Consider the following 144179-nt stretch of genomic DNA (forward strand, 5'->3'; position numbering starts at 1 on the left):
GGCAAGGCAGAGCCATCCAAAGGGTGCCTTTCAGGGGGAGCCAGGTTGGCTAAAACAACCAATAATCTGAACTCAAACTGACCCCAAACCATAGCTTTTCAGGCTCTGAAGGAGTAGGTAACTCTTTTTTTTCCATTATTTTTCATGTTTAAGTTCCTGTTGACATGTCCTCCAAGGGCATCAATGAATATCAAAATCAGATACACTATAAAATCCATCAAACTCTGAATTTTCAGACTTCAGCTGAGACTGGAAGTGCCAAAACACCATGGCAAATCCTGGTTGGGATGAGGGCAGAAATACCATACCACACGAATAATATCTCCATCCTGGTCAAAACCAGGAAGTACCAGAAATCTCACCACTCTGCTTGTTCTCAAGAGATTTGCAAGCCAAATTTGTTCATTCCGGAAGCGTAGAAAGTCCCCCTAAATTTCTGATAGGCATCCAAACTTCTGAGTGCTAACTGAACCCAAACTCCGATCTGTATGAGATGCACTTAACAGTGTTTCCTGCAACTCTGTAAAATAATATTCTGTGATGTGTAGACATTACTGACGAAGTCTAAGTTAAGGGTAGGCTCAACCTTTGGTGATGTATATTGGTATAGCTCTACTGAAGTCAATGGAACTACTCCTAAAGAACTTTCCTTCTGTAAATTGGCATAGATCCACCAATATCTGTATAGTTACGCCCATTTATATCAGCTGAGGATCTGGCCTCATACTCCCTTTCTTTTGCGGTTTTATATCTCCTTAGCAAAACCAATGGACAGTATGTCTACAAGACAACTTCTAGGCAAAGTTCTAATTCACAAAGAATGATTTGTGGTAGAGATTAATTTTTTCTCTAACATATTAGAGGAAGGTTACAAAGAAAAGCAAAAATAAAGGTCAAAGATAAATACTCAGCCATATTAATTACTGCTGTGATCCCTCAAGCTGCACATTAAAAGAAAAACCCAGGGTTCTGCAGAAAGTGGTGTGACAATTCATCAGTTGGCAACCTTTTCCTCTGTGTCTGTATTAAACAAATGCAGTCAGCATGGTGTCCGGGACATTGTTGGGTTGGAGGTACTGTGTTTCAGAGGACACATAAAACTAAATTTCAGTTAATTATGGCCCTTAAAGATTCCAAGGAACTATTCACCCTGGTAGGGCTAGGTAGAGTCAGACCTTCGAGTGCCATATACAAAGCTAAGGAATGGAAATGGATTTGTAGGAGGGAAATTGTGTTTTCTCAGTCGCACGTCTTATGCGATTAGTTAAAAAGTTGAAGCTAGAAGAGTGCTGGATGACTGGCCCTCTCTTAGCAACACCAATGTTTTGTTTCCCCTGTACATAGCAATCACTTTGTTTATTCTTCTGTAATTACGTTTTGCAGACAATGATGTCATCTGTAATGAAATAAGATCAGAAGATAGACAAGAGAAAATTAGTCTTAAGCATTGCAATTCTTGAAGGAAATCCTGTATAGCTCTCCCAATGCAAGGCAATTATTACCTGATCCAGAGAGACTGCCATGGATTTCACTGGGCTTTGGATCAGGTCTTAATTGTCTTCGGAGATAAAATTGGATTCCAACAGTGCATGCTCAGATTTGATTTAAGATTGAATGGATCATGCTGGGATTAGTCCCGGGGATGGAAAGGTGGTGGGGTGGATGGGGAAGATCTGGAGGCTCATTTAAGAACACCTCTATTTTCTGGCATCAAAATCGCAGGCAAGGGACAAACTTGGAACAAATGGGATGACAGACTCACAAAGTTCCAAAGTCAAGTGGTTTTGGGTGGAGATTATTGTAAAACAGCAACTGAGATTTCCTTTTAAAATCTTGCATATTTTTCTGATTTCTGTCAAGCAGAATGTTCGAGGTCAGGCTTGTTGTATGTATTTAGAGAGACATAAATAGGTGTAATCCCAAATTCTGGGAAGCCTGACACAATTTAACTGCATCATGAAACCTCCTCTCTTTTGGGACTATTTTTCCCCCAGCATAAAATAACAACACGCAAATACAGTACATCTCCCAAGCAAACAACACAACCTCTCCAGCTTTCAGTCCCTCCTCACAATGTCTGAGAGAAAACCTGGGACTTGCAGCTTTCGCTGAAGTGGAACCGATATGGGCTCCGGCAGCCAAGGCTGGGGGAGTGAATCCCCAGCTGAGGACCTTCCATGGAGAATGGCCTGATATCACCTTTCTTCCTCGTGTACTGAGGGTGCTCTGTCATGAGTGACTCCATTGAACTCTGCTGTGGCAGAATGGCACGGGGGACACAGGAGTCGTTGTGGTGGGGGTGGTGTCTCTGTGGTGATCAGGTCCCAGCACCATTAGGTGGAAGTGGAAAGGTCGCAGTTGCCACAGGTGCGTGCCCAAATAAACTCCTCCAGCGAAGGGTGTGAGTCCACTTTATTGAAGGCACCCCAAAGTGCTTCTACCCATCCTGCATTGCAACCACAGAAACCTACCCCCTGACAGGTCTAGTCTTATTCTGCCAATTCTCCCAGCCCACATACTTTATGAGCCTCTTATCCCTGGGCACGTCCCACCCTTACATGTCCCAATTTCCCTCAATTTTCGTTATGATTCTCTCATTTCCATAGGCTATCCATGACCCCAAAGGAACCCATCGCTGTCCTCTCTCCCCCACAAGCACCCAGAGCGATATCCGAAAGAGGAACTAACCCCAGTGGGTTAAGTGTGCCTATTATTGAAGGGTTAGCAAAGGCTGTGCCATTAATGCAAAGCCCTACATTGAAGGGTGCGGCTACTGCACCCACTCTTCTAGGGATGCCCCACAGGTCAGGTCAGCTCCCAGTGTGGGAGGGGTGATGTTCAGTGATCACCCAGTGTGTAAAACATCTGCAAGAGCTCTGCTTTATTCTGTGTCTGGTTCCAGCTGGCTGTGCAGAACAAGAGCTGGTGGGAAGGTCTGAATTGGCACTTGGCAGTGAGGAATTGTGCTGATTCAGCCTGCCGCTGCTGCCCATGGAGTTGCAGGATCATGTTTTAAAGGCCCTGATCCAAAGCATTAACATCAGTGGGCTTGGGATCAGGTCACAAATGAATTCAAGCAATGTTTCTCAGTCAAAGATTGACTGACTGGACCTTTCCTGTGTAGTAGATATTAAAAGTCAACCTGTGGAACTCCTTGCCAGAGGATGTCGTGAAAGCCAAGACTATAACAGGGTTCAAAAAAAGAACTAGATAAATTCATGGAGGATAGGTCCATCAATGGCTATTAGCCAGGATGGGCAGGGATTGTGCCCCTCTGCTTGCCAGAAGCTGGGAATGGGTGACAGGGGATGAATTGCTTGATGTTTACCTGTTCTGTTCATTCTGTCTGGGGCACCTGGTCACTATCAGAGACAGGATACTGGGCTAGATGGACCTTTGGTCTGACCCAGTATGGCCGTTCTTGTGTTCTAGCAAACAAATCTGTTCAAGCCCTTTACTTATTTTTAAAATTAAAATAAAGTGCAGTGATAGTTTAAAAAAAAATTAAAGCAGCATTCTCTCCCAGAGCTGAGGTATCTCAAGTGATTTACGATATCAGGAAGATTTGAGAAATTATTTCCTGGTGGTGTCACTTTTGCTGATGTAGCTCTAGTTCTGTGATGCCTACAAAACACGACCAGCTGACACCAGCAAGGCAGGAGCCCAGCCATGACTATGCTCCTTGGGCAAAGAGATGCTTGTTTCACTGTTGCCACCATCTTCTCCACCTCTCCTCTTTTGCCTTCACTGTTAGGTTATGGCTTCCACTCTGTAACCTAGGCCATAATCCTTCCATTTGTGCCCACTGATGTCAGTGGGGCTTCACAAAGGTGCGGGCGTCTAACCATACGAACTGTCTCTTTGGTATGCATATACAAACAAACCCTTATCACAATGAGGCCTGAATCCCTGACTGGGACCCTTAGGTTCTGCCTTATCACAAACAATGACATTGTACCGGGAAAGCAGATAATCCACTGAAGATCCCTTCCCTGAATGATTGAATGTACTTTCCCTGGGTCCAGTTTTGTCCCTGTCTGAACCTCAGCATCTGAGTCTGGAGAGCCAGGAGAACAGAAGAGCCTGAAGCAAGGATTGAACCAAAAGGGCTATGATTGAGGAGAAAGTTAAAAGCCCAGGCTGGATTGGCACATGAGAAATCAACTGCCCCTTGAACTAAAAGATAAACAGGGCAAGGGCTGAGAGCTTTCAGATATACCCTTCAACCACAGCATTAAGTTCATGGCCAGACATGTGCCATCTGCTTGCAAAGCAAATACATGATCAAACAAACTGGATGGATATTTTGGAGTTTTCCTATTATGTATAATGCCTATACTGTTTTTTAATTGTGTACTGTCATTATTAGCAACGCTGTGGTCAAGGCAATCTCCTCACCTGTTGTCAAGGTTCCTTCCCCACTCTGAACTCTAGGGTACAGATGAGGGGATCTGCATGAAAATCTCCTAAGCTTATTTTTACCAGCTTAGGTTAAAACTTCCCCAAGATACAAACTATTTTCCTTTTTCCCTTGGAGTTTATTGCTGCCACTACCAAGCGTCTAACAGATATATAACCGGGAAAGAGCCCACTTGGAAACGTCTTTCCCCCCAAAATCCTCCCCAAACCCTATACCCCCTTTCCTGGGGAAGGCTTGATAAAAATCCTCACCAATTTACATAGGTGAATACAGACCCAAACTCTTGGATCTTAAGAACAATGAAAAAAGCAATCAGGTTCTTAAAAGAAGAATTTTAATAGAAGAAAAAGTAAAAGAATCACCTCTGTAAAATCAGGATGGTAAATACCTTACAGGGTAATTAGATTCAAAACATAGAGAATCCCTCTAGGCAAAACCTTAAGTTACAAAAAGACACAAAAACAGGAATATCCATTCCATTCAGCACAGCTTATTTTCTCAGCCATTTAAACAAACAGAATCTAACGCATATGTAGCTAGATTACTTACTAAGTTCTAAGACTCCTTTCCTTTCTGTTCCCGGCAAATGCATCACACACACACAGACAGAGAGAGACTTTGTTTCTCCCTCCCTCCAGCTTTTGAAAGTATCTTGTCTCCTTATTGGTCATTTTGGTCAGGTGCCAGCAAGGTTATCCTAGCTTCTTAACCCTTTACAGCTGAAAGGGTTTTTCCTCTGGCAAGGAGGGATTTTAAAGGTGTTTACCCTTCCCTTTATATTTATGACAGCTGTAGACCAAGAACCTGTGGTCAGGGGATCCAACTAGCAGGATGTGAAATACAAAAGGAGATGGAAGAAGTTTTTTTTTTTTTTATTGTTTTTCCACAAAGGCGAAAAAGTCATTCTCTTTCACTGGTTCCGTTTTCCTTCTTTTTTGGCTTCATACCAACTTCAGTGCCTGGGTAATGGATGGGAGCAGGGAGGGGAAGTTCAAAGAGTAAATTCCACTGGCTGTAACCCATTTTCAGTGGCTGACTAACCCTCATGATCAGCAGGTCTCAAGGACAATTTGGAGTGGGTGTCTCCATACAAAAAACTGCTAAACAAGTAACATTTGTTTTTGTATTGTTTGTTTTTGTTTTGCCCTTTGTTTGGCTGCCATAAAACAAGACAAGATGCTTCCCCACCCACTCAAACCATTGCTATATCTAATGGTTATTTTATAAAGGGAAACCATGGAACTTTACAGAACCAGAGTAAAAACCCAAGTCCTAGTTACTTGAGATGGTGAGGAATTTTTCAGGGAAACCCTTTTTTTGGCTTGGAAAATGCCAATTTGTCAAAACAGAACCTTTTTCACGGGAACGGATCTGCTTGAAAATTTTTTGAAGTTGTCAAGTTTTGTTTCAACTTTTTCTCTTTTTCTGGCTCAAAAATACTGTTTTGAAATTTAAACTACTACTAATAATAATAATAAAAAGAAAAATTTAAACAAATTTAAAATTGAAACACAATGTTTTGATTGACTTGAACCAAATTTTTTCTGGAATTGTGGTTTGCAAACATTTTTTTTCCCAGCTGAGGATGATTGTTCTTTTTCAACTTTTTTGTGGGATGGGAAAACCAGTTTTCTGTGTACATTGCTCTATGCCTCATTCTGTGCAAATATACAGGTTGCATTTTTCTTCTGTCATAATGTAACCAGAATGGCCAGCTTCTAATGTGTTCCTTTTAATTTACCACCTTGCATTAGTATAGTACAACCCTTGGAATTATTTCATGCCAAGTTTAGGGTATGATGCAAAAATTAACACTCATCGGCTTAACGAAATATCGGCATAAAACACATCAAAATGACTTCATTTTCAGCATTCGTTCTCCACACACAATAACCCTGCTAAACCCAGGGTTGTGAGTTCAATCCTTGAGGGGGCCATTTAGGGATCTGGGGCAAAAATTGGGGACTGATCCTGCTTTGAGCAGGGGGTTGGACTAGATGACCTCCTGAGGTCCCTTCCAACCCTGATATTCTGTGATTCTATGATTAATAACATGAATGAAGTTGGAAGATGCAATTTTGAGGGATTTAAGCTGCCTAAATCCTCCTGTACTGACCCTTGCTGAAAGAAGACTAGCAAGGGATTGTTCAAGATGGAAGTTCATTCTAAGCACACCATCAGTATATCATAGACATGTGAACCTTGCTGCTGCTGCAGGATTGCTGGGGAGACAGTGGGTGGAGCACCACCATGTCCCTTCCTATGCTTGGCCTATTTCTTTCTCACAGGTGGACCTGGATGTGCATGTGGGAAGGGACCATGGCATGGAGCTGACACTCCTTCCTGCTTGGAAATGGGGGGATGATTAGGTCCAAACCCCAGGATCTGCCTTTAATCTACTCTGACACTCCCTGGTACATAGCACAGAAGGGTCTCTGCTGACTAGAGCCTAGAAGGGTAAGTGTGGTTTATATCCTTCTGCAGCTAAAGACTATACCATTTAAATCCACAGGTGGGGCAAACAGTGAGAGTCTCCACCCACAGGAGAAAGGTGGGCGGGGACACCAGGATGGTATTAAGGTTCATGTTGGAATCTTAACTAAATTTCCAGCTCTTAGAAGTTTTTCCCCCCCTTTATAATACATTAATAGTGCAGTATTGAAGGGCAATTTATATTTAGTCCCAAATCTTTGCAGACTAATGGTTCAAACCTGCTCCCATTCAGTCAATAGCAAAAGTACCATTGACATCAATGGTTCCAGCATCAGCCCCTACACTGTTAGCCCTGGCAGTAGAAGCTATTACTCTGATATGACTAAGTCCTCTAAGATCCAGGCAATACATTCTTGGTGCAGGATTTTGCACCAAGAGCTGCAGACAATGGGGAAAAAAATCCATTGTGGGACACATGAGGGCTAATCTGATGCTGCAGATGGTAGAAGCACAGTAAATTTAAGTGTGCTATTTCTGTAAATTCCATGGGAGCCCATGTGCTGATACATGTGTTTCAAGTTATACTCCACTGTGCAGCCAGTCTAGGTTTACCCAACGAGATGTCTTTTTCTACGTTTTGAATTATTTGCAGTAAGTACAAACATATGCCTTGCTTTTTGTTACATTTTATTCTATTGTTTGAATGAGTGATTTCGTGTATTTTCCCCTCCTTTCCCACCACCACCCTAATGACCTGGTTTGGGTTTTTTCTCTTCCTACAATGCTGTGGTTTTCTGGGAGGCCAAGTCCCACCCCTTCTCCGTCTCCTACCACAGCCCATCGGATTTATTTTTGCAAAGTGTCCTACTTCTCACAGAATGACCCACACTAGCGGACGGAGAGCGAAATGTTTCGACGTGCAAGTGGCAGGGATGCAATCATGCAGTTTCTTTGAATGCACATCCCACTGGAATTCAGAGACAAGTTGGTCAGTGGTACCTGTAGCCACGCAACCAAATACCAGCTCCCTGTGTCAGAGTGGCTAACTCTCGCCATTTTAGCACAGTTCTGTTTAGCTTAATACCCAAGGTCCTGGAGAGGGCTGATTAGGTGAAAATCAGTGTTTTTTTTACAAAATACATAAATAAATAAATTCAATACGTCTAGTCCTCATGGTGGTGGAGTAAAAGCTTAAAAATGTGACCCAAAGGCTCAGAAACTAAGAAGGAAAATTTAAAAATTCCAGTAATTTTTGAATTTTGGATTTTTAATCCAAAATTCATGACTTGGATGTGGAGCTGACTCCTGATTTTTGAATGTTTGGGGTTGCCGATACTGAGTACACATAGGCAAGTAATAAAATAACTCAGGGCAATGGGCATCAGGGGTAGTAATAATCATATCATACAGCTGTGTCGGCTTTGGCTAGAGACTGAGCAAATGATTTCTCTTTCAAATGTAAAAAAAACACAGTGATTTGGGAGCTGCTGAGCGGAAACATGGCATCAGTTTAGTTACTACATTTTGGTTAAATGCTAACAGAACCGCTGACAGTGTCATTTATTTTTTGCCTAAAGTGTTAAGAGAGGGTTGGCAAATGCAAAAGATCAGGGACTGCAGCTGGGGTGAGGTGGTATTGGCTGAGAGTTATGGTAGCACAACAGATCAGTGCCCTAGCCATAGCTGCATTTGAGTGGACCAGCTCGGTGGCAAAGCAAGGAGAAGGCCATGCCCAGGAAGTTTTTAAAAACAAAAACCCCTCCAATGCAGCCCCATTGGAGTGAGGTGCCATTTTCCCGAGGCATTTCTACTGGGGATCTGCTGAACCCAAAGTAAACAAACTTGTAGAAATTTTGTATTAAAAATAAAATAAATACTCCAAACAGCGGCACCCCATGGGGTTTCTCCCTCCCAGGCGCTTCCACAGCCCTGAGACCACACTTTCCCGGATTCCATCCTGCTGAGAGTAGAGGGGAGCCTTCAAGGCCCCAGTTCAGAAAAAAACTTGCATATGTTCTTAAGTCGCATTACAGTCAATGAGTCATCGTGCTTTGTTGAATGGGGGACAGAAGTGAACAGACAGGGTCCTCTTCCCCAACTGCTCACTTGGTTGCTTTGTTCTGTGGATCCACCTTGACAGTTTCAAGTTCTTTTCCTGATAGATAGAAGATAGAAAAATACACCAAAGACTCATGAAATGTTGCATGATTTTGGAGGCACAGAATAGCATTATAGAAAAGTAGGACTGGAAGGAACCTCAATGGGTCATCTAGTCCAGTCCCCTGCACGGAGGCAGGACTAAGCGTTGTCTAGACCAGGGGTTCTCAAACTTTTTCCTTCTGAACTCCCTCCCCCCCACCGCAACATGCTATAAAAATTCTATGGCCCACCCATGCCACAACAATTGTTTTTCAGTAGATTAAATGCCAGGGCCTGTGTGAGGGGGTAGCAAGCCAAGCAATTGCCTGGGGCATCATGCTACAGGGGGCCCTACAAAGCTAAGTTGTTTGGGCTTCAGCCCCAAACAGCTGGGCTTGGGATTTGGCTTTCTGCCCTGAGCCCTGGTTTGTTTTGGTGGACCCCCTGAAACCTGCTCATGCCTGCCCCCCCCCAGATCCCTGGTTGAGAAGTGCTGATCTAGACCATCCCTGACAGATGTTTCTCTAACCTGTTCTTAAAAACCTCCAATGATGAAGATTCCACAACCTCCCTGTGACAGGCGTCGGTCGGTCCTCCGAGCCCCTAGGGGCGATGGAGAGCCTCGGCCCCACCTCCCGGGCGTTGGGGAATTAGCAGGAAGGTGTGCCGGCCGGACTCAGTCGCGCGCCCCTCAGGCCGGGGGGCGCCGGCAAGAGTCAGTCGCGCGCCCCTCAGGCCGGGGGGCGCCGGCAAGAATCAGTCGCGCGCCCCTCAGGCCGGGGGGCGCCGGCAAGAGTCAGTCGCGCGCCCCTCAGGCCGGGGGGCGCCGGGGTAGGGGAACGCAGGCCCACCCAACTCCACTGCGTTCCAGCCCAGGGCCCTGACAGTGGTGGGAGGCGAAGGTCCCGCCGCTGGGTCAGCGGGGCAGTCCGCACCCGCTGACCAAACACACCCACCCCACGGTGTAGTTGGGCCCCTGGGCTACTTCCTACCCGGTCTCTCTCAGGCGAGTCGCTCCGGTTCCTCCATCTCCTCTGGGTATTCCGCTGCGGGCAGCTCCGGTCCCTCCATCTCGTTCGAGCATTCCGCTGCGGGCCATTCCCGCTCCCCCTCGGTATCGGACTCACGCTGGCCCGGGCTGCAGTCAGGCCCCTCCAGGTCCTTTGGGTATTCAGCGGCCGGCAGCCCTAGTTGCCACAGGCCTTCCCCCCGGTCAGGCTTCTCCTTGCCCAGGGCTTCGCCTGGGTCAGCAGCAGGATCGCGAGGGAGCAGCCTGTGTCTGTCTCCCGCCCTGGTGCTCTCCTCACGGGGCAGAGGACCCCACCCTTTGTACTTCCTGTCCCACCCTTTCCCTTCTGGGGATTGGTGGAAGCTTGGCCTGGCCCCGCCCACTCAGGCTCAGTGGGTGGCTCTTTACCCTCTGATTCGGAGGGGAGCCACCCTGGCCCCCTACATACCCCACCCCTCAAATCCAGCTCCCGATCTTCGGAGCTGGCGTCCTCACCTTCTCCGAGGTGGGATAGGAAATCTGCATTGGCGTTGTCTCGTCCTGCCCAATGGTGGATCGTGAAGGCATAGGGCTGCAGAACGAGATAGCATCGCATCAGCCTGGCATTATTATCCTTCATCTTATTGAGCCATTTCAGGGGTGCGTGGTCCGTAACCAGTATAAAGGGGGCCCCGAGGAGGTAGTAGTGGAGAGCATCGACTGCCCACTTAACGGCTAGGCCCTCTTTCTCCACGACGGAGTAGTTCCGTTTTCTGGGGAACAGCTTCCGACTGAGGTAAACAATCGGGTGTTCCTCCCCATCCACCTCCTGCGAGAGGACTGCCCCAAGCCCAACGCCTGAGGCATCTGTCTGGACAATAAAGTCACGATGAAAGTCGGGGCTGAAGAGTATTGGATCGCTACCCAGATGTTCTTTGATGGTTCGAAAGGCCGTCTCGAACTCGTTGGACGAATGCACCCGGTGGGGACTGTCCTTTGTCAAGAGCTCCGTTAGCGGGGCCGTAATGCTTGCGAAGTGGGGTACCAACCGCCAGTAATAACCAGCTAAGCCCAAAAATTGACGTACTTGCCTCTTTGTGGTCGGCACCAGACATTCCTGTAGTGCTTGGACCTTCCCGATGAGGGGGCGGACCTGTCCCCGGCCCAAGGTGTACCCCAGGTAAGTGGTTTCCTCCCGCCCAATTCAGCATTTCTTTGGGTTGGCCGTCAGCCCGGCTGCGCGGAGGTCCCGGAGGACTGCCGCTACTTGGTTAAGATGCTCCTCCCAGTTATTGCCATAGATGACCACATCGTCCAGGTAGGCCGCCGCGTATTTCGTGTGTGGTTGCAACACCCGGTCCATCAAACGCTGTAAGGTTGCTGGGGCCCCATGTAGGCCGAAAGGTATCTGGGTGAAATGGTATAACCCTGAAGGGGTGGCAAACGCGGTCTTCTCCTTGGACCTGGGATTCGCCTCGGCAATGACTGGGTTGTCTCTCAGACCACCACCCCAGGTTCCATCTGGATCACATGGTAGGGGAGCGTAGTCCGCCCGGGTTTCGTGGTGAACGTCTTGGGGGAATGCTCTCACTAAGCAGAGTGCCTGTTCTCGCTGTTCGACGGTGAGTGTCTCTGCTAGCTGGGGTTCACCATTATCCGACTCCTCGGGTGGTTGGGGCCCCAGTTCCGGTTCGGGGGGATATGGGGCCACTAGGAGCCCTTCCCGGTCCTGCCAAGGTTTTAAGAGGTTTACATGATAAATCTGCTTTTCCTTACGGTGACCAGGTTGCCGAATCTCATAAGTTACCAGCCCTACCTGGCGGAGGACCTCATACGGACTCTGCCAGCGGGCAAAAAGCTTTGATTCCTCCGAGGGGAGCAGGAGGAGTACTTGGTCCCCTGGCCCGAATGATCGAGCCTGGGCGCCCCGATTGTAGTGTTGCTCCTGGGCTCTTTGGGCGGTGTTTAAGTTCTCCCTCGCGAGCTCGCCCGCCCGCGCCAGCCGCCCCTGCAGTTGTAAGACATATTGCAAGAGACCCTGTGTTGCGGACAGGTTGTGTTCCCAAGTCTCCCTCAAGAGGTCCAACACCCCGCGGGGTCGCCGCCCATAGAGGAGCTCGAACGGGGAGAACTTCGTGGACGCCTGTGGGACTTCTCGAATCGCCAGTAGTAAAGGAGGGAGCAGCTGGTCCCACTGGCGGAGATCCTGGGTGGGGAAACGCCGCAACATCCCCTTCAGGGTCCGGTTGAACCGCTCGACTAATCCGTCAGTCTGGGGATGGTAGACCGAGGTCTGCAATTTCTTAATCCCCAATAGGGCACATACCTGGCAGAACAGCTTAGATGTGAAGTTGGTCCCTTGATCAGTGAGTATCTCCCGTGGGAGGCCCACCCTTGCAAAGATCTTCATGAGCTCCGCAGCGATAGTGCGGGTGGTGATACTTCTTAAGGGAATGGCCTCTGGGAAGCGGGTGGCGTAGTCCATCAGGACAAGGATGTATTGATGGCCCGCCTTGCTTTTTGGGAAAGGCCCGACCAGGTCCATTGCTACCCGCTCAAATGGCACACCTACGACTGGTAACGGGACCAGGGGGGCCTTCCGTACCCCGGCCGGGGCTGCATGTTGGCAGTCCGGGCACGACGCACAATACTCCTTCACCTCACGGTGGATGCTGGGCCAGAAGAACCTGGCCAGGACCCTGGCCACAGTTTTTTCCTGCCCTAAATGGCCGGCAGCCGGGATGTCATGTGCAAGCTTCAGGACAGCCCGACGATGGATGCGGGGGACCACAAATTGGGTCCTGACCTCTTGGGTCTGGGGGTCTTGGTCAAGGCGATAGAGCCGCTCGTGGTTGAGTTCAAACCTGGGCCACTGGGTGGTGCGCTGCGCCTCCACGACCTCACCATCCACCCGGGCCAGCTGCTCGTAGGCAAACCGGAGCGTAGGATCCTCCCTTTGATCTCGGCTAAAGTCCACCAGGTCAGGAGGGGGACCCGCCACTTCCAGGCCCTCCTGCCTGGGGGTGGGGCCTGGTTCCACTCCAGGGTCGGAGCTCGAGTCAGGTCCTGTCTTCTTCTCAGGCGGGGCTCCCTCGAACACCTCTTTGGTGGGTAGGGATTGGAGCACCTCGACGAAGTCTGGCCAGTCCCGGCCCAGGATCACTGGATAGGCGAGGGATGACGCCACCGCCACATTCATTAACTGCATTACTCCATGCACCGTAATGGGGACCCGCACCGTGGGGTACGATTTTACATCTCCATGGATGCACTGAATCCGTACTTCCCCGACGGTCTGCTGGGGGTCCGAGAAGAGCGCCTGGCGGACAAGGGTCTGCCCATAGCCCAGATCGACTAGACCCACCACGGGGACCCCGGCGACTTCCATGGGAGCTGTCAGTTTGGCCACGGAGGGCAGATAGGCCCATCGCTCCCCGGCGCACACCAGGCCAAAGTTGCAGTCCATTGCAGGACAGCCCCGTTGCAGATGCCCATACTCGCCACATCGGAAACAAGGTCCTACCTCTGGGCATGCCGGCCGCGTGGGGGCACCGGTGGAGCCGCAGAGTGGGCTGGGGCCTGGTGGTCGGGTTAAGCGTCCAGGGCCAGAGAGTGGTGTTGACTTGGGCCGTCGGGAAAACTCAGTCCTGCCGCCTTCTGGTCGTCGGGTACGGTGGGGTGCGTTGGTTTGGGAGGCGGGCCCCCTCCGTTCAAGTTTCTGTGCATTGGGTCCAGGGTTTGGGGGGCGGGAGGGCGGTCCTATCGGGGCCTCAGCCTCGAGAAAGTCCTCCATAAGCGCGACGGTCGAGCTCAGACTTTGTGGCCGGTGCCTTAACACCCAAGTCCTCCCCTTGGGTGGGAGGATGTGCACGAATTGCTCGAGGATGACCTGTTCTGTCACCTCAGCTGCGGTTCGACGCTCGGGTTGGAGCCATCGGGTACCTGCGTCCTTCAGTTCCTGGGCCACCGCCCGGGGTCTAGCGCCCAGTGGGTAGACCTTTTCCCGAAACCGTCGCCGAAAGGTTTCCGGGGGTAATGTCGAAGGCATCCAAGATAGCCGCTTTCACTCGAGCATAAATGCGGGTCTCATCATCTGGGAGCCCACGGTAAGCCTTCTGGGCTAGCCCCATCAGATATGGGGCGAGGTGTGTCGCCCATTGGTCAGGCACCCAACCAGCCACTGAGGCCAGCCGCTCGAAGGTCACTAGGTAGGCTTCCAGGTCATCCTCAGTCCCCATCTTGGCCAGACGGATCGGTGGGGTGGGAGGGGTTGGGGTGGCTGCCCGCTCCAGTTGAGCGCCACCATGGCCCAATCACAGGGTTGCAAGCTGCTGGAAGCACTGGGTTTGTTGTTCCTGGTGCTGGGCCCCCAGGGTTTGGAGCAACTGCTGCTGGTGGGCGCCCAGCTGTTGCACAAGTTGGTGCTGCTGCTGTTGCTGGTTCTCAGCCAGGAACTTGATAAGCCTTTCCATCTCCATCTTTCCAGTACGGGAGTTTCAGAGGCCCCCTCCCACTTACCCCTTTCGGCAGGGGTTGGGACCGCCTGCCCGCATTCTCCACCACTTGTGACAGGCGTCGGTCGGTCCTCCGAGCCCCTAGGGGTGATGGAGAGCAATGGTCTCAGTGGCAGGCCTCGGCCCCACCTCCCGGGCGTTGGGGAATTAGCGGGAAGGTGTGCCGGCCGGAGTCAGTCACGCGCCCCTCAGGCTGGGGGGCGCCGGCCGGAGTCAGTCACGCGCCCCTCAGGCCGGGGGGCGCCGGCAAGAGTCAGTCGCGCGCCCCTCAGGCCGGGGGGCGCCGGCAAGAGTCAGTCGCGCGCCCCTCAGGCCGGGGGGCGCCGGCAAGAGTCAGTCGCGCGCCCCTCAGGCCGGGGGGCGCCGGGGTAGGGGAACGCAGGCCCACCCAACTCCACTGCGTTCCAGCCCAGGGCCCTGACAGTGGTGGGAGGCGAAGGTCCCGCCGCTGGGTCAGCGGGGCAGTCCGCACCCGCTGACCAAACACACCCACCACACGGTGTAGTTGGGCCCCTGGGCTACTTCCTACCCGGTCTCTCTCAGGCAGGTCGCTCCGGTCCCTCCATCTCGTCCGGGTATTCCGCTGCGGGCAGCTCCGGTTCCTCCATCTCGTCCGGGTATTCTGCTGCAGGCAGCTCCGGTCCCTCCATCTCGTCTGGGTATTCCGCTGCAGGCAGCTCCGGTTCCTCCATCTCGTTCGAGTATTCCGCTGCGGGCCATTCCCGCTCCCCCTCGGTGTCGGACTCACGCTGGCCCGGGCTGCAGTCAGGCCCCTCCAGGTCCTCTGGGTATTCAGTGGCCGGCAGCCCTGGTTGCCACAGGCCTTCCCCCCGGTCAGGCTCCTCCTTGCCCAGGGCTTCGCCTGGGTCAGCAGCAGGATCGCGAGGGAACAGCCTGTGTCTGTCTCCCTCCCTGGTGCTCTCCTCACGAGGCAGAGGGCCCCGCCCTTTGTACTTCCTGTCCCACCCTTCCCCTTCCGGGGATTGGCAGAAGTTTGGCCTGGCCCCGCCCACTCAGGCTCAGAGGGTGGCTCTTTACCCTCTGATTTGGAGGGGAGCCACCCTGGCCCCTACACTCCCTATGTAACTTGTTCCAGTGCTTAACTACCCTGATAGTTGAGAAGTTTTCCTCACGTCCAACCTAAACTGCCCTTGCTGCAATTTAAGCCCATTTCTACTTCTCCTGGCCTCAGTGATTAAATTTATCTTCTTTATAATAACCCTTTTTTGTCACCTTTTATGTTTTTTTCTCCTCTGTGCACGGATATTGTAGCGCAGAAATGACCCTACATCAGAAGCACAGACCTCAGGATTTTAAAAGGACACTTTTTTTTTCCTGAGAGCAGCTGGAGTCTTTTCTTTTTTCTTTGCCTGAAGGCAGAGTAGTTAAGCTACACCAAGGGAATTCACAAGATGTTTGTTTTTTTCCCCCCAGCTCTTGGACTAAGCTACAGTAAGGGCAGGAAGGTTAGCAAATATGACTGAAAGTCAGGTACAGAAGAAACTGGAATTAGCTCGATTGGAGGCTGAAGAAAAACAGAAGGAACATGAAAGACAAATGGAATTAGAGTGCTTGGAGTTGAAAGTGGAGGAGAGAAGAGAGGTAAATCTCTTGGAGGCGGAAATGGAGGCAAAACCCTTGGAGGTGGAGGCAAAGCGCTTGGAGATGGAGTTAGAGCTGAAGCACTTAGAGCTAGAAAGGGCTAAGCTGGGTCCAGCAGGTAACCCTGACAGTCCTTCTCCAGGTACTGCTCCCCATTCCAAGAAATTCCCCACATACAAGGTAGGCGATGATACAGAGGCCTTCTTAGAAAATTTCAAAAGGGCCTGCCTTGGGTACAGCACCCCAAAAGACCAATATATGGTGGAGCTGAGGCTACAGCTCAGTGGACCCTTAGCAGAGGTGGCAGCTGAAATGCCTAAAGAACACATGAACAACTACAATCTTTTTTTAAAAAGGGCCAGAATTAGGATGGGCCTAACACCTGAGCATGCCCATCGGCGGTTCAGAGCCCTAAAGTGGAAACAAGATGTGGCATTTTCCCAACATGCCTACCACATTGTAAAAAATTGGGATGCCTGGATATCAGGAGTAAGCGTTAAACCTCTGGAAGATCTGTCTCTCCTAATGCAAAGAGAGCAGTTCTTATAGGATGTTCCTGAATGCCCAACACTGTAATTGAGGCGGGGGAGATTAGAACCAATGAGTGGAGGTGGCGACAAAGAAGAAAGCTAGTAACAGTTGGAGCAGATATCAGAAGGGGCAACCCGAGATGACACCCCACCATCTGAGTCAGCCCAAGGCCCCACCTACGCCCCAAGGAAAACCCCAGATAGTGTATCATCCCACCACACCATTCTCCAACAACCCACCTCTTCCCAGTGACCAGTCAGCTGGGCGATGTTTTAAATGATGTAATGAGCTGGGACATGTGAAGGCCAACTACCCCAAGAACCCCAACAGATTGCTGTTCATTGCACCGGGGTCACACCAAAGGTCCTCAGGCCCAGATGCCTCCCAGATACCCTCAGAGCAAAGGGAAACTATGAGTGTGGGTGGGAAGAAGGTTATCGTGTGGAGGGACACTGGAGCACAGGTGTCAGTTATCCACCAATCCTTAGTGGACCCCAAATTCATCAACCCAGAGGCCCAAGTGACTATTCAACCCTTCAAGTCAAACTCTTTAAACTTGCCTGCAGCCAAGTTGCCTGTCCGGTACAAGGGCTGGTCAGGAATGTGGACTTTTGCAGTCTATGACAATTATCCCCTTCCCATTCTGCTGGGAGAAGACTTGGCCCACCGTGCAAAGCTAGCCAAGAGGGTGGGAATGGTCACCCACAGCCAGGCTAAGCAGGCCTTCACACCTATCCCTGTTCCTGAACCTTCCACCAGGGCCCTGTCTGTGTTACCAAAGCCTCAAACTGAGGTGGTGGAACCGAATCCCCTGCTAACGACTGCAACAGCCATAGTGGATCCAGTCCCAGAGACCCAACCAGAACCAGTCTCAGCACCGGAACCGGCGGAGCCACCCACACCAGAACCATTTACAGCACTGAGTCCAGCGCTTGCAACCCCGTCTGCAACCCCAACACCAGAGGGCCCCACTGAGCCTGCCCTGGCAGCAGCAGCTAAACCTGCACAAGAGGCTCAGCTAGAGCCTGAACCACAACCTAGAGCACCCGCGGAGAGCGGGTCACAGTCCATGGAACCAGCTCCATCCCTTGCATCACTTCCCGAGGGACCAAGCCCAAGTCCACCATCCTGTGACGAACTGAGATCCCCAGCATCAAGGGAACAGTTCCAGGCTGAGCAGAAAGCCGATGAGAGCCTCAAGGGAGCTTGGACAGCAGCACGGAGCGACCCACCCGGTTTGTTGTAGAAAAAGGACTTTTATACAAGGAAACTCTTTCTGGTGGGGACCAGGAGGACTGGCATCCTCAGAGACAGTTGGTAGTTCCAACTAAGTACCAGGTAAAGCTCTTAAGCTTAGCCCACGATCATCCTAGTGTCCACGTTGGAGAGGTCATTCCACTGGGAGGGAATGGGCAAGGACGTTTCTACCTATGTCCGGTCTTGTGAGGTGTGCCAAAGAGTGGGAAAACCCCAAGACCAGGTCAAAGCCCCTCTCCAGCCACTCCCCATAATTGAGGTTCCATTTCAGCGAGTAGCTGTGGATATTCTGGGTCCTTTCCCAAAAAAGAGACCCAGAGGAAAGCAGTACATACTGACTTTCATGGATTTTGCCACCCGATGGCCGGAAGCAGTAGCTCTAAGCAACTCCAGAGCTAAAAGTGTGTACCAGGTGTTAACAGACATTTTTGCCAGGGTAGGTTGGCCCTCTGACTTCCTCATGGATTCGAGAACTAATTTCCTGGCAGGGACCATGAAACACCTTTGGGAAGCTCATGGGGTGAACCACTTGGTTGCCATCCCTTACCACCATCAAACAAATGGCCTGGTGGAGAAGTTTAATGGAACTTTGGGGGCCATGATACGTAAATTCGTAAATGAGTACTCCAACAATTGGGACATAATGTCGCAGCAATTGCTCTTTGCCTACAGGGCTGTACCACATCCCAGTTTGGGCTTTTCACCATTTGAACTTGTGTATGGCCATGAGGTTAAGGGGCTGTTACAGTTGGTGAAGCAGCAATGGGAGGGATTTATGCCTTCTCCAGGAACTAACATTCTGGACTTTGTAAATAACCTACAAAACACCCTCCAAGACTCTTTATTCCTTGCTAGAGAAAACCTAAAAGATGCTCAGGAAGAGCAAAAGGCCTGGTATGATAAACATGCCAGAGAGCATTCCTTCAAAGTAGGGGACTAGGTCATGGTCTTGAAGGCACTCCAGGCCCATAAGATGGAAGTGTTATGGGAAGGGCCATTTATGGTCCAAGAGTGCCTGGGAGCTGTTAACTATCTCATAGCATCCCCCACCTAAAGCCTAAAGTGTACCATGTTAATTCTCTAAGGCCCTTTTATTCCACAGAATTCAAGGTCTTTCAGTTTACAGCCCGGGGAGGAGATGACGCTGAGTGGCCTGAAGGTGTCTACAATGAAGGAAAAAATAACGGTGGTATGGAAGAGGTGAACCTCCCCATGACCCTCAGACATATGCGGCAACAGCAGATAAAGGAGCTGTGCACTACCTTCACGCTGATGTTCTTAGCCACCCCAAGATGGACCACTCCATTGACACAGAGCTCCAAGAAGAAATCACAGCCAGTGTGGAACAGGCTGTCCAGCACCGTCTGTGACTGGGGGGCCGTGTCATGAATATACAGAGAAGGGTAGCATAAAATCCCTCCTTGGCAGCTATAATAAATCACATTACCTGTAAGGGGTTAAGAAGCTCAGATAATCTAGTTGGCACCTGACCAGAAGGACCAATGAGGAAAGAAGATACTTTCAAATCTGGGGGGGTGGGGGCTGGATTTGTTTGTGGCTCTCTTTGTTGGCTCTCTCTCTGGACGGAGAGAGAGACCAGGCGGGTACAACAGCTCCTGAAAGGATCGATCTAAAATTACAAAAATTGTAAGTAAGGCAAGGAAATGCGTTAGGTTATCTTTTGTTTTGGCTTGTGAAATTTCCCTCTGCTAAAGAGGTAGTTTCATTCCTGTTTTTGTAACTGTGAAGCTAAGTCCAGAGGGGAGTCCTCTGTGTTTTAAATCTTTTTATTACCCTGTAAAGTTACCTTCCATCCTGATTTTTCAGGTGTGACTCTTTTACTTTTTTCTTTATAATAAAGGTCTTCTTTTAAGAACCTGATTGTTTTTTAGTGTCTGAAAGATAAGGGTCTGGTCTGTACTCACATTGCTAAGGCAATTAGTTGGTATATTATTCTCAAGCCTCCCCAGGAAAGGGGGTGAAGAGGTTTGGGGGGGGATATTTTGGGGGAATAGGGACTCCAGGTGACCCTTTCCTGAATTTTTGTGTAAAACACTTGGTGGTGGCAGCAATACCGTCCAAAAACAAGGACAAGAAAAGGAATTTGTGCCTTGGGGAAGTTTTAACCTAAGCTGGTAAAATATAAGCTTAGGGGGTCTTTTATGCGGGTCCCCACATCTGTACCCCAGAGTTCAGAGTGGGTGCGGGAACCCTGACAGACCTGATTCCCAATTAAATCACAGCAGTTTGGATCTGTCCCCAACAACATAATTCTTCACTCCTCCCAGATATACCCCTCCCCCCCAGGATTTACAGAGGCAGCTGCTGCCATCTGTGTAATTTAGTGGGAGTTGGCTTTGTTCAGCAGCTTTCATGAGCCTCCATGAAGATCAACTTTTTTTCCCGTGTAAATAACTGCACCAGCAGAGCGGTTTCTCTGAAGGGTTTGATGGGTCTGGAAGAGATGTGTCAATACAGAGCTAAATGGAGGAGGAAAAGAAAGGAGCAAAAACATTTGGCCAAAGGTAGCATATGATAACATCTCCACAGGAGTGCCATAGAGTAAACCGCAAGCTTGCTGTGAGTGTCTTAAGCGTAAAGCAAAGACGAATGATTTGAGATGGATTTCCACACTGTATGTTCTTGTATATATGCACTTCCCCAAGAGAAAATGAAACATGTTGCTTAATGTCGCGTGCTATGCTGCTTTGATCCTTTCACTGCCACCGACGCTATCGAAATTGTCCAAAGCTAAATACTGTGCGGTGCCTATAGATCCTCCTCGCACATTGTGCACATATACGTACGGTACCATACCTCATGCGCCCAGACACACTTACACTCTCTCCAGGGGTGAAAGTAACTTAACAGTCTTACCAGTATGGGGACCCAGCTCCAGGCCCCTGGAAGGGGCAGGGCCTCGGACAAAAGGGGCAGGGCTGGGGGCTCAGCCTCCCCCAGCCAGCCCTTCAGCGCTGCCCAGCCCGCTCCAGCAGTGATTTAAAGTGCCCAGGCTTCGACCACTGCCGTGGTAGCAGCGGCGGTGGCTGGGAGCCCCAGGCCCTTTTAAATAGCCGGGCCTCAGGGTAGCTGCCCCTTTTGCCCCCCCCTCTTGGCGGCCCTGCTTGGGGGCAAAAGGAGCAGGGACATTAAGGCGGCAGCGCTTTATCGTCGGCTGTGTACGGGCCTGTACCGGCAGCCACTTCTTACCGGTACACCGTACCGACCCACTTTCACCTCTCCCTCTTTCTCAGTTCAGTTACAGATATTTTAGTGTTAGCCATAGGGTTTCTTTATAAGGTGCATTACAAACCTCAAAAGGTTATTCTTTGAATAAATAAGAGAGACAAGTTTTGGGGTTCTTTGAAGTGAAGGGCTGTAAATATAAATGCAAATTATTTAATTCCTATATTATAATTGAAGGTATTGGGGCCAGATCCTACAAGCACTTCAGGCCAGGAACTAACACTTAATTCCGTAGGAGTACTGTTCTTGGGTAGCTGAAGACTTGGACCCTTAAGCACTTTGGGCCCTTAAATGGTGGCCCTGCTGAAGCCAGTGGGAGTTTAGCCATCGATTGCAGTGGCGCCAGGCCTTCCCCCTTTATGGTGGATTGTTTGGTGCAATATATAGCTTTCATGGTGGTCATTATGCTGGAGGAAATAGTGTATGTATTTCCCCTTTGCCCCCTTTAATTATTATCCACGCTGCTGTGTCTTTTTGCGGCTGCTGCCGATGGTGATTGATGATTGCGTATTATGTATTTGGACTCTGGTAGTACCAAGCAGCCCCAGTCATGGACGAGGTCCCCCTGTGCTAGGTGCTGTGCAAACACCAAACAAAAAGACAGTCCCTGTCCCAGGGAACTTACAATCTATATCCATGTTTACGTGGCTGACCAACAGAATACATTTGATGGAGTTCTAACTTAACTGTGGGTGGGAAATCTGGACCAAAGAACTTGGTGAGGGTCTGTGACCATACCGCAAAAGTGACACAACACGGTTTTGGTCCAAATTTCCCCCCCTAGTTACACCCAGACAATCCTGTTGAAATTAGTGCAGTTACACAAGTGAAATGTATGTCAAAATTTGGCCCTATGTATTTTGTGAGCCCCACAAGAATGATTTTTTACTTGATTTGTGCAATTGAATCAGAATCCCATCGAATTAAGTGCTGTGTTGCAAGAAGGCCTCAGAGCCCAGTCGGGCCCTCGATCTGCACTCCCCAATTCCACTGACTAGAAGGGTGTTTGGCTCAGCCAGATTTTCTAGCCCAGTTAGGGTTTCCGTGGGAGTACTACCTCATAAAGAGCCAGATCTTCCCTTCCTTTTTGAGGGTGAATGACCCAGACAGACATCTCACAGGCCAAGGACTCCCATCTGCACAGGAGCATGACTGTGGGTGAGCTGGACACGGATGCTGCAAAAAACAGACCAGCAAAGGAGCCAGAAGGGTACCAGTTATCTGCCAGTCTTGCATGTGTAGGATGCAAGATGACTGAGGATGGGCTCACTAACGTGTGAGAACTTTTGTGACAGGGGAGTAGACTCTGGAATGGGATATAATTCGCCATGCGACAAGACTCTGCTAATTAGTAACAGATCCATGACCTGTATCTGTCCTTTACTCTAAGAGGACCTGAGTAGCATCAGAGAACGTATCAGTAACTGTGTGGTCGAGGAGCACTGACCTGTGTAACCCAGTTCAGAACCTCTGTTCTGTGGAAGCCCCTCTGTCCAGGAGAACCGGGGACAGAGCAAGTAATATTTTAAAGCTGTCTGATATTGACGGCTGAGTCGCTTGCTTTTGCCGCTTGCTGAGTAATGCTGTCCTTGCTGTGGGATTTTTAAAGACAACACGTCAAGATAAAGCAACAAAGAATGATGAGTCTTTTGCCTATCTCTAATGTAACAATTTGGATCACCCTGTAGAGTCCATTGCACTAGAGAACTTTAGACCTACTCGTTTCTAATAATCTCTGATCTCTGTCAAACTGTAAGCAAACGCTATTTAAACTGAAAACAATTTTATCCCCCTGTTTTACGGGTATGTTAGTCGTTTACTCAGAGGAACATGTAAATATATTAGCTTATGTGCCTCACTGTAGGTCACAAGTGACTTCAGTGTTGTGTAGGCCTCATGCTGGTAAATTTCACTCAGCCAGTTCAGTGGGTTTCTGAACAAGGTGACGTAGTGGGGTCAGTTAGAATTTTCCTCCGGTAATTCTTATAACAACTAGATTCAGAATGGCGAACTCTGCTGTACTCCGAGGAACCTGGATTGCAAACAGTTTGGGACAAGACTTTTTGTTCTGGTTGTACAGTGTCAAGTTCAGTGGGGCCCTGATCCCAGCTACCACATTACAAATGAAAATAGCAATTAATAGCTTAATGCCGAATTTCATACAGAAGGCTCTTTTTTTTTACAGTTTAAAACACCTAATTTCTTTCCACAAAGTGCTGGGTTCCATGGAAACAACTTGCACTGGTTTGTTGGTTTGTTTCCCCAGGCTTTGAGAACTCTTGTGGATTGAAAGGTTCAAAATTTAGAAGACTGCTTGCTTAGGATGGATCCCACTTTCTCTTTGAGATCCTGCAGCATTAGTTTTAACCCCAGTTGAGAGCCTGGGAAGGATTGATAGAGAAGAGAGAGAGAAAAGTTTAGGAAAGCAGTTTGATTTTGCACATAAGAGGGAGAGCATGTTCCATTCTGTGAAGTTATCCGTCTTTCCCATTTAGAAACTACATGGCAATATCTGATTCCATAAACACAGACTAATCCATGCACACAGGAAGCTTGTCATTGAAGGGCCAATGTGTTTGCCTCCTCAGCTGCACTAGAGGAAAGACAGTGGATGAATGGGCACCCCCATGAGTACCAGCACATCTGTAATTTGGCTGCAGAATGCTGGTGAGCACACTTGGGAGGGTCTGGCCAGTGATGATAGCAGCATGCCCCAGAGGGGGTAGATGTTGGCATGGTGAACTCACGGGGACAGGTCAGCTCCCTCCACTCCTCAGCTCCCCCACAGGGTGTTTGTTCAGTTTTGAATTGCTCCTCAAACAGGATCCTCAGGCCTTGTCTACAAGGGAATTTGCCCGATTTCTAGTGATTGATGGTCAGCCCCCAGTGTGGCTGCACCAGAGCAAAGCCCACAAATAGAAAAAGTCACAATTTGCACTGGAGGGAGCTCTGCCCTTTTTGGGACTGGTTGCTGGATTGGGGCAAAGTCCCCATGTAGACAAGTGCTCCATGCTCGCAGGTATCCAGAGCAAACAAATAAATCCTATTTAGCTGTAATGCAACATCCTCAGACCCAAAGAAAAGGTAATGCAAGCCACAGCTATGTCATGAACACACCCTGACTTGAACCAAGACTGAGTGGGGGGGGAGGGATAGCTCAGTGGTTTGAGCATTGGCCTGCTAAACCCAGGGTTGTGAGTTCAATCCTTGAGGGGGCCATTTAGGGATCTGGGGCAAAAATTGGGGATTGGTCCTGCTTTGAGCAGGGGGTTGGACTAGATGACCTCCTAAGGTCCCTTCCAATCCTGATATTCTATGATTCTATGATGAATGTTTGTCAAATTGAATGCTTTGCATAGCTCGGCTGCAGGCAAACATGGTAACAAAGCAAAGGGAGGGCAAGGAACCCTTGCTAACAACGGATGGCTCCTTTCTCAGCTCTTATTTTCCTTAGCATTTATTATCTTGGGCCTAAAGAGGCCTGTAAGTCTGAGGATTTGGGCAGTTAACTTCTAATAAGCCCTGCTGTAAAAACAAAAAGGGCCAATTTCGATTGGGTATAACATGGTCCATTGAGTTCAGTGGAGCTGCAACCACTTAAACCAAGCATGGGTTTGACTTTGCATGCTTGCTAACTCATTGAAAGATAGGGCATTTATTGCTTTTCCTTTGTGCATGAAACTTTTACTAATCCTTTTTCAAATTTTTTTTTGCCATGACTTGTTTGGCTCTTCTGCACACTCTTTCTACATGTGTGAAGTGTTACCTCCCAAAAGAACAGACTGGCCTGGAAGGAGACACCACCACAATGACAAACATTTGTTTTGGGCATGAGATCTCCCTTATAAATTCAGACAGACAGTAAATATTTAACAAGAGGAGAGAAAAGCCGGGTACCCTGTTTGAAGAATCAGGCAGCTGCTGAAGGTGGAATTGTGGGCAGATTATTTAGTAGCCTCACCTTCCTACTGTCTATTTTAAAAAAATATATCTTGAAAGGTGAACTTTTTTTTTCTGAGCTCCTAAACCATTTCTTTGGCGGAATATAGTGGCAGACAGAGAACTACGTTTTGAAACAAAACTTCATAATCAGAGCTGATTTCTGCTGTTGCCATCACCTAACACTGACATCAGCAATTAGGAGGCAGCTGCTTTAATTGCTTTAAGAGTTGGTAATGTCATAAACTGGTAAAGAAGACACCTAAGGGCCTGGACTCAGGTCTTGGCAGGTAAAATACCTTAGATCATCTTTTAATTCTATTCGTTCTTATTACGCACCTTAATAAGGTAGCCATGCTCCGTGTCCACAGCTCTCCTAGATATTTACCATACACATATTTAAAGTGACCATCCCCCTACTACCTGTGATGTCGAGTATCCTTCTGCACTCCAACCTGAAATATAATTTTCTTTTATACTAGTGGGCCTTTGAACTTGGGCTCCCTGTTACTCAGAGAAAAGGCCTAGCTCACCCATGGGTGAGATGGGTACTAAACTGCAGACTGTTAAAGGGGCCTGATTGTCAGAAGTGTTGAGCATTTACTCTCTAAGTGATAGACCTCTGTCTCCCGCTGGGCATGCAGAAGTTGAGGCACTGAAAATCCCTATTCATGTCTGAAAATCTCACCCATCAGTACAATTGCAGTGAGAGTTGTGGGTGTCGTATTTCCAAAAGAAATGTAAATGAGGCACCGAGTGGCTTTCACTTTTAGATCAATGGTTTGAGTCCCATTCAAACTGGTTGCTACTCACTGAAAAGTTGTTACTCACTGAAAGCTCCTTGGAGACTGAAATGAAATGAGCTGGGGGTCACTGGCATCAGGCCAATTGTAACGTTTAGTATCCTTACTGAGAAGCTCTGCAAAGAGGCCAAGAACCGTATGATTACACTGTCATTCCTGGTGGTGGTCTTAGATAATGAAACTTATTCGGGATGCCAGATCTCTTGGAGGGCAGCACCCCATACTGCCACACGTGAAGGGCTTTTGATCAGCTCCTGTGTATCTTTTTTAATTTGCTATGCAGCCACCTGTAATCCAAACTGTTGATAAAATACAGCCTGTACAGTGAGGTTTCTAGAAATCCAGACTCTTGCTTCTGAAGATGGTGAAATATTTCAGGTTTGAGGACTTCTTCATTACCACTTGGAACTGCCTTTTGTGTCTTGATATGTTGCAAATACCTCAAATGGCTACAGCCAGGCCGAGCTAGCTACATGCAGCTTTCAGTGAAGTACATACAGCACTGAGCACCCCAATCAGAGCAGAGGCCCCCATTTCACCTGAGCGGTGACTATGTTGTTATATGATAATGGAGAACTCTATTCATGAGTGTGCTCACTAAAACCAGCCTGCAGTTTGATTCAACCATACTGGTGTCCCTTTCGTTTCAGTTGTCCATTTAGATGACCCTGTATGTGTCTGTGTGAATATTCCATAGAGGCTCTGTAAGTCATTCCAGTACAAGTAGTCACACATGATGCTGGCCATTCATGCCAGAAATGCTGGCATGTCCTTCCCTCCCCCAGCTCCACTGACATTCGTTTGGAAGCAAGAGGGTTAGCTATTAGGAGGCAGGGAATGACTAGCTCTGTGAGAGTCAGAGATTTAAACTTGTAGGCCCTGTGTACATTACAGAAATGTAACCACTTATACTGGTGCCAACCCCAATGTAGATACACGGCAGTGGTACGAAGTGGGGGTTACAACAGCACAGTATGTACACCAATGTAGCTACACGGGTGCAAACCCCCTTAATGTAGGCCGGGCTTTAGCAAACTGAGTTGTCATTCACTCAGCATGAGAAGGAGAGGGAAGCAGGAGTGGGGATTTGTGGGAAAGGAAACACTTTGAATCTACCCCAGCCCCAAACCATGGAGCAAGGTGTCTAGAGGGTGGTTAGACAAGGACGCAGAGACTACAGCATCTGGGGACAACTGTCCTATGAATCACCTCAGTAAAGGGCATAGGGCCACAAATACAGCCTGTCGCTCTTTCCCAGAAGCGCTCCTGTCCATGTACTAGTCAAACTCCAATGACTGAACTTAAATCATCCAGTCAGGGAACATAAACCATACCATGTGACTTAGGAGACCAATCACTCAACTAATAATCAAAGAACTCAGTTTATGGCTAACCCATCGGCTGTAATGTCTCTGGACAATTTACCTGATTACTAGTAAAGCACATTCAGGAACCCCTGGTATCCTCCCAGTGTGTTCAACATTTGAATTATTTCTAATGATTAAATTTCTAGTAGTGAATCAAATTACGATTCAGCTCTGATGAAACATCTCCTCTTTTTCACTGAGGTATCTTCAAGGTTCTTTGTACAGTCCAGAATTCTCTGTCCATGCAAAACAGGGATGGATTAAAGCGTCACCCTGACGCATCAGAAACCCGAGGCCTCCAAACTGCTTTTTGGGACACAGGAGGTAGGGCGCAAGGGTGATGCTCTTGGTATACGTACTCCAGGAGTATTGGGATTAATGGGGGCGCTTTTACATGGGTTCTGTATAATCTGCTCTGCTTTGTCAGGCTTTCATCCACCACTGAGTCTTTACTGACAGATGTGCGGCCAATGAACTGGTGCTGATAGCTATGCTTCCATCTGAGTGAAATCAGCAGTGTAAACCTGGTTGTTCCGATAGGCCAGAATGAACACAAAACGGACATCACACAGCAATTTCATCTCCCCCAACTGCCAACCATGGCAACGCATGTACGGTATTCACCTTGTGGTAACCCAGGGCCTGCGGTCCCTCCCGCCTGTCTCAAGGTTGCCTGTAATTGCATATTCGGTATCTATGGAGCCAGTTGAAACATGTGCTCCCTAAACAAATCCTCCCTTTGAAAGCTTGTCTGTGATGTCCCCTGTAAGGCTGCTTTGCTTGCACAGAATCAGGGCACCTCCCAGTTTGTTTCAAGTGATCCTTGTTAGCGTGGAAGCAGGGAGCACCACTGAACAAATTTGTTTAAACCCTCCAGCTCTGCTCCAAATTTGAACAGCAAAGGGATTTATGAGAAGTGGTGTCTGGAGACAAGAGGAAAACATTGAGTAATCAGAGCAGTGGCTTGAAGGAGCTGGCTCCGCTGTTTATCCTGACCGCACTCTTGCTCAGTGCAGACAGCTGGAGTGTGTCATCTTGATCTCACAAAAAACATCACCTGTGTAATTCATAAAATCCAACTCTTAACCGCGTATTGACTCCTTAGACACACATGAGTGCGTAGACAGAAAGCGCCTTTATTTATTTATATATATGAAGCTCCGTGATCGACTTCAGGCTGCGTTGGTATGGGATGCCTTCATTTCCTGGGGTTGTACACGATGTAGAGTCTGATTTTGTGTGTGTGTGTGTGTGTCTCTCTCTCTCTCTCTCTCTCTCAGGCAGGTTACAAGAGGCTGCCAGGTTTTCTCTCTCCCCTATTTGCGTAGACGTTTGATGGGAAAAGCAGGGCCACTGTAAATACATTTTGCACCAGTCAGGCGATGAGCTGGAGAGAACAGGGACTAAATTCTCTCCTGATTTGGAAATGAAAGGCAGGGGACATGCTGCAGGAGAACCCAAGCAAGTACCCCCAGAACGGTACATCAGGCATGTCTGTCTGGTCGGAATCAGATATGCCTGAGATAAGGGAGGCTGGGGCGGGGACTGAACAGTTATTTCGATAAATGGCTTTCAAATACCGTCTCAATTTGTGTTTCTCTTTGCAGTTGGCTCCGCTTTCTCTCCTGATTGAATAGCAAAGCTTGGGGCCTCACCTGGTGAAAATCGGTGCAGCTCCAGATGTTGGCATGGCTGCCAACTGTCTGATTTGTTAACTGGCTTATCCATTTTAAGGTAGTCTCCTTTTACTGGCCGTGGGGTCTGGTTTTCCAGCATAGTGCTTCCTTTCCCCTGCCTCGGACCCGATGTCGAGTCTGGCCCCTAGCTTTCTGCATCTGACGTACAAACGAGGTGCAGTAGAGACAAGAGATGAGGCAGGATTTTCTTTCCTTCACCAGTCGACCTGTGGGAGTGCAGCTACAACTATAAATAGCTCCTCCACCACTGGGGACTGGGAACCAGCCAGGTAAGGGATGAAATTCCTCCCCGGGAGAACACGGGTTGAAAACAAACGTGAATAAATGTGTTTCATAGGGTCATTTCTCTAATAAGCGAATAACATGCAGTTCAACAGGAGACGATGAATGCGAAGGCAGACAAAGGCAGAGAGCGCCATACATCTACCCATTAGTACCATGCACGGGTTCCCAGCCAACTTCCTCTGATCCCTATGCGGTCTCAGATTGATTCCATTCCCAATTATGGGAATGACGAACATGAGACCCTCCTGCTAGATGCCCAATCAATTGCGATATTCAGCTGGCCCCCATCCCTGTACTGTCTCTGTGGTATACAGACATTCATGACTCTATCTTTGCAGCCTCACTGTGAAATATAAGGCCCATTTTACAGATGGAGAACGGAAGCACAGAGAGATTAAGGGCCAGATTTTCAAAAAATAAAAGTGGCCGAGTGTTAAGCTCTTTTGGAAATCTGCCCCCAATTGTGGGTAGGGAGCACTTGAAAATGCCACCTACAGAAGCTGGTTAAGATCACATGGGGTCTCGAGTTAGGAGTTAAACCCAGGTCTGCGGAGCCCCTGTTCCATTCTTTAACCTCAAGACCCTCCTTCCTTGCCCTCAGCAGTTCCATGTGGGCAGCTAGGTACCTGAGACACTTAATAAAACACACACACACACAATTATAAATGGATCAAAAGCCATACAAAAAACCCACCACAAATAACACCCTAAGACCCCATTCAAGCCCACTGTCCCCAAAGAACACCTGGGACAATAGGTAAGCCTTGAATTGTTTTGTGAGACTCAATAAATCCCAGGTCTGTCAGACCAAGAGGGGGAATGGAGGATTTGAGAGGGATGAAAGCTAGCTGGCTGAGACTCAGTGCAGAGAAGCCTATGGAAGAGCTGGTATTGTAGGTTGGGAGAAGCAACCCCAAGAAATGACAGAAATCACAGCCGCTCCCTTTACTGAGGCAGTTTGCCTGGCATTTGTAGTTCAGGTTCACAACCTGGGGGTATTTTGGGTTCTGGATGTCCCGGGTTCTTTTCCTAAACAGAGGGAAACAATAGAGTAAAGCAAAGAGGGTGTTGCTGGTCCAGCTAGTCCTCACCAAGGCCCAGGTTTTAAAAAGTATTTAGGCCTAGCTTCACTCAGCGTTGCAAGGTATAAGTGACTTAGACGACTAAGTCCCATTCTGAGAAGTCAGTCTAAAAACAGCAGCAGCCTGGTTACGTTAATTTGTTTTTCCAAGATGTAAATCCAATGGGCCTGACTCTGGAACATGAAGCTACGGCCCATTTTGTCCTGTGCCTTTAAATTTATCCTCATTCTCACAGCGGGTACAGTTCTGCAGCCATTTGTATGGCCAAAGCTGAGCTCAGCACAAAGGAGGCACCCTATCTGCTTCAGGGAGGAGACCTCGGGCCTTTCTTGTTTTGTTGTTCTCCTAAGGCCTGATCCCACTGCCATTAAATCAATGGAAAGGCCCCCACTGATTTCACTGGGAACTGGATCAGGCCCTCAGTCTAAAATCAAGGTCATTCTACCTGAAAATATCTGTTTCCCCCGTATAACACTGACAAATCATAGGTATTGAAGACCTCCTGGCACTTTTAGCAAGAGCTTAAGTTCTAGTGTACTTGCTAAACTTGATCATTATTACCTAGACCTGATTGAAAAATGGGAACAATTTCCATGAAAAATTTGACCCTTTTTGGTCAATTTTTTTTTCAAAATTCTGTTTATCAGCTTTCTAATTAACTTCAATCTGGCATGGTATTCTTCTTCTCTTTATGAATAGTGATAGTGTTAAAGAAGAATGAAAGTAAATTAAAGCCAAAAACTCTATGGCCTAAAATTGGTCCTCTCCCATGGGTAGATTTGATATGATGATGGACACCCACTCGTCCCATTTGTGCTTTGTTAGGGTGAGCTGCTGAGATAGGCCAGGTGAAGCAGCTGTAGAGATGAACTGTCAGTATAAACACTCCTGCCTTTCCAAGCAGCAGGAAAGACATTTAAAAACTCTCTAACTGCTGTAAAGATTTCCACAGAACTAAAATGTAGACAGCTAAGAACACCTGTGATCCCTCCACCTGATTTGTTGAATTCTTACCGCTGAGGATCAAAGCAGATGCACTTCACTTCTACCTAGTGTAGACCTACTGAGAACTGTTACACAGCTGGCCATGGTAGAGGTCTCTGCACTTCACTGTTCAAAGAATTTAAATGTGTATAATTAAAGGATGTAAACCAGCCTGGGGATCTTTCAGGAGGAAAGATACTGTGGCCCAGATCCTGTCCCATTAAAATCAGTGGGAGTTGGGTGGCTAAATACTTTTAAGGATCTAGACCTACGTAAATAGAAGATTTTGGGTTAGATCCTAAGTGGGTGCAAATCAGCATAGCACTATTGATTTCAGTAAAGATAAGTCAATGTACACCAGCCGAGGACATGACCATTACTTTTCACAAAGCAGAGAGGCAGTTTGGTGCCAGAATAAGTTGAAAGAAAGGCTAAAGGAAGAAGGTTTCAGCCCCTATCTTATTCTACTCTCTTTTAGAGTAATCAGAGTGCTTAGCCCTGTTGGAAGAGTGCTGAGCATCCTCAGTTCCACTGATACAAAGAAGTCCTGAAGGACCAGCAGTTTCCAGGTGCTCACCACCTCTCAGGAGCAGGATCTTATTGCATCAAGAACACATCCCAGAAATGCACAGAAAGCCTGAGCCAGCTTCCATTGAGCTAATACTTGGTTATCCCACCCACACCACTAGATTTTGGAGAAAGAAACAGGTGCAAAACACAAGTGTTCAGGGTGCTGAGTGTTACTAAATAAAGATGATAAACCCAAGAAGCTCTGTGAATTGGAGGTTTTCATGACTTTGTTAGAGAAATTCACATTGACTTGTTGGTTATTCCTAGTTCACTGCTCCCACCATAAAAAAAACTTCAGCACAAATGATTGCCAGATTTTGTCCCTTTGTGTATTCAGAGGAAATTAGGAGCCTGCAGGTTTAACTTTCATACTTGCGACTGAGCAGCAGCAGTAGAGACCTAAGGCACAAACAAACCCACTACAGATACTGTTTACGAGCTCAAAACTATCAGCTTTCATAGGATCATAAAAGATTAGGTGTTGAAAGAGACCTCAGAAGGTCATCTAATCTAACCCCCTGCTCAAAGCAGGACCAACCCCAACTAAATCATCCCAGCCAGGACTTTGTCAAGCCTGGCCTTAAAAACCTCTACAGATAGAGATTCCACCACATCCCTAGCTTTTCCTGTCTCATCTGTTGATTTTCTTTAATGAACATTCTCTGCCTTATGTTAGGATAGCAATGGTATTCAATCATAAATGTGCAATAAATGGTCCTGTAGAAAAAGAGAATCACAGAACGCAACACTGAGAAAGACATTGTCACCAACCCCCATCCACTGCAAATACAGGACAGTGAGAGAGTGATCCTTCTGGGTGATACCTACCAGAAAAAGACCTGCTCCCATCTTGATCCCTTTCAATGTGTCCTGGGGAATATTCCCCTTCCAAATTCCAGCTCAATCTAATGTCCAGGGACTTCAATGGAAAAACTAGTGTTGACTTCAGTGGGTGTTTCCATTGATTTTGATGGACAACGGATTGAGCCCCTAGTGATTAGTTAAACCTGTGCCTTTCCCAGTTGCAAAAGAAGCTCTTAAAAGTGAAGATTTGCTATTATTCACATGGCTACATCCTTACATCTTATTCTATGTCTAGGGAAAACCTGGGAATCTCAGACACCAGTCATCCTGCTCCCCAGAGGGTGCCTTACTCCAGGAGCAGCTGCTGCATCCACTTTGAGACTTTGTGGGAGGAGACACAGAGGTTGGGAGAGGCAATGGGCCTTGAGACACTTGCTGATTAACCGTCTCATAGCCATAAGAGAGAGGGGTGGTTTGGGTGGCAGGATATAAGCAAGGGATGGGAGGGAATAATTCAGGGCAGAGGCAGGGGAAAGAGAACTAGTTCCTCATCCTGCAAAGACTTGTGAACATGCTCAACTTTGTGCACTGTGAATAGTCCCGTTGAAATCAACGTGACTTCTTAGCAAGGCACGCCTCGGTACACACCACCTAATCCATGGGGAGCCATCCCCACTGCAGCCACTGGCCCCAGCACCTCACCTACTGAGCCTGCGCCATGCTCAGACTTTGCCTTGCAGGCCAGCCCACCCTGGTGCAGTGTCTCTCCCCCTCCCTGAGAGGGGACTTGGGCTGCGGGAAGCAGGGAGAGACCAGGCAGGCCCCTGTGTCATGATAGTAAAGGGGCCAAAACTGATGGCATTGAAAGCTAGTGCACTCACTCAGTTTTGGCCTTGCGGTTCCTCCTGGTTATGATGGAGGGGCCACAAGGCCAAACCTGAGCAGCGCCGTGACCCCCATGCACCAGGTCACAACACCCCCAACAGAAAGCTGCAGGGCCAAACCTGAGCGGGGAGCGGAGCAGTCAGCGCCGCTGCTCCTAGCCAGGGCCAGTGATACACACGTGCGTAAGCTGTGTATGGCTGTGGGGCACCACTGCTTCTTACAGTATGTAAAAGCTAAGTACCTGCATGGGTCTTTGCAGAATCAGGGCTCGGGCCCAGTTCTAGGGAGTTTTGCCATTGACTTTAATAGGTCCAGGATTTCATCCATTGTCCTTTGTATAGCTGTAAGATCCAACCCCATGGAAAGCATCCCAATGACTTCCGTAGTAGGTGTTTGACTGTATCACTAGAGCATCGTGAATTATTGGTGGTAAATCATTTCATCAGTGAATTTATTCCCCACCACCACCTTTATGAATGATCTGAAAACAGACCTTGATTTTTCCAAATGTATTTGTCATTCAAAGTTGTTTAATGCACACCTGACATGAAAATATTTCATCCTGTTGAGCATTCTCAAACTAGACACTTTGATTCTCTCTTTGACTATTCTTTAGGCATGGCGTTTGATCATCTAAATCCATTTATGTTAATAACGAGGTTAGGGTACCTAGAGCCTTGGATAAGTTTTTGTTATTTTAAATCTAAATAAATAAGTCAGCTTTTTTGGTTACTGATCTTTTCAAGACAGAAGGACAATTAGATTTCATTATGGCTGCTGCCCTGCTTCTGACATGAATATGTTTATAAGACTTTCACTCTCCAAATGTTCTTGCAAAGAAACCCTGCGGAAAAACGTTCATCGGAAATGCACGAAAAGGGTGGCGAGTGGCATCAAAGCAAGGTCACCGTTCTTACTCAGATCAAAGCTTGTGGAGACTTATTTTGTAAGTGACTCAGTCTACTAGTCTTCATTATATTCGAAAAGCACAACCTTCTCCCCCAAAGAGAGAGAGAGCATTACAGAACCTGCTGTAGTTCCTAATACTAGAAACTGATGAAACGGACTCCTTCAAAAATGACATTTTCATTTTTATAGCACTTATAAAAAGAAAAAACCATTTTCTCCTACACGGTCCATTCCCATTATTCCTTAGAATTAATTTCAGATGGTGCTTACGTCGCTCCATTGCAAATAATAGTGCAAGTCTCACTTTTACAGGCCATCACCTCCCCCGCCCCTATTTTATTCCCCTTAAGAGAACACCTACACTGCCACCTTCTGGCTATTTCTGTTACAGCAGCTAGCCAAGGAATTGCAGCGTGTGCTCTAGAGAAAACAAAAATAAGCTTTTTCACATTCTTGAACCTGTGATTCACATGTGCACATTCAAGCCACTCTGTCAGTAAAAATACTCTGAACTACTTTGTAGCAGCTGAGCTCCTATTTCATACTGTGACAAAGATTCTTTCCTTGCTTCACCACACGCTCTCCAGTGCCTTTCTTTCTCAATCAGTTGATCTAAATGGAGCAGAGGTGAGGTCTAACATTACATTTGCAAAGGACTACATCCTAATGTCTCCATCATAGTCACTTTGAGACAATGCACTGCTTCCCCATTGTCTACCCAACTCATTTGTCCAGCAACAGCCCACAGACTTTTGCACAGGTCTGATTTAGTGCTCAAGATAGTGCGAGTTACCGGGCGGAGGGGTTGGTAGTAGACTGATGGCCTGCTTGTCAGCTGGTGTAAATCAGAGGAACTCAGTGGAGCTATGTCGATTTATACCAACTGAAAACCGACCCAGGTTGTTGTACCAGAGGGTGGAGATTGGGTTTACGTCTTACAAGTGCTGCCTGGAAAAAGAAAAACGACCCAATTAGAACATAACATTATTTATTTGAAGGGATGGGGAAAACACTTTTTTCCTCCTGTTTAAGTACCAGCTGGATTCAAAGCCAATGTGAGGTGTTATTTTCCTATTCAAGGGCCAAATACACTCAAAGACACAGTATTTAAAAACAGCTCAAATGATGAGAAAGAAGGATTGGTGGTAAGAGGGTAAAACAAGGGGGAAAAAAGGCAATCTCTCTCTAAGATTAGGAAAGGGAACAAGCTACAACCCCCCGAAATTTGTTCAAGTATCACTGGCCGGGAAAGGTACGGTATTTACAGAAAAAGCAGGGTGGAGCTGCAGCAACGGGGTACTGCTGTCCTTTGCAATGGAAGGGGGATGGGGTGAGCCCATCTAGAAAATGCCAGCAGAAAGAAAATGTTAAAAATAAAATCGATCGGTAACAGAAAGCCAGCTCCAGTACATTGAAGGAGAGAGCCTGTGCATGCAACAGGGGGTCTGAAAAATTCTCTTGCTTTGCATTGCCTTTGGATTCCATCAGCACAGCATAGTGTGGATGAGACAACAGTGACATCTAGTGTTCAGTCAGCTTTCTAGCAATCAAGGTTTTAACAGAGGGAGCTGTTCAGAGGCAAGGTGGGACACAAACATGCTGGTTGATTGGTAACAGGTTTCAGAGTGGTAGCCGTGTTAGTTTGTATCAGCCAAAACAACGAGGAGTCCTTGCGGCACCTTAGAGACTAACAAATTTATTTGGGCTAAGCTTTCGTGGGCTAGAACCCACTTCATCAGATGCATGGAGTGGAAAATACAGGAGCAGGTATAAATACGTGAAAAGATACGAGTTGCCTTACCAAGTGTGAGGTCAGTCTAATGAGACAATTGATTGAACTCGTATCTTTTCATGTATTTATACCTGCTCCTGTATTTTCCACTCCATGCATCTGATGAAGTGGGTTTTAGCCCACGAGAGCTTAACCCAAATAAATTTGGTAGTCTCTTAAGGTGCCACAAGGACTCCTTGTTGTTTTGGCTGATTGGTAGTGAACTGTGCAATCATGGTGCTTGTCGAGTAAAACTCATCCCTGTTCAGAGGGCCTGTGCACTAGTCAAGAACCACTCGCATACACTTTCAAATTCAGCCATTCACCACTTTCAGCCCCCTCTGCACGGGGATGTTTTGCACCCTTAACGAGGTCCGCTGAGTCAGGTTGTGGAGTACCCTGCTTCTCTGAAGGCCTTTGATACAATGGGTCTCCAGCAGGACAGCACTCATCTGAGTAAGTATTCCAATTTAGTTGTATGCACAACCTATTTTGCAAAAACTCTGCTCAGAAATGACTCACCAACTCAGACTCACACTACAGATCAAATCAGAGAATCAAAGCATGAGAAAATAGAAGCTGGCCCCTCCAACACTGGAGCTCAGAATAAACTTAGTCTGGATAGTATATTAATCTTTTTTTTTTCTTTTTCTCATTCTTTATTCCTGCTCTGTTTTAAGAGAGTCCCTGCATCTCTTCTGCACTAGTGTTTGTCACGGACGGACTCTTGTTCATTTTCTCTGAGAATTGCATTTCTCTCTCCTGTACATGCAGGAAGTTTACATCAGATGAATCTAAAAGTAAATCTAAAATCTGAAAGATTCCGATTTACCTAGGAATGACCAGGAATATTTACAGGTTTCAGAGTAACAGCCGTGTTAGTCTGTATTCGCAAAAAGAAAAGGAGTACTTGTGGCACCTTAGAGACTAACCAATTTATTTGAGCATAAGCGTTCGTGAGCTACAGCTCACTTCATCGGATGCATACTGTGGAAAGTGTAGAAGATATTTTTATATACACACAAAGCATGAAAAAATACCTCCTCCCACCCCACTCTCCTGCTGGGAAAAGCTTATCTAAAGTGATCACTCTCCTTACAATGTGTATGGTAATCAAGTTGGGCCATTTCCAGCACAAATCCAGGTTTTCTCACCCCCTTCCCCCACACAAACCCACTCTCCTGCTGGTAATAGCTTATCTAAAGTGACCACTCATAATCAAAAAGGCTGACAAAGGAGGTGCTGTTGTCATCATGAATAGGTCGGAATATGAACAAGAGGCTGCTCAGCAGCTCTCCAACACCACTTTCTATAAGCCATTACCCTCTGATCCCACTGAGAGTTACCAAAAGAAACGACAGCATTTGCTCAAGAAACACCCTGAAAAAGCACAAGATCAAATCCGCACAGACACACCCCTGGAACCCCAACCTGGGATATTCTATCTACTACCCAAGATCCATAAACCTGGAAATCCTGGGCGCCCCATCATCTCAGGCATTGGCACCCTGACAGCAGGATTGTCTGGCTATGTAGACTCCCTCCTCAGGCCCTACGCTACCAGCACTCCCAGCTACCTTCGAGACACCACTGACTTCCTGAGGAAACTACAATTCTTGGGTGATCTTCCTGATAACACCCTCCTGGCCACTATGGATGTAGAAGCCCTCTACACCAACATTCCACACAAAGATGGACTACAAGCCGTCAAGAACACTATCCCCGATAATGTCACGGCTAACCCGGTGGCTGAACTTTGTCCCCAAATGTAAAATAGTTATGGGTAAGGACAAAGTTACAATGTATACCTTCAGATCAGCGGCACTGCTTTGGGTACCCGCACGGCCCCACATTATGCCAACATTTTTATGGCTGACTTAGAACAACGCTTCCTCAGCTCTCGTCCCCTAATGCCCCTACTCTACTTGCGCTATATTGATGACATCTTCATCATCTGGACCCATGGAAAAGAAGCCCTTGAGGAATTCCACCATGATTTCAACAATTTCCATCCCACCATCAACCTCAGCCTGGTCCAGTCCACACCAGAGATCCACTTCCTGGACACTACAGTGCTAATAAACGATGGTCACATAAACACCACCCTATACCGGAAACCTACTGACCGCTATTCCTACCTACATGCAGTGGTGCCATTTGGTGACTTCCAATCCTGTTACAAAATGGAAATAAAGTCACCAGTTCCATCATGTCTAGCATTTGAAGGGTTTAATAACCCCGGCATGTTCCTCCACCTCATGCTTTCTGCCACGCAATTTCTAGAACCATTTGATCCCCACATAACCAAATGGTACTTGCAGAGGGGAAGCACTAGATCTAGAGCACAGATCAACATGCAATAAGAGAGGGGAAGATTTTCAGAGGCACAAAATGGCAGATAGGCTCCTAACTCCTATCGAAAAAAAATCAATGGCAGTTAGACCCCTGGGGCTGGATTCCAAAAGAAACTTGGGTGTGGTGATGCTCAGTGTCACCACCCCTTCCTTTTAGGTGCCTAGAAAAATCACCGTGATTCATGAAGCCTGCGTTGGGCACCTTGGCTAACTGTACAGCGAATGGAAAGGGAGAGGAATCTCGGAAAGGGATTCACAAAAGCCAGCAGGCTAGGCAGCTCTCCACCTAAGCTAGCCAATGGAATATGCCCCGGAGAGGGGTGTGTCCTAAGCCCTGCCCTCTCAGGGAGTTCAGTGCCCAGGTCCAGGCTACAGGGAGGCAATGCTCTCTGCTTGGGATTCTCAGCTGCAAATCCTCTTGATGTATTGGTGCTGTTGTAGCCCGGAGGAGCAGGACCATCTCCCTCAGAACTCAACCCAGTTCAAGTGCCCCCTCTGCATGAGGGGGAGAAGGGATTTGAACTGGGATCTGCCACCTCTCCGGCCTATGGGGATATTTTGATGTAGGCTCATGGCGACACTCCTGTTAAAGCTATTGCACCGTGGCTAAATCATGGAAGAATCATTGGGCCAGAGAAGGAGCAAGAAATGAGAATGACACAGTAGCCTGGTAGTTAGTGCACTCACCTGAGAGGTGGGAGGAGACCCAGGATCCAGTCCCCCTGCACCCATGATTTTTTCCCCCCATTATTTATCCACAGTGGAACAGCTTCAAATGGGAGAAGATGAGGGAGCCCACATCAGAATATCCCACAGCTCAAGGGCACTGGGTGATAGCAGATCCCTCCCTTCAGGTGGAGCAGGGATTGACCCAGGGGTCTTTCACATCCCAGGGAACTATCCTAAGCACTGGGCTAATAATGGTGAGGAAAGTCCTCTCCACCCCCACCCCATCACCCCCAGTTCTGTGTCAGATCACCTACAAGGCAAACACCACCTCTCCTTAAAAAGAGAAACAAAATCGGACCCAGGGAATTATAGACCAGTCAGCCTAACTTTGATACCAGGAAAGATATTGGAACCAATTATTAAACAATCTGTTTGTAAGCACCGAAAAGAGACTAGGGTGAAAAGGAATAGCCAACATGGATTTGTCAAGAACAAATCATGCCAGACCAACCTAATTTCTTTCTTTGACAGGATTACTGGCCTAGTGAATGGGATGTAGTTGCAGAAAGAAAAAAAAAAAAGGCTAATATTATTCTGACATGTATTAACAGGAGTGTCATGTGTAAGACCTGGGAGGTAACCGTCCCGCTCTACTTAACACTGGTGAGACCTCAGCTGGAGTACTCGATCCTCCAATTCTGGGTACCACACTTTAGGAAAGATGTGGATAAATTGGAGAGAGGCCAAGGGAGAGCAACAAAAAATAATAAAAGGTTTAGAAAAACTGACCTCTGAGGAAAGGTTAAAGAAACTGGGCACATTTAGCCTTGAGAGGAGAAGGCGGGGCGGGGGCAGGAGGGGGAAAAGGGGGCTGATAATCTTTTCATACATTAAAGGGCCGTTATAATGTGAACGGTGATCAACTGTTCCTTGTGTGCACTGAAGATATGACAAGTAGTAATGGGCTTAATCTGCAGCAAAAGAAAGTTAGGTTAGGTATTAGGAAAAGAACTAACTAACTATAAGTGTGGTTAAATTCTGGAATAGGCTTCAGAATCCCCATCATGGGAGGTTTTTAAGAACAGGTTGGCCAAACACCTGTCAGGGATGCTCTAGGTTTACTTGGTCCTGCTTCAGCACCAGGTGGCTGAATTTGAAGACTTTTTGAGATCCCTTCTGGTCCTGCGGGTCTATGAGTCTACCGGGACCCAATGCAGTAGCTGAGCTCTGAGCACGCTTACTGGATTGGGCCCTACAAGCGAGTTACGTGGAGGAATGCCAATCTTCCCTCATTCGTGCTTCGCTCTGGGGCTTAGGCGTCTGGACACCTCAAGCGGGGCTGCAGTGCACATGCCCAGAAGCAGAAACATTGGCACCTAGGGAAATTTTACTGCAAAAAATACAGGTGCTGAGCGAGTTTAGGCACCTATAGGGTTCAACAGCAGCTGAGCAGAGGCTTTTTGAGCCCCAGAGAGGCCTGATTCTGAGATATAGACTCCTAGAGTGGCAGTTAGATGCCTAAAGCCTTTTGTGAATCTAACCCCTAGCTGCTGTTTGTGCCTTTAAACTGCCCCCTCCTCAACAGGGCAGAATTCTCAGAGGAGTTTGAGTGAGGTGTCCAAATCCCATTGAAATCCAGCATGGCTGAGGTGCCTAATCCTCACAGGGCCCTTTGAAAATCTCAGCTGTACTCCCTATGGAGGGCAGAACTCCCGCTGAATTGCACGAGGGACACATAGTTAGGTTGGCTTAACTGCATCGCTCAGGGCTGTGAAAACGGTCACTCCCTGTGCCGAGTAATGAAGCTGACCTAAGCCATGGCGTAGGCTGCAGAGCGAAGAACTCTTTGAAAGGCAGTAGCTAGGTCAACCAAAGAGGCAGACTTACTGCAGGGGCCGAAGAACTCCTTCCGTCTCCGTAGCAAGTGTCTGCATTCCAGTAGCACAGCTGTAACATTTCGAGTGTAGACACACCCTGAGTGTCATGCACAGGTGCATGAAGTAGATGCTCTGCATTCCCCCAGCCACCCACACAGTAGGGAAATTGCTTTTTTTTTGGTTGAAAAAGACTCACTGAACAGGTCCCTGTAGAGGCAAACACCTCCTCAAATGAGAACTTTGCCTGATTGTCACAGAACTTTGTGTTTATTAAAGTAAGGTTTCATCAATGTACAGAACTGACAAAACATTTCCAGGAAGCTTGACAAACATTTACAATTCATAGATATTTTAACACTGTAGGTATAAACAAATAAAAGTTCTAACTGGCAATTTTGTTTCCTAAGAAGCCTCCAATGAAACGAACTCTCTCAGCTGGCCACTCTGCAGCAGTTCTATTAACCACTGATGAACAAGAACTCTTACTTATTCTTAACATCCAGTGTTTTAAAATTATTGCTTATTACCAGATAAAACAGCAAGATGACATAAAGGGTTATTAAAAATCTCATGTCACAAGCTTTGTAACAGCATACTTCTTTGCACAATACACCCTCACCTTTTTTTCCCCATTTAAAATAATGCAGTTATGACAACCCAGGTTTTCCAAAAGCAGCTAGTGATTTTGGGGGCCCAACCAAAGACGCCTTAAAGAGTCAAGTTGAGTATCAAAGAATGGAGGCATCCCAACATCACTAGTCACTTTGGAAGGTCTTGGCCGATTTGTTTACAGAGATCCAATGAAAAAGTTTCTGTAACCCAGCGTCACACATGCTTTGCAAAACAAGTCTTTAGAACAGAATCTCACTGGGAGCTAAGCTTGGAATCAGGATCCTTCACTGGCTTCATGCTTGAGTTACAGAGCTCAGTCCTGGACAACCAGTTTTCAATCTCGGGAGGGAAGATGCCAGCCGGAGGAATAGGATTTGATTTTCTGCCACCACTTGCAAGAGCAGCTACAGGGCTGAATAAATAAGAAGGGAAGGGATATTCTCTTCCTGTAGCATTGCTGATGAAATGGGAAATCATACCCACATCGGAATCTGACTGCATCACTGGACAAGGACAGTCCTTGACACATGCAACTAAATCCACTCAGACTTACTCACCCGCTCACTGCCTATTGAACCTTCCCAGTGCCTAGTGTGATCAGCACCCATGTGTCTTACCTTGGCTGCTGAGGGAACTGGGGAAGATAAAGTATCATTTACATAAATGCACAATACAGTCCATTTTGGTCGAGGGATGTGACCACCATGGAGAGAGGTTGAATACGTTTCTAGTCAAAGGCAGTTAAAATAAATAGTCTCTCAGAGGTTCTTCTGACTACAAAGGACAATGTAGGGAACATCCAGTTATGAGATGCCACTGGAAGCCACCGGAAATACAGAACTTTATATGCTGCTCTAACTAGAGGCATCCCAGCCTTTGCAACACTTTGTACAGTGGGTTCCCTCCTCCCCAAACACACGCCCACGTCCTTGCTCAGACACTGGTCTCTCATATTCTTCCACCTGCAGAACTCTGGTTCATAGCAGCACTTGCTCCTTTCCACTGAGAAGCATCCCTGCACCAAGGCCCACTCTTAGCCCCCCTGGATCTTTTTGATTGTGCCACCCTTGCGCTCCATGCTCACAATAAAGTCATTTTACTTGGGCACTCTGCTCTTGTGGATCCACTCATGTCCTCTGAAGGAAAGAAATCACATCACTTTGGCTAACCTCAGCGAGTAAGCCAACTCCCGTGAGGGAAAGGAAATCCAGCACACCTCCTGCCCAAGCAGTCTCTTCAGGGCAATGGAGCAAGTACGTGCTGCATTTCTTTCGGATTGTCTTCCACTTTCGCTGCCCTGGGTCTCTTTGGGTAGGCGATGCTGGCCATCTTAAAGAATTCATCAGCAGCATCCAGTGCAATAAGACGATCCTGTCAAAATAATGGAGTCGTCAGAATTGCTGGTATCCCTGACTTTGCAACAGTTTCCATTCAAAAATGCCCTCTCAGACAGGCTTGAAAAGACATAAGGCCTCATCCTTCACGGTGTCATGCCAGTGTCATGTCTCCAAGAGATATAATGGCATAAAACTAGAGTAACTCTCAGCTGAATCAGGCTCATGGTCTATAGTGCAGACATGTTTCTATTTGTGCCCAAGCAGGCCACCAGTGCAATCTTGGACTGAACAGTCATATCTGGGAGACTGAGGTACACGGGGCTTTGATCCTGTGCATTTCACTACTCGTGCCACTTTTGTGACCTCATTAGCAGAGACAGAGGGGGTTAGATAAGAAAGGAATGTTTAGCTACCTACCACCACAAAGAGGTATCGCTCAGAGAGCTCCCAGCTGTTTGGGAAAATGTTCGTCTCCTCAGAGATCTTTAACAGGATCTCCCGGGCTTTGCTCATGTTCTGAGAATCGCTGATGATGCTAAGTTTAGTCACCGATAACAGGGAGTCCGCTTCCTTCTGAAACCCTAGGACAGAGACGATCAGTCCAGTTTAAATGAAAGGCACAAAACATGGCAGGATGTAAGTGGGCAATAACATTACTACAAAGAACCAACCAACCCAATCCAGCTCTCGGCTAGTAGACAGCTCAGTATGTATTTGAAGGTTCGCTATTCCCCCTCTGCCTTGTGTATTTGCCTTTTAGTGTTCCTATTTTATACTCCATGACAGGAAAAAATAAAACACGCTTGGATAAAGTGAACTAGCATTTCCTCTGAGCAGGCTCCACTGTGTACCCTTGCTGTAGGGTGAACGGGAGGCCACCAGTGAGATAACATTTAAAACTGCAACACATGCATTGTGCTTTCCCGATTAAGGGGCATCTTTACTTGTGCTGATTCAGTCTTCGCCTGCTCCCTGTGTGCATAGACAGTGAGTACATTCAGTCTAGGCTGGGTGCCCTGCTCTTTTCATGATCCAGCAAGTCCCAGAGCTGCTGATAGAACTGAACATATTCAGCACCTGTCAGGCCAAAAAAACCCCCCAACCAACCGAAGGGGAAAAGCAACACTGCAAGAGTAAACATGCAGGTGGTGGTTTGGTACTGAAACAGTCAGCATGGTTTTGTTTTGTTTTTTTAATTAGAGTAGCATCTGTGGGAAGGAAGCGACTTGGAATGTAATCTTCATGATCTGCCCATAACCCTGGCCCCAGGAAGTGTGAGATCATCTGTAGGACCTTTATGACGCTGCAAAATCTGTCTGGGCTTGTGGTTAAAGCGTGGGACTGGGAGTCAGAAGATCTGGAGGGTTTATAGCTAGTTTTGCTATTGACTTTGTGTAGGCCCATCAGATCATGTGCTTTGTGTCTCATGTTCTCCCATGACAGTCTGTAAGATTGAGGATTTTTTGTACATCACAGTGCTAGCATAATTTTCAATGTATAGTACTTTCTATCCAAGGACCCAGGGCATTGCGGTTCTGTGATAAGCGGTATGTAGGAGCTAACCAAGTCTGGTTGATAAAGGTTAACAATGACTTACAGTTTCAGTGCATAAAAGATTCCCTCCATCATCACGTCTGGGAAAATAAGTTCTTTTGCTCTTAGTGGTCATGTCCTTGCAAAGGCAAAAAGCCCAGGAACGGACACCCAAGGGATGCAGTTCCCCTGTGCCCAAGATAGACTTCCACGTGCGTAGTCCAAATCACTGCCTTCCTGATCTGCCAGAATTTTGCATCTATCTTGCCCAGATATCAAGAACTACACAAGGCCATGGGGACCCTGGCCCCACATATCATTGCAGTTTCCTCCAGAGGACCAGCCAGATGTGTTTGGATCACAAGGTGGATTTAACTCTTTCCAGGACAACTAGGCAAAGCAGTGGAAAGAAAAGGGCATTGCCAAGCAGTTTTATTCATTTAAACCCCATTTAAAATTTCTTTACAGTTCTTCAGATCTGCTGGTATTAACCAGAGGAGGAAAATCGATAATTTCACATCACTTTCATCAGAAAAAGAGATTTGGGAAAAATGTAGTTTTAAAGAAATCAGTGCTCTTTCATTTTGAGCTGCCTTGCTCTTAAAAAGACAGGGTAATCCCTGACCCGATCGTCCAAATAGCCTGGGGACAGGGATTTTATTTGGATAATCAGGAATTTGGTTAATCAAGGGAGCTGGACCCAGCCAGCCATTCAGCAGCAGGGTGGCCTCCCCCACGACTGGGGGTTCAACTTCTCCTCTGCAGTCGTGGCCAGGGTCTCTGCCCCACTCCCATGACAGCAGGACTGCAGAGGCTCCCTGCACTGCCACAGGGTGGGTGACATCCAACTCCTGCAGGCACAAGGAGCAGAAACCCCTGGGTAGGACTCTGCTAGGACTGCAGATCCTTGGCCCTCCCCTGCACCTGCAGGTACTGGGTGTCACCAGGAGCCCTCTGCAGCTCACCTGTCACGGCACTGCTCGCTCACTCCTGCACCAGAGAGGTTGCAGAGGGCTCCTGGTTCTGCCACAGGAGACATTCAACAGGGTGGGCTCCCCCACAGATGGGGACTCCTCCTCCTCCTCCTCACAGTCCTGGCCCTGAGATGCATGGGGGACAGCGAATGGATCTGGATTAACACGGCGGTTTGGATAATAGGGGTTTGGATAAATGGGGGGTATACCGTATACCACATAGAATCATAGATTCTATGTGGTATACGGTATACCCCCCATTTATCCAAACCCCTATCATGATGCAGATGTCAAATAGACAAACACCATGCATGTTGTGGCAGGGTAGAGGGGACACCCCCTTTCCTATCTGGTGGAGCACCTACTGCCGCTCTGTGTAACCACCCTAGGCAATTTTTTGACTAGTGGACCCACCCAGAGTTTACAGAGTGTGACAGGGTCAGGCCAGATGGCTACAGGTGGGTGATCGAAGGTAGATATATTAGCCCCAGATTAAGCAGATCCCTTTCCCCTCAGTAAGATAATGGGTTGTTCCAGAACAATCAGGAAGTTGCTGGAACCAATTAAGGCAGGCTAATTAGGACACCTGGAGCCAAATAAGAAGCTACCAGAATCAATTAGGACAGGCAGGCTAATCAGGGCACCTGGTTTTAAAAAGGACCTCACTTTAGTTAGTGAGGTGCGTGCGAGGAGCTGGGAGCAAAAGGCGCGCAAGAAGCTGAGAGTGAGTAAGCGTACTGCTGGAGGACTGAGAAGCTTTTGACACGGTCTCCCACAGTATTCTTGTCAGCAAGTTAAAGTAGTATGGGCTGGATGAATGCACTATAAGGTGGGTAGAAAGTTGGCTAGATTGTCGGGCTCAACGGGTAGTGATCAATGGCTCCATGTCTACTTGGCAGCCGGTGTCAAGTGGAGTGCCCCAGGGGTCGGTCCTGGGGCCGGTTTTGTTCAATATCTTCATAAATGATCTGGAGGATGGTGTGGATTGCACTCTCAGCAAATTTGCGGATGATACGAAACTGGGAGGAGTGGTAGATACGCTGGAGGGCAGGGACAGGATACAGAGGGACCTAGAAAAATTGGAGGATTGGGCCAAAAGAAATCTGATGAGGTTCAATAAGGATAAGTGCAGGGTCCTGCACTTAGGACGGAAGAACCCAATGCACAGCTACAGACTAGGGACCGAATGGCTAGGCAGCAGTTCTGCGGAAAAGGACCTAGGGGTGACAGTGGACGAGAAGCTGGATATGAGTCAGCAGTGTGCCCTTGTTGCCAAGAAGGCCAATGGCATTTTGGGATGTATAAGTAGGGGCATAGCGAGCAGATCGAGGGATGTGATCGTCCCCCAGTATTCAACATTGGTGAGGCCTCATCTGGAGTACTGTGTCCAGTTTTGGGCCCCACACTACAAGAAGGATGTGGATAAATTGGAAAGAGTCCAGCGAAGGGCAACAAAAATGATTAGGGGTCTGGAACACATGACTTATGAGGAGAGGCTGAGGGAACTGGGACTGTTTAGTCTGCAGAAGAGAAGAATGAGGGGGGATTTGATAGCTGCTTTCAACTACCTGAGAGAGGATGGTTCCAGAGGTTCCAGAGAGGATGGTTCTAGACTATTCTCAGTGGTAGAAGAGGACAGGACAAGGAGTAATGGTCTCAAGTTGCAGTGGGGGAGGTTTAGGTTGGATATTAGGAAAAACTTTTTCACTAGGAGGGTGGTGAAACACTGGAATGCGTTACCTAGGGAGGTGGTAGAATCTCCTTCCTTAGAAGTTTTTAAGGTCAGGCTTGACAAAGCCCTGGCTGGGATGATTTAATTGGGGATTGGTCCTTCTTTTGAGCAGGGGGTTGGACTAGATGACCTCCTGAGGTCCCTTCCAACCTTAATATTCTATGATTCTAGTACAAGCGTTATCAGACATTAGGAGGCAGGTCCAGTGGTGAGGATAAAGAAGGTGTTGGGAGGAGGCCATGGGGAAGTAGCCCAGGGAGTTGTAGTTGTCACGCAGCTGTTACAGGAGACACTATAGACAGCTGCAATCCACAGGGCCCTGGGCTGGAACCCGGAGTAGAGGGCAGGCCTGGGTTCCCCCTATTTCCCCCACCCCCAACTCTCTATTTGATAGAAGAGGAGTTGACCTGGACTGTGGGTGCCACCAGAGGGGAAGGTCTCTGGCCTGTCTCCCAACCCATTAGGTGGGCCAGCAGAGACTGTGGGGATTGTTCTCCTCCTTTTCCCCATGCTGGCCAGTGATGAGGTTAGCTGAACGGCAGCTTTGTGCCACTAACAAAAGGAGCCAAACGGAGGACTGCCGTGAACCTCTGAGGTGAGCAAATCTGCCAGAGAGTGCAGAACCCACCAAGGCAGAGGAGGAACTTTGTCACAAGAGCCAGTGGCCAGACCCCTCCTCCAAGCTCGCCCACCCATGAGCTGCTGCATAGAGCCATAGGATGGCACTCCTTTGCACGGTGCGGCAGGTTGGAGGGAAAAGACCCAGTGTCCCTCTGCACTACCTCTTTCCAACTGCACCCCTCTTCAGTGAAGCCTTGGTGGCTCTGTCATTTTGCATCTATGCAAAACAAAAGGGGGAGGGGGGGTTGGAAGATTACCCCCAAGATATGAAGGCATCAGTAACAGCCTTTGCTGAACAGCTATGCTGCTGCAAATAAAATAGCCATGACCTCGAGTTTACCTAATTCTTCCAAAATACGTTTCCATCTGCTTCTCACTTCCCTTCGGATTTGCCGCAAGGTATAGATGTCATAGTTCAGTTTTTGCCATTCCTGCAAGGCAAGGGGAGAACAGATTCAGCCTTCTTCACTCTGTATGGCTCGTCCCACCTGGCTCTTTTCCAGTGATTTCTACTCCCAGAGACCCAGCCACATTCATAGGTCTATGACAGAGTAACGTCTCACTCCACAGGTCTGTTCCCAGTGTGGATTTATGGCCATAGCTGCTTACTTTACCAACTAAAATATTTTTTTCCTATTTTAACCTTCTTGCCACTGGAGTCAGTACATCTGTGGGAGAATGGGCATGAGTTTGGCTCAAGCATCAACATAATTAACTAAGTTCCAATCACAAGGCTTAGTGTAACTGCATTTTAAAATATGTGCTCATCTTTCTATAGCAGAGGACCTACAGCTGGCTGAAAAGTGCAAAGTATTGTCACTGAAAAAATGCTGAAACAAGGTGGTGGTTGTTTTAAAATCAAGAACAGAAAGCTAAAAACTACAAAACGCTTCTATTTCTGTTGAAAAGCCAGAACACTTCCATTCCTCCACCCCTAGAAAAGGCCATTTTTTCGCATCAAAAACAAATGGACTAGAACATTTCAGCCGGTCTGAGTTGGACCCAGTTCTTTGCCCACTGAAGTCACTGACCTAACTCCCATTTATTTCAATGGAAGTTAGGTTGATCTCTTCAAAACATGGACAAGCTCTACTCAACATTAGTTAAACTTAAACTTCCTCGTGAATGTATTCTGTCCTCAGTTACGCTGGTATAATCCCTAAGAAACTCTGTGGTCTTCAAGTTGTACTGTATTGCAGAATTTAGTCTATAATTTTTGAAAACTTTACCATGATTTATGGGTCCAATAGCTGAAAATGGACTCCTTATTTTGGGCAGGGGAAACAAAGAGGGAAACAATCTAGAAACAGAGCCCAGCCCTCTCCTGGGTTCTGCAATGCTGTCCTAGGATGCAGAACAAGGTGTGCTGGAGGGGACTGGTTCATTCCTACTCAGTTGGTCTGAAGCCCAGCTGAAACCCTAGAGATATTTCCCAAAGAGCTTTTCCTGGAATTTGGAGACACAAAAAGCTGTTCCTGTGAGGATCTCTTATCTAGTTATACCAGACCTTCCATTGCAACTTATTTTCCCAGGCTTCTAACTTCTAAAGAAATGGCACCTTTTGGTTGCAATTTTCCATGTCTGATCACAACCCACAGAATTTGTGTTTTTATTTTAAAGCTTGAGCATAACCCAGTGACACATTTCAAATTAAGCCAGGGCCAGATTTGCAGAAGAGCTCAGCTCCTATTTAGGCACCTAAATGAAGATTTTCAGAAGTGCTTAGAGAACAATGGAAATTGAGCCCTTTAGAAAACCTGGGCCATGATTATTTAAATAGCCAAAAAAGCAAGATATTTGTTTTGTCCATGCTTAACTCAGAAATGGCTGATTTTTACAAGCCAGGACTTACCAGTACTGAGGACTAGTCTTCAAGCTAGTGTTGAACATTAACAGTTAAAAATGACTGAACAACTGGGTTTGCAGATGCGATTTCCATTCAATTTAGAGTTACTATGCAATTTGTTGTGCTGCAGAATACAAAATATCTATGTTTTTAGTGTCATTTTATACTAATCTTTTAATCTGGTATCCCACACCTGAGTAAACTTTTGACCCTGGAACCGTAAAAGTGACATTAGTTTAGCTATTTGTGCATTAGTATTTCAATTGACATTACAGAGATTAAATGCCAACACTTATTTATAGAACATCAAAACTGTGCACACACCAGTCAGGAAATGCAACAAAAGTAAGATTCCCCTAGTAATCACGGCACTCCCACAGTGCATGTGGCCCGGTTCTGACCTCTGATACAAGTATGCAGTTGTATATTTGAGGTTGAGTTGGACCCCTTATACATTAAAGTATCCATTTAACATAGTAACTGGTCATCCAAAATACACTCTGTCCTTTGCTACCGTGATTACTAATATAAACATGTTAAATGGATACCTGAATGTTAGTCCATTTTACAGAGTAGAACGTGTGTAAAAATGGCATCATGGGGTGGACAGGTGTCAATCTTTTTCATCTCTTAATTATTTCCCTATTTCATGCACTCAGTTTACAAGTAACCACCAGCCCTATGTGAATTCAACTTAGGGTCTAAAAATCCACCTGGATTCTTTTCACCTTATCAAATCAGCACAATAAAGTTCAGTAAGTCCTGTGACCACACTGTCTTCCAATTATGCAAACGCCTGTGTAGTCTGTGGATTTGCACAGGTTAAGTGATTGGTAATCCAGACCTTTGATACATAAAATGGAATTGAATTCAGATCACTTTCCTAGTTGTATTCATTCTCTACCAAAAATCACTAGTAAACTTATGACTGGTTTCAGAGTAGCAGCCGTATTAGTCTGTATCAGCAAAAAGAAAAGGAGGACTTGTGGCACCTTAGAGACTAACAAATTTATCTGAGCATAAGCTTTCATGAGCTACAGCCCACTTCATCGGATGCAGTGAGCTGTAGCTCATGAAAGCTTATGCTCAAATAAATGTGCTAGTAAACTTATGTGATCAATCACTTTGTTCCAGTTACTCATAACGTTAGTCTTTTGGGCTGTATATTTCCAAGTCTGACCTCTGCTCACAGGGTGAAGACTTTTGGAAAGTTTAAGCAATGATGCTTCAGCTTCTCTCCAATCCCCATAACCACCCCATACACACACTTTCCTCCTCTAAAAACAAAACAGACACCTCACTTAGAAAGGCACAAAGCCATCTATAGGAGGACTGGGGCTGGGGGGAGGGGGGTTGCAAACACCTGGACATCTCATTATAATCAAAACCAGTTAAATTACATATGTGAGATCAGATCCATATGTTTAACCATTACAGAGGAGACAGATGTCACCAACAGCCAATCAGAAACCTGCATTGTATGTCTGACTTTCAAATCCCATTTCACCATTCTAATAGAGTTACAGAGCAGCTGTATACAATGTACCTTTCCCTGCACATTTGTATACATCTTGTTCATTAACATGCCATTTTAATTAGAGTAATTTTTATATGACCTAATTTCCAGAAATTTAAGAGCCATTAACTAAAATTATAGAGCATGTCAGGATCAATTAAAGAAGGAAGAGTGATCTGCCAGTAAAATGCATTATGTTGATAATTTTCCTACAATTACACAGAAAGTCTGCAAGAGAAACTTCTCATTTTTAATAGGTAATTACTAACAGGTAAATGCTAATTTAGCTTTTAAAGGTGACCAGCAGATATTGGGATCATGTCCCATTTCCTCTCCCCCCCACCCCCGCTTTTCTTTTTTAAATTTAAGCAGGCATTAAAAACCACTTTAAATATTTGTTCTGTTTTTTCCTAAAGGCTGCTTTTGCTTAAATTTGCTCCAAAATAACAAAATTGGTTTTAATTCAAACCAGGTTAAAAAAACAAAACCAAAAACTTCACATTCTGTCCTATTTTGATTTGGTATGTTAGGATTTTTAAAGGGAATTAGGGACATTCTTAATCCAAAGCAAGTGTCCACCCCACGAACTTGCACTGAAATAAGGGGGGGGGGGGGAAGGTGTGAATTAAAACCAATTAGGTATTTTGATCAAGTGTGAGTGCAGATGGAGCATGGGGTTCTGTTTGCTTTTTACCCAGAAATATCATAGTTAGCAGAAGGATTGGACAATTGGAGTGGGCTCGATCTCTGCTCTGAATTGATAGGTCAGACATGTTTTAATCTTTCACATACACACATTCCTTTCAAGTGTTTTTTAAAAGTTTGGAATTAAAACAAAAATATCCAAAAATCCCATGCACTCTCAATTACTAGATTTTATTGCTCTTGTGAGGACAGAGCCTTCTTAGTTCTCCAGCCCACTCCACCCCCCAAGAGTCCTGCAGCAAAAACACAGAAAGAAAGAGAAACGGAAAAGCAGAAATTCCTTTCCATGGAACCATATTGACACCCCCCCCCACTACCCCCTGGAGTCATCAGCAAGGTTGAGATGTTTAGATCCACAGTACTGAGCTAAAAGAGTAACTGATAGCAGTAGTAGGCTGTTATTTTCCTGTGTGGAGCAGCCCATACAAGGGGATGAGACACTCTTTGCCACTGGATCTCACAGCTGTTTACTAGCCTGCACGGAAATGTTGAGACTCAGGAATCCTGGGTTCTAGGCCCAGTTCTGGAAGGGAGTGTGCGCTCTGGGGGTTACAGATCCTTCTGCCCCAACTCATCCTCAAATTGCTTTCTCTGCCCCCCCCGAGACTTTTGGTTCCCCAACCCATGGCTCTCACACCTCTGAATTCTACTCAGACTGACGGCTCCTCCTCACTGCCTCAGCACCGAACACAGAAAATCTTCATGCTGTCAGTTTGGGTCCAGAGGCCACAGTGGTGCTCAGGTCTTACTCAGCCCCAGCAGCTCTTGAATGCAGCACGCGCAGGGACAATAGCGGGGATGGCACATGCATAGTCTAGCTGGCACATAGCAACTGTATTGGGAGGTGATGGAGGGTGCTCTGTGAAGACAGACTCTTCAGAGATGTCACCACTGTTTTCTCTTCCGAGCTTGTGGGAACTGAAATTTTCAGAAGATTAGAACCTGCCCAGATTTTCACAAGCAAAGCCACATCCCTGGCACTAGGACAACCTTCCTGCCAAATATCAAGTCCCTGCTGCAAAGCTTGGGCATGATTGAGCTTTTCAGTGAAGTTACTGTAAGAAATTGGAGTCGGCTGAACAACTCCCTCCCCCACAACCCCTCTGGAAAAAAAGATTAACCTGAGGCGGACACCCAACAAAGGAAATTTCAGCCTGAACTATTACAGTTTGGTAAAGCTAAAGGCAAATGTAAACAGGGTCTGATAATGGAAGTGAAGTTTGCCTGACATTATAGCCCTCAATACCAGCTCTACCTAAAATGACTCGTGATAACACCTGCGTGTTACTAGGAGACAAACTGGATGTGATGTTTCCATATTGCACGTCTAGCACATTCATACTTAGAGCATCTTGTGTAATTACTGTGTGCGCCTCTGTACTGGAATGGGGAAGGGCCCTGGGTGCGCTGAGTGGAAGGACACCATGTTCTTCCACTGATGACTCAAGACATTTGGGTATCAGTCATATTTAGAGCAGGGTGGGGAGTGGTCCATCAAATTGAGGCTCAGGCAAGAAAGGATGAAGACAAGGATGTCTCACTCATTTTCTCCTGACTCACTAACCAACTCTCTCACCCTGCCACGTCACAGAGGCAGGTGGGTGTGGGCTGCTGACTCCTTGCATCTGTGATAAGCTAGGTTTACAGGACCAGGAATCCAGATCTTACCTTAATCTCTGCCTACAACTCTTATGCATTACTGTCAGTTTAGCCAAGGAGGGGGGATTTAGCCATACCACTCCCACTGAAGTCCATGGAATTCGGAGCTAAATCCTTTAACTGATTTTGAACGTATCAGCCCCAGTTTCCAGCACAGTACCAAGTAGGTGCATTCTCTCTGCTCATTACTTGGCAGTCACCAGCCCTCGTTGCCCTGTCTCCTTGTTGCCATCTTGTCACGATGCCAATGTGTGACTAAAGCTGAACTCCAGCACAGCACTGAACCATAGGCACATGAGCCAGAAAAAGAGCCAAGAATAGAAACAGCCCTGCAGTTATCATCACACCTGGGTTTAGAATTGGTCCAGGTGTCCCCGTCCCAGGAGAACCATCCCCATGATTCTGGCAGCCCCAGCAGTCTGGTCTCACTTCTCCCTAGGGACTGGCCTGGTAAAGAGTGGCTCCAAGATCAGGGAGTGCAAAAGTGGCTAAAGGCCACTTTCTACACACTGGCCCACCCAGCTGCACGAAGTGTTCCTCAGTCACATGTCTGGCCCTGTGAGTTTGAAGTTGGTGACATCAGAGCAGAACTCCAGGCTCACCACTCCTGGAACTTGCTCAGCTATAGTATGTGAGAGGACTAGCAACAACCATCTAGCAAGATCCTCAGTAGCCTGCGGGCGGTATCAAAGGAAATTAACTTAGAACGGATTCAAGGACTCTGAATAGGGAACAAACCACGCTTTAGGAACCGTGACCAGGTCTTGGGGAAGAAGAGACCGCACAAAGTGACCCACATCTAGGAAGCAGAATCCTAGATAAGAACAGAGGCACTAATCCCTCCTATTGCCTGCCTCATTGGTCTGAAAGTTATAAAGAAGCCAAGCCATAAACCACACACTCAGTTGTCACTCATATACATCTCCCACTGAAATCATACATAGGCAGTATCTACAGTACCTTAAGTTAGAATTTCTCTATATAATGAAGTGTCTAATACAGGGGTGGGCCACATCTGGGAGAGGAAATTGCTTGGGACAGGGGGTTGGGGAGCAGGGTTTGGGAGGGGGCTCAGGTCAGGGAGTTGGAGTGCAGGAGGGGTGTGGGGTGGCAGGGGGCTCAGGGCAGGGAGTTGGGGTGCAGGAGGGGTTCAGGGTCCGGCCCAGTGCTGCTTACCTAGAGCAGCTCCGGGGTGGCGCGCACTGGGGCCAGGGCAGGCTCTCTGCATGCCTGCCCTGGCCCTGGCCCCCCACTGCTCCGGGAAGCGGCCAGCACCACGTCCCTGCGTGGCCCCTTGGGGTGGGGTGGGGCGGGGCAGCAGAGGGCTCGGCGTGTTTCCCTCACCTGTGGGTACCTCCCCCGAAGCTCCCATTGACCACGGTAACCTGTTCTTGGCCAATGGCAGCTTTGCGGAGGTACCCACAGGCAAGAGCAGCGTGCAGAGCCCTCTGCTGCTCCACCCCCACAGGCTGCAGGGACGCGGTGTGGCCGCTTCCAGGATTGGTGCGGAGCCCGCGGCGGTGGCAATCCCGCAGGCCGGATCCAAAGCCCCGAGGGGCTGGATCCAGCCCGCGGGCCATAGTTTGCCCACCCCGGTCTAATACCAACATGTGCGTTAGCCCTTGCACTTGCCGACATACAATTGTTATCCAAGGTGGCATTATATGGTTAAGAGTGATTTTCAATTTCAAGGGTCTTCCTGGCCTAAGTCTGGTTTGAATTCTTGAATTGGAATGATGGTTAAAAATCCTGTTTCTGTCACAGTCACACTGCGAAATCCGATAAATTCACCACATAGTACTAGCTGACCTCTGGCTGTCTATCAGACCAGTAAGATCAGAACCTCGTTCCCCAGATATGCAGCACCCTGGGCAAGATTTCCATCTCACAGGAGCACATCTCAGTTTAGGCCGGGATCCAGCAATTCAAATCAGTGGGGGAAACTTCTATTGCGAACTGGGTCCGGCCCTTGAGGTACACAAGCAAAGCAGCCTTTAAGAAAGTCACTTTAAGACGTCACTTAATTGAAATGTTCTTTTGTACCTACAAACCACTGAGGTGACTCAAGTATTTTCATTTGTTTGTAACAAATGGGATTAGATACTTACGCCAAAAAATAATGTAAACCTAGGTGCTAAGGTTAGACTCCGAATTAGAAGTGTCCTGATTTTTAAGAGGTGCTGACTTGTGGGTGACACTCTTTCAGCAACTAACACTGATTACGATCCAAACTTAAGGCATCAGGTTTGAAAATGTTGGCCCCGAGCTTCTCCGGTTACAGACAGGACATTTCTATACTTCTTCTGCATGCAGACAGCCAAGTCAAGACAGCAGCGCTCCAAGTGAATCATCTGTTTCCCTCCATTGCTCAAATATAACCAAAGGAACTCCTCTGAGATTATGATTTTGAGTGAGAGGATCATGGATGTTACGATAGTCAAGAATTTATGCCAGGAGAGCAGGGGAAATTCAGATCAGCACATAGCAGCGTATGCTGTTTTTTCCCCCAGCCTGGGAATAGGAAGAAATCCTTCATTCTTAGCTAAGAGAGTATTGGTGCTATTCACTGATTGGCAAAGCAAAGCAAAGGTGTTTCCCTTCCCCACCTCCTCCCTTGGAGCCTGAAAATGGCCTCATTGTTCCAGTTTTGCACATGACCTGATACGCCATTTAAGTTCTGAAAAGGAGAGGATACAGTAATAACCTGGAAGTCCTCTCTTTTGTGACGCACCCTGGACACTAGGATGTGAACTCTGGCTCAGTGAGAAGGGAAAGAGATTATTTTTTAACTGAAGAAGAGACTGCAGTTTGTAAGTGAGAGTTCGAGGAGAAGTTGACTGCAACCCAGAGAGCAAAAACAAACCCCAAACCTCAGCTTTCCCAGTGTGAGGCACATACTGCCTTGGCCCTTTTTGGCAGAGATCCCTTGGAATCCTCCCAGCGTCCTCATGACCCAAAGTATTAACAAGGAAGGAAGGAAGGAAGGGTCTCTGCAAAAAATAAGCAGTGAATCTCTGACCTCTTTAGACAAATACATTTTTAATATACAAACTATTTGCTCATTTGAGTTGAATCCAATAATTAGTTTCTATTATTAGGAGCCCTGGATGGGTGGAAAGTGTTTGTACCCTATTGTTTTATACCAGTGGTTTTCAACCTGTGGTCCGTGGACCTCTGAGGGTCTGCAAACTATGTCTAAGATTTCCAAAGAGGTCTGCACCTCCATTCGAAATTGTTTAGGGGTCCACAAATGTTAAAAGGTTGAAAATCACTGCTGTATACTAATCACTCCAGATACCCTGATCTCTCTCTCTCCACCTGAATTTTATGTTAACGGGGACCTTGCTAGAACCCATCTGCAGCAAAGCAATGTTCATTCAGGTCTGTTTTTAATTACACTTAGAGTTACTGGGCCAAACTCTGCTCTCTAATGGAAACCCAGAGCAATTTCATTCGTGTCAAAGGAGCTGCTCCTGATTTACCCCAGCGGAACAGCAGAATTGGTTCCATTGTCTGTTTTGTTTAGAAACAAGGCTGCTGCTTTCTTTTCAAATCTTTAGGCACTGAATTATTCCATTAACATTGAAAGGATACAGCACGCTCTCCCCCCCGCCCCACACCGCCTAGGCAATAGCTTCATCTCACCTATACGCAGAACCTGTGGTGCAGCTAGGTAGGGGCGGATTCGCCATCTCTGGCTGTCTTCAAATCCAGATTGGCTGCCTTTCTGGATGATAGATTTTGGTCAAACACAAGTTATTGGGCTCAGTGCTGGGATATCTGGGTCAAACACTATGGTCTGTGTTATTAAGGTCAGACTAGATGTTCTAATGCCTTAATCATTGCAGAATCTAACCACGCCATCTCATGGTGAACTTATCCTGAGGATCACTCCTTGGCTTCTGCCCTGGACTGGACATTCAGAGGTGAGGGCAATTTTAATGACTGTCCACAGAGCGCAGGCCAAAGACCAACTTACGTCTAATTAGCCTTTAACTGTTTGATGGTTAACAGAGGCAGTTAATATTAATATGGGCTGGATAGAACTAGTGACCTAAAAGTGGAAGGTGCCATATCTTGTTACAACCTTTGAAGCCATCAAACCATCCTCGTTAATGAATTAGAGGGTGCATGTGGCTACAGCCTAGTTGGAATTGCTATGTGTACTGCAGGTTGTTGTCTGGGACACTTCTGATAAGCGTATGGTTTAATATCCATCTAACACTTTTGTTAGCATTAACTAGCATTTGTTAGCATTAACTCTGGGTATTCTTTTTATCCATATAAATGTCCCTTCCCTTTCTGAATCTAAAGGGGCATACAAAGGGCTGAAACAAGACTGAAGAGTTTTTGTAAACAACGCATAAAAGCATGACCATGAGAAGAGACCCTGGGAAAACGCTCACTAGGGGGCTTCACTAGCAGCTTCTTTCCTCTAGGAAGTTAAGTTGGTTTTGCTTCTATGAAAATTAAATAAATTGAACCCCTTTCCCCAAATGTTGGGCCATTTTAACATCTGCACCTGTTGAACACAGCAGCGGACTTAACAGAATGATGGATTCACTTCACCGCTGCACGGCCTCAAGCGAGAGCAAAGGAATGGAACACACACACACTTGACGGGTAACCGTGACATCGGTATGGGAACACGTCACATACCTGCCACAACCTATGACAGACTCTTGTGCAACAGCAATCGCAGCACCCAGGGTTGAAGATGAGGTGTAGGGAGGAAGTGACAGGGGGAAGGAGGAGACCCTTGGCTAGGTTAGAACACCACCGCTGGTGGCTTTAGAGGCTTTGTACAGCTGTTGAGGGAAGGACGCAGCAAGCACTTGCTACTACAAGGGGAAGAGGAGGAAGGGCATGACTTAACAGAGAAGCAGCGTGGTCTTGTGGGTGGGGCACTGGACTTGGAGTCTGGAGAGCTCGCTTCTATTCTTGGCTCTGCCTTTAACTTGCTCCGTGACCTTGAGCAAGTCACTCACTTCTTTGTGCCTCTGGTTCCCCTTTTACTTCTTGTCTATTCAGATTGGAAGCTCTTCAATATAGGGACTGCCTCATGATGTTCCTGGACATTGTCTAGTACAATGGGGGAAATCAGGCCTTGACTGGGGTCTGTAGGTGCTACTATAATAAAAATAATAAGCTGAGCTAGGAGTCTCTTGCTTCCTTTGCATTAACAAAGCTTTTTGAAAAGAATCAGAAGCAAGTCCCTAGCACTGCATCCCCTTTCCTACTCCGCCCTTCTGCCACTCCCGAGGGATTCTCAAAAAGAACAGGAGTGCTTGTGGCACCTTAGAGACTAACAAATTTATCTGCGCATAAGCTTTCGTGGGCTACAGCTCACTTCATTGGATGCATAGAATGGAACATATCATAAGAAGATACACACACACACACCATGAAAAGGTGGAGTAAGAGACTAATTAATTAAGATGAGCTATTATCAGCAGAAGAAAAAAAACTTTTGTAGTGATAATCAAGATGGTCCATTTAGGCAGCTGACAAGAAGGTATGAGGATAATGATCCCTCACTCTCACAGATCTTGGGAGACAGACCAGTCCTTGCTTACAGACAGCCCCCCCCCCAACCTGAAGCAAATACTCTCCAGCAACCACACCCCACACAACAAAAACACTAACCCAGGAACCTATCCTTGCAACAAAGGCCGATGCCAACTCTGTCCATATATTTATTCAAGGGATACCTTCATAGGACCTAATCACATTAGCCACACCATCAGGGGCTCGTTCACCTGCACATCTACCAATGTGATATATACCATCATGTGGCAGAGGGGCATTGCTGGCATGTACATTGGCCAAACCAGACAATCTCTACGCAAAAGAATAAATGGACACAAATCTGATATCAGGAATCCTAACATTCAAAAACTGGTAGGAGAACACTTCAACCTCTCTGGCCACTCAGTAACAGACTTAAAGGTGGCAATTTTGCAACAGAAAAGCTTCAAAAACAGACTCCCAACGAGAAACTGCTGAGCTTGAATTAATATGCAAACTACATACCATTAACTTGGGTTTGAATAGAGACTGGGAGTGGCTGGTCATTACACACATTGAATCTATTTCCCCATGTTAAGTATCCTCACACCTTCTTGTCAGCTGCCTAAATGGGCCATCTTGATTATCACTACAAAAGTTTTTTTTTCTTCTGCTGATAATAGCTCATCTTAATTAGTCTCTTACTCCACCTTTTCATGTTCTCTCTCTCTCTCTCTGTATATCTATCTATCTATCTTCTTACAATATGTTCCATTCTATGCATCTGATGAAGTGGGCTGTAGCCCATGAAAGCTTATGCTGAAATAAATTTGTTAGTCTCTAAGGTGCCACAAGTACTTCTGTTCTTTTTGTGGATACAAACTAACACGGCTGCTACTCTGAAACAAGGGATTCTGTGCATCTAAACTCCAGAGAGGGTTTCGGTAAAGCCAACCTTTTAAGCTGTTACTCCCTGCAACTTTCTGACTCAGAGTACCCAACAACAGGCTGCAGCCACCATACACAACTGCAGCTGTCCCCACAATAGCTGGGGAAGCTTTAAAGAAGGACAGGCTCCAAAAGGAACATGTCTGAACTTCTGCAAAGCTTTGCAGAAGCGTGGTCTGAGCGCACCAGAAGCCCCTGAAAAGGAGAGAAGGTTCTCATGCCCAAGCTGAAAACGCTTTGCACAGCTCTCCCAAGTCCAGAGTTCTCATCCCAGCTGTGCCACACTACACAAGGAACTTCATCTCTGTGCCTCTGTTTCTACTACTTAGTTCAGTGTTCTGCAGAAACATTGACTAACTGATCCTTGTACCGCTCAGGCTGAGTAGTAGTATTCCTACAAAATGGTATAGGGAACCTCACAAATGGCAGCAAGCAAACCCTTCTTGTTCTGCTACTCGCACAATGATACAGCCCTTCAGAAAGCAGATATTAATGAAAATAGTCTCACTTTGGCGGGGGGGGGGGGAAGAGAGGGGGGAATTTGCTTCCGGATTCTTATTGAATGAGAAAATTCAGCATCCGAACACATGGCCTTGACTTCAGTGGACCTATAGCAATTTACCAGCTGAAGATCTGATCCCTTGAGTGACTCACCACCTCACTGGGAGAGAAACAGTACAGACGAACCATCAGAAATATCAGGAATGTTGACTTTGGTCAGTCCAGGTTTGGTTGATTCTATACTAGATGTGTCAGAGCTGTGAGCTCTCATACCTTAACGGAATATTCATCCATGGTGATCTTTAACACAGATGCCCTTTCTCCCAAATGTTAATTGGACATTGATGTTATATAGGTGTTAGCAAAAGAAACCCAAACATTTTAAAGCAATCTAAAAATCCTCACTCTTAGCTGCAGAGCTTACTTTCATGATTCAGTATGTTGTCATTTCACTAGTTCACCAGTCAGTCTTCCAGGGCGGGTGGAACCTGAATGTTTAATGTCATAAGCAGGGGAAATTTTTAAAAAGACCCTACTGATATTTTATCAATCCTATAGAAGTATCAAAAGTATTTCCCCCCTTTTGTGGGTCACCTTTAATGGCTGAGTTGGATAATGGAGATCAATAAATCCATTTATTAAACAATCTGTTCTTACAGATAATGTTCCAAGTTAATATTCAGCTACACAAGTACATACTGCCTGGTGTGCCACAATGCTCATTGTTATTACACGTGGTAAGTGTGCTTCAACCAGGGAAATGACATCACCACAAAAGAGACAGGATGGATTTATGGTCAAAGCACTCATCTGCAGTGTATTCCTAGCTTCACCCAGATTTCCCACGTGATCGTGGGCAGATCTTACTTATTCTCAGAGTCTTAGTTCCCCAGATGCCAAATAATTTTCTCCTCTCCATCATGCATATCGTGGTACGACCTATGCCCGTGAAGACTAGAGAAAAGCCTTGGTGCAAGACTAAGGAGCGGCAGATACAAGAACCAGTGGTGAGCATAAGAATTTCCATAGAAACAGTTCTAAAGACTGCAGTACCCCAAGAAGTAACCATGGCTTCTTGCATGAATTTTCTGTGCTATCCTAGCGCTCTAGTGGTGGCCAAACTACAAGCATGTAGCTTCCTCCACCTCTGCCATCCCGCCACCACTGGCAACAATCTTCAGTGAAGTAACAAGCAGTTTTGTGATGCTGCTCAAATATGCCAATCCATTTCGTTCAGACTTGACTTGTTCCTTCATAGGAGTAGCCCAAAAGGGTTGTCAGCAGCCCTGGGACCAGACTTTGCAACATGTTGAAGTTTCACAAGAACCTGCCACTAGACTGTAGCAAAGGACACCCAGATGGCAGACAGGGGCACCCAGATGGCAGACACCAGGACAACTGCAAAAACATCACATTCAAGTAGTTGTCAAGTTGGCCAACTCCGCTTTTCCCAACCTGTCTCTCCCAGGCAGTGATCCACAGCGGCAACTGTTCCAATATCAGACTGGTAATGCTTTGCTGGAAATCTCAGTCTCAGGCCAGTGAAAGCTCCAAGGGAAGTGATGACTAATTCCATGTATCACAGATGGCTTGTGCGTTCTGTGTTAGACACACACACCAGCCTGCCTTGCTGATCTGAACACTCAGCTGTTCAAACATTTACCTGGAAAAGTTCCATGGAATCAGTGCAATGTATTAAGTACTTTAAATGCCAGATTGAAGTGGGGAAATCCTAAGCATTCAGTATGAGCCAGACTGGCACAGAACTGGAAGTTGAACAAAAAGTTGTGCCAAGGAGAATAGAGACAAATGCTATCAAATACCTTCCCCGATATGGAAACTTATTAATTAGTAGGTGGTTTTGTTCATGCTACCAAAGCAATCCTCCCTCAGAGCTGTTTCTTTATTCCCTTGACATTAATTTGCAACGCTGTTCTCAGGAGCTGTACGTAGGAAATTAGGTCAAACAACCTAAAGATTATCAGATGTGGGCCCAAGCTTTAAAATACCAATCCAGACCTGTACTGCTCCAGCCTTCAGGGGTTGTTCTGAGCTAGTGATGTGGTTCAGCCCACTGGAGACATGATCAGATGCAAAATCTGGATCCATGTTCATATTCTGAAAAAAAAAAAAAAATCTCCCTATACCTTGACCCTAAATAATCCTGAATTAGATTAATTTCCAGGCATGCTGCAAAAAGCATGGTTTGGGGGAAGTTTGAGGGTATATTTCTGGGACAGTTATAGGGCCTGTTTTGCAGGTTTGATTTACTGGCGGAACTTAGTGTTATATGATTGACGGCAGTGTGGCTCAGTGGATAGATCACTCTGGAGACCCGAGTTCTATTTCCTGTTCTGCCACTGGCCTGCTAGGTTATCTCCTTGCACCTCACCTTCCCCCATCTGTAAAATGGGGATGATACTGACCTCCTTTGAAAAATGCTTTGAGATCTATGGATGAAGAGTGCTGGATAGAAGCTAGGAATTATTACTAAAGAGCAGATATTTAGGCCCTGTTTATTTTAAAAAGGGTTTACCCTGCTGTTATTCAGAATAGGCAGATTCCCCACTGAGTGAAAGTTCTTTGGCTGGAAGTATCCACATTAGTCAAGTGGACACAGGCTAAATGGAGGAGAGCTGGCTTGTGACACATGCTCACATCTATGCAACAACAGCACTCAAGGAACTACACTTACAAATCATCAATATTGGGGTCATTTAAAGGGTAACTTTCTCCTCCCATCTTGCAGTGTATATGGGCTTGTCTCCACTTCCAGGAAAGTTAATCCAAATTAACTAAAATGTGCGAATTTGAAGTAGAGTAGTTAAACCGCATTAAACCCCATGTGAATACCCTCACTCAGAACTAAAGAGAGTCTTTAATTCCTTTTATTTTAAAGTGAATTAAGGCAAACCAAATTAAAGCCACTTTAATTCTGAATAAGTGTGTCCACATGGGGATTTAATGCAGTTTAACTAATCCACTTTCCATTCACACCTTTAGTTAACTTGGTTTAATTTTCTGGATGTCCCTGTAGAGACAAGCCCTTAGAGTTGTACAAATGAAAGATCCTGTTTCTGAATCTTTTAGGAGGCACGTGGTAAACCTCTCTCATAGCTTGGATGACTATGCTATACGAGACATGGTTTAACACAATACAACAGGAAAGAGGTGCTCTGTCCCAACATGCCGACCATTTCTAATTTACTCCCACCTTCCGGAGTCTCTGCATACCGCTCAACCCCCATCTTTGCCAGAACTGAGTACAGAGCTCTCTTGATTTCTGCATTTCAGTTGCTTTCTCCAGTAACTTAATAAACATGATCATTGTGCTCTGAGTTGTAGATCTCAGAGCACTTCACAAAGGAAGCCAACTTATTGTCACCCCTATTTTAATGGTAAGGAAGTGGAGACACAAATTAGGGACGTGACCAACCCAGCCTCAAATAGCAGTTAAGTAGCATATTTGGAAATATGACCCCTGTCCCGGACTCACAGTCCAAGGCCCTATCCACTAGATCACACTGCTCCATAGCTGCTAGGAGATTCATTACGAATTACTCATTAACGTGCAAGATAATCCATCACCAAATTAACTTTAGCACACATACCTCAATTTTATTTATTTACAGGTATACTGTGGAGCACTGTAAGTTATCTATAGTGCACAACGGCATAGGAATGAAGATTTACAGCACTGTGCATTGAGAGTCAGATTCTAAGGCCAGTGGTGACCATTACATCAGCTAGCTTGACCACTTGCATAACACCGGCCACAGAATTTCTCCAAGTGGTTCCAGCATCAAGACCATAACTTATTTTCTAGAAGCCATGCTGTACCTCAGACATCCACTCTTGATTTAAAGACTGCCAGTGAAAACATTTTACAGGCACGTGAGCTAAGACGACCCTTTTTGTGCCCAAATTACAAGGCTCTCATGGTACCAAAATTTGTTTCAGACAAGTCACAACCTTAGAATTTATTTATATCCCAAGGGTGGGCTCAAATAGAGAGACTACAGATGCTTCTGTTTATAAATACTTATCATAGAATATCAGGGTTGGAAGGGACCTCAGGAGGTCATCTAGTCCAACCCCCCGCTCAAAGCAGGACCAATTCCCAATTTTTGCCCCAGATCCCTAAATGGCCCCCTCAAGGATTGAACTCACAACCCTGGGTTTAGAAGGCCAATGCTCAAACCACTGAGCTATCCCTCCCCCCAATAAATAAAATGACTTATTTTAATCAAGTCATTATGGGCCAGAACTTTACCCTGCTGTTATTCAGAACTTCCGTTATCACCACCACCATGTGATTGTCTTCACGTATGGCACAGCTGCACCGCATCAGCGAAGATGCTGCTGCACCAGTGGGAGAGCTTCTCCTGTCACCATAGTTAATCCCCCTCCCCAGGAGGCAGTAACTGTCTATGGGAGAAACCCTGTTCAGGTGGGATAGCTAATGCAGGTTAGCTCTGCTGCTATAAAAAAAACAAAAACAAAAAAAACCCCACACCACATTTTTTGCACTGAAAAAAAAAAATCAGAGTTCCGTGTGGATACCAAGCACATGAATTGGGCCCAATAACTCTGTGGTGGAATATGGCCCTTTCCCTAAACGCTTGTACTAGTAGGTCCTTAAGGAAGACAAGGACATGTGGGTACCAGTTCTGTAGAGCACATAAGGACGTCCAGTTAAGTTATTGGTACTTAAGCACGTTTAAGTGCTTTGCTGAATCAGAACCTAGAAATAGAAGAGAATTCTCCTCTCACTAACACTGATTTGACACCAGCAGAACACAAAACCTGAAGTCTCAGTGACAATCAGATCATGGGAGAGATCACAAGCAGTCCAGCATGTGAACCTTGCTCATTCCTAGCAGAGACAGCATCATCTCCTTTGCAGCTTCCATAAGGTCTCTCTGTGGGAACTATTCTGCTCAGACTGCAGCTGAAGAGCAGAGCCGTATTCACTCATCTGGAGAGTGATAATTTAACAGCTCCCCAAAGAAGATTATGTTTAGCATTTACAGGCCATTATGTGTTGCAATTCAAACCTTTGCTTCTCTCATAGGGCTGAGCTCTCATTAGAAGAGGGTGAAGCTGTTCGGCCTAATTGTAAAATGTTCGCTGGGGTAAGATGTGATTACTGCACAGAGTACAGAAATGTTGGGCTCTCAAGCCAAGTTTTTCTGGTCTGTCAGAAGGAGCCGGAATCAGAAGCAGCCACAGAGTCTCCAATTCCTTAGGGTGTTTCCAATTGTTACCAAACACACATTTTTTGTTCTGAGTTATATAGATGTCAATAAACTGACATAGTACAGAGTTCTCTGAAGTGAAAATATGAAAACAAGAAAGATGTGTTAAGATACAGGATTTAAAGAGCATGTCTACACTGCAAAAAAAAAAAAAAAAAGTGTGTTCGTAACTCCTGTTACAATAGCAGTGAAGACATGGCAACTCCAACACAGATTAGCAGCTTGAGTTCAACCCCAAATTCTCCTATAGGCTTTCACTCAAGCTGCTAACCTGAGTTGCTGGCTCTTCACTGCTGTTTTAACCCACAGGAGCTAACCCAAGTTTGCAAAAAAGCGCTGTGTGAACATCTCAGAGGCTTTGGACTGGGACTCAAGAAACTTACGCCCAATCTACAGAGAGGTTCTATCCACTTAGCTACGTCCGTCAGGCAGGGGTGAAAGTAGGCCAGTACGGGCCAGTACGGGCCAGTACGGGCCAGTACGGGCCAGTACGGGCCAGTACGGGCCAGTACGGGCCAGTACGGGCCAGTACGGGCCAGTACGGGCCAGTACGGCATATCAGTAAGAAGCGGGTACCAGCCTGTACGCAGCCAACATTTAAGCGCTGCCGTGGCAGCACTTTAACATCGCTGCCCCTTTTGGCCCCCCTGTTGGCGGCCCTGCCGGTAGGGACCCTACCAGCAGGGCCGCTGACAGCAGGGGAAGGGGGCACAAAAGGGGCAGCTACCCCAGAGCCAGTGATTTAAAAGGGCCCGGGGCTCCTGGCTGCCACCACCACAGCAGCGGCCGGAGCCCCAGGCCCTTTTAAATCGCCGCTGGAGCCCTGGGCGGTGTGGGCCAGGCTCTGTGGATGGGCTGGGCTGGCTGACCCCAACCCCGCCCCTTCCGCCTGAGGCCCCACCCCTCCCGGGGGCCCAGAGCCAGGCCCCTGTACCGGAAAGAGTTTAAATATTACTTTCACCCCTGCAGTCAGGAGTATGAAAAACCCACACCCTGGACCAGCATAGCTACGCAGATGTAACTCCCAGCATACAGACAGCTACATCAACAGAAGATGGCTTCCGTCCACAGAAGATGGCTTTGTTCAAGGAGGTGGCATTTCTGTATTGATGGAAAAACCCCATTCTGTCTATGTAGGCTGCATCTACACCAGTGATCTCCACAAGATGATCTTAAATTCAAAAAGTGATCTTGTGCATAAAAAAAGTCAACCCAGGATCTACCCCGCCCCTTCCCTGAGGCCCCGCTCCCTCCATTCCCCCCTCCTCCCTCACTTTCACTGGGCTGGGGCAGGGGATTGGGGTGCAGGAAGGGGGGCAGGATCTGGGCTGGGACTGAGGGGTTCAGAGTGTGGGAGGGGGCTCCGGGCTGAGCCTGGGGAAAGGGGTTAGGGTGCAAGCTCTGGGATGGGGTTTGAATGCAGGGGTCATATGGTCACACTGCACCTAATCTCATAGAATCCAGTGGTCACTTCATGAGTTTCACTTTTTATTAGTGTCATTTGTGGCTTATAGATCTAAAACCCTTCAGGGACTGTCACAAATCAGTGCAACATTCTCAACTGTGGGGTGTGCATTGGCTGAGCCTGGGGCAGGTGGTTGGGGTGCAGGAGCGAGGGGTGCAAGCTCTAGGAGGGAGTTTGGTGCAGGGGGGGGTTCCAGGCTGGGGCAGAGCGATGGGGTGTGGGAGGGGGTACGGGCTCTGGGAGGAAGTTTGCATGTAGGAAGGGGTTCCAGCCTGGGGAGCGAGGTGTAGTCTCCGGTTGGGAGGTGCTTACCACAGGCGGCTCCTGGCTACGGGGCAGTGGGGCTCAGCCATGGCCCCACGCCGCTCCCAGAAACATCTGGCTGCTGGCACATCTCCACAGTCCGGGGGGAGGCAGCGGGTCTCCATGCGCTGCCCACCCCTGCAGCTCCCAGCCAATGGAAGCTGCAGGGACAGTGCGCAGAGCTTCCCCCTCCCCACCCCAGGGGCTGCAGAGACGTGCTAGCAGCCAGACGCTTCCGGGAGTGATGTGGGGCCAGGGCAGGCAGCAGCCCGGAGATCACAATCAACAGGCAGAGGTTCCAGGATCAACCTCTGCCAGTATAGTCTCTGTAGCATATACAGATCTTTGGATTCTACTGCTGGCTCTACCACTAATCTGCACAATGCAGGGCAAAACATTTCACTTCCTTGTGACTCAGTTTCCCCATCTTTAAAAGACAGCTTCTTGTATGAATCATATGGAGATTCACAGAGTAAGCGCACCATATCCGATCTTCCATCACGATTACTCTGTCTTGGTACATCACATTCCAGGAAACTGACTTGTTGCTTCAGTCTCAGAAGTACTGCTTCAGAAAGGATGCACTTCTGGGAATGACCTAACAGGGCTGTAATTAACCGCTGGAACAATTTAAAAGGGATCCTGGTGGATTCTCCATCACTGACTGCTTTTAAATCCAGAGTGGACGTTTTAGAAAAAAAACTCCTAGAGCAGATATCTTGGGGAAATTCTACAGCCTGTACTGTACAGTAGGTCAAACTAGATAGTAGATCCCAAGGCCAGAAAGGACTATTGTGAAGGAGCCTGCATTCCTCACAGGAATTCAGTCAGGATTTTTTTTTTATTGTTTGCATAAATAAAGTGATTAAAAACAAAGTGTGATGAACATTGTGATTCAAAACATGAATATAGTCAAAGGGGTAGACTCAGCACTCAGTACTCCAGTAAAGCTCCCAGAGACTTCAGTGTAACTCTGTCTTTAGAAAGAGCAAAAAAGTGATCATATTGTTAGGTAGGTGTCACCACATGGCACTGTTACACCCAGTCTCACATGTTCTTAGCAGGTCTGAATAAATGTCCTGTGTTAATTATTCTCTTTAGAGGAGCTGTTGCAAACAGCAAGACAGTTTCCTCTCTGCCATAATCTCTGTAACAACAGTCGATCCTTGGGGCAGAGTTGCTTCCTAGGAACTGTTTGAGCTGAGATTTCTGAAGCACAGATTTCCCAGTGTGCTGTTTGTGACCACCTCTGTTCAAGGACTGGCATGTACTGCAAACAAGTTAGTTACATTCAAAAAAAAAATCTAGATACCCAAAAGGCTCCCAAATCTGCTACCATTTGGCATAGCGGCAACAGCAGACATGAGGAATCCAAGCAATGCTGCATTATATAAACCATGAACACCACTATAGCTCTGACCAACTGAATAGGGAGTTTCACATTAGCACCAAAAGGGCTTAGTTAGTTTGTAGGAAGGAGGATCCTTCAACAACAGTGAATTCCAGCTGATTTTGTGTTGGCGACAACAAGTCACAATAAGAGAGAGAACCAGGCTTTATGCTGATGCATGTTACAAATTCTTCCCTTTCCTACACACAGGCCAGGAAACATCGTTTGACCTTCAACCCTTGATATTAATGTTCTTCCTCTTTAACAAAATAAGGCTACAAAATAAATTTTAAAACCATGCTAGTTACAAAACTCCAGAATAAAGATCTATTAAGATTTCAGCTCACAAAAACTTCAGTCACAGTCAGAGTAAGTAATGTTAAGGGCAAAATATTAATAAAAGTAAAGTTGAAGGAGTTAAATCCGACACTCAATTCTTAACTCCACCTGGTGATTGAAACAACAAAACTAGTGTCCCAGGGGTTTGTTTATCTCCTAGAGTGAAGGCCTCCAGCCTTCCAGCACTGACCATCACTCCAGATACTACTCAAAGTGGTAAGAGTTTTAAAAATGGACGAACAAGCAGCCTGATCCAACGTCTGTTGTAGTAAATGTGAGTCTTTCACTAGAAGGGCAGTCCAGTCAGTGAGGTGCTCAGGTAGGGAATTCCCTGCTCTGCCATTGGCTTCCTGTGACACCTTGGGCATCTCACTTAGTCTCTGTGCCTCAGTTTCCCATCTGTACAATAGGGATAACAGCCCTGTTCTACCTTCTATTGTAAGGATCAATACATTAAAGACAGAGACATTATAGTTATGATGCTGTTACATAACAACTAATGGCTTTCATAGTCAGTCATCAGGAAGTAGTTCTAGCTTATAATCATCAGATTAAAGGACTGCTCTAATCCAGAATAAATTAAATATTTAACAAGTGAGGACACAAGTCACAAGCCACTAACTCAGCTACGTTTCTTCACATCATATTAGCTTAAAGCACCCACATTCCTGAGCAATAATTTAGGGACTGATCCAAACTGTGGCCCATTGAAGTCAATTGAAACTAATGGGGATCTTTTCATTAAGAAACTTGTGGTCATGAACCTAAGAGCATGAGAAAAGTTATAGTTTCTATACCAATAAGGGTCATGTGTAGTCATGAGAATTGTGTTGCAATTTTGTTTCCCATAATTTAGCCCAGGTATGAATTTCCCCCAACCCTCCAAAACATCTAAACACTAACTACCCCAAAAGCCCACTTCATGACAAATTATATTCTCTCATTTCAACTAAATGTCAAAAGTATAAGGATTCATTAAAAAAACTGGCTCATTTTCACTTATAATTCCTAGATTCACTAAAATTCACTAATTCCTAGAAAAAAGAAAAATAATTACATTGCAGACGTTATCAAATTAGGTCATTTTCATGGGATCATAATGAAATTATGCACTATCCAGTTTTCCTGCAAACATTTCACAGTTGTAATAGCTGTCCAAAAAGGGATGTGTCAATTTCATTTTAAAAGAGTATTTTCTACAGCCTGTTTCAATCCATGCTCCAGGTCACTAATGTCACACACATGAAGTCAATTAGGGAAATAAATCAGGCCTATAAAATATAGTTTATATAATGATGACAATTTCCCCCCCCCACTATCCTAACCAGCTGCACAAGTTCTTCTGTACTTGATCATTACCATATTCTGATTACACAAATATTTGACTTGACAAGCTATTGCAGTTCAGGTTCAGCACAAGGACAGGACCATTCTTGTGGAAATGTCAGGTTTGTGGTGTGGTAGTAACACGAGGGAAGGGAATAGCGAAAGCAGCTTTGAACATGCAAAGGCCAGCATATGCTAATAAGGCATAGAAGCATCTAATAATGGCAATGTGAACTATCAAGCAGGAAGTTAAATCCTGTGACCCTCCAAAAGAACTGCTCTCTGGAGAATCGTAGTTCAGGATGCAGGCACAGCTTATGTCAAAGGTGTCTTATCCAGAGATCAGAACAGCCACTGCTGCTTCTACAACTACAAAGTATTATAGGGTATGTCCACTGGGGGGAGGGAGAGAGGAGAAAAAAAAAATTCCCACAGCAGAAAGTCTCAGCATCTGGGTCAACTGACTCAGGCTCATGCTACAGGCCTAGAAACAGCAGTTTAGACATTTGGACTTGGGACCCAGTGAGGGGGAGTCTCCAGCCTGAGCCCAAACATCTGCACTGCTATTTCTAGCCCTATAGCATGAGCCCCGCGAGCGCCCGGGTGCTAAGATTTGGTACCACAGCTCTTCCCCGCTCCTCTCCCCTCAGTGTAGAGCTACCCATAGTAACATCTGAGGGGACCCAGCCAGGATACAGATCCCAGTGTACTAGAAACTGTAGAAACACATGGTAAGCTCTTTGGGGCGGGGACTCTTTGAATGTCTGCATGGACAAGAGAAAGAAGTTACTTGGTCTATGTAGGTAGTGGTTTAATTTAATAGAAGTCTGAAAGAGCCTTAAGTGTGCGTGCTGGTATAGGAAATGTATCACAGAGACCGCTCTTTGACCAGGGAATAGAAAGGCTTCCCTGCTTCACCTCTTACCAAATTTAGTACAGGGGGAAAATAAGTAGAATTCTCTTTCCCCAGAGTAATACTTACCATATGGTATGCACAACCTCCAATCCAACCTAGATATACAAGCATCAGCAACTCTTTGATGTAGTCCTTTGGACACTTGCTTTCATTAGAGAAACATCTGCACTGCCCGACTATATTTAACATCACCATGTATAACCTCCTCTTCTTTGATACTGCTACTCAACTAAGCTACCATAGCAATAATGTTCCATACAGACCTGAAAGGTATCCAAAGAATGACCAGACTTACCTTTTGGTTAAGTTTATCTCTAATATGACCAACCACCGGGATATGTGATGACATTTGTTCTCAGCTGTTCGTGGCTGGTTTGTAATTGTGGCAGGTGTTTATTCAATGACTGTGTATCCGTGAACAACAGTCCTTTAGCCTTACCTCAGAATCTTTCTCCAGCTGGTTCCTGACGACAATCAGATTATACAGTATCCTGTCATCATCGGCTTCAGTGTGGGACATGTCATGAGGGGTGCTCCACAGGTTCTTCTCCTCGTCCCTCGCCAAGGTGGCTCCAAACGAGGCATAAGGGTTATTACTGAAAGGGGGAATATTGAGGTGCAGTTGTCAGTGACTGAATCTGGAGAATGGCAGTTAAGTTCTATAGTCAGGTGTATTCGGTAAGTGGGGTCTGTACGGCTCAGCTGATAACACTTTTGCCCCTGAAATAGAAAAGCAGGTGTGCCAGCCTGGCCCTAGAACCGAGTCTAGTGCTCACTGCTCTCAGTCTAGGCAGTCCTGGTGGTGTCGCTCTGTTAAAGGTGCTGTACTCTGAATGAGACAGGAAACCCATGCATCTTAAGTATTCACAGGGTACCTTTCAAACAAACATCCTTCTGCACAATGCAACAGGTCATGACATCCATCACTGACCTATTCAAACACCTGATAGCTACCACCATCATCTAGAGAACAACCGCTAGGAGCCAGCTGAATGCCTTGCTTTGGAAAGGCACAACATGAAAAGTGGACTTATCCTTACAAATACTCTATTCTAAAGCCCCATAGCATTAGTTCGGCCTTCTTCCAGTCAACCGGTTCTGGTGTGCGTCAGTGACAGCTCTCGAACTTTCAAGTCTGCTGTATGCTGACAGAATTTGCCAGCAGCCAACTCCAATGCACGTTGCTACAGTTGGCAGTAGTAGCTGGAGTACTGAGGGGCCTCCCTTTATCTTGGGAAACTACCCAAACCTACTGCACCCAAAAAGCAGATTAAACATCCCTTTACAAAAATTCTTAAAGCGGCACTGTCAGTCCCCCGGGTCCCAGACTTACACAGGGGGTGAAGAGAAAGCTTTGCGATTCCCAGAACCTATTTCTGAATCAAATAGGGGGAAATGTCAAAGACGGAGATATAATTTATCTTTTCTTCCTCCAACATCCCAGTTTCCCTTTTACACTAGCTTGGAAAGCTAATCTCATCCTTATACAGGGGGTTGGTGGGGGGGAGAAAGGGTTTCCCCTCCAAAAACAAAACCCATTCACTACTACTTCACTAACAGCCTTGTCCAGACACTTCAATCCCACCCGGCACTGATCACAAGTAAACACTGTTCTGATGCTCACAGTCAGACTCCTCTGAATGTGGTCACTACAGCAGTTGCACTTCGCGGAACCATTCGCTCCCTGGGGCAGGAGAGTTGAAGTTTTAGCTGTTGCTTATTTCAAGCCTCGAGCACATTTGCAAGGAGCACTGAATATTTAACAGAAGAAAAGAGGCAGAAATTAAGTCTGCTCTCTGCTGGCTCCCAGAGCCTATGGCTTCCATGAACGTCACCAAGATTTCTCTGCTCACCCCGATCATTACAAAGCCCACGTCATTAAGAGGATTACATGTATAGTTCTTAGTAGGACCATCACATTTGTGTTTTATCTTGGCTGCCAGTTCCCATGTAACCACTCAATCCATGGCATGAACACAAAGACTTCAGGGGCCTCTTAACCTGCCTTTGTTCTTTGATAGGTAGACATCAGAGAGGCCACCTTCAGATAAGACCCCAGTATTTCAGGAGGCCTATAACCAGTGGCAGGTTTCACAACTATCCGTCAGGAGAGGGAGTCTGGCCGTGGCAGCTGTTGCCACTTCCACTGGTGGTGCAGAAGGGGCTGGTAAATCCTGCAGCTGTCACTGGGAAAAGGAGCAAGGGTCTCAGGGGACAAAAGACCCCCTCTACTTTCTCCCTTGGCAGCTTTGCAGAACAAGCCGAGGCAGCAGTCAGCAGCTCCCCTTCCTTTTTAGGGCTGGTAGTGTGTCCCCACCCTTTGTAGATTTCACCATGGGACTCTGTATCACAGCATAGACCAGGATCCAACCCGTCATCTTCAAAGAAGGGGCTCTGATCTCCTGCCCCACCCTGCTCCTGACTTCAGCGAGCCAGGGACTGTAAATTTCTAAACCTGAGCTCCGAGTTAGCTACTTAAGAAATGCAATAGTAGGTTGGGCCTCTAGGGAGATTTAATAGAACCCCATTTACACACACCCAAAAATCTATGTTTACGTCATGTTTGACCTCATGCCCTTGCCAAAACACAAGGAAATTCCAGAAGCTTGGCCTTCCATCCTTAATTCCTGTTGTCTCCAGGCATTGCAGCTCCTGCAGTCTGCTTAAGATGCAAAAGGTACAAGCCGAGGATAGTGTCATTTGAGCTTTTTTACCTTGCTGTGCCTGCTCTTGTCACACCCTTTACAGCACAAGCTTGCTTGTATTGCTTGCTTTCGTCTAATGGCTGGTGTGGAGGATGGAGTGGCATCAATATTTTTCACACTAGCAAACGGCCAGAGTACTCTGCCTGTTAAATGCCAGGAAATTTCAGTCCCCAAATCAAACAAATTCCAGTTGTGCATATAAAAGATCATCTAGATCTAGGCACAGTGTACAAAATTAACTTCTCACAAGCGCTATTCATGGCCTGCATGCTCCATACATATTATCGCAGTGGCTAAAGGCCAAATTACACTTTTCCCCCAGAAATGCTCATCAAAGAACAAGAGATACTCCGATAATTCCACAGGCCCAAACTCACAAAGTTTCCAAGGTACCCTGCCGTCAGCAGGCAGTTTGCTTGCCCACAGCACAAGCAGGGGTGTCATCGTCTCAACCAGCAGACATCACAAGTCTTGAAGGGAAACTCCCCAAGGGATCACAGGGCCTTTAAGGAGAGCAGGGGTATCTGCAGAGAGGCCTAGATCCTTCCCCATCCCTCATGGCAGCAGTTTGAAGACCTGGGGAGCCTTGGCCTCATCACCTGTCTCCTGATAGGATTTGAAAGGGCAGGACAGGAAAGTGCTCAGCTTAATGCAGAAAGGGTCATAATTAACTTCGGGTAGAAAATCCCCAGCTTTCCAGAGATGGGGTGACACTATGGAGAATGCCTCCTCCTGCACAAGAATCCATCCATATGCAGTTTGCCTCATGGGGATCCTATGGAGTTTGGGAGGGGGCAGGTTCGAAGAGGATGCCTCTCCTACCCCCTCTAACAGATCCTGGGCCAGCAGCGTCCATTCCTTTCATTCCTCGGATGAGGGAAAGTCATTGGAATGCAGTGGTACTTTATTCTGGCTAGGGACACAGTGTTACCCTTCAAAGCCTGGATGCTGAAGACATTGGATAAATACAAACCCCGGATAGGGCAGCAGAGCATAGGCCTGCATATGCCTGACCAGTAAGGACATTGGGTACTCAGTAGCATTGGGGGAGGATGGATTGGTGTTTGGAGCATTAGCCTAGGACTGGGCTGCACTCCTGGCTCTGTCACAGACCTGCTCTCTGATCCTGGGCAAGTCGTTTGGTCTCTGTGCCTCAGTTCCCTATCTGTAAAATGGGGATAACAATACTGCCTTTGGCTGGCCTATTTGGATTGCAAGCTCTTTTGGGCAGGGACTGTCTCTTTCTAGGTGATTGCTCAGTGGCTAGCACAGTTCTCCTCCCCCTCCCACCCCCCAGTTGGGGGGGTCCCTTGGTGCTACAGTGATACAAAGAGCTTTTCTGTTGTTTTGATTTACTGGGTGGCAATTGGATCGTTTCATTTTCTTGTGTGTGCTGTCCAGCAAGGGTTGTGTAATCCTGCTGGATGGTCATTATGATGTTGTTGTAACACTAATTCAGTTTTCTTAATCAAAGTGACTAGATCTTTTTTGTAGGTATTTTCAAATTACCCCTTAAATTTAAAGAAATAATAATATCAGATGGGGATTCAGAAAGGTGAGAAGTAAATCTACTCAATTTTTGTGAGGGACAAGCTGACGGGACCTAATATTTATACTATTTGCTCCCTTAAATTTAGTGCTTTAAAATTTTTTTGTTCTGTACAGCCGTTAATAACCCTATAGGCATTTTGCCTGTGAATAAGGCCCCTTATAAACTATTTTTATAGGACTGCTAGCTTGTAAAGAATCTTTTTTTACACTTTACCATAAATATCCATACAGGAAGGTTATTTAGGCTTCTACTAGGCCAGAAAGCTGTTTTTCCTTGTGCTACCTGTTGCCTGATCTCTTGCAAACTATAATTAACAAACAAGCCAAGGAAAGAAACTTCAGAGGCAAGGATGGCACACCACCATTATTTCTAGATTAGTGCTGGCATGTGTTCAGTAAAGCCATTTCCAAATTAAATCTTTCTGGACTTCACTACTTTATATCCCAAACACTTCATTTAAGGTGCAACCCTGCTCCCATTAAGATTAATTGGAGTTTTGCTCTTAATTTCAATGGGACCAAGATGTCATAACTAAAATCAGCACACTTGCTACATTTTAATATGTTTTCAAGCTGCATTTCAATTATGCACCCTGATCTGATCTTAAGTGTGAGCAAAGTGTTACTCACTGGGCTGATGTAAGATGAACAGCTCAGGAAATTCTGCACCATGCCATCATCATCTTTTTGGACCAACTTCAGAGAAGTACAAGATCTAAATCACAGTCGCTTAAAGTTCAGTTAGTCAGGTCGAAACGAAGCCAGGTGTGAATCTCAAATATTTTGTTCTTCATCCTTTTATAGCAGCAATGCCTTTTCCCAGCCCAGGAAGTGCTCCACAAGTGGTTTACATAGTGTGACTGAAATGCAGCCACCTCTGGGGTGGAGGGCAGGAGCATCTCCTCATGCAGCACACTGTACAAGTAGGGGTATTGTTGGGATGCTGGGGCAAATGCCTGCTCGAGCCAGAAGGGGTTGTTTTAAGTGTCCATGCAGACGAGACAGGTTCTCAGCTTCTAAGGTATCATTATAAAGTCTCCCATAAGATGAGATTCACTGCTGGAATAAGGCAGCCACAACCCTATTGCCTTCAGTGGAATTGCTCCCGCTTATCAGCCCACAGCATTTAGTACTCATTTTATCTCCTGTAGAAGGATACAGGGCTGAACCCATCCTAATGGGTTCGGAAACCTTGTGTTCCAAATGCTAAGACAATCCCAGCCACTGGTCTTAAAAAAAAAAACAAACACAAACAAAATTTCATGCATTCCCCACTCCCGAAGGCACATGGGACACCACATAACTCGCAGAGACCCCATATTCCTATAGTGCTGTATCCTCCTACGTGACATTTAGAAGGAAGAGATAGGGAAAAACCAGCACTATACCACCACCATCACCACACCCTCCCAGGTACAGAAGCCAAGTTGAGGGCATTTGGCGCGTTGCCCGGCCTGGCCTCTATCCAGCAATTGCTGAGAGTTAGTGTTTCATAAACAGGTCACTGCTCCAAGGAGCTTTCAATATTTGAGAATTTATTATCTACACTAAGAGCTTCAATTCTCTCCATTCAGCTGCCGCCAGAGAAGGCCCCCCTCTTCCAGAGAGCTCACCTTCAGAGCGAGACAGATTACCACGCGTTTCTTGTGTTTGATGGAAGAGGCTACCAAACCAATTTTTGATCAGTCTGCCATTTACAAAGGTTACATTAAATGCTCAGCAATTCATTTAGGCTGAAAGCTCTGCCTTGCTAGATTTCACCATTTTCTAGAGCGAGACCTTACTATATTGGGAAAAAAGTCTCTCTCTCTCTAACACCAGTTGAGTAATATGTTATTTTAATTTGGTTGGTACCCTTCAGATGGGGTTTGGGGAAGTTTTAATGATTTTCCATTCAAAACTCACTTATTCAGGAATTAGATCTGCCAGAATAATCTTCTAAAACCCAGTTACAGGAGCCGAAATGCCAACCAATCGAAAGATGGCTGCAGTTTAAACAAAAGTGCAACTCTTTCAAATAGTGTCACCACAACCCAGTAGCCATTAATAGCAAGGAAGGACTCATGAGACAAGGTAGCCGTCAGATAGACAGTGCTTCTATAGGATTTCCTGTGAAAAGCCAGCATTAACTAAACAGGATCATCACTATCATGTGTTACTAAAGAAAGGTGTTCCATGCAATCAGCTCACCGACTGAAGACTCACAAGGCTTTGCAAGACAATGAAACAATAAGGGACTATGCCTCTCCAGGCAGGTGCTTAACTTTCATTAAGTTAATGGGAATTTCCTGTAGCTGTGTGCACCAAGGTCAGGATTAAATGTCTCTGTGTTATTATTTAGGTAGCATATTTAGAAGCAAGAACTCAGGACAGTTAAATCCGTATTGCTTCCCACCTTCATTTGTCACGTCCATGCCACTGAAGTCCTGGACTTGCTCATTAAAAATAGATTTCAGAGCAGCAGCCGTGTTAGTCTGTATCTGCAAAAAGAACAGGAGTACTTTAGAGTCTCTAAGATGCCACAAGTACTCCTGTTTATTAAAAATAGAGAGGTTCTCCCCATCTAGGGAGGTGGTCTCTGCATTAGGCCTGGGCAAGACTACTGAATTGGTTATCATATGCAAAGGCCTGGAGAGCCGCAGTTAGTGAAGTCAGTGGAAAGATTTCACCCACATAGCTCCCTTTGACTTCAGGAGGCTTTGGATCAGGCTCTGATAGCCCAAGTGATGTTAGGAGGAGGGTGGGAAAGAGAAGGGCTGCAAGCAACTGCTACTCCAGTCACCAGGCTGAAACTCTGCACTCTGCTCCAGCGTGGGTCAAGGATGTCCGACCCTCCACGCTTGCACAGTTCATCCACAGAGAGCCCGACTACGTGGGCCTTCTGCAGCTGAAGTGCTTCTAGGTCACGTTGGTGCTGCTTTGACAGCCCTGGAGATTGAAGTGCCCCCTCTCCCTTCACAGCACAGTTTATATAAGCCTCTGAAATATGCCTGCAAGAACTGTGTATGTTTATACTAATCATGAGGTGTGACTGCAGCTTTAGTAGACTGAGTACCTGAGGGGCAATTCCATGGCCGAGAGCGCTTCAGTGTGGTCTGACCAACCTGCCCAGAACCCTGGCTACTTGCTCACTGGCCCAGTGGTAAAGAGGGGTTCATGTATGTGACATGGCACTAGAAACAGAGCATGGATCCTGCAGAGACTTACACTCATACTTAACACTGACGTCGACGCACAGTCGCAGTGGTCTCCGTGAGTTGTATCTTAAGGGCCCCAATCCTGAAACATTTTATTCAAACGCTTCACTTTGCACAGACTTCAAGGAGACTATTCAGAGCCCTCAAAGTTATGCATGTGCTTTGCAGGATCAAAGTCCTAATTCAGACAACTGAAGGAGAAATTGTTTTTGCCATTTTCAGACAAAATCTGAAGCATTTTAAGTCATGCATGCACCATTTGCAAAAAAGAAGAAACTGAAGGTGCAATATACCTCTGATGCTTTTATAAAACTGAAAAAAGTTGTTTTTTTAAATGAAATTTGTAAAATATCAGAGATTAGTATATACAGAGAGTGAAAATAAAGATCACCAGGGGAATGCTGTAGAATTCTTGTATCACATTAACAAAAGGCCAGATTCCGCCAGCTTTATGCTGACTAGAATGTGTGAACAAACCCCTTGACATCAATGGGATAATGGGTGCACAAGATCAGAGGCCTTACTGCACATGCTTAACTACACAGTGATCAGTCACACTGAAGTCAGTGGGACTACTCACAGTGCATAAAGTACATAAGTAAATCTTGTGTAGGATTGGGGCCTTAAAGTCCTAGTGAACTAGAGAATCTGACCCAGGGTATTTACATGCAAGGGGTACAGCCATTAGCACCCAAATCCTAAGAAGGCAAGAATGGAGCCCCCTTTCGTTCAAAGTCTCTGTCTCTCCTACGTGGTGTAAGATTTTAAATAGAAATGGACACAAATATATAGATTCATAGATATTAAGGTCAGAAGGGACCATTATGATCATCTAGTCTGACCTCCTGCACAATGCAGGGCACAGAAGCTCATCCAGCCACTCCTGCAATAAACCTCTCACCTATGTCTGAGCTACTGAAGTCCTCAAATCATGGTTTAAAGACTTCAAGGTGCAGAGAATCCTCCAGCAAGTGACCTGTCAAGGTTCCTCCCCCACTCTGAACTCTAGGGTACAGATGTGGGGATCTGCATGAAAAACCTCCTAAGCTTATCTTTACCAGCTTACGTCAAAACTTCCCCAAGGTACAAAATATTACACCCGTTATCCTTGGACTGGCCGCTACCACCACCAAACTAATACTGGTTACTGGGGAAGAGCTGTTTGGATGCGTCCTTCCCCCCAAAATACTTCCCAAAACCTTGCACCCCACTTCCTGGACAAGGTTTGGTAAAAAGCCTCACCAATTTGCCTAGGTGACTACAGACCCAGACCCTTGGATCTTAAGAACAATGAACAATCCTCCCAACACTTGCACCCCCCCCTTTCCTGGGAAATGTTGGATAAAAAGCCTCACCAATTTGCATAGGTGACCACAGACCCAAACCCTTGGATCTGAGAACAATGAAAAAGCATTCAGTGTTTTACAAGAAGACTTTTAATAAAAAAATAGAAGTAAATAGAAATAAAGAAATCCCCCCTGTAAAATCAGGATGGTAGATATCTTACAGGGTAATTAGATTCAAAAACATAGAGAACCCCTCTAGGCAAAACCTTAAGTTACAAAAAAGATACACAGACAGAAATAGTTATTCTATTCAGCACAATTCTTTTCTCAGCCATTTAAAGAAATCATAATCTAACACATACCTAGCTAGATTACTTACTAAAAGTTCTAAGACTCCATTCCTGTTCTGTCCCTGGCCAAGACGACTACAGACAGACACAGACCCTTTGTTTCTCTCCCTCTTCCCAGCTTTTGAAAGTATCTTGTCTCCTCATTGGTCATTTTGGTCAGGTGCCAGCGAGGTTACTTTTAGCTTCTTAACCCTTTACAGGTGAGAGGAGCTTTCCCCTGGCCAGGAGGGATTTCAAAGGGGTTTACCCTTCCCTTTATATTTATGACATGACCCGTGCCCCATGCTACAGAGGAAGGCAAAAAATGCCCTGGGCCTTTCTAACGTGTTCATCACCACAGAATCTACCTTAGACACAAATGTAGATTCATTTAATTAAATATATTGCATTGAAATATGTTAAGATCTAGCATATACAGCGGTCTCCATAAAGCTAGCCTCTACCACACAATGGTAACTAGAACAGGAGGACTTGTGCACCTTAGAGACTAACAAATTTATTTGAGCATAAGCTTTCATAGGCTACAGCCCACTTCATCGGATGCATAGAATGGAACATATGGTAAGAAGATAAATAGATATAGATATACATACAGAGAACATGGAAAGGTGGCGCAAGAGGCCAATTAATTAAGATGAGCTATTATCAGCAGGAGAAAAAAACTTGTGTAGTGATAATCAAGATGGCCCATTTAGACAGTTGACAAGAAGGTGTGAGGATACTTAACATGGGGAAATAGATTCAATATGTGTAATGACCTGTACATTGGTTTGGCCAATGTACAGGTCATGGCCAGACAGACAGTCTCCACGCAAAAGAATAAATGGACACAAATCTGACATCAGGAATCGTAATGTTCACAAACTGGTAGGAGAACACTTCAGCCTCTCTGGCCACTCAGTAACAGACTTAAAGGTGGCAATTTTGCAACAGAAAAGCTTCAAAAACAGACTCCAATGAGAAACTGCTGAGCTTGAATTAATATGCAAACTAGATACCATTAACCTGGGTTTGAATATAGACTGGGAGTGGCTGGGTCATTAATTAATTAATTAGCCTCTTACTCCACCTTTTCATGTTCTCTGTATGTATATCTATCTATCTTCTTACGATATGTTCCATTCTGTGCATCCGATGAAGTGAGCTGTAGCCCACGAAAGCTCATGCTCAAATAAATGGGTTAGTCTCTAAGGTGCCACAAGTCCTCCTTTTCTTTTTGCGGATACAGACCAACACGGCTGCTACTCTGAAACCTGTCACAATGGTAACTGACACCACAGCTCATCCCCTAATCTACAGGAGTTCAACATGCAGCAATTACAGGATCAGGCCTTTAGAATAGGGAGGTAACACCAGCATCCTGACCACCACCTGCGTGGTGAGTGCTGACAGATGCGGAATTTAGTGGTTACCGCTATAAAAACCCACAACACAAGCTCTCCTAAATGTAGTACAAGCACCTCTCCTATTTTATATGTATTACGGAAAAAAACATGGTCAATGCCTAGAGAAGAGCGGTTTACTGCTCATGGGTGTCAATACTGCCAGTTAAAACTGATTCATAGCACATGGCCAGGAATGCATCTGTCAGTTGTTGGATGACCAAATACATACCATAAGGGTTAATCAACTGAATTAATCCACATGCTAAGAACGATTTACTCCACTGACCCAAGCTTTACAGTCTAATCCTATTGGTTAAGGTGTGTCACTCCCTGACCTGACAAAAGCTGGATGTCCGTGTTAAAACTCAAACACCAAATGGTGCTCCTAGAGAAGCAGCATTTGGGTAGAGTGGACAAGAGCAGAGCAGGTTGTATTACTAATGCTTGGGGAAGCTACTAATAGAATGGATTGCATAACATGAATATTTAGAACATTTGACATGAAATACCAAGTTCTGAGTCAGTTTCAGGACATTTAATTTTAATGATACTGTATTAATGAAAGATCATAATCTCCTCACACAAAGTCTTAATCCCTTTTTTAAAAAAAAAAGTTATTCTGTTCTTTAGGAAGAATAGCCTTAGTGACTAAGGAATTTCAAGAGGAGACTAGCTCCTTTTATATGAAGTTTTACATAGTAATTCTAGTTGCGGCTACTGCTTTTATTGAGACCAATAAACTCATGACATGCCCTCTTAATACTCTGGCTATTTATAACATAAGAGCTGCCATCCTGGGTCAGACCATGGTCCATCTTGTCCACTTTTGACAGTGGCCCTTATCAGAGGTTCAAGAGGAATGCACAGAACAGGGCACTTATGGAGTGATTCACCCCAGTCTTCCAGCAATCAGAGGTTTAGGGTCACCTCGAGTATGGGATTGTGTCCCTGACCATCTTGGCTAATAGCCACTGATGGACCTACCCTGCATGAACTTATCCAGTTCTATTTTTGGCCATCACAACATCCCCCAGCAATGAGTTCCACGGGTTACTTGTGTGAAAAACTACTTCCTCTTGTTCATATTAAACCTGCTGCCTACTAAATTCATCAAGAGACCTTTGTTTTTTGTATTTTGTACCATTTTTGTGAAATGGTAAAAACCACTTCTGTTCCACACTACACATGACTTTATAGACCTCTATCGTATCCCCCCTTAATGGTCTCTTGTCTAAACTGAACTGGTTTAATCTTTTTAGACTCTCCTCATACAGAAGCCATCCCATACCCTTGATCATTTGTGTTAGCCTTCTCTGCACCTTTTCCAGTATATCCTTTTTGAGATGGGATGACCAAACTGGACACAATATTCAAGGTGTGGGAACACCATGGATTTAAGTGGTATTATGATACCTTCGGTCTTATTTTCTATCCCTTTCCTAACAGTTCCTCATATCCGGTTAGCCTTTTTGATCGCTACTATGCATTGAGTGGAAGCTTTCAGAGAACTATCCACTGTGACTCCAAGATCTCCTTCTTTGGTTCTAAATTAACAGTTACCACCCATCATTATAAATGTATAGTTAGAAAAAATAATCCCAATATGCATTACTTTGCATTTATGAATGTTGTATTTCATCTACATTTTGTTGCCTAGTCCTCCAGTTTCGTTAGATCTCCCTGTAAATCGAAAGCAAACTGCGAGGAATTAGGTATTTTTTAGATTATGTTGTATCATCTGCAAAGTTTGCTACCTCACTGTTCACCCCTTTTCCAGACCATTAATGAATATGTCACACAGCACAGGTCCCAGTACAGTTCCTTGAGGGTCACCCCACTGGTCATGTCTCTCCATTCTGAAAATGGACTGTTTATTCCTACCCTTCTCCTTCCCTCCCCATCTTTTAACCAGTTATTGATCCATGACAGGACCTTTCCTCTTGTCTCATGGCTGAAGTTTCCTGAAGAGTTTCCTGAAGAGCCTTGTCAAAAGCTTTCTGAAAATCCAAATACATCATATCAACTGGATCACGCTTATCCATATACTTCTTGACTCCCTCTAGAAATTCTAACAGAATTAAGTAATTCTACTTAATAGGAATCCTGTTTAAAATAGGACTAAGAAATCTGCCTTTATTCCAGATTTCCAGTGGGAATGATTTTGCAGCAGATTCTTTATAATATGTAACTTAAATTGACAGCAAATGTACATCATACCTTCAAGCATCTGCATTCACTCACATTTCTAAGTACTTTATTAAGCAATCGTTGTTGGTATAAAATGAGCCTGGATAATTCTCACTCATCCCCTCCAAAATTATCTGATGTAAAAAAACCCAAACCACTAAATTGTATCATGTGCCAGTGGGCAGCGGTGCCGGTGTCAGTCTGTAAACCGGTTTCAGAGTGGCAGCCGTGTTAGTCTGCATCAGCAAAAACAAAGCATGGGGAGTCCTTGTGGCACCTTAGAGACTAACAAATTTATTTGGGCATGAGCTTTCCTGGGCTCGAACCCACTTCACCAACCGTAGCCTTTGCAGGAAGAGAAGAGGAGAACCTTCACCGGGGGCGGCGTTCCCGGGCCTGTCCCATCCACGGGAATACCAGCGCTGAGCGCTGCCCAACGTTTTCACTCTGGAGAGTCATAAAAACGCCCTGCTCTTTCCAGTCTGCGGTCCCTCCGCTTTACACACAAAGTCCTCGGGAACCGAAGCATCCAGGGACTAAACCGGGTAGAGTTTTAAAAGAGAAACAAATCGGTGTCCCTAGATCTCAGCCAAGTCTGTTCCCTGCCGCTTACTTGGGGAAACCGCCAAGAACCTCAACAAACAAACGCCCCTTCCCCTGGCCCTCTGCCTAGCGAGCGCCTACGGACTCCGCCGGGCCAGAGCGGCCGCCGAGCGCTCGGGCGTGAGCCGCCGCAGGTGCCCGAGGAAGCCGGGGCGCCACCGACCCGGCACTCCGGAGCCGGCTTTGGGCGCCAGCGGCGGCACAGAGCTCGGGCAGCCCAAAGGCCGGGGGCTGGTTGCGGGGCGGGGGCCCGGTGCGCGGGGACCCCCCGTCGCCGGGGGGCCGCCCTGCCCCTTACCTGACCAGCGGCTCCTTCTCCGCCCGCGCAGCATCCCCCGGGCAGCGGCAGCAGCAGCAGCACAGCGCGCCCAGCCAGTCCCGCAGCCCCATGGAGCCGCCGCCGCCGCCGCCGGACGCGACCCTAGGCGGCCTCCGGCCCCGCGCAGCCCCCGGGCGCCCTGCCGGCCGAGCGCCGCTGTGCGCAGGCAGGGCGAGCGCCTGGCCGCGCTACCATGGCGAGCGCCTCTGCCCGGCGCCGGGCTTCCCCTGCCCCGCTGCGCATGGGCCGCCGCCGCCTCCGCCCCCCGGGGAGCTCCAGCCGCTCGCCCGCGGGGCGGGGACGCGGGGCGGGGAAATCCAGCCGGCGCCCGGCCGCAGGCGGGCGGGCGGGAAACCCCAGCTCCCCCGGCGCCTGACCTCCTGCCCCTTTATGTCCCCGCCCGCCCCGCCATCGCAGCCGGGCCCCGCCGCGCGGCTGGCCCGGGGTCGAGCCAGCGAGGCCGCAGCCTGGCGGAGCGATAAACGGGTCCAGCGGCAGCCCCGGGCCACCAGGCCGCGCTGCTCAGCCTGGCAGGCGCGCGTAGCCCCAGCGAAGTGACTCCCCTCCGTGAGCTGCCCCCGCCCCAGTGTTGGCAGCTCTCTAGCTATGCGAGGAGAGAGAGGGAGGCAGTGCCCTTTCCCCAGTCTGAGGAAGATTTAAACTCAGGAGGCTTGGCTTGTCTTCCTCACGAGTTAAGGGGCCGATTTACACAACCCTCATTCGCATTTGGGGAGCGCTGTGGCCCGGATCCTCAAAGGAGTTTAGCTGCCCAACACCCCCTTTGAGGATCTGGGTCTTGCTGATTTGAGTAATCCCACTGAAGTGAATTGCGTTACTCATGTGAGTAAGAGTTCAATGTAGATAAGGATAAGATAAGGGCCTGTAACTTATTTGCTTGAGTAAAATGGGATAATACTGGATTACCTTAAATGGGTTTATGATCCTTAATTTATGTTTGTGAAAATCACTTTGCTCTCTCAGCTTTTCTGCTAAAAGGCTCTGTCCTATATACAGTGTTATCACTTCACTTTTAAGTCACAGCAGCATCTTTATTATTTATACGTGTATTACCATCGCCCCTAGAAGCCTTAGTCACGGATCAGGTCCCCATTGTGCTAAGCACTGTACAAACACAGAGCAAACAGATGGTCCCTGCTCCAAGGAGATTACAATCTAAGCGTATGGCTACTCTGCTGCTGGGAGGTATAATTCCCAGCTCATGCAGGCATACGTGAGCTAGCTCGGATCAAGGTAGCATGCTAGAAGTAGCAGTGTGACCACAGTGGCATGGGTGGCGTCTCGGGCTGGCCGCCTGAGTACAGTTTCATCTAACATCCTATGTATGTACTTGGGTGGTTAGCCCGAGCCTTTGCCCATGCCGTCCTGGCCACACTGCTGTCTTTAGCCTGGTGGCCCCAGCAGAGCTAGTACGTATACGTCTGCCTGAGCTGGGAGTCAGAACTATACAGCAGCTGGAGATGAAGACGAGGCAATAAGTGGATAGAGGAAAACAGACGGGAGTACAAGAAAACACAGAGGCCATGTTAATATGATAGGTAGTAGTCTCAGCACACCCACAGCTATCTGTTGTCAGGGTTTTTGTAGGCACCACGGCAAAGGAGAGTTGTGAGGAGGGGTTGGCAGAAGAATAATGAGGTGGTGTAGTGGCTGATTACAGGGAGTGCCTCCCACTCGTGTTGGGCAGTGTGGCAGAAAGCACGAGAGCGTACTTGTTTGACAATTGAACAAGTGGTCAGTGGAGCTGGCATCAGTGGCCAATTGGAGGTGAGCACTGACAGCTCAATAGCTAATGAGTTAACTAATGATTAACAGTTACCTTATTGCCTCTTTTGCTTTCTGAGGTGAGCTGTGTTGTGTGCCATTGATTGTTGTAAAACTGCAGACCTGCGTGCGTGGAGAAATTACACTGACATGTAAAAATATTTATGGAGAAGTCCTGGCCTCATTCAAGTCAATTGGAGCTTTCTCATTGGTTTCAGTGGGGCCAGGATTTCACTCGTGTATTGGAAGAGAGGAGAGTCAACCTGATGGAGAAACCCATGTCTGGCTGTGGAAGGCAGGTGACGTCCCACCCAAGTAATGGAAGTGCTGCCTTGCTGAATGTGTATGGCATTGAACTGAAAGACAATTGTTTTGCTGTGGACCTGTTATGAGGCTCTTACTCCAGTTCAGTAGAACCATCTCACCCAAGGCTTGTCTGAGCACAGCGTCCAACCGGCATCCTCCTCTGCTTTGGCTTTTGGAGTGGAGCGGGGAGAGCAACTGCAGGGCGTGGGAGGGCTAGCTCAGTGGTTTGAGCATTGGCCTGCTAAACCCAGGGTTGTGAACTCAATCCTTGAGGGCCATTTAGGGATCTGGGGGGAAAATTGGAGATTGGTCCTGCTTTGAGCAGGGGGTTGGACTAGATGACCTCCTAAGGTCCCTTCCAACCCTGATATCTATGGTACTTCTATGACAGTGCAACTACTTGTTTCTGGTTTATTCCTTTGCAGCCATGCCAATGGGCCTTTGATTTCTGAGACTAAAGGCCTGATCTGAAGCCCCTTGAAAGCAATGGAGGGCTTTTCATTGTCTTCAGGGCTTTGGGTTAGGTCACTTACTCTTATTTTCTTCCTTTCTTACCACGGATATGCCCTTCACGAGTCAGCATGGAAGAGGGATGGCTTGTAAAAAAATGAATTAAGTTGATCTTTTGCTCTTAATTTAATTGGCAACGCTAATTGTGGAGTACTTGATCGTACTTCAGAGCACACCATCAAATGTCAGACCGAAAAAACCCAAAAGTAATTCCACTAATTGCAGTTGGCTGTATGCAGCATGAACGCTCATTTAGCTTTAGTACTATATCTGCCTGATACTATTTCAGTTTTGCTTATGCAAGCAGATATCATATGTCATATATTTTTCAGACACTACGTAAGCACAATTAAAAGGGGAGGAAAAAGAGGAGTTGCCACTTATTTTATTATTATTATTATTCTAGGATTTGTTAGTTCATAACCATCCACTTAAAATGTGGTATGGTGAATTTAATGCTGGAGAAAGGTTTACCATCCAGGAAACTGAAGCTGTCCATTCAGAAGAGGTGCAACAAAGGTGGAGGCAATGCAAGATTTCCCCAGTGCTCCTCCAATGTGCCCCAAACCAGACCTGCTGGGACAACCTCTAGAGTAAGAGAGTAGCTCCACTTCCACTTCCACATCCATCCAGTTCTCAGCCTCAGTGCTGAGCTGCCATGAAGGTTGCCAGCTAGTGCCATATTCATTCATAGATTTTAAGGCCAGAAGGGACCATTATTACCATCTAGTCTGATTTGCATGACACAGGCCATAGAAGCTCACCCAATAGTGGATTTTGTGGTATGGACACCTGAGCACAGAGAGCTGCACTGAGTCCACCATGTCATTTGACACAGGCCACCCAAAAGCCATCCTACATTAGCCACTCCCTGTGCTGGATTTGAACTATCTATCTATACTACTTATATGGCCTCATTACTGTAGTTTCTGTTCCTAGTTGTGAGGAAAAATATGTTAACAACAACCCTGTGAGGTAGGGCAGTGCTATTATCCCCATTGTACAGGTGGGGAACTCAGGCACAGAGAGGCTAAATGACTTGCCCAAGGTTACCCAAGAAGTCAATGGCAGAGCAGGGAGTTGACTCCAGGTATCTTGAGTCCTAAGTTAGTGCCCTAAACATTGGACCACCCCTTCTCTCTGCTGCCCTAGCACTGAAAAACTGTATTTCCCATTATCAGTGACTACAGGTTTGATCTCCTCCATTTGGGCTCAAATTTGAACTGGCCTTTTTTCTACCCATATCACCCTGCAAACGCATGTCTAATATACTGCCCACTATCATAAGTAGTTGCTTTCCATGCATCCCTCTCAAAATGAGTATATGTGCTTTGGATTATTTTTCCCTGCGATATATTAGATTGTTAATCAATTTGAGTCAGTATTTTAATAAACAACAAAGTTAGTTCCTGTCATATACTGGGGTATAATCAATAAATCATGCTGATTATAGTTATTTTACATGTCAAGTCATATCTCTACATGTCATTGTCCAGATTGTTGCAGAGTGTTTGTGTGGTTTTTATTAACTCTTCAGTGCCGATTCATGATTCATAGAAATTACAAGATAATCAAATTATAGAATCATAGATATTGTTTTATCTGTTAGAGAATCATAGAAAATTCTGTCTGTTCCACCAAAAGAAAGAGATGAAAGGAAGGAATCGACAGAAAACACCGCTGCTACACATTGCTTTCGAGCATTTAATGAAATTCAGATGTAACAGCTCACTGGAATTTGGTGTGCCTGTATATAATACTCAGTTATGATATGATTCACAGATCTCAGTCTGAGTTACAAAGGGAGCTGTGTACCCCTAGCCTCATTTTGCAGATGGGGAAACAGATGTTCAGAAGCTTTCTCAAGATCACACAGCAAGTCAGTGGCAGAGCCCATGTCTGCTGACTCTCAGTCTGGGGCCCTATCCATTGGACCATGCTACAGCAAGGTTGCTAGCTTACATGCCAAGGGAGCGTGATGAAGAGCAGGGGGCAGGGCCGGCTCCAGACACCAGCGAAGGAAGCAGGTGCCTGGGGCGGCCAATAGAAAGGGGCGGCACTCCATCAGTTATTGGGGTGGCATGTCCGGGTCTTCGGCGGCGGGTCCTTCATTCCCTCCCTTCCACTTCGGCGGCACTTCGGCAGCAGCTCAGTCGGGTTGTTTTTTTTTTTTTCTTCACCGCTTGGGGTGGCAAAAAAGCTGGAACCGGCCCTGGCAGAGGGAAGGCTTAGGTTCAATGCTCAGTTGAGTTGGTGTTTTACATCCAGGGTGAGATGTCAGGGAGATTATCAGAGACCTGCGACTGAACGGTGTAAAGATGGAGATGCAGACTTGTAAACTGTCCCCAGAGAAGTCATAGTTAAAGCTGTGGGAGCAGATGAGGTCACCAAGGGATGAAGTATAAAGGGAGCAGAGGACAGGCTGCCTTAGGGATTCCTGCAGGGAGTGGGAGAGCAGTGGAGGAAGAGTCCCCAAAGGAGGCAATGGAGAAGTAGTGGAAGAAGAAAGAGGTGAATCAGAAGCATACACCATCTTGGAGGTCTTAGGAACGAGAGAGTCTGGAAGGAGGGGTGATACATCTTGTCCCAAGCAGCAGAAGGTGAGAATGGAAGACAGGCCCTTCAGTTCAGCTAGACGTGGTGACCGGATGACCTTGGAGGACTATCAGGGCAGACCCCAGAAGATGTATAAATGAAGCCAGGTGATTCTTTAACAACACATGGCAGAGCTGCAGCGAGGGCACAGTTGGTTCCGTTTTCCTGAAGAGGAGTGGAGCTGAGCTGTCAGCGTCTACAGGGTTTGGGCCGGTCACCAGGGCTGGAGCTTCTCCCTGTCTCCAAAGCATGCGCCGCCACACCCAGTCTCAGTCAAGGAGGTTTATTTCTTTATGTAAGCAGTGTCAGGATGAGCTCCACCCTGACATCTGGTGGTGAGGTGTGGCAAGTTGTGGAAAAGAACTTCAGGGGCCGATCTCATTTGCATAGGCACACCCACCACGCCTAGAATGAGACCATAGCTGCCCAAATGGTCACTTTGGCTGCTGTGGGATCCCCAGTGTCTCTGTTATTGGGGCAGGAAGAATAAATTGTTATTACCCTGATTATGGGAACTGTGCTTGGAACTGTACTTGGCCTTTTGTTACGATGGAGGGATTCACCATCATCTAAGTAGCACTCGCTAGGCAAGGGTCATGGGTTCCAAAACTGTGTGAATGAAGAGAGGCTGGGGACAAGTATTAATACTTGGTGGCATGGGCCCCTTGGTGAGGGCCTTACATGCTGATTGCACTTCCTCCTCTCTCCACTGTGGAATATCAGAGCTAATTTTGATTTCATTAGAAGTCTAGTTATAGGCTGCTGAGCTCACTTTGGGCTGACAGTGCACTAGCACTGGGGCTCCCCTACTACAAGCTGAATTCACCTAAGAGCTGAAATCACTGAGTGTTGTGTTAAGTAGTGGGGGAGCCTGAAGATATATTGTGGAGCAGTTTGCGGGACGGCTGGTGAAGCAGTTCGACATGGAGCAGTGTGTGGATGGCAGGAGCTGCTTGTGGGCCGTGGAGCTGAGTGAAGGAGTTCGTGGGGCGGCTGGCGGAGCGGAGCGCAGCTGAGCGAAGGAGTTCGTGGGGTGGCTGGCGGAGCGGAGCGCAGCTGAGCAAAGGAGTTCGTGGGGCGGCTGGCGGAGCGGAGTGCAGCTGCGCGAAGGAGTTTTGTGGGGCGGCTGGCGGAGCGGAGCGGAGCGGAGCGCCGCTATGGAGCTATGGGGCGGTCAGCTTCAGATCACGTAAGGTGCCTCTTACCCCCGTCCCATTTCCACCCAGGTTGGGAGGTAAAGCTCCGCCGATAAACTTTCGAACTCTGGGGCTGCCCTGACCAGGGACAGAGACTTTTGGGGCATTGGACTTTTGGGGTTGCTGGACTCAAGAACCAAAGGGAAAAGGGCATGCCCCAATTTGCCTGGGGTGGGGTTGCTTTTGCTCATGGGTTGTGTTATGAATCCGGTTGGTGGTGTTTCCCCAACATAATGCCACATTGTTTCTCTCTGTTATTAAAAGACTTTTGCTACACTCAGACTATGTGCTTGCGAGAGGGGAAGTATTGCCTCTTGGAGGCGCCCAGCGGGGGTGGTATATATTTGTCCCAGGTCACTGGGTGGGGGCTCGAGCCGGTTTGCATTGTGTTATTGGAATGGAACCCCTAGATATTGAACCCGGCCCTTGTTGCTGCCAACTCTGACGGGCAGAAGGGTTACATTTAACAGAGGTTATCAAACAAGCAGAAACTCCATCCTTGGCCCCAGGCTTCAGGGCCACCCCTCCCAGGAGTCTCTGGCATTCCAGCTTGAGGCAGCTTCCCAGCCCTCTTTTGGCTCAGCTCCCTTCCTGAAGCAGCAGCCAGGGGCTGCTTCCCTGAGTCCCTGGCCTCAGGGACCCACCACAGGAGTTAACTCTGCTCTGCTGTGGTCTTCACTCCCCAGGGCTTGGCCTGTCTCAGTCCTTCCTCTGGCCCAGCAGCCCTTTATAGGCCCAGGTGTAGCTCGGCCCTCTTTAATTGGCTGGATTGGATTCACCTCCTCTGGTCCTGGGGCACTGAGCGTCATCCATCTGCAGGGACCAGCTACCCTGTGACAGACAGGGCCTAAATGAGGGAGGCTTGTCTCTGAAGCCAGGGTATCATCTGAATAAACCTAAGCAAGGTGTCAAAGCGAAGAGGATCGGAGCTGGCTCGGATTTCTAAATACAGTATAAACGTTTATGGTAAGCAGATGAAAATATGGCTGTTAAACTATGGATGGGCCGTGAGTCACCGTGAAGTGCTTTGCAGTATCTGTGCTCTTCACTCTCTTCACAGACCCAGTTCTGTCTCCGTGCTGCCGAGCCAGGAATTATGGACAGGGATTCCTGTTATGCAAACTCAAGTGACAAGACTGCAGACAGTGCTGCACATAAGAGAAACTTCAAAGATCACAGACGTTTCCAAGGTACCGTCCACAGACTGCGTGCTCTGTGCTTACAGCATAAGAAACAGCCAATCATTTGTAGAAAGCCACTCAGTACAGTCCCATTCACTCTTCTTTGCAGTGTAAGGGGCAGGTTCTGATACCCTAATTCATGTTAAACCAATAATCCTACTGAAGTCACTGGGACTACTGAGTATGGTGCTACCCAGCATGAGTTAGGGTAATGACAGCTCAGCCCATCTCAACTCTCTTCTCTTTTCCCCAGAAAAGACACTTATTATTATCTCCAATACCAATGAAAAGACTGCTAAACAAGGGGTTTTTTCCCTTCTAAAGGGAACAAGGGATGTTGTTATGATGAAAGCCTTATTTAATAGTTTACACTTCAGCTACTGTAGCTGTTTATCTTTCTTTTCTGTATATTTAATTAAAGGTTAAAAAGGGATTTTTAATGGTGTTCACCATGGTACTAAGCAAGCTGAGCTCGCTGTCTACCCAGCCCCAAACTTTGTTTACAACTGTTTAATGTTTTAAAGTTTCAGAGTCATGTTAACAATTTTAACTCTTTGGACGCATCTAAATTAATACAACAGGTATCAGAATCTGGCCCATTGGGATCAATAAGGGATATGCATGCAATGAAATATCTTCTGCATCACAGTTGGAGTGTGAGTGGCAGGAATCAGCTAACCACCAGAGAAGTACTAGATTGACAGACTAGAAAGGCAAATGTGAGTATTTGTACTGGAAGCCTAATTCTAGGAGACAAGTTCATCCCATGAGGGAAACAAGGCAGTAACATGTGATCTACATGTCCAGCATTGGGCATCAAATAGTCACAATGAATTGCAAAAATTATTCAGCGGATAACTTCAAATATCAAATGAAAATTTTAAACAGCTCGTGACACATTCATAAACAGATAAAGAGGCTAAATGTATTAGGTAACAGAGAGGAAGGTTACTCTTGAGGGTTAAAGCAGAGGACTGGAACTTGGGAGATTTGGGCTCAATTTCTGGTTCTGTAGCAGACCTCATGGATCATCTAGTGTGACCACCTCCATTACAAAGGCCATAGAACTTCCCTGAATTAATTCCTGCTTGAATTAGAGCATATCCTTTAAAAAACCTTCCAATCTTGATTTTAAATTTACCAGTGATGGCAAATTCACCATCACCCCTGGTAAGTTCTAATGGTTAATTATCCTCATTGCTAAATATTTGCACTTCATTTCCATCTGAATTTGTCTAGCTTCAATTTCCAGCCATTCAATCTTGTCATATCTTTGCTAGATTGAAGGCCCCATTATTAAATATTTGTTCCCATTGTAGGTAGTTAAACTATGATCAGTCACCTGTTTACATCTGCTCTTTGTGAAGCTAAACCAGATGAGTTCCTGGACCTATCACTATCAGGCATGTTTTCCAATTCTTTAATCATTCTTCTGGCTCTTTTCTGAACCCTCTCAAATTGATCAGCATCCTTCTTGAATTGTGAACCCCAGAACTGGACACTATACTCTACCAGTGCCAACTACAGAGGTAATATAACCTCCCATTTTGGGGTAGGGACTGTTTCTTACCTAGTGTTTGTACAGCACCTAGTACAAAGGCTTTTGTCTCGGGTTTGGCTCCTAGGCGCTACAGTAATGTACAGAATGAACAATAATAATTTACTTGCAGTAAATAATTGGAGGCAGTATGGTCCAGCAGGCACGACACTGGACCAGGACTTGAGACACCTTTGTTCTGTTCATGGCCACTGACCTGCTGTATGGCCATGGGCAAGTCGGTTTGTCTGTACCTCTGATTCCCCCAACACACACACCAGTTGTGTGTTGAGTGGATTATGGACTCGTTGGGGCAGGGCTTGTCTCTTACTATGTGTGTGTATACCCAGCCATGACAGTTCAGACATCTGGGCACTATTGTAATACAAATAATAACAGTTGGATGGGCTCTAGCGAACCGAAAAATCCTTGATTTGTTGATTCGTTTCTCTGCCAAAGAGACTTTCCACCATTGTAGAAGTCTTTAACAGTGCTCAGAAACCTGGGGAATACATTCTCTATCAATTTAAACTGTTGCCCTTTAGACGGAAACTGAACTATATAAAAATACCCAACTAAAATGAGATGTTTCAAATTCCTTTGCTCTTTCTCATGCTAATAAATCTTCCTAGGTTTTTTTCCCCCTGTTCAAGAACAAAAGAAAAAGGTAGCAGTCTCAGAAGAACCACGTGTAAGCCATAGTGGGATCATAAAAGCAGATAATAAAGATAAGCTGAAATATTGCAGAGCTCATTACATATCATGCTTTAAATGACCCACAGGGTGCGTCTTCCCAACTGCAAATGATGCATGAGGGGAACAAACCTTTACCATTTCCTCCTTTTTATTGCACGCTACGTGGCCTCATCAATTTGAAGTGTAAATAATTTTGATGGCTCACCTTTCAGGAACAGCGCAGACCAGAGACACTAGTAATACTTTTACTGATTCAAGAGCCCTTTTCCCAGACGGGGCCTGTGCTTTGATACCCTCTTTATTCCTCCCCTGCATCACTGGAGTATAAATGTGTCTCCTCTAACCTTCTGTGGCCTCGGACAAGAAGGGCCCAGTCATTAGTGTCACCCTTGAACCAGTGTCTCGTGTGCTAATGCACGAGAGCCCAATTCTAAAGGCCAGTGAAGTCAGTGGTACCACTAACTTTGGATCAGGTCCTTACTTTTTCCACCAAACCAAGCCGTAAATTGATTAACTAATTGTATGGATCAAACTGCCAGACTAGTTTTCAAAGTCTGGAGGCAATGAACAGCAGTGGGATGCAGCTGCTAACCTCTGCGTTGGCTCTCAAAGCATCTGGAAAGCAGGGATTGTGATTTATGCTGTAGGAAGATGGATATTTTATAGTAACTGCCCTCTGGAAGATTCTTGAAGCAAGCCTCACATTGTCTCTTGTGGCAGTGTGCTGTCTGTTTCTTTCAGTATGGTGCAGTGAGAGGTCATTTACCTCCTTATGCCGAGCCATTAACTCTTTGTTAAAATGCAACATGCTCTGGCAATTCTTCTTCCATGTGCACTGAATAATTGACCTGAGTGAAAGAGAAAATTTTAATTGTGAGGCTCAAATTTAATACTAGTGAAAGGAAATTCTCGCCCCCTCTCCCCTACCTACTCCCCCCCGCCCCCAAATACAATTAGAACATAAGAACAGCCATAGTGGGTCAGACCAAAGGTCCATCTAGCCCAGTGTCCTGTCTTCTGATGGTGGCCAATGCCAGGTGCCCCAAAGCAAATGAACAGAACAGGTGATCATCAAGTGATACATTCCTCTGTCGCCCAGTCCCAGCTTCTGGCAAACAGGGACACCATCCCGGCCCATCCTGGCTGATAGGATAGGATAGGAGGACTCATCAGTGGCTATCTTCCATGCATTTATCTAGTTCAGGTCAATGTTTATACAGCCTTGCTAAAGGCTTTTAGGAAGAATGGGGGTAAAATTTATAACTAAGGCTGACTCTTGTTGCTGGGGAAATAAGTGGAAATGTTGTGGTGCCGTGCGTTCTGAAACGATCAGTAGAACACCTGGGATGCCACACTTACTGCTGCTGATAGCCATTCTTGGTAGACAATGCAAAGCACAGCCTTGAAGAATCAGGTACCGATGCACAAATAGGCTGTGACATATGCAGCAGCATTACTAAAATGTGAACTAAGCTTTTAGGAACATGCCCTGGAGTAAAAAATCAAACAACTCAAATGAGATTATATAAACATAGGAATTTAGAATAGTCACACTGTATCAGATCCCCTTGTCCAGTATCCTGTGTCCAGCTGTGGGAAATAGAGAATGGCTGAATGGAAGTCACCAGTCATGTTGTTACCTAGAACCATTCTTGGCAAGGGTGGGGGACTATAAAAGTGAAGGGATCATGTCCAGCATTACTGCCAGGCCCTTCTATTGTGTCCCACTGGGTTTTCTCCCTAGATTTACTGTCCTCTGTACAGGAAGCCAGGGCTCAAATGATCATTCAGTTCACCTTGATTTTTGAGGACTAAGAATTAAGGAAGAGATATACTTCCAGTGTATTCATTTAAAACCTCAGTAAATATTTTCCAGTACTGGCAAACTGAGGTAATATCACTGATTAAGAGCATTCCTCAGTCTCCAAATCCTATCCCCTGGAAATTAATTGCAATACAAGGAATGCCAGGTGTTAGTCCAATCAATGCCCCTTATAACTCATTTTGTATCACAGAATAATCCCTCTGTTTGATTGCAAAGATACACAGCAGTGTGTGTGAGAGAGAGACTTATTATCATAGGGCAGATAGGGATGTTTAGACAAGAATGTGTCCATCTACACTTTTTTCTATAAAAACAGCCTCCATTATAAACCATAGTTAATCAGGTGGTTTCAGAACTTGTGTATCTAAGGTTGGCATTCGTTTATTAGGTCTACAGCAGGCTACTGGACACATTTTGAATGAGCTTGTATTAAAAGGTGACCCAGACTGAGCAATGTCCAAATACAGTCTAAGGGCCTGATTTACCACAGAGAGGGTAATTAACCTTCCCAAGGGATGGGTCATTTCTCCATCACTTAGAGACTTTAAATCAAAATCTGATGTCTTTCTAAAAGACATTCTTTAGTCCCGCCCTGTGTTCTTGGACTTAGTACAGGAATCACTGGGTGAAATTCTGTGGCCTGTGAGATGCAGGAGGTCAGACAATGCTAGGGGAGGTCAGATAATCATAATGGCCCCTTCTAACCTCAGAATGTTTGAATCCATAGAACCACAAGTTTTATGCTAGTGTACCTCCAGTGGATGCCTCTGCCCCCATGGCAGTGCAATGGTATAAACTGCTGTAACTCAGTGGTCAGTCAGGCCCTGCAACTTTATTAAAGGGAGCTGTGATTAGAGGAAGATTAAATGTCTCAGGATTAGAGAGAATGGAGAACTCGTTAAGACTTTTAAGGCACCTCAATGAGGCAACTGACAAGTCCAGAAGAATGATAGCCTATGGGCTTATAGCACAGCCATAGTCCAATGCAATACGTGAGAATTAATTTTCTATTTATAAGGAGTAAACATGATTCATTAGAAGGCATACACCAATTTACATCGGCTGAGAGTCCAACCCCATGAATATATTCATTTTAAAATTAAAGAGGCAATAAATGCCATTAAATCCCAAGTGGACTGTCAATTCTGACAAACTCTACACTGTTCAGACCAGTCTCACTACTGCAGCTTAATGTAAAAATCTTTGCCTCAGGTCTTAGCCATAAAAATGGACAAAGTGGTATGGCTGATAGCTGTTAGAAATGGATCAGTATGTCTGGTAGGAGGGTGCACAGCAGATGAACCACACAGGACCCTGGGGCCAATCCATTCTGCTGATCAAATGTAAAGACCTGTCTTTTATATTTAGTTGTTGATTAAAGACTTATTCACACAGAGCGGGCCTGCTTCACGGAAATGTTAGAATGTAATGCCCTAAGCCAAGCTTACACAGTTCAGTACATGCCCCCTACTTTGATTCATTGGCTCAATTTATGGCAGCGTGCTAAGAGTTGAAGGGAACATTCTCTGTGGATGTAAAACAGAATAGCATTTACTGCCAGTGTAACTATGGTCTTTTACATCAGCTGAGTATTTGGCCCAAGGACTCTAATCTAGGCATTGTCCTTGATCCTTGATCTATAATGATACCTTGTTGAAAAGGTGTGTGAGGGAGAGATGATTGAGACAGGGCAGGAACAAAGAAATAATATCCAAACAGCTGTAGTTTCCTGGATGCCATTGGTTTACTATTTTTGCCAAAGTTTCATAGTCCTTGAGAATCTAACATCCAGGAGCTGATATAAACACAAGAGAAAATCAAAGTCCATAGCAGCTATCGATGAGCAGTTAGAACTCAATCCAGTTTGTAGGTTTCCTGTCTTCCATTTCCTTAAATGCATAAATAAACCCTACTAGTATGTGCCAGTGCTTTGAGTTGGGACTATACTTGTGTTCACTGCGGTGTCCCTTTGGGGTTGATCCAAAGCCCAGGACAATCAATGGAAGGATTCCCATTGACTTCAGTGGGCCTTGTATCAGGGCCTTGATGAGCATACCAGTCAAAAAAAATTATATAAACTGTCCCTTGGTTTTGCAATTTTCATTTTTCCCAATAGTTGTATGTGAGTAGTTTTGTAAACACACCACACATCCATGAGACTGACTTGCCATGACAGCCATCCATTTCACACCTCTCTTCCGGGATACTGTGAAGTCACTTTGCAAAGACAGCCTTTAAAGCTTGTGTTCCACTATTGCACAGCCAAAAGGACCACACTGTGCACGTGCAAGTTACCCCGTTTTCATGAGTATACACTAGTTTTTGAGTGCATGAATTTAGAGGCAGGGATGGAGTCGCTGTGAAAATATGGCCCTATATGAATTGCTTAAATTTTCCCATCAGTTGTTTTTTCTGTTTTTCTATGTTTTTTCATTTATTTTCTGTGGGCCCAAGCAGGACCGGATTAAGGTTATGAGGGACCTAAGGCTAATGGGAGGGAAGGGCCTAAGTCTACAGAAAATATTATGAAGTAATCAAACATTTTTTATCAACATACCTATTTACATATTATTTATTTATATCACATTAACAAGTTTATTATACTCTCACGACACTCAATTCTTCACTCAAACAATTTCCCCCCCTCACTTTAGCTGTGACAAAGTCATGAATGATGTCATCATAATTCAAAGACCTGACAATTTCATTCTCCATGCTCAAGAGGGACAAAGCACTGAGATGATCTTGAGTCATGGTGAGTCTCTAAGAATCATCCAACGACTGGTTGATGCAGAGAAAAAATTGTTCAATTCTTGGACAAATCCACAAAAAGGAACTGCTTCAACACAACAGTCCACAGCAGACTGGCCAACAAGGTTGAGTGCGTGGGCAGCACATGGTATGTAATCAACCAAAGCATTGCCCTCTTTTATCTTTGCCTGCGTCCCTGAATATTTGCCACTTATATTACTTGCATTGTCATAGCTTTGGCCATGACAAAGTCTGATGTCAATCCCATTTTCGGTGAGGAAATCAACTTTCGGTGAGGCAAGTTTCTCCCCTGTGTGGCTGGTGATGTTTATGAAGGTAATGAAATGCTCACCTGGTCCTCTGGGTAGCACATAACGCAAGATGACAGTCAGCTGATCTACATGTGACGCATCTGGTGCTGAGTCGATGGACACTGAAAAATATCCCACATCTTTGATCTCATCTACAATGGCTGATAGTGTCTTCTTTGCCTGCAGTGCAATGAATTCATCAGAAATAGTCTTTGATAGATATGATGTATGGCCTTTTCCATGATTTGCGTGTTCATTGATGTGCTGAGCTAAGAAAGGGTCGAACTTAGCTATTAGCTCTAGAACACCAAGGAATGGCAGGCCACGCTCAGCAAGAAAAACTATGATTTCAACTTGGCATCTGAAAATGTTCTTCCAATAAGCACGAGCTTCCAAAAACTCATTTTCCATTTGGGTATCAATTCTGCCACTAACTTTTTTCAGGCATGGTAGCTGCTAACTGACAATGAATGCTGCTCAATCATTGCATGATTGATAATGTATGCACTAATTCTTCCAATCACTGACACCTTTGCAGAACATTCCCTACTTTTTGGAATCAGAAAACAGGCTGCAATAAAAACAGTACACTTTCTTCTTAGAAGGTGAATAGATGAGCCATTCTCACTTGCCAATCTGTTTGTTAGGCTTCACATATTCAAACATTGATTTGGTCAGATAACAATTCTGATTGGTGTACTCTTGCTTTGTCAATGAAAAGTCAGCATCTAAAATCTGGCATTTCTGTGGGCCTTTCTCAGTCCAATATGCCATGAGATCTTGAGAAGTCATGTCCTAGTCACCTGGATCACTGAAGAAGGATATATTTGTATTACTATCACTGGGAAAGCCTTGAGAGGAGTGAGGTGAGACTGCAACTAGAGAAATCACAGGAGGCTGTTCCTTTTCATCAGGCGCAGATGCAGCAGGTTCACTTGGGCTGGTATTTGCCTGGACTTCCTCACCACCAGACTTAGTAGGAGGAAAAAACGTTAGGAGAGAAGGAGTTCCTTTCAGCACTACATCTTGTCTTTGCCGTCTTTCTTTGGTCTCCTTCAATTTCTGCCATCCTCCTTTCTTTGACATGGTTCCTATTGGCCAGTATAGGCCTACTGTGTACAAAATTCAATATGTCTTGGGCCCACAAACACTTACTTAGCCCACAAAGACAAAATCACAACCACCATTAATTGAATCTTGATTGAATCTTGATCAATCAATCTTGATGAATTAATTTGTACAAAGCAATACCTAATGAGACAAAAAAATTCCCATGGTCCTGCTACCATTGCTCAGCTTCAATATGGAATGGAGGGCCTACAGTAGGGCTTAAAAATAGGAGGGCCTAAAGTAGGGCCTAAAAATAGGAAGGCCTAAGACTATAGCCTTATTAGCCTATGGGTTAATTTGGCCCTGGGCCCAAGCCAATGATTAATGGGAGTTGTTTCATTGGCTGTGATGGGCATTGGATAGGGCCCCATTTGCCTAAGATCAGTAAACTATTAAGCATATGTAAGCCCAGTGGCCTGTAATTCTGGAGGGGAAGGCATTCTCTTCTCCCATCTCTTGGTGAGCAAAGGGAAGAATTACCACAGAGCTGTTTTGTCTGCATAAGCCAGGGGTGGCCAAACTGGCTCGCAAGTTACATGCAGCTCTTTTACCATTGAAGTGCAGCTCATGGAGCCCCCCACGTTCCCCCACCCCATTCTCCACCTACCAGACTGGGGGTGGGGGAGCTCAAGACCTCTGCCTTGCAGCAGGGTGGTGGGGTAGGGGCTTCTGGTCAGCAGGGTGAGGGATCTTGAGCCTTCAGCCATGTGGGGCACACCTGCTGGGGCTCGGGGCTTAAGCAGGAGTGGGCCTGAAGCCACAGGAGCCAACTTTTGTTGGCACCAGTGGGAGCTCATGCCCCCCTGCCCCCGCCCCAAATCTGCCCCCTCCCTGCCCCTATTGGATCCCTCCCCAAATGCCCGCCCTGCCTCTCCCAGGCTTGCCGCACAAAACAGCTGTTCCGCGGCGCAAGCACTGGGAGGGGGAGAAGCAGGACGCGTCGGCCCGCTCAGGGGAGAAGGCGGAGCGGAGGTGAGCTGGGGGGGTGGGGCTCCAGCCCTGGAGCACCCACGGAGTCGGCGCCTATGCCTGAAGCCCCGAGCCCTGGCAGGCCCCTCCTTCAGGACTCAAGCCCCAAGCCCCGGCAGGCGCACCCTGGCTCTGGAATGTCTGAAGGTTGTTGTATTCTGAAGGTTTACTTGGAAGATCAGTACATTTGGCCACCCCTGGCACAAGCTCTTTACTCAGAATTGCAAGCGAACAGAGGCTCCAGAGTGGAAGGCGCTCTCTGTCCCCATCTGTTGGTGAAATGAGAGAAGTACAGCGACATTTGCCCAAGCCTTCCACCAAGAACTCCTCCAGTGATAGTTTGGGAAGTCAGCCTAGCTACAGACTCAGAATTGGCTGGAATAAGTGGTGGTGCCTCAGGTTAGGACCAGACAGCACTTCCCAAGAGACCGGAGACAGGCTTGTCCGAGTGCCCCTGAGATCACGCTACCCCCTGACACAAACCCAGAAGTGGGGGTTAGTGGATGGAAAAGGAGGAAGTAATGTAGTAAAGGATGTTCATCTATTGGTTATTCATTACTGGGGGCTGGGGAGCTGGTATTGGGCTACTGGCACAGTTACTGGGGGGGAAGGTTTTTATTTATCATTCATGTAAATGTATCGTTGCTGTGTGTCATACAGTGGCTGGCCCTCTTAAATGAGGTATGTCCTGCTCCCCTGTGTCAGCACAGGGGCTCCCAGGTTAGCCATTAAGAGGGCACGGCAGCACCTGGGGTTATAAAGGATCAGGGAGAATCAGCCAGGGAAGAGGTTCCTGGAGGAAGGCTAGAGAGCAGCAGAGGCATTTGCCAGATGGTCTCCCCAAGCTGAGAGCCAGGGCCAAAGAGAGAGGAGGAGCTTTCCCACGGACATCTCTATGCTGGAGAGCTGGGGCCAAGGGCCAGACTGCTGAAGGCAGGGGAGCAGGGGAAGGGCTTTCTTGCCGATATTTGAACACTAGAGAGCGGGAAAAGGCTAACGGAGCGGGCGAGTGATGGATGCTGTTCTAGTGAGGTTGAGTGCCTCCCAGCCGAGAGGCTGTGGGATTCCTGCTGGGGAGAGCAGGGCTGCACTCTGGCTGGAAGGGCTGAGGTGGCTGTCCTGGCCAAAGGATGGGAGAGGGCCAAAGAAGGGCTTGGGCCCAGTAGAAGACACCAGAGCGTGGTATGTGCTAGGCTGATGGGTTATAGGTCATGGGATTTTAAGGACTATGTGCACTGGGTGTGATAAATGGACTATGTTTTGGGACACTTGTTATGGATTATTTGCAGCTTGTTTTAATTATAAACCGACCCCAAGGATGGGTATTATTGAGACTGGGGAGCCTGTGGTGGAGTCCTTAGAGGCCCAAGAGAGGAAATGAGACCTTAACCCTGGAGTGACCACAAGGGGGCACTTGGACATGAGGGTGAATCGTTCACACTACTTTCCCCTAACGTTTTCCTTGTTTCATATCCAGGCCCACTGCCCGCAATGGAGAATGGTTCCCTATTGAGGATACCTAGGGAAGGTATTTAGTGATTCCAGAAACTCTGGATGGGGCTTGAGCCAGTGGTTTTTGCCAGTTTGAAGAGGGACTCCTAGCTTTTTGAACCCAATGCTTGTTGCTGGTGTCAACACCCTGGCAGACGGGTTACACCCAAAAGAAAGAGAACTCCCAATAGCAGGTAGTTGTGAGAGGACTGTGCACGCCTTATGCTGAGTGATGTACGCTCCAGATGGGCAGTTCCTTGTGTACCCAACTTCAAAGTCAAAGTCTGGAGAGATTTTGCAGGGCACCTAATGGCCCTTCGCTAATTAGAGCTTCTGTCTAGTAGGTGGAGAAGGGTGACATCAAATAAAATTAACAAGGAGAAATGTACTCAGCTGTCCGTTATTTTTCTGGAAACCCTGAGCAATAAAGTTTTGATTCAGCAGTTCCTACCTTATTAGCAAAGCATTTTAAGACCATGACCCATCGGCTTCAATGAGACTTAAGTATGTCCTTAAAATTAAACAGGGGCTTAAGTGCTTTGCTGGATAATATGGATCTAAGAACATTGGCTAGTACTTTGCTGAATTGGAAGTGACAGATCCTCAGCTGCTGTAAGTTAGAGCTCTGACTTCAGGTATAAATCAATGTACCTTCATTGACTTCCCATGTAAACTGTTATAACTCTGACTCTGGCCAAGCTTTTTTACCGACTGAGGATTTGTCTCTAACATGTTCAGATATCAGTGATTTTGCTTTTAATTTAGGTATTAGAAATTCTAAAGGGTGAATGAAAATCTGTCCCTTCCATCCCGCCGCCAGCCTATTGCACGATACAAAGGGGACACTCAACAAAACTAAAGGGTGGGACATTTGGAACCAACTCCACAGCATGCAGTCACTGGGATTCACTGCTGCAGCAGTGCAGTGAGACCAAGTATGTGAGCCTGCTTTTCCATTGCTGGGCACCTTCTGTAGCTGTTTACACATGTCTAAAGTGCCTGCACAATGCTCCAAACTCAGCCTGACTGTGCTTTGCATCCATCTTCCACAGGACTCAGTGACTGCCCAAGGAGACCAGGCCCGTGATGGATAATTTATCTCACGCTTCAGGAACAATCACCTGGAGGCACCAGAAAGAGATTCCCCACATTGCGCTGTGCAGTACAGCACAGTGCTGCTGGGTGGGATCACTACTGAGGATGTCTCCTCTGAAGCATTGGGTACTGTCCACTTCTGAAGGCAGCAGACTGAACCAGGCTAACCAATGAGTTGATCTGTTATGACAACCCCTCAGCCAGTTGTACAGCAGTAACTGTATCAGTAAAGTTAAAGTGATACAATTTCAGTGTGTTGACAAGCCCTTACGGTCAGTCAAAATGAATAGATATTGCTCCTACTTCATTGGGCAGTAGGGGGAGCAACTTTCCTATAAATCAGAGAAGGATGTGTAGAGGCTTGTAGGGGCTTTGTGCTGGGAGAGAAGCTGAGCCCTGATTAGAGAGCCTGATTGGTTCTGATTCTCTGACTAGGGGTCCTATACAGATAGCCAGCCAGTCGTGCAGCAGCACAGACAGCTGCAGCGGTGCAGGAGCCAGCAAACAGAGCTGTAACAGGGGAGTTTGAGTGGGAGTTTGTCTTGTGGTGCATGTTTGGGGTTTGTTTTTGCTGTGGGTGGTGGTGCTTTGGTGGGGTTTGTGTTTCCCAGATTAGCGGGATTGAGGTGGGAAGGCTATGACAGATACAGAGGCAGCAGTGGGAGTGACCCATGTCACGGAAGACACAATGAGGATGACTGGATGTGGAAGCTGCGGTATGTCCATGATCCTGGAGGGGGTACCTGGAAAGAGTTTTGTCTGCATGAAATGCCGTCTGATAGAGCTGATGGAAGAAAAGATCCGAGGATTGGAGATGCAGGTGGAAAGTCTGGTTGAGTTTAGGAAGGGGTTTGAGCAGGTTATGGAGCAAAGACATGAAGAAGGGAAAAGTTCAGACTTGCAGATGGAAGCAGGAATGGGGAACTCTGAGGGGAGTCTGGGTGAGGAAAGTGGTCAGCAGAAGCATGTGACTAAAGAACCAGGCAGAGGAAAAGATGGGCTGGTGAAGGAGAAATAGAGCTCAATAATAGGTTTGCAGAGTTGGAAAATGAAGAAGGGGCTCAGCAGGTAATCACTGAAGATGGAAGGGCAAGAAAGAAGAGAAGAGCGGCTAGTCCTATAGGAAAAGGAGAAGAGTTAATGGAGACTACACCAAATATGAGCCCCAGGAGGATACAGGATGGGTTGAAGAGGATTACAAGGGAGAATAGGAATGGAAAGAACTTGCAGCCAGAGGGAACAGGGGATACACTGGAGAATGCCACCGTCACCAGGAAAAGGCAGGTCTATGTGATCGGGGACTCTTTACTGAGAAGAAAGACAGGCCTGTAACCAGAGCTGATCCAGAGAATAGGAGGGTGTGCTGTCTTCCAGGTGCTAAGATACGGGATGTAGACCTGAGGTTGAAAATGATCCTAAAGGGAGCAGGAAAGAATCCCCTAATTATCCTTCATGTGGGAACCAATGATACGGCTAGATTCTCGCTGGAAAATATTAAGGAAGACTATGCTAGGCTGGGGAAGACGCTTAAGGAAATTGAGGCTCAGGTGATCGTTAGTGGGATTCTGCCTGTTCCTAGAGAAGGGCAACAAAGGTGTGACAAGATTATGACTATCAACAGATGGCTTAGGCAGTGGTGCTATAAGGAGGGCTTTGGGATGTATGGCCACTGAGAGGCATTCATGGACAGAGGACAGTTCTCTCGGGATGGACTTCATCTGAGTAGGGAAGGAAATAGACTTCTAGGATGGAGGCTGGCACAACTGATTAAGGGAGCTTTAAACTAGGAATTTGGGGGAGATGGTTGGGAGATGTCCAGGTGATCTCCACGCCAGCTTTTAGTATTGAGAGGGAAGAAAACGAAGTAAGAGAGGATACAGCCGTGGGTAGGAGAATGGACATAAGGAGGAAGGGCAGTGTGGATACCAGTCCAATAGGTCATACTGGCTGTAGAATGTCCGTGCCTAATCGGGTACAGAATGTGAGCGAGGCCAAACAGCAAAAATGAAGATGTTTGTTCACCAACGCGAGGAGCCTCGGTAACAAAATGGAGGAACTAGAGCTACTGGTGCAGGAAGTGAAACCAGATGATATAGGGAGAACAGAAACATGGCGGAATAGTCGTCATGACTGGACTACGGGTATTGAAGGGCATGTGCTGCTTAGGAAAGACAGAAATAAAGATAAAGGTGGTGGAGTAGCATTGTATATCGAGGATGAGGTAGAATGTAAAGAAATAAGAAACGATGGAATGGATAAGACAGAGTCTTATTATATTGGGGAAGAAAAACTACTAGAGCCTCCCCTGGGATAGTGCTTGGGGTGTGCTATAGACCGCCGGGATCTAATTTGGATATAGACAGAGCCTTTTTTAATGTTTTTAATAAAGTAAATACTAATGGAAACTGTGTGATCATGGGAGACTTTAACTTCCCAGATATAGACTGGAGGACGAGTGCTAGTAATAATAATAGGGCTCAGATTTTCCTAGATGCGATAGCTGATGGATTCCTTCATCAAGTAGTTGCTGAACCGACTAGAGGGGATGCCATTTTAGATTTGGTCTTGGTGAGTAGTGAGGACCTCATAGAAGAAATGGTTGTAGGGGATAATCTTAGCTCAAGTGATCATGAGCGAATTCAGTTCAAACTGAACAGAAGGATTAACAAAAATAAATCTGCAACTAGGGTTTTTGATTTCAAAAGGGCTGACTTTCAAAAATTAAGGAAATTAGTTAGGGAAGTGGATTGGACTGAAGAATTTATGGATCTAAAGGTAGAGGAGGCCTGGGATTATTTTAAATCAAAGCTGCAGAACCTATCAGAAGCCTGCATCCCAAGAAAGGGGAAAAAATACATAGGCAGGAGTTGTAGACCAAGCTGGATGAGCAAGCATCTCAGAGAGGTGATTAAGAAAAAGCAGAAAGCATACAGGGAGTGGAAGAAGGGAGGGATCAGTAAGGAAAGCTACCTTATTGAGGTCAGAACATGTAGGGATAAAGTGAGACAGGATAAAAGTCAAGTAGAGTTGGACCTTGCAAAGGGAATTAAAACCAATAGTAAAAGGTTCTATAGCCATATAAATAAGAAGAAAACAGAGAAAGAAGAAGTGGGACCGCTAAACACTGAGGATGGAGTGGAGGTCAAGGATAATCTAGGCATGGCCCAATATCTAAACAAATACTTTGCCTCAGTCTTTAATAAGACTAAAGAGGATCTTAGGGATAATGGTAACATGACAAATGGGAATGAGGATATGGAGGTAGATATTACCATATCTGAGGTAGAAGCGAAACTCAAACAGCTTAATGGGACTAAATCAGGGGCCCAGATAATCTTCATCCAAGAATATTAAAGGAATTGGCACATGAAATTGCAAGCCCATTAGCAAGAATTTTTAATGAATCTGTAAACTCAGGGGTTGTACCGTATGATTGGAGAATTGCTAACATAGTTCCTATTTTTAAGAAAGGGAAAAAAAGTGATCTGGGTAACTATAGGCCTGTTAGCTTGACATCTGTAGTATACAAGGTCTTGGAAAAAATTTTGAAGGAGAAGGTAGTTAAGGACATTGAAGTCAATGGTAAATGGGACAAAATACCACATGGTTTTACAAAAGGTAGATCGTGCCAAACCAACCTGATCTCCTTCTTTGAGAAAGTAACAGATTTTTTAGACAAAGGAAACACAGTGGATCTAATTTACCTAGATTTCAGTAAGGCGTTTGATACCGTGCCACATGGGGAATTATTAGTTAAATTGTATAAGATGGGGATCAATAGGAAAATTGAAACATGGATAAGCAATTGGTTAAAGGGGAGACTACAACGGGTCCTACTGAAAGGTGGACTGTCAGGCTGGAGGGAGGTTACTAGTGGAGTTCCTCAAGGATCGGTTTGGGGACCAATCTGATTTAATCTTTTTATTACTGACCTCAGCACAAAAAGTGGGAGTGTGCTAATAAAGTTTGCGGATGATACAAAGCTGGGAGGTATTGCTAATTTAGAGAAGGACAGGGATATCCTACAGGAGGATCTGGATGACCTTGTAAACTGGAGTAATAGTAATAGGATGAAATTTAATAGTGAGAAATGTAAGGTCATGCATTTAGGGATTAATAACAAGAATTTTAGTTATAAACTGGGGACGCATCAATTAGAAGTAATGGAGGAGGAGAAGGACCTTGAAGTATTGGTTGAGCATAGGATGACTATGAGCCTCCAATGTGATATGCCGTGAAAAAAGCTAATGCCGTCTTGGGATGCATCAGGAGAAGTATTTCCAGTAGGGATAAGGAGGTTTTAGTACCGTTATACAAGGCACTGGTGAGACCTCACCTGGAATACTATGTGCAGTTCTGGTCTCCCATGTTCAAGAAGGATGAATTCAAATTGGAACAGATACAGAGAAGGGCTACTAGGACGATCCGAGGAATGGAAAACTTGTCTTATGAAAGGAGACTTAAGGAGCTTGGCTTGTTTAGCCTAACTAAAAGAAGGTTGAGGGGAGATATGATTGCTCTCTATAAATATATCAGAGTGATCAATACCAGAGAGGAATTATTTAAGCTCAGTACCAATATGGACACAAGAACAAATTGATATAAACTGGCCACCAGGAAGTTTAGACTTGAAATTAGACAAAGGTTTCTAACCATCAGAGGAGTGAAGTTTTGGAATAGCCTGCCAAGGGAAGCAGTGGGGGCAAAAGATCTATCTGGCTTTAAGATTAAATTCGATAAGTTTATGGAGGAGATGGTATGATGGGATAACATGGGTTTGGTAGTTAAATATTCATGGTAAATAGGCCCAATGGCCTGTGATGGGATATTAGATGGGGTGGGATCTGAGTTACCCAGGAAAGAATTTTCTGTAGTATCTGGCTGGTGAATCTTGCCCATATGCTCAGGGTTTAGCTGATCGCCATATTTGGGGTCGGGAAGGAATTTTCCTCCAGGGCAGATTGGAAGAGGCCCTGGAGGTTTTTTGCCTTCCTCTGTAGCATGGGGCACGGATCACTTGCTGGAGGATTCTATGCTCCTTGAAGTCTTTAAACCACGATTTGAGGACTTCAATAGCTCAGACGTAGGTGAGAGGTTTTTCGCAGGAGTGGTGGGTGAAATTCTGTGGCCTGCGTTGTGCAGGAGGTCAGACTAGATGATCATAATGGTCCCTTCTGACCTAAATATCTATGAATCTATGAAAAAGTAACTGGGATATATTGACAGAGCTTCAAGAGTATGCAGTCTTCTTGTAGCCGTGTGAGTCCCAGGATATTAGACAGACGAGGTGGGTGAGGCAATATCTTTTACTGGACCAACTTCTGTTGCTTAAGAGGGGTTTCTGGTTATTTGAAATTGCAAGCCCATTAGCAAGAATTTTTAATGAATCTGTAAACTCAGGGGTTGTACCGTATGATTGGAGAATTGCTAACATAGTTCCTATTTTTAAGAAAGGGAAAAAAAGTGATCCGTGTAACTATAGGCCTGTTAGCTTGACATCTGTAGTATGCAAGGTCTTGGAAAAAATTTAGTTTGGGGTACAGAGTCAATTACCAACTGCATTTTACAGAGAAGTCTTGGATTACAATGATTTTGTTCTTCCTTGTTTCAGATGGGTGTTAAATTATCAGAAATGCAGGATTCTGCATTCACCACTATTGGTATGTCTACACTTTGAGCTGGGGGAGGGGCCGATTCCCAGCTTGAGGAGACATACCCACGCTAGCTCTGACTGAGCTAGCTCACTAAAAATAGTGCAGCCGTGGCAGCACAAGCAGCGGGAGGAGCTAGCTGCCCCAAGTAAGTCCCTAGGGTCTAAGGTGGGATCTTAGGGCAGCTAGTCCCTCCCACTCCTCATGCTGCTGCCATTACTTTATTATTAGTGCACTACCTTGATCAGAGCTAGCGGGAGTATGTCTACAAGCTGGGCATTATCCCTCCAGCTCGAAGTGTAGACATAACCTAAGGGCAAAACTCACCCCCATACAGTGAAGATCATCCTTAAAACTGGTGGTTATTAGTATTATTAATTATTTGTATTATCGTAGTGCCTAGGAGCCCTGCTCTTAGACAGAAGTCCATTGTGCCAGGTGCTATACAAACACAGAACAATAGTCACTACATTCTCGGACAGTTTATTATGATAGCATTTAATATTCCAGTAGCATCCTGTTGTCCCAGGCATTGAACACACACAAACAAAGGCCTGGTTCTGCCCCAAACACCTGACAGTCTAGGGCCCTGATCCTGCAAACAGTTTAACATGATTAACTTCACTAACATGGCTTCAGTGGAATTATTTATGTGCTTAAAGACTAATAGGTGTGATCTGAAAATGAAAAAGCTGAAGGAAGTGTTATCAGCCCTCCAGCCAGCAAACACTGGCAGATTTGGCAGGGGTAGACCCTAAGGAGGGGTGTGAAGGAGAAGAAGAGGCTGACGGCCTTTTAGTTTTTTTAACCACTCATTTGTTAGCAGTTTGTCACTAGTGCAGCCTTATAATTATCAGAGTTCCAGCAGGCCCTGGTTCTGCCCAGACCAGGAATGCAAGAACAGCCTTTTGTCAATATTTGTTTTCACTTCCACTCTTGGCTTAAACCAGAAAGTACAGAGATGGGGGGGAGGGGGGTTTAAAGTGAACCAGACTTTTTCTACCCCTAAAAGAAAAAGTTCAAGTTCAGTATGAGTTCTGGGCTAAGAGCTGGTTCTCATTTTGTTTGACGTCGTTTGCCTGTCGCACTAAATGACCTACCAAACTCAGTATTTGCTGCAGCAATGTAAAGTGATCTCACTGAAGTAAGCTTGTAGAAAATCTAAATTCACTTAAAATAGCTGCAAATTGAGTACACTACCATTAGAAGGGGGGGAGGAGGAGGAATAATAGATAATTGATATTTCTCTTATGATTTATGTTCTCGAATCTTTCCCATGGTCAGGAAAATTTCCCTTTCATTTCAATGAATTTTTTGTGTATAGTAAAATACACCCAGATTTCAAAGGTAATTTACCAACTCCCAGAAACGAACATGCTTCCCTAGATACATTTAATCTCCCAAAAAGCAGAATAAAAAAAATGCCCCATCCATCATTTCTGGGCATTGCCCGTACTGGAGATAACAGAACTTTACAGAAATCACGGAGGCTGGCACTACACACGCAGCAATTCACATGAAACAGAGGCATGTTCCAGGTGCTTCAAGTACTTTTCCGTATAGAAAGTATGGTAACTGGTTGGAAAAGCTTTTCAGTTCCACATCTCCAGGGGACTGTTACAGCCAAGAGAGAGGAAAGGAAAAGCAATAAAACCCCTCAAATACCTGCTCACAGTATCCTTTTGCATTCATCAAACTTAATTCTATTTAAGGTTCCAAATGCAAATCTCAAGGTAAAATTCAGAAGTAGTCAAAATCATGCTATAAAATATATTTACTCTAACATCCTCCGCAGGGTTAAACTTCTTGTTTCATGAACACACAACTTGAAAACTGACACAGGGTTTCCAAGACAGAGAAGAACCATTGTGAATGAGAGTTCATAGAATATCAGGGTTGGAAGGGACCTCAGGAGGTCATCTTGTCCAACCCCCTGTTCAAACAGGACCAATGCTCAATTTTTGCACCAGATCCCTAAATGGCCCCCTCAAAGATTGAACTCGCAACCCTGGGTTTAGCAGGCCAATGCTCAAACCACTGAGCTATCCCTCCACCCATACTACTGGCCAGTTCTTAAAATGCATTTGATTGGTTATATTTATTCAGCTGAAAACCAGCAGCCAATGGAATCTTCTGTTTCTAAAGCAGTGGATTAGGCTCAGCTGATCTGGGCACTAACAAATCAAAGCTTCCGGGTTCACAGGCTGGCTTCTCCCAAGCTGCGGAAAGAATATAGCTAATTCATCAACTATAGCAGGAGTTCTTGCTTCCTGGGCAGGGAGTCCCCTCCGTTTCGGGTTTCAGTGACATACACAGATAACAAGGTATGTTTCTTTTTATTGCTTCACAGTTTCTTTTGGTGTTTCTCATATGCTAACTTGTGCATGGAAGAGCTTGTCAGGTTGAGAAGTTTTTATCTCTGTGAAAGAAATGCATGATTTGGGGTTTGGAAAAAAATTGACTGAAAATGTTTGGTTTTGTCCAGTGGGCTACACAAGGGCAAATGATGATGGCTCAGCCCTAACGTTTACCTCCTATAAATTGTTATAATTCATTATGTCTCTGTGTCTTTTACTCTGCTTCCTGAAGTGTTTTTCTTTCAATGCCTTTTTGGCTTTGACAATAAAAGCATGAAGAATTGAATTAAATTGAAATCCTTTAGAGACAGAATGGTAGTTTCTAGTCAATAATATTCAGGTACTGATACAAGTCCCATTGTAGCTGAGCCTAGAGATCTTAAACTCTCATCTTCCTTGATGCATTCATCTGTGCCCTGTCCCCGTGACAGATTCAGATGCTGGAATCTGGAAGCTGGACTTTCAAATTTCGTAAAGGGGTGTAACTGACAAGTTTCCTGACAATCTCTACTACACACAATCTTTCGTGGACATGGTTTATAATGATATCAACCCCTTTTTCTCTCTGCAAGGCTGAATGCCATAGCACACCAGTGGGTTGCAGAATTAGCTAAGTTTAACTTCAAAGTCAAATATTGTCCAGAGAAATCTGATGTGGAGGCAAATAACCTACCCAGAAGTCCGCATATTCAAAATTGTGACAGAATATACTGAAGAGACAAGAAAAGATGTTTTGATTAATGCTGTCTTATAATGTATGGATGTACACAGAGACGTCAAGGTACTTTGGTTGGCAGCTATTACTAGCAGCCTTTTGGCAGTAGGAAACTTCTCCAGGGGCATTAAACCCATCACAATGCCTCTTCCACAAGAAGACATTTTTGGCAGCCCAGAAGGACAATCCGGCTGTGGCTAAATTCTTCATTGTAAATTATAGGGGGGAAAGCCTAATCACCAAGATAACAGAGGAGGATACACAGTATCTATTTCTGTATCTTATCCTGCAGTCTATCCAAGACGGATGTAAAAATTAGTAAATGAAGTGATAATGCTTTCTGGTATCGAGATTGTTTTATATTCAAGGTTTAATCATTTTGCATAATGTACAGCATTTTTTGTTCAGCAGATTTTTTTTTCTAAATGTGTGATATGCCCAGTGACTTTGCATTATGTGGTTATACCACTGATCATATAGGCAGTGTTATTTCATCAGATATGAATGTCTTTTGGACTATGAACTGTTCAGACCTGGCTATCCTGTCAGACTGTGGAACTTAGCTGTCACAGAGTATTCCTGCTTGATTGGCACTCACCTGGTATTTGGTGGACCCAGGTTCCCATCCCTGGTCTTAAACCAGGCACAGCAGAGACTTGAACTGGGATCTCCCACATTTGTGCCCAAACCACCAGGCTATGTACAGTAGTAGTTCTTACGTTCTCTCTGTGTGGCCCAATGAACTTTGAATTGCTTATACACAGTAGAACAACTTCAACAAGACAGAATGAAATTTGAAAGGCGGCTCTCATTTTAGAGGGTCTTCAGTGCCCCCTTTTTAGTTTTTGAAGTTTTTAAAATATTTTCCTGGTATTTTTGTCACTTCCACTTGGGGAGCGGAGGTGGTTTTCCCCCTTTTTTTCCTCTCTCTTCCCCACCCCCACATTTATTTCAGAGGGGAGAGAGACAATTTTCAAAAATGAGTAAGGAGAAAAAAAAAGAATAAACAAATGGTAAAAGGTATTGTAAAATAGCAAAAAAAACCAAAGTGCCACATTTTGCAATGTTTAAGTGACTGTTTTTGGACAAACAGTCAATTTTAAAAAGTAATTTTTTTACCTTTTTAAAAAAAAATAAAAAATCTTGACCGGCTATAAACATAGGCCCAAATAATCAGCTGGTGCAAATCAGCATAGGTCTGTTCCCTTCTGATTTGCAGCACTAAATGATCTGGCCCATATTGTATTTCCTCCCACAAACCGCTGTTACTCTGCTTTTTACATTTACCACCTTTACCCAAGACCAAGACACTTGAAAAAACAAAGTTCACTGACCCAATGCTAACATCTTTGCACTTAGCTTATTTCAGAAGTTAGAACTTCAGTACCTAATGTGAGTAATATTTAATTGGTTATACCATTGATCATATAAGAAGCATTATAATTACATAGTCAGTGGAGTTATGGCTAATGTAACAAAATGAATTTGCTTAATCCCCCTAGGTGCCAGTTTGCTGGAACATGGCTGTGCATTTGTTAGATACACAGTATAATGCAGATTCCTATCAGAAATACAGATTCTCTCCCTCTGAAAATCTCCAAAGTGTCATCTTCTCCTACCTGGAAGAAAAGGTAAGTGACCCTGTCAGGCCCTAGGCTGAGAATACATGTTGTTAGTTCTACTGTGGAAAAGACCTACAGACCAGTGCTTCTCAAGCTATCTGATGTCGGGGACCGGCAATTACTTTTTTCCAATGTGCACGCAGACCGGCAGCCGACGGCTCACGGACCGGCACCGGTCCGCGGACCACCACTTTGAGTAGCACTGCTCTAGAATACAGTAGGAGTGAAACCAATAGGATACTACAGAAATTACTCTAATTACCTGGAGAATCAGAGCCTTTTCTCTCTGACTAGGACTGGGTATGTGTACAGGGGTGTGAAGAGGACTAAGATTTGGCTCTTCATAAGAATTTGTGCTCCGCTTGCTGAGATGTGTCTGTTCTCTCCTCAGAAAGTAAACCCCATTCGGCTGGCAGTGGATGTTGGCTGCGGGTCAGGACAAAGCACTCGCGTACTTGCAGCTCATTTTGAGAAGGTGGTTGGAACAGACATCAGTGAAGCTCAAATCGAGGCAGCCAAACAAGCTGCCTCCTTCCCAAATGTTTCTTACCAGTAAGTGTTCCATAAAAGGATGCTTTCCCTTTGGGTGTATCCAGAGTGCTGACCTTTGCACAAAGCAAGCACTTCATGAACAGGACAGATACAGGCCAGCATTTTCAAACGAGGTCAGTCATTTCTAGGTGCCTGATTTCAAACATATTTGGTCTGCTTTTTCACAAAGTACCCAGAACTCACGACTCCATCTGAAAGTCAGCAGGAGCTGCAGGTGCTCGGCTTCTGAAAATCAGACCGCTCCTAATTAAATGCCGAAATATGGATTTTGGAGCTTGGGCTGACATTCTTAGGCCAAACCACTCTTCAGTTCCAAGGGAACAAAAAAGTGAGGCTTTTCAATGTCAGATTTTCAACAACACCACATTTCCTCTCAGCAGTGTCCACACCTGACAAGTTTCATGCACGTCAGGCCCCAGTAGAGACGACTCCTTCTTCCCAATTTAAATATCTTCCCTGTTTCCCTTTATAGTGTGTGCCCTGCAGAGGAGCTGCCATTTGAGGATGGTTCCGTGGACTTCATTACTGCTTTTACAGCTGCCCACTGGTTTGATATGCCGAGGTTCATGAAAGAAGTGGATCGAGTTCTCAGGCCACATGGCTGTGTGGCCCTTAGCACCTACACTACAGACTTCAGTATGCACTATAAAGACTGCTCGGAAAGGCTTACAGAAATCTTCACTGAGGTGGGAGAAGAAAACAATCCTTTTTTGAAAAAAAAGACACTCCATATGGCAGGAAGTGTATAGTATATTTTAAGGTTGCCAGACACTTTCCAGTATAAGACACTGTTTTCAGCTGTTTATAATTTTGCCAGACCTTAAGCGTTTGGGCTGAAATTTTCCTTTCTGCCTGTCTGCCACAGCAAAAACAGTCAGCCATTTCCAAAAAACAGAAATAGAGACTAATAGGTGCCTTTGCCCATTTCAAAACAAATCCTTATACCCATTGTGTTGAGAAGTGCTAGCTCCTCAGCGCTCTGGAGCAGAGCTTGGAATTTGCAGAGCGGTTGTGCGAGGGATGTGCCTTCCGATTTTTTTTCCCCATGGGAAAACCACCCAAACTTGGCTGAGTTATAACTCTTTGAAAAATTTCAGCTTGAACATTGTCAGTAGAGGGTTTGGCAGCTAAATTTTCCAAAGATTCCATCTGCAATGAACATGCTCCAGCTCCTCACAGCTCCTGGTGCTCGCCCACAGACTGTGAATGCACCATCCCCACACAGCAATTGAGTATGCTCCATCCTGAAGCTGTTCGGGCTGAGCTGGATGTTCCCTGCTGCAGGTCACTGTGGTGCTGGGCACCAGTTCTCACCGCAGGGACACTGTCTTCAGTGGTGCCCTGCTTATGCCCAGGCAGCATGAGCAGGAAGGAACCTGGCTCAATTCAGAGAGGACATGAGTTGTATGTAGGGTCTGAGCCAAAGTCCATGGAAGTATGCAAGAGTCATTTGACTCCACTGGGATTTGGATCTGGCCCTTATGGAACGCTGCCAGATGGTGTGGTACATTTGGGAAGGCTGGCTTGTGTTCAGGCAGCTTCCATCACATAAAACCCATTCCCAGACAAAAACTACCTTCACATTGAGGTATGGCTCAGAGAACATATGAATTACTTGGGATAAAATACATAAGTGGCTGTTGTAATTATCCCCTAATGGAGTATTACAAACCAGGACATTCAGAGTTATTGTTAGACTTACCTTCCCTAAGGTAAGGAGATGACTCAGGCCAGGTACCCAAAAAACATTAATTCTGTCCTCTACTGATACCATGTAATGCCCATAGAATTCTGACTAAGGCATTATAATGCTATGGTCTCTTTAGATTGAACTGATTGTAAAGACATATTAGCTTTCTGTCTTCTCCCACCTCCATAATGTCACTCAGTTAGGGGGCCATTTTGAGAAGGGTATCTATGAGAGTAAGGCTACAGTATGCCTCAACAAAGATGGCTGCTGTCTCCATGCACTTGGTCGTCATAGTATTCCTATCTGCCTCCTGATGGCACAGGTGGCCACCATCTTCGCTGAGGTGGCTTTATTCTCATTGCATGGGCAGTGATCATTTTGATGGAGGCCATCTTAGCTGAGGTCAGCCTTATGGCCTAAGCCCCATGTAAGAACAATGGAAGAGGTTATGTCCGCCATTTTGAAGTAGGGCAGTTTTTCATGGATATTCTCTGTAAAAGAACATTACTATACCACACCAACAGAAAGAGATTCGGTCTAGTACAAACAATAATGGGTGGGTGGTCGGGGGGAGGGAAATGACCATTAAACCCAAAATATAATTGTTCAGATGTAGCCCATTCACATAACTTCTGTGAGTATTATGTGTGGGGAAGTCTGAAGGGTCTGTATTATTCCATTATTCTCCTGTGTAGCTCTAACTGGCCCTCAGACCAGGCAGCCCTGAATCAGGGAGTGCAGCTCAGATGAAGTGGAGGATCAAGGCCTTACATAACATATTTGCTGTTTCTGTTCTGACTTTACAGACCCGGGACCTGCTTCTTGAATATGCAGATGAAAAAGTAAAACTTGTCTTTGCAGAGTATAAAGAGGTGTTTGAGTCTGTGCCTTTTCAGGACAAGCGGAGGTGAGACGACAAGGACAAAACTGAATTTTATGTAATCTCTTGCATTGTGGGATGTGTGAACCCTGGAATACTGGGCATTTGGGCGGTATTCATTGGTCTTCACTTTGAGACTGCAGGTTGCAGAAGATTCGTAGAGTTTAAGGCTAGACGGTAGCACTGAGATCATTTGGTCCAATGTCCTTCAAACAGATCTACGGTGTCTGGTCTGTCTGGTTCATCTGTGTGGCCTCCTCATCAAATGAGAGAGGTTTCCCCATAAACAAATGTCCAAAAAGGGGAAGGGATAACAGATCATGCCCCACATCTTAATAATCTGCATGAGCCAGATCCTCAGCTTGTATAAATCAGTGTAGCTCCATTATCCTCCAGGCTTACTTCTGCAATGTTCTGGTTTCTTCCCACTCTTGCAGAGTTACCCAGATCTTAGACAAAATTCCCATGTCTGTTTCTGGGGTGATCGGGTTATTCCAGTCCTTTTCCATGTATCAAGCCTTTCTGAGGAGCGACCCTGAAGCAGCAAAATCCCTCCTCCAAAAAACTGAACAAAGGTAAAAACAGTTTAAGAAAATGAGCAGAATATGGGCAGCTCTCTTGTATGACATAGGTGAAGAGTGAGGTTGCAACAATTCCTCCAACGCTGGGGGAAGGGGAGGCAGTCATTGCACTGGTGCAGCCCTCTTTGCTCTGGGTCACTATTGTGAGTGTGGCTTTTTATGGGCCAGATCCTCAGCTGGCTTAAATCAGCAAAGCCCCATTAGCTTCAATAGAGCTATGCCAACTTAAACCAGCTGGGGATATGGCCCAGTATTTCTGCCAGAATCCCCTATGTGCATTGCTGTCACTGGTGAAGTCTAGCTTGATACTTCATAAAATAGGCAGCTTAGCTAATTTCCTCCTTCTGGTACTTGATACTGAGTATTTCCTTCTGGGACATCCTGAAGTTTAATTGGCAAAGGAATAAAATATTAAGAGCTTGAGCTTCTAGTTCCATCTTATACCCAATAAACCACAATCTCTTGGGCTATATGGTGCCTTCAGTCTCTTTATACAAACCCAGTAACACCAAAAGTTTCACGAATGGGCAGCCTACCATACGGTCCTCAGTAATTACGGTTAGTGACTGGCACAGGTAATGTGCTAAAACTGCTTTAGACATAGTAAACTTCTCCTGAAGTACGTTTTGTGTATCCTTTTATGATTAGAGTAGAATGTTTTTTGGTGGGACAGGTATGTCTTAGGCTGTGGTGCTAAGAACTGGCTGTCACCTCTGCTTCTGGTAGAACAGGAGTCAATGTATACAGTGAGAAAGTAAGTGACCCTTCCTCCATTTCTTGTTTCAGGTTCCTGGACACCATGGGAGTTTGCTCTAATGAAACCCAGGTAGAGATTGGGATAAGGAGTGTTTCTGTTCTAGGCTGCAAGGGGCCATGAATGGAAAATCCAGTGATGATCCTATAGCCAGAAGAAAAATCTCGATTTTTTGGTATCTACTTGTAACTGATGTTATCACCGTTCAATAAAGTCCATGGCAAAACTCCCATCCTCTTCAATGGGGGAGAAAGGAAGCACGATATCAAATAGTACCAATATTAGAAGGGCTTTCTCGGGGTGGTTGCTTCCTATATAAAGAGGAAAAGCACAGTGTTCTGTCCAGCGTCCCTTCAACAGCCATTGGAAGAAATCAAGGACCCTTTGCCACATAGAAGGCTGCAGAGATTGACTCATATCTGGAATATGCAATAAACATCATGTTTCCTAACAGCTGAGAGATTTTTGGAGGGCTTTATTGTCCTACTGAGTAAAAATAGCTTGCAGCAAGATCAACTGCTATATGTAATTCCCTGTCAATGGGGTAAGCAAATAGGAACAGCAATAATGTTGTAGAGTTCTCGGAATAATACGTCACAGGCATCTTTCAACCAAAGCCCTCCAAGGGTTGTTCCAGGTCGATCAGTATTACTGTCTGCGCTCCACATGAAGTGAAGAAGAGACCAGCCCCAAACATGCCAATTACAGAACTTCTTATTACAGGCCAAAGTTTCAGAAGAACTTGCCTTCCATTTAGGCACCAAAATAACTGACGGGATTTTCTAGAAATCTCAGCATCTTGGGTGTCTAGCTCCGTGTGAAAATCTGGCCATGAATGAGCGTTCTTGAAAATCTGACTCCATTTGTGGGTGCTGAGCACTTGAAAATCCAGCCCTAAGTGTCTAAGATAGCAATTGTAAGTCACTCCCATTAATTCTGTGGTTAAAGAGTAGCAGCCGTGTTAGTGGGAGGTGACTCCCAGCTTGAGGAGACAGACCCACGCTAGCTCTGACTGAGCTAGCCCACTGAAAATAGTGCAGCCATGGCAGCACAAGCAGCGGGAGGAGCTAGCTGCCCCTAGTACATCCCTAGGGTCTCAGGTGGGATCTTAGGGCAGCTAGTCCCTCCCACTCCTCATGCCGCTGCTGTCACTTTATTATTAGTGCACTACCTCGATCAGAGCTAGTGGGGGTATGTCTCCAAGCTGGGCATTAGCCCTCCAGCTCAGATTTAGACATTACCTAAGGGTGGAACTCATCCCCTTACAGTGAAGATCATCCTTAAAGCTGGTGGTTATTGTTATGATTAATTATTTGTATTATCATAGTGCCTGGGAGTCCTGCTCATAGACCAGAATTTCATTGTGCCAGGTTCTGTACAAATGCAGAACAATAGTCACAACATTTTCAGGCAGTTTATTATGATTGTATTTAACATTCCGGTAGCATCTTGTTGTGCCAGGCATTGAACACACGCATACGAAGGCCTGGTCCTGCCCCAAACACCTGACAGTCTAGGGCTCTGATCCTGCAAAGACTTCCCGACATAATTAACTTCACTAACATGACTTCAGTGGGATTATTTAGGTGCTTAAAATTAAGCAGATGTGGTTTGAAAACAAAAAAGCTAAAGGAAGTGTCACCTGCCCTCCAGCCAGCAATCACTGGCAGATTTGGCAGGGGTAGATCCTAAGGAGGGGTGTGAAGGAGAAGAAGAGGCTGATGGCCTTTTAGGTTTTTAACCACTCATTTGTTAGCTGTTTGTCACTAATGCAGCCTTTTAATTGCCAGAGTTCCAGCAGGTCCTGGTTATGCCCAGACCAGGAATTCAAGAGCAGCCTTTTGTCAATATTTCTTTTCGCTTCCACTCTTGGCTTAAACCAGAAAGCACAGAGATGTGGGGCAGGGGAGGGGGTGTGTTAAAGTGAACCAGACTTTTTCTACCCCTAAATGTTCAGTATGAGTTCTGGGCCAAGATTTTCCCATTTTGTTTGAAGTGGTTTGCCTGACCCAAGAAATGACCAACCAAACTCCAGTATTTGCTGCAACAATGTAAAGTGATCTCACTAAAGTAAGGTTTCAGAGTAGCAGCCATGTTAGTCTGTATTCGCAAAAAGAAAAGGAGTACTAGTGGCACCTTAGAGACTAACCAATTTATTTGAGCATAAGCTTTCGTGAGCTACAGCTCACTTCATCCGATGCACTGAAGTAAGCTTGTGGAAAATCGAAATTCCCTTAAAATAGCTGCAATTTGAGTACACTGATTAGAACGTGTGGAGGTGGAATAGATAATTTATGTTCCGAAATCTTTCCCATAGTCAGGAAAATCTCCCTTTCGTTTCAGTGACTTTCTTTTTTGTATGTAGTAAAATACATCCAGATTTCAAAGGTAACATATCAGCTCCCAGAAAGTACCATGCTTCCCTAGATACGTTTAATCTCCCAAAGAGCAGAATAAAATAATGCCCCATCCGTCATTCCTGGGCGTTCGTCTTACTGGAGATAACAGAACTTCACAGAAATCACAGAGGCTGGCACTACACACGCAGCAATTGACATGAAGCAGAGGCATATTACCAGGTGCTCCAAAAGAAACAAGAACTTTTCCGTATAGAAAGTGTGGAAACTGGTTGGAAAAGCTTTTCAGTTTCACATCTCTAGGGGACTGTTACACCCAAGAGTGAGGAAAGGAATAACAATTAAAGCCTACAAGTACCTCACAGTATCCTTTTGCATTCATCAAACTTAATTCTATGTAAGGTTCCAAATGCAAATCTCTTTGTAAAACTCAGAAGTAGTCAAAATCATGCCATAAAATATATTTACTCTAAAATACTCGGCAGAGTTAAACTTTGTTTCCCAGAAACACATCTCGATAAAGAGATGTCTCGGTCTAACTGACACAGGGTTTCCAAGAAAGAGAAGAAACATCATAAATGAGAGTTCTACTGGCCAGTTCTTAAAATGCATTTGATTGGTTATATTTATTCAGCTGAAAACCAGCAGCCAATGGAATCTTCTGTTCTCAAGTTTCTAAAACAATGGATTGCGCTCAGCTGACCTGGGCGTTAACAAATCAAAGCTTCTGGGTTCACAGGTTGGCTTCCCCCAGGCTGCAGAAAGAATACCGCTAATTCGTCAACTACGGCAGGAGTTCTTTCTTCTTGGGCAGGGAATCCATCTGTTTCAGTGACATACAGATACAAGGTACGTTTCCTTTGATTGCTTCACAGTTTCTTTTGGTGTTTCTCATATGCTAACTTGTGCCTGGCAGGGCTTGTCAGGTTGAGAAGTTTTTATCTCTGTGAAAGAAATGCACAATTAGGGGTTGCAAAACAATTGACTGAAAATGTTTTTGTCCAGTGGGCAAATGATGGTGGCTCAGCCCTAAGTTTTACCTCCTATAAATTGTTATAATTCTATGTCCTTTACTCTGCTTCCTGAGCTGTTTTTCTTTCCGTGTCCCTGTGGTTTTGACAATAAAAGCATGAAGAACTGAAATAAATTGAAATCTTTTAGAGACAGAATGGTACTATCTATTCTACAATATTCAGGGTACTGATACCAGTCCCATCGTAGCTGAGCCTAGAGGTCTTAAACTCTCATCTTCCTTGATGTATTCATCTGCGCCCTGTCCCCATGACAGATTCAGATACGGGAAGCTGGAGTTTCAGACTTTGTAAAGGGCTGTAACTGACAAGTTTTCCAACAACCTCTACTACACACAATCCTTTATGGACATGGTTTATAATGATATCAACCCCTTTTTCTCTCTGCAAGGCTGAATGCCATAGCACACCAGTGGGTTGCAGAATTAGCTAAGTTTAACTTCAGAGTCAAATATTGTCCAGAGAAATCTGATGTGGAGACAAATAACCTACCCAGAAGTCCCCTTATGGAAAAATGTGACAGAATGCACTGAAGAGACAGGCAAAGATGTTTAGATTAATGCTGTCTTATAATGTATGGATGTACACAGAGATGGCAAGGTACTTTGGTTGACAGCTATTGCTAGCAGCCTTTTGGCAGTAGGAGACTTAAACCCATCACAATGCCTCTTCCACAAGAAGACATTTTTGGCAGCCCAGAAGGAAAATCTGGCTATTGCTAAATTTCTTCACTGTTAGATATAGGGGGAAAAGCCTAATAACCAAGATAACAGGGGAGGATACACAGTATCTATGTCTGTATCTTATCCTAGATTCTATCCGAGACGGATGTAAATATCAGTAAATGAAGTGATATTGCTTTCTGGTATCGAGATTGTTCTATATCCAAGGTTTTATCATTTTGCATAATGTACAGGTTTTTTTATTCAGCAGATCTTTTTTCTAAAGAGAATGTGATATGCCCAGTGACTTTGCATTATGTAGTTATACCACTGATTATATAGGCAGTGTTATTTCATGAGATATGAATGTCTTTGGGACTATAAACTGTTCAGACCTGGCTATCCTGTCCAATTGTGGAACTCAGCTGCCACAGAGTATTCCTGCTTGATTGGCATTCACCTGGCATTTGAGGGACCCAGGCTGCCATCCCTTAAAACAGGCAGAGCAGAGATTTGAACAAGGGTCTCCCATGTGAGTGCCCAAACCACTAGGCTATATACAGTAGTAGTTTTTATGCTCTCTCTGTGTGGCCCAATGAATATTGAGTTGCTTATACACAGTGGAACAGCTTCAACAAGCCAGAATGAAATTTGAAAGGTTGTTCTCATTTTACTGAAATGCTCCCTTTTTAGTTTTTGCTAAAATGTTTTTGTAATTTTAAAATATTTTTCCAGGTATTTTTGTCACTTTCATTTCGGGGGCGGGGGATTTCTTTCCCTTATTCCCCCATCCCCACAGTTATTTCAGAGGCGGGAGGGAGACAATTTTCAAAAATGAGTGAGGAGGGAAAAAAGGGAGGAGAGAAGGTAAAAGAAAATAAGAAAAACCAAAAAATTAATAGTAAAACGTATTTTAAAATAACAAAAAAAGAAAATGCCACATTTTGCAATGTTTAAGTGACTGTTTTTTGACAAATTGTCAGTTAAAAATAAGTATTTTTGACAAAAAATAATTTGACACATTTTGACCAGCCCTACTGTAAACATAGGCCCAGATAATCGGCTGGTCCAAATCAGCATAGCCCATTCCCTTCTGATTTGCAGCACTAGATGATCTGGCCCACATCATATTTCCTCCCACAAACCCCGGTATTCTGCTTTTTACATTTACCACCTATACCCAAGACAAAGACACTGGAAAAGCAAAGTTCACTGATCCGTATTTAACAAGAAGTATCTTTGCCCTTCACTGATTCCAAGGGTTAGAACTTCAGTTCGTAACTTGAGTAATATTTAATTGAGTTAATTACATAGTCAGTGGAGTTTGATCTTACGGCTTGTGATGTTGCACCCCATAATGCTTTATGGAAATATGCTTATGAATGTATATATGACATAACTGAAATATGTTTTATGCTACATATGCTGTGTAACATATCTCTGCAAAGGTTTTGATCCACTCAATATATTCATCCTATTTCTATGCATGTATCGTTTTGCATCTATCATATAAGCCTGCAGCTGTTGGGGGATGTGGTTCAGACCTGGGGCTGTTTGCGCAGCAGGCAAGCATGTCTGGCTCAAACCAAGCAGGGCACTGAAGTCATAAGCGGGCAGGGAAAACAGACTCAGAGGTAATCAAAGCACATCAGGTGGCAGTCGCAAGGGGTTTTTTCATAGAATCATAGAATATCAGGGTTGGAAGGGACCCCAGAGGGTCATCTAGTCCAACCCCCTGCTCGAAGCAGGACCAATTCCCAGTTAAATCATCCCAGCCAGGGCTTTGTCAAGCCTGACCTTAAAAACCTCTAAGGAAGGAGATTCTACCACCTCCCTAGGTAACGCATTCCAGTGTTTCACTACCCTCTTAGTGAAAAAGTTTTTCCTAATATCCAATCTAAACCTCCCCCACTGCAACTTGAGACCATTACTCCTCGTTCTGTCATCTGCTACCATTGAGAACAGTCTAGAGCCATCCTCTTTGGAACCCCCTTTCAGGTAGTTGAAAGCAGCTATCAAATCCCCCCTCATTCTTCTCTTCTGCAGGCTAAACAATCCCAGCTCCCTCAGCCTCTCCTCATAACTCATGTGTTCCAGTCCCCTAATCATTTTTGTTGCCCTTCGCTGGACTCTCTCCAATTTATCCACATCCTTCTTGAAGTGTGGGTACTCCAGATGAGGCCTCCACACAGTACTCCAGATGAGGCCTCACCAATGTCGAATAGAGGGGAACGATCACGTCCCTCGATCTGCTCGCTATGCCCCTACTTATACATCCCAAAATGCCATTGGCCTTCTTGGCAACAAGGGCACACTGCTGACTCATATCCAGCTTCTCGTCCACTGTCACCCCTAGGTCCTTTTCCGCAGAACTGCTGCCTAGCCATTCGGTCCCTAGTCTGTAGCTGTGCATTGGGTTCTTCCGTCCTAAGTGCAGGACCCTGCACTTATCCTTATTGAACCTCATCAGATTTCTTTTGGCCCAATCCTCCAATTTGTCTAGGTCCTTCTGTATCCTATCCCTCCCCTCCAGCATATCTACCACTCCTCCCAGTTTAGTATCATCCGCAAATTTGCTGAGAGTGCAATCCACACCATCCTCCAGATCATTTATGAAGATATTGAACAAAACCGGCCTCAGGACCGACCCTTGGGGCACTCCACTTGATACCGGCTGCCAACTAGACATGGAGCCATTGATCACTACCCGTTGAGCCCGACAATCTAGCCAGCTTTCTACCCACCTTATAGTGCATTCATCCAGCCCATACTTCCTTAACTTGCTGACAAGAATACTGTGGGAGACCGTGTCAAAAGCTTTGCCAAAGTCAAGAAACAATACATCCACTGCTTTCCCTTCATCCACAGAACCAGTAATCTCATCATAAAAGGTGATTAGATTAGTCAGGCATGACCTTCCCTTGGTGAATCCATGCTGGCTGTTCCTGATCACTTTCCTCTCATGCAAGTGCTTCAGGATTGATTCCTTGAGGACCTGCTCCATGATTTTTCCAGGGACTGAGGTGAGGCTGACTGGCCTGTAGTTCCCAGGATCCTCCTTCTTCCCTTTTTTAAAGATTGGCACTACATTAGCCTTTTTCCAGTCATCCGGGACTTCCCCGGTTCGCCACGAGTTTTCAAAGATAATGGCCAATGGCTCTGCAATCACAGCCGCCAATTCCTTCAGCACTCTCGGATGCAACTCGTCCGGCCCCATGGACTTGTGCACGTCCAGCTTTTCTAAATAGTCCCTAACCACCTCTATCTCCACAGAGGGCTGGCCATCTCTTCCCCATTTTGTGATGCCCAGTGCAGCAGTCTGGGAGCTGACCTTGTTAGTGAAAACAGAGGCAAAAAAAGCATTGAGTACATTAGCTTTTTCCACATCCTCTGTCACTAGGTTGTCTCCCTCATTCAGTAAGGGGCCCACACATTCCTTGGCTTTCTTCTTGTTGCCAACATACCTGAAGAAACCCTTCTTGTTACTCTTAACATCTCTGGCTAGCTGCAGCTCCAGGTGCGATTTGGCCCTCCTGATATCATTCCTACATGCCCGAGCAATATTTTTATACTCTTCCCTGGTCATAAGTCCAACCTTCCACTTCTTGTAAGCTTCTTTTTTATGTTTAAGATCTGCTAGGATTTCACCATTAAGCCAAGCTGGTCGCCTGCCATATTTACTATTCTTTCGACTCATTGGGATGGTTTGTCCCTGTAACCTCAACAAGGATTCCTTGAAATACAGCCAGCTCTCCTGGACTCCTTTCCCCTTCAAGTTAGTCCCCCAGGGGATCCTGGCCATCCGTTCCCTGAGGGAGTCGAAGTCTGCTTTCCTGAAGTCCAGGGTCCGTATCCTGCTGCTTACCTTTCTTCCCTGCGTCAGGATCCTGAACTCAACCAACTCATGGTCACTGCCTCCCAGATTCCCATCCACTTTTTTTTTTGACAAGTTTCAGAGTAATAGCCGTGTTAGTCTGTATTCACAAAAAGAAAAGGAGTACTTGTGGCACCTTAGAGACTCACCAATTTATTTGAGCATAAGCTTTCGTGAGCTACAGCTCACTTCATCCACCCATCACATGGCTAATGTAACAAAGTGAATTTGCCTAATCGCCTTAGGTGCCAGTTTGCTGGAACATGGCTGTGCGTTTGTTTGAAGCACGACATCATGCAGTTTTGTATCAGAAATACAGATTCTCTCCCTCTGAAAATCTCCAAAGTCTCATCTTCTCCTACTTTGAAGAAAAGGTAAGTGACCCTGTCAGGCCCTAGGCTGAGAATACTGTGGAGAAGACCTATAGAATACAGTAGGAGTGAAACCAATAGGATACTACAAACGTTACTCTAATTACCTGGGGAATCAGAGCCTTTACTCTGTGACTAGGATTGGGTATGTGTACAGGGGTGTAAAGAGGACTAAGATTTGGCTCTTCATAAGACTTTGTGCTCCGCTTGCAGAGACTTGTCTGTTCTCTCCTCAGAAAGTAGATCCCATTCGGCTGGCAGTGGATGTTGGCTGCGGGTCAGGACAAAGCACTCGCGTACTTGCAGCTCATTTTGAGAAGGTGGTTGGAACAGACATCAGTGAAGCTCAAATCGAGGCAGCCAAACAAGCTGCCTCCTTCCCAAATGTTTCTTACCAGTAAGTGTTCCATAAAAGGATGCTTTCCCTTTGGATGTATCCAGAGTGCTGACCTTTGCACAAAGCAAGCACTTCATGAACAGGACAGATACAGGCCAGCATTTTCAAACGAGGTCAGTCATTTCTAGGTGCCTGATTTCAAACATATTTGGTCTGCTTTTTCACAAAGTACCCAGAACTCACGACTCCATCTGAAAGTCGGCTGGCGCTGCAGGTCCTCAGCTTCTGAAAATCAGGCCGCTCCTAATTAAATGCTGAAAAATGGATTTTGGAGCTTGGGCTGACATTCTTAGGCCAAACCACTCTTCAGTTCCAAGGGAACAAAAAAGTGAGGCTTTTCAATGTCAGATTTTCAACAACACCACATTTCCTCTCAGCAGTGTCCACACCTGACAAGTTTCATGCACGTCAGGCCCCAGTAGAGACGACTCCTTCTTCCCAATTTAAATATCTTCCCTGTTTCCCTTTATAGTGTGTGCCCTGCAGAGGAGCTGCCATTTGAGGATGGTTCCGTGGACTTCATTACTGCTTTTGCAGCTGCCCACTGGTTTGATATGCCAAGGTTCATGAAAGAAGTGGATCGAGTTCTCAGGCCACATGGCTGTGTGGCCCTTAGCACCTACACTACAGACTTCAGTATGCACTATAAAGACTGCTCGGAAAGGCTTACAGAAATCTTCACTGAGGTGGGAGAAGAAAACAATCCTCTTCTGAAAAAAAAAGACACTCCATATGGCAGGAAGTGTATAGTATATTTTAAGGTTGCCAGACACTTTCCAGTATAAGACCCTGTTTTCAGCTGTTTATAATTTTGCCAGACCTTAAGCGTTTGGGCTGAAATTTTCCTTTCTGCCTGTCTGCCACAGCAAAAACAGTCAGCCATTTCCAAAAAACAGAAATAGAGACTAATAGGTGCCTTTGCCCATTTCAAAACAAATCCTTATACCCATTGTGTTGAGAAGTGCTAGCTCCTCAGCGCTCTGGAGCAGAGCTTGGAATTTGCAGAGCGGTTGTGCGAGGGATGTGCCTTCCGATTTTTTTTCCCCATGGGAAAACCACCCAAACTTGGCTGAGTTATAACTCTTTGAAAAATTTCAGCTTGAACATTGTCAGTAGAGGGTTTGGCAGCTAAATTTTCCAAAGATTCCATCTGCAATGAACATGCTCCAGCTCCTCACAGCTCCTGGTGCTCGCCCACAGACTGTGAATGCACCATCCCCACACAGCAATTGAGTATGCTCCATCCTGAAGCTGTTCGGGCTGAGCTGGATGTTCCCTGCTGCAGGTCACTGTGGTGCTGGGCACCAGTTCTCACCGCAGGGACACTGTCTTCAGTGGTGCCCTGCTTATGCCCAGGCAGCATGAGCAGGAAGGAACCTGGCTCAATTCAAAGAGGACATGAGTTGTGGTGGTAGAGGGAGTAGATTAAGACAAGGAGCTTGAGGAGGACGGGGAGTCTAGGACTTGGAGCCAATGAGAACTGGTTGTCAAGGAGAAAAGGACAAGATGCCCAAGAGTGAGATGAGGGGGTACTGTGAGGTGGCATGAGGACCTTGGGGATGGAGGCTGAGATTTTTAATGTTTGTGAAACTCTCAAACACTATAGTGGTGAGTAACACAGAGAAGCCCACACAGAAATTAATAACTGTGCATGGCAGGGTTTGAATAGTATGCAGGAAATAAGGCATGAGGTCACTCGTTGGACAATCAGGATAAAGCAAAATATTAATGAGCTACACATTATGTGCGCATTCTCCATCTTGTTCACTGCGTTAGGCAGGGGGCCTGTGGAAAAACTAATATCCAGTCATGTAACTTAAAGACTATATCATAGAAAAGGTGTACTATGGAGGCAAATTAAGGTTACACAAACAACCTTAATTCTGGCATTTCTTAACTTTGAGTGCTTGACTTTGTATCCTGGATAATGTTCTTTTAATGTAGCCTTGGGGTTGTATGTAGGGTCTGAGCCAAAGTCCATGGAAGTATGCAAGAGTCATTTGACTCCACTGGGATTTGGATCTGGCCCTTATGGAACGCTGCCAGGTGATGTGGTACATTTGGGAAGGCTGGCTTGTGTTCAGGCAGCTTCCATCACATAAAACCCATTCCCAGACAAAAACTACCTTCACATTGAGGTATGGGTCAGAGAACATACGAATAACTTGGGATAAAATACATTAGTCGCTGTTGTAATTATCCCCTAATGAAGTATTACAAACCAGGACATTCAGAGTTATTGTTAGACTTACCTTCCCTAAGGTAAGGAGATGACTCAGGCCAGGTACCCAAAAAACATTAATTCTGTCCTCTATTGATACCATGTAATGCCCATAGAATTCTGACTAAGGCATTATAATGCTATGGTCTCTTTAGATTGAACTGATTGTAAAGACATATTAGCTTTCTGTCTTCTTCCACCTCCATAATGTCACTCAATTAGGGGGCCATTTTGAGAAGGGTATCTATGAGAGTAAGGCTACAGTATGCCTCAACAAAGATGGCTGCTGTCTCCATGTACTTGGTCGTCATAGTATTCCTATCTGCCTCCTGATGGCACAGGTGGCAACCATCTTCCCTGAGGTGGCTTCATTCTCATTGCATGGGCAGTGATCATTTTGATAGAGGCCATCTTAGCTGAGGTCAGTCTTATGGCCTAAGCCCCATGTAAGAACAATGGAAGAGGTTATGTCCGCCATTTTGAAGTAGGGCAGTTTTTCATGGATATTCTCTGTAAAAGAATGTTACTATGCCACACCAACAGAAAGAGATTCGGTCTAGTACAAACAATAATGGGTGGGTGGTCGGGGGGAGGGAAATGACCATTAAACCCAAAATAAAATTGTTCAGATGTAGCCCATTCACATAACTTCTGCGAGTATTGTGTGTGGGGAATTCTGAAGGGTCTGTATTATTCCATTATTCTCCTGTGTAGCTCTAACTGGCCCTCAGACCAGGCAGCCCTAAATCAGGGAGTGCAGTTGAGATGAAGTGGAGGATCAAGGCCTTACATAACATATTTGCTGTTTCTGATCTGACTTTACAGACCCGGGACCTGCTTCTTGAATATGCAGATGAAAAAGTAAAACTTGTCTTTGCAGAGTATAAAGAGGTGTTTGAGTCTGTGCCTTTTCAGGACAAGCGGAGGTGAGACGACAAGGACAAAACTGAATTTTATGTAATCTCTTGCATTGTGGGATGTGTGAACCCTGGAATACTGGGCACTTGGGCGGCATTCATTGGTCTTCACTTTGAGACTGCAGGTTGCAGAAGATTCATAGAGTTTAAGGCTAGACGGTAGCACTGAGATCATTTGGTCCAATGTCCTTCAAACAGATCTACAGTGTCTGGTCTGTCTGGTTCATCTGTGTGGCCTCCTCATCAAATGAGAGAGGTTTCCCCATAAACAAATGTCCAAAAAGGGGAAGGGATAACAGATCATGCCCCACATCTTAATAATCTGCATGAGCCAGATCCTCAGCTTGTATAAATCAGTGTAGCTCCATTATCCTCCAGGCTTACTTCTGCAATGTTCTGGTTTCTTCCCACTCTTGCAGAGTTACCCAGATCTTAGACAAAATTCCCATGTCTGTTTCTGGGGTGATCGGGTTATTCCAGTCCTTTTCCATGTATCAAGCCTTTCTGAGGAGCGACCCTGAAGCAGCAAAATCCCTCCTCCAAAAAACTGAACAAAGGTAAAAACAGTTTAAGAAAATGAGCAGAATATGGGCAGCTCTCTTGTATGACATAGGTGAAGAGTGAGGTTGCAACAATTCCTCCAACGCTGGGGGAAGGGGAGGCAGTCATTGCACTGGTGCAGCCCTCTTTGCTCTGGGTCACTATTGTGAGTGTGGCTTTTTATGGGCCAGATCCTCAGCTGGCTTAAATCAGCAAAGCCCCATTAGCTTCAATAGAGCTATGCCAACTTAAACCAGCTGGGGATATGGCCCAGTATTTCTGCCAGAATCCCCTATGTGCATTGCTGTCACTGGTGAAGTCTAGCTTGATACTTCATAAAATAGGCAGCTTAGCTAATTTCCTCCTTCTGGTACTTGATACTGAGTATTTCCTTCTGGGACATCCTGAAGTTTAATTGGCAAAGGAATAAAATATTAAGAGCTTGAGCTTCTAGTTCCATCTTATACCCAATAAACCACAATCTCTTGGGCTATATGGTGCCTTCAGTCTCTTTATACAAACCCAGTAACACCAAAAGTTTCACGAATGGGCAGCCTACCATACGGTCCTCAGTAATTACGGTTAGTGACTGGCACAGGTAATGTGCTAAAACTGCTTTAGACATAGTAAACTTCTCCTGAAGTACCTTTTGTGTATCCTTTTACGATAAGAGTGGAATGTTTTTTGGTGGGACAGGTATGTCTTAGGGCTTGTCACCCCCCGAGTGACATAAGTTACATTGACTTAAAGCGGTGTCCACACCACGCTGCTAGCAGGAGACGATCTCCCACTGATACAGCTTCCACCTCTCATTGAGGTGGAGTGATTATGTGGACTGGAGAGCGCTCTCCCGTTGGCATAGCACGTCTTCACCAGGCGCATTACATTGGCGCAGCTGATCAATGCAGCTGCGCCGATGTAGCGCAGTAGTGAAGACAAGCTCTTAGGCTGCGATGCTAAGAACTGGCCTGGCTGTCACCTCTGCCTCTGGTAGGACAGGAGTCTGTCTATGCACTGAGAAAGTAAGTGACCCTTCCTCCATTTCTTGTTTCAGGTTCCTGGACACAATGGGAGTTTGCTCTAATGAAACCCAGGTAGAGATTAGGATAAGGAGTGTTTGTGTTCTAGGCTGCAAGGGGCGACAAATGGAAAATCCAGCAATGACCCAATAGCCAGAAGAAAAATCCTGATTTTGGTTTCTACTTATAACCAGATCGATAAAGACAAGGTAACACACCATGGAAGGGATCATTTGAACTACTCATACATATTGCTGGGTTCCAGGTTAATCATTTCGGCTCCAGAGAGAGACCTCGGCATCAGTGGAGGGGAGCAAACAAAATATTAAGATGCATGAGGAGTGGGGTTGAAAGTAATACAGCCTCCCTATGAACTCTGTGCTCAATCCTGGGCATTCTACTTCAGAAAGGATATAGCAGACAAAAGTGTTCAAAAATGGGTGATAAAATTATTAAACGCCTGCAGAAACTTTGAAGGAAGAGATCTGATACTGGCCACTACTGGAAGCAGGCTACTAGAAAGGATGGACCACTGATCTGATGTGCTGTAGTATTTTTTGGCTTCCCATGGTGAGGCAATGTCTCAGCTTCTCATGTACCACTCTCATAAATCTGTCCATTTAAAAAAAAAATATATATATATATATAGTCCCAATGGGTGAAATTATACAGGGAGTCAGCACAAAGCCTATGAACTGCTTAATCCCTATTTTGTTCTGACTCTTTGCATGAGGTGACTTTCCCCTACTGAAAACAGGATAAGGGACACATTCTCTTTTAGGATCTTCTCTGAGCTGTTCCTCAGTTTAGCATTTCAGAACTGCTGTTATTTTATTGGATCCAGAAGGAACAGGGGAGGGATGATTACATACACCAAAAGCATTTCTTTGGACATTAAAGAACACTTCACAGCACAAGCACTGTGAGGAAATGGCAATGCAACAGTCTCTAAAGTGCAATAAACTTTACAGCTACAACACATTTACAAGTCTGGTAAATTTGAGTCTTCTTCCTGGACCTGGATGTGTTGCTGTGACCCTGCTGGCATGTGACCCTGCTGTTGCTGTGACCCTGCTGGCCCAGGATGGTTTTGGAATCTATGCAGTGGTACCCATTCTCCTCCACCTTTGGTTCCAGCCCACCTGTCCAGTGACCTCCCCCTCTGAGGCTGGCACTTGATGCAGGGTTTAGAGAACATGGCCCCTTTAAAACGTTGCCTGCAGCAGAGGACGTACTGATTGTTCCAGGAAGAGGAAGCGCTGGTTGTTCCAGGGGTGTGGAGAGAGGGAGAGTGACAGGGAGTGTGTGCCTGGAGCTCCAGACAAGAGGGCTGTGATGTTGTATGATTAAAGATGACCATTTATATCATTGATATTGCCACTGTTACCTAATTGCAACAAATCTTGCACAAAGTGTATCATGTAAGGTGTCCATGGAAAAGTTACAATCTATTGAGTATGATTTTCCTGATTAAATCACTGTATCTAAAGTTATGAATATTGGTATGTATTTGTATCTCCAACATGTGGTTTGTTCCTGGGTGACACCCTCCAGATAGATTTACATCAGGGCTAGATAGCTATGTGTTGATGGCCTATCAAGGACACTCCACTCACACAAAGGCCATTGAAAAAAGTCATCTGGTCCAGATAGCTCTTCCTGCAGATGCCTGAGACAGCAAGGGGCCAATGGCCACCCCTGTCATTCAGCAAAACATGTAAAGGCATGTGGTGTGGACATGTGACCTTGGACGCCATCTTGGGCCAGTAACTTTCCATCCTGGTCTGTGGGCTTTGTTTGAGACAGTGAATTTCCATGCACATGGTAAAGGATATAAAAGCCCCTGAGACACGTCCATTTTGTCTCTTTCCTACTCAAATTCCCTGGATTGTGGATTTACAACTGTGGTTAGATGTTTGGCTCTGTGTGTGTGTGTGTGTGTGTGTGCTGTGTTCTCAGCTGGCACAGCAGACCTCAAGCGGACCACCCAATGACTACATGAACAGTTAAGGGATGAAGGCCCCAGTCGAAGCACAATACTAGTATCCCACAGACTCTACCGGACCACTAATACATGTATGCCCATAACAATGGCATTGCTCCACACTACCCCAAATTCGACCCAGCGAGGTTGATTTTAGTGCTAAACCCCTCGCCGGGAAGGAGTACAGAAATTGATTTTAAGAGCCCTTTAAGTCGACAAAACAGGCTTGGTCGTGTGGACGGGTGCAGGGTTAAATCGACCTACCACTGCTAAATTCAACCTAAACTTGTAGGTAGACCAGGGCTTGGACTTGGTTGTCTGGATGGCAGCCAAGGGCTGGAATGCCTAAAGGGGACTGTTTGGCTTCTGGTTAACCAGTGTGGCACTGCAGAAGCCCTTTTGTTACTGGCTTGGTGAATCTAAATTATAGAACAAACCAGCAGTTCTGGGGGGTTGTCTGCCCTATTTCTCGCAGTCTGCCCTTTGGGAAGCATTCTCAGTGTGGTCCAGCCGAGGCACCCAATCACAAGGGCTACAACAAGCAGGCCCTCACATAATGAAGCAACCAAAAACCTACCCAAAGTCTGGGAAGGACAGAGCGGCTGAGCAGGGATGCTCCCGGACAGAAGCCAGGAGGGGCACTGCAAGAGTGGAACCAATGGGAACTCCAGGGGAGGGGGAGAAGTTTATAACTAGGAGGAGTGGGCGCCCCACTGAAGAACTTACCAGTGGAGCAGGCCAGGAGCCGAAGGGTTTGCTGTAAGAATTGTGTTGCAGGGACTTTGCCAGTTGGATTTAGGCTCCTTCACCCTACTGGAGAAGAAGAGAACTAGAATTGCTGCAGGCTGTACGAATTGAAGGCTGTCTTTGCAAAGACTCAAGGGGAGTTTGAAGGAGTCTGTGCAACTATCGTCTGTGTCCCTCTTTAAGGAGCTGGCCATACCCTCCAGAGGGTTTGGACGCTATTCAACAGAGACTGAGAAGAGTGAATCCTCCCTGAGAAGGGCCCTTTAATGCTATATAATATAGATGATAGCTCGCTATATCAAGGTCCTGAAAAGACTAAACTCAGGTCTATACCCTAGCAGACGGGTAAGCGGAGTCACAGGAAAGGGGAAAGAAATAATATTCTTGACATTAGCTCAGTGCTTTCCCTGAGCCTGTTACACTTACAATCCAGGGCCGTTACGCTGCAAACACTTTTGCACGCGCTCGACTTTACTCACATGACCTTGGTAGGATTGGTTATGTGCTTACAGGTAGGTATGTCTGTAAGTATTCGCAGGATCAGGGCTTAAGCAGACAAGCGAGTAGTCAATGTGGGGAGGGCAGGAATACAATCAAATGTATAGCGTTTTGACATGCCTATAGGGCGGGTAAGAAACGTGCTGAGGCTAAGCCTCCCCGAACGAGGCAAGAAGTGCTGGATGCAGCGCACCTCTCTTTGGAGGCCCACCACCTTTGGACCGCCGCTGCCCGCAGCTCCCACAAAGCAGTGGGGGGGCACCAGCACCAGGACTGTGGCCCTGCCTGTGCTCCACCCCGTGGCCCTGCCCACGCTGCGCTTCTTTCGCCTGAGACTCCACCCCCGCTCTGCCTCTCACTCCTCTCCACCCCCTCTCCCCCGTCGCTTGCCCTTAAGGCAGGTGGGGGCAGAAAGAAGTGGGTGGCAGGGGGCTCAGGGAGGGGGCGGAGAGGAGATGGTGGGGGGCCTCAGTGGGAGGGGGCATAGAGGAGCAGGCAGAGGGGGCCTTGGGCAGAGAGGAACAAGTGGGAGGCTCTTGGGGGTGGAGATTTGTCAGGGATCTGTCCTGAGGAGGGATCTGATGGAGAAGAGGAGAATTGCCTCTTCTTTAACCCCTAGTTTGTGAGCTGTTTCTGGGCTCAAGCCTGCAAATCACTGAGCACTGTGACCATGACCCAACATAGCACTTAAAGTAGAGACTCGCCTTTGAACACCTGAATGGTCCCAGTGACTTTTCTTAAATGTTGCTTGTTCTTTCGTTCGATGGTACAGATCCCTATTGACTTGTGAACCTATAGAAGTACAAAGACCCAGTTCAGATGAATGTCCAAAACCTCGGATACTTACGTGTAGCTTGTCCAAATCCCGTTTTCTGGCTGGTCTGCATTCTTTTAATTCCAGTAGTTTCAATATGTTCTGGTGAACCCAGACCAGAGACACTTCGAGAACAAGCCAGGAACACAAGAACAGCCTTTTGTGCAATATTGCAGTTCTTTCACTTCCACTCTTGGCTTAAACTAGAAAGTGCAGAGACGGGGCGGGGGCGGGGGGGAGACTTTTCAAAAGTCGGACAACTTTTTGCTCCTCAGAAAAGTTCAGCATGAGTTTAGATGAGGGGCCAGTTCCCATTTTAGCTGAAGGGGTTTGCCTCTCCCGCCAAATGACCCACCCCGTAAAGTGATCTCGCTGAGCACACAATTCGAGCACAGAACGATTAGGGAAGGAATAGGTCATTAATATTTCTGTTATGTTTATAGGTATTTTATGGGGCCATATCTTACCCATACTCAGAAAAAATCCTTTTCATTTCAATGGGAGTTTATATATAGACATATTAAATACAACAAAATACATCCAGATTTCAAGGTAATTTAGCAGGCCCTGAGTGTCACATGCTGCCCTAGGTGCAGGGGTCAAAAAGAATACACCATAACTGGGTGGGAACTGTTAGTCTTCTTGGAGATAACAGAACTGCACCAAAATCATTGAGGCTGGCTCTATAGGGACAGGAATTCACATGAAGTGAGCACATTGGCAGGAGCTCCAAAAGAAATAAGAATTTTCAATCTACAAAGATAGTACTGACAATATACAAAGGCGGAAAAGCTTTTGGTTCCACATTTCTAGGGGACTTAAGTCATAACAGCTGAAAGGAACAACAGTTAACCCAACAAATACCTGACAATATCCTTTCACGTTCATCAAACTTCATTCTGTTTAAGGTTCGAAATGCAAATCTCATTGCAAATGTCAGGATTTGTCAAAATTACCCTATAAAATATATTAACTCCAAAATGCTATAAACGTTTTTATTCGTTGTCTTTGTTTCACATCCTGAAATGATGCAGGGCCATCTCAGGCTGCCAGGCATGGGTTTTCCAAGAGAAAGAAGAAACACTTCTGAATTAGAGCACTATTTGTCATCTCTTAAAATTCAGTCAATTGGTTACATTTATATAATCAGAAGCCAATGGAATCTATTGTTCTCATGGTTCTAAAACTAGACTGCACCGAATTGAAATACACAATTAAGAAGCTGTCCGATTCAAAGGCTGGCCTCCCACCAATGTAGAGAAACAGTGCAGTTAATTAATGAATTTAGCACGGAATCTGTCTGCTTCAGATTTCAGTGACATACATAGATACAAGGCATTTTACTGCACTTTACTGTTTTGCTGTTTCTTCCAGACTTTATCACATGCAAATTTTTTTCTGGTAGGGCTCCTCAGTAGAGCTGGTTGAAAATGTTTCCGTGGAATAGGTTTCCGTTAGAAAATATTGTTTTGTTGAAATCAAAGTGTTGCACAGGAAAGTGTCAATTCCAACAACAATTTTGATAGAAAAGATACAAAATCAAAATGGAATACTTTTTGTTTTGTTTTGACATTCATCTTGAATTTTTATATAATATCTATAGGATATAATTAGTTACATTTTGATATTGAAACACAACCTTTTGCCTGTATCAAAAGGAAATGCTGACATTATTGAAACATTCATTTTGATAAGAATCTTTAGATTTTTCCGGAGCAAAATATTTCAGAATATTCCATAAAAAACATTGACTTTTGGCCCTGATGCACTGTTGGGATTTCCCACCAACTCTACGTCACAGGTTGAGAAGCTTTTATCACTGTGAAAGAAATGTACAATTTAGGGTGAAAATAAAATTGTCTGAAAATATTATTGTCCAGTAGGCTACAGAAGGGCAGATGATGGTAGCTTAGTATCTTTAAAGAATTACAACCCATACTCTATGGGGATCACATCTTAAAAGAAATCTTTCTCAAAACCCCTCCTCTGGCAATCCCCGAACCTCTCCAAACTCATCATTAGAAGCAAGATCACTAGGACCAAAAGCCGCCATCTCAAAGCCAAAACAACAGATGCAAAACCTGCAGACACATCTCCTCTGCTACAATGATCAACACCCCCACCCCCAATCCACATTTCCAGATCCAAGGGTCCTTGTGATGTAACCCCACACAGGACTGGAAGGTGTTAAGGTGGCCAGGGAGGCCTACTAACTCAACAGGCTGCACCTGGAGGAAGAGCCAGGGAGCAGGGAACTGATTGCAAGCAGGCTCAGCTGGGCAGGAAGAGTTGGGGCCTATAAAGCCAGGAAGCTGGCAACAGACTGGGGCATCAGTCTTTCCCTGGGAGGAGGGTTTGGAGCTGGTACACCCAGAGAAAGGAAAGGAACCATCCAGGAGTGGTCGGAAGCAGTTCTGGGAAGTAGTAGTGAGGGTTGGGAGAGGAAAGCCTAGAACTGCTGGGTTGAGTGTCTCTGGACTGGAAGCCAGAGTTGAGTGTGGGTCTGGGTTCCCCTGCCAGCCACTGAAGAAGTGACACCCGAAGCAGCGAATGGGAAGACTGACTAGTACTGCTGAAGGAAAGACTTTGAAATACCCCAGAATGGGGGAATGCTGAGTGACCTGGCTGGAGAGCTGCGTCATGAAGAGGATGCTGCGGTTCCTGGAGTCAGAGAGGGGTTGCAGACCAGAGAGAGTGATGGAGTAATGGCATGCAACTGCAGGAAGGGCAGGATCCTGATGGGAGATGAGAAAAGGGACCCAAGCCAGGAGAAGGACAAGGGGTCCAGAAAGCACCAGGAGGAGGCACCAGACAAGCCGTGAATGGAGCACCCCATCACAGTCCTACACATGCCTATCATAATGTGTGGTGTACCTCATCTAGTCCACTAAATGCCCCAACACCAACGATGTGGGTGAAAACAGACAATCACTGCGCTCTTGAATGAACTCTCACAGGAAAATGATAAAAGACAAAAACATCCTGTCACCTGGGCTGAACATTTCTCACTCCATATCGGACCTCTCAGTCCTCGTCCTCAAAGGAAAGCTGCACAGCACCTTCGAAGGACGAGCCTGGGAGCTTACATTCATTACTCTGCAAGACACTAAAAATCACGGGCTGAACAGGGACACTGGATTTATGGCTTATTACAACAATCTGTAACCCACTAACCCCACTTTTTGTCCTAGGACTGCAGAGGTGTTAACGGACCACTCCACATTGAATGGTCCCTTAGAATATGTGTTACCTACGTATTCTACCTTTTATATAGCTGTGACACTCTGAGCATCTTTCCCAACTCTGAAGAAGAGCTCTGTGTAGCTCGAAAGTGTCTCTCTCACCAAAAGATGTTGGTCCAATAAAAGATCTTACCTCCCCAACCTTGTCTCTCTTATGGCAATTATAGTCATACAGTCATAACATATAGCTCCTACGTGGATACTCTTACCCTGGTATATAAGTAACCCCAGTGGGTTTATACTGGTATAACTAGGGAAACCTCCTTGTGGAATCGCAGCCTCACGGTAGATCTACACTTAAACTGCGGCAGTGGCCCAGCTGTATTGCTTCAGTGAAGTTGCTAGCTACGCCAATGAGGGATTTTCCCGTGGTGTCACTACTCCACCTCCTGGAGAGGCGATTAATATGTCAACAGGAGAATTCTCCAGTCAACCTAGCACTGTCTAAACTATGGGTAGGTTGCTTAGGGGTGGGGATTTTTCAGCCTAAACTAAATCGTCCAAATTTTGTACCATAGTCAAGCCCTGAATGTGTCGAGTTGGTTCACTCCTGGGTTTAATTTTCAAACACTCCTTGATCTAGCCATATAGCTAAATCTCTCTTTCTTGGGGGACACTAAGTCCTTCTGTGCTCTTGCATGTTACTGAGCTTCTCTGCCTCCATTTCCCCAGTTATAAGATGGTGCTGATGTTTACCTCCCTCCTAGGGATGTTGTGAGAATTAATTATATGGAGCCAGGTTTCAGAGGGGTAGCTCTGTTAGTCTGTATCAGCAAAAACAACAAGGAGTCCTTGTGGCACTTTAGAGACTAACAAATTTATTTGGGCATAAGCTTTTGTGGGCTATAACCCACTTCATCAGATGCATGGAGTGGAAAACACAGTAGGCAGGTATAAATACACAGCACATGAAAAGACGGGAGTTGCCTTACCGAGTGGGGGAGGGTCAGTGCTAATGAGGCAAATTCAATCAGGGTGGATGTGGCCCATTTCCAACAATTGACAAGAAGGGGTGAATATCAACAGAGGGAAAATTACTTTTTGTAGTGCTAACGAGGCCAATTTAGATGTGGTCCATTCTCAACAGTTGACAAGAAGGTGTGAGTATCAACAGAGGGAAAATTATTTTTTGTGGTGACCCAGCCACTTCCAGTCTTTATTCAGGCCTAATTTGATGGTGTCGAGTTTGCAAATTAATTCCAGTTCTGCAGTTCCTCACTGAAGTCTGTTTTTGAAGTTTTTTTGTTGAAGAATTGCCACTTTTATTAAGTGTTATTTATTGTCTGTTATTGAGTGTCCAGGGAGATTGAAGTGCTCGCCTACTGGGTTTTGAATGTTACAGTTCTTGATGTCTGATTTGTGTCCATTTATTTGTTTTCATAGAGACTGTGCGGTTTGGCCAATGTACATGGCAGAGGGGCATTGCTGGCACATGATGGCCTATGTCACATTGGTAGATGTGCAGGTGAACGAGCCCCTGATGGTGTGGCTGATGTGATTAGGCCCTATGATGGTGTCCCTTGAAAAGATATGCAGACAGAGTTGGCAATGTGGTTTTTTGCAGGGATTGGTTCCTGGGTTAGTGTTTCTGTTGTGTGGTGTGTGGTTGCTGGTGAGTATTTGCTTCAGGTTGGGGGGCTGTCTGTAAGCGAGGACTGGCCTGTCTCCCAAGGTCTTTAGATGGAGCCAGATTTTCAGACCTCTGCTCACCTTTAGGCACCTAAACAAAGACTACATTTTCAAAAATGCACAGTATCCAGCAGTTCCTCTTGTGACACCTAGAGCTGAATTGTTCCCAGCCCTGTGCTGGAGCACAAAGCAGAGGGTAGGGTCAAAAGATCACTCCCTATTCAACCTGGTGCATACATTAAGGGGCCAGTTATAATTCTAACATACTGGGTATTTCAATGACCCTTGGTCTGTAAACTGCAGCCACCATTTGTGTGAAGGGCCAGAGAGAAGACCAAGAGAATTGGGGTTAGAGAGAGAAGGAAGGGGCAAATTTGGATCTCAGTTGCACTGGTGTAAATTTGGAGTAACTTTTAGAATGTAGGACTTTCCATACTGGATCAGACCAGGTCCACCTAATCCAGTATCCAGCCTCAGACAATGACGAGTACCAGCTACATCTGATAAAGGTGCAGGAAACCCTGCGGGAGTGGAAGCAGTTATGAAATTAGCTGAAATAGTAGCTGTTTCATGGCATGAGACATGAGAGTTTTATATCATACCCCAAACTCCAATTTGTTGCTTTAAATCTTTACTATTATAACTCTGGCCATTCTTGTTATCCAGATAGATGTCCAGTCCTTTGATGGCTTCTGCTAACACTTGGCCTCACTGCTATCTTGTGGCAAGGAGTTCCACAGGTCAACCGTGTGGAACTTTTATTTTCTTTTTCCAATTTTAAGGTTGGTGCCTTTCAGTTATAGAGCATGCCCCATGGTTCTTGCTTTACAAGAAAGGGCAAGATCAGTATCCAGCCCCATGCTGCTCAATTCAAAATTGGTTCCTGAAGCAACGAGTGAACAATGAAATCATTTGAGGATGGGAGTGGTGTGTGCTTGGTTCTACATGTCAGAAGGCAGGCAGCAGCGTTCTGTACATGTTGGGGCCTGAAGAGGCCCCGCAGTCGCAGAGCACCCTGTCGTCCAACATCCTCCTTCTGGTATTATAGATGGAGACTTTGGCCAGAGCCAGGAGGCGGTTGACAAGGAGGTCTCGCGACTTTGTGGGGCCATGGATAGGGTGTGCGAAGAGGAACAAATGTGGGGAGAAGTGCAGCCAGAGGTTCTGGAAGAGGTTCTGGAGGAGCCAGAATAGGGGCTGCAACCTGGTGCATTTGAGATAGGCGTGCGCCAGGTTCTCCTTCACACCGCAAAAAGGGCAGGCCTCAGGTGTAGGGGTGAACCGTGCCAGGTACACGCCTGTGCTCACGGCTCCATGAAGGAGCCGCCCACTAATGTCCCCAGCGGGCTGTGGGACCAAGGTGGAGTAAAGGCTGGCCCACCGGGGCTCCTCACCCTCTTTAGGTGGAAGATAGTCCCGCCATTTGGTGTCGGGGCTGGACATGAGGGTGAGGAAATGCAATGAGCATGTACAGATGGTTTCTGGGCACGGTTCGAAACTGGACCGGCTGCACGGTATGCAGCTGGCTCGGAGTGTGGGAGCTAGGAGCCCAGGGGGGCTCGCGGAACAGGGGCCCAAGAAAAATGTCCGGAGGGCCAGGGGTGACGGGTGGGCGGGGAACGCCCTCTCGCAGGGCTCGCCGCAGGAAATTGAGAGAATCAGGTGACAAGGCAGCCTTCACCTCCTGGAGTACGTGCCTAGGGATTGGAAGGGTGGAAAGCCCCATGCATCGTCTGAGCGCGCGGGGCTCCACCCATCCCCCCGTCGTAGTCCAGGAGGTCTCCGACTCTGGTGGTTTCTGCCAGGATCAACTTCCAACACACCGAGGGAGACTCCGCCACTGCACATGGAGATTGAGGTTGTGTAGCAGGGGCTCCAGAAGGCCTCTCGGATGGAGTAAAAAGAGCTGCCGGTCATATCGGAGCCCTCAGAGGTGGCGGAGGAAGGTGTGCGCCAACGTGCTCCACACCGGACTACCTGCACCGTAAAGGAGCCTCTGCAGGGCCTGGAGGTGGAAGACATGCACCTGGCTGCACAAGCAAACCAGGCCCTGTCCTCCCTCCTCCAGGGGAAGACTCAGAGCCCCCGCAGAGACCCAGTGCAGCCCTGGCCAGAAGAACTCCAGAGCCATCCTCTGAAGCCTGGCCAAGATCCTCGGGGCCAGGCTCAGGGTGTTGAGTCAGTGCCAGAGCATGGACAGGACCAGTTGGTTCAGCACCAGTGCCCTCCCTCGCAGGGAGAGACACCAGAACAGACCTGTCCATCTCCGCAGCCGCTCACCCACCCTGGCCTCCAAATCCTGCCAGTTCTCCAGCAGAGAAGGATGAGTGGCAGATAGATAAATGCCAAGATAGAGCAGCGGACCCGGGCTCCACCGGATGGCTTGAAGTGTGGGTGGGAGGGAGTTCGCCTGCCACCCATCCCTGACCACAAGGCCAGAGCTCTTGACCCAGTTGACCCAGGTGGAGGAGGCCGCCAAGTAAACGGCCTGGCAGGCCTCCACCCGCACCAGGTCATCCGG

At 46.0% G+C, this 144179-nt stretch overlaps 3 protein-coding genes and 1 long non-coding RNA gene across 7 annotated transcripts; 3 read left to right on the forward strand and 1 right to left on the reverse strand.

Annotated features, from left to right (window-relative positions):
* Positions 1-41374: 41374 nt before the first annotated feature.
* Positions 41375-85531, reverse strand: MREG (melanoregulin). The gene is made up of 5 exons (XM_073306746.2): positions 85178-85531; positions 72055-72211; positions 48276-48366; positions 43493-43656; positions 41375-43109 (listed from the first exon to the last, which is right to left on the reverse strand). Exons 1-5 carry the CDS (start codon positions 85267-85269, stop codon positions 42975-42977), a joined length of 639 nt encoding a protein of 212 aa, XP_073162847.1. The 5' UTR covers positions 85270-85531; the 3' UTR covers positions 41375-42974.
* A 249-nt stretch (positions 85532-85780) lies between these two features.
* LOC140895883 (uncharacterized) lies at positions 85781-104751 on the forward strand. 2 transcript variants are annotated; one of them, XR_012154384.1, is made up of 4 exons: positions 85781-86038; positions 92648-92777; positions 93350-93487; positions 104511-104751. It is a non-coding gene; the product is annotated as an uncharacterized LOC140895883 (long non-coding RNA). The 2 variants fall into 2 exon arrangements; XR_013634442.1 differs by lacking the exon at positions 85781-86038 and adding an exon at positions 92424-92553.
* Positions 104752-112349: 7598 nt separating this feature from the next.
* Positions 112350-119581, forward strand: LOC140895881 (putative methyltransferase DDB_G0268948). Its single transcript, XM_073306745.2, has 7 exons — positions 112350-112528; positions 114779-114907; positions 115290-115450; positions 115923-116136; positions 117947-118047; positions 118458-118595; positions 119388-119581. The coding sequence occupies exons 2-7, from the start codon at positions 114797-114799 to the stop codon at positions 119476-119478; spliced, it is 816 nt and encodes a 271-aa protein (XP_073162846.2). The 5' UTR covers positions 112350-112528; positions 114779-114796; the 3' UTR covers positions 119479-119581.
* Positions 119582-119668: 87 nt separating this feature from the next.
* Positions 119669-133791, forward strand: LOC140895880 (putative methyltransferase DDB_G0268948). 3 transcript variants are annotated; one of them, XM_073306742.2, is made up of 8 exons: positions 119669-120271; positions 122452-122561; positions 127525-127653; positions 127887-128047; positions 128520-128733; positions 131094-131194; positions 131605-131742; positions 132780-133791. In XM_073306742.2, the coding sequence occupies exons 3-8, from the start codon at positions 127543-127545 to the stop codon at positions 132895-132897; spliced, it is 843 nt and encodes a 280-aa protein (XP_073162843.1). In that variant the 5' UTR covers positions 119669-120271; positions 122452-122561; positions 127525-127542; the 3' UTR covers positions 132898-133791. The 3 variants fall into 3 exon arrangements, with proteins under 3 accessions (XP_073162843.1, XP_073162845.1, XP_073162844.1); XM_073306744.2 differs by lacking the exon at positions 131605-131742; XM_073306743.2 differs by lacking the exon at positions 119669-120271 and having other exon boundaries at positions 120574-122561.
* The last annotated feature ends 10388 nt before the right edge of the window (positions 133792-144179 follow it).

Source organism: Lepidochelys kempii, chromosome 11 (genome assembly GCF_965140285.1).
Source record: "Lepidochelys kempii isolate rLepKem1 chromosome 11, rLepKem1.hap1, whole genome shotgun sequence".
NCBI lineage: Eukaryota > Metazoa > Chordata > Testudines > Cheloniidae > Lepidochelys > Lepidochelys kempii.

Coding starts and splice junctions, on each gene's coding strand:
- MREG (XM_073306746.2), bottom strand. CDS start 85,269: ATGGGGCTGCGGGACTGGCTGGGCGCGCTGTGCTGCTGCTGCTGCCGC. Junction 72,212..85,177: donor GAGAAGGAGCCGCTGGTCAG/GTAAGGGGCAGG, acceptor TCCCCCTTTCAG/TAATAACCCTTATGCCTCGT. Junction 43,110..43,492: donor AGCGATACCTCTTTGTGGTG/GTAGGTAGCTAA, acceptor TTATTTTGACAG/GATCGTCTTATTGCACTGGA.
- LOC140895881 (XM_073306745.2), top strand. CDS start 114,797: ATGGCTGTGCATTTGTTAGATACACAGTATAATGCAGATTCCTATCAG. Junction 118,048..118,457: donor CCTTTTCAGGACAAGCGGAG/GTGAGACGACAA, acceptor CCACTCTTGCAG/AGTTACCCAGATCTTAGACA. Junction 118,596..119,387: donor CTCCAAAAAACTGAACAAAG/GTAAAAACAGTT, acceptor TTCTTGTTTCAG/GTTCCTGGACACCATGGGAG.
- LOC140895880 (XM_073306742.2), top strand. CDS start 127,543: ATGGCTGTGCGTTTGTTTGAAGCACGACATCATGCAGTTTTGTATCAG. Junction 127,654..127,886: donor TCTCCTACTTTGAAGAAAAG/GTAAGTGACCCT, acceptor TTCTCTCCTCAG/AAAGTAGATCCCATTCGGCT. Junction 128,048..128,519: donor TTCCCAAATGTTTCTTACCA/GTAAGTGTTCCA, acceptor TTCCCTTTATAG/TGTGTGCCCTGCAGAGGAGC.